The 144,179-nt window shown below is 34.5% G+C and overlaps 10 long non-coding RNA genes across 13 annotated transcripts; 5 read left to right on the top strand and 5 right to left on the bottom strand.

Annotated features, from left to right (window-relative positions):
* The first annotated feature begins 8,230 nt into the window (after positions 1-8,230).
* LOC149415920 (uncharacterized) lies at positions 8,231-9,741 on the top strand. The gene is made up of 2 exons (XR_016303604.1): positions 8,231-8,384; positions 9,180-9,741. It is a non-coding gene; the product is annotated as an uncharacterized LOC149415920 (long non-coding RNA).
* Positions 9,742-18,546: 8,805 nt separating this feature from the next.
* On the bottom strand, positions 18,547-21,047 carry LOC149415919 (uncharacterized). Its single transcript, XR_016303487.1, has 2 exons — positions 20,888-21,047; positions 18,547-19,108 (listed from the first exon to the last, which is right to left on the bottom strand). It is a non-coding gene; the product is annotated as an uncharacterized LOC149415919 (long non-coding RNA).
* A 35,437-nt stretch (positions 21,048-56,484) lies between these two features.
* Positions 56,485-58,550, top strand: LOC149415918 (uncharacterized). Its single transcript, XR_016303486.1, has 2 exons — positions 56,485-56,640; positions 58,002-58,550. It is a non-coding gene; the product is annotated as an uncharacterized LOC149415918 (long non-coding RNA).
* A 21,556-nt stretch (positions 58,551-80,106) lies between these two features.
* Positions 80,107-82,552, bottom strand: LOC149415917 (uncharacterized). The gene is made up of 2 exons (XR_016303485.1): positions 82,394-82,552; positions 80,107-80,668 (listed from the first exon to the last, which is right to left on the bottom strand). It is a non-coding gene; the product is annotated as an uncharacterized LOC149415917 (long non-coding RNA).
* A 2,918-nt stretch (positions 82,553-85,470) lies between these two features.
* On the bottom strand, positions 85,471-126,013 carry LOC149415912 (uncharacterized). Of its 3 annotated transcripts, none has more exons than XR_016303502.1 (2): positions 125,665-125,771; positions 85,471-86,031 (listed from the first exon to the last, which is right to left on the bottom strand). It is a non-coding gene; the product is annotated as an uncharacterized LOC149415912 (long non-coding RNA). The 3 variants fall into 3 exon arrangements; XR_016303501.1 differs by lacking the exon at positions 125,665-125,771 and adding an exon at positions 87,537-87,696; XR_016303503.1 differs by lacking the exon at positions 85,471-86,031 and adding an exon at positions 123,606-124,145 and having other exon boundaries at positions 125,665-126,013.
* Positions 103,711-105,752, bottom strand: LOC149415916 (uncharacterized). The gene is made up of 2 exons (XR_016303505.1): positions 105,594-105,752; positions 103,711-104,263 (listed from the first exon to the last, which is right to left on the bottom strand). It is a non-coding gene; the product is annotated as an uncharacterized LOC149415916 (long non-coding RNA).
* Positions 103,711-114,259, bottom strand: LOC149415914 (uncharacterized). Of its 2 annotated transcripts, XR_016303507.1 has the most exons (3): positions 113,978-114,136; positions 112,264-112,742; positions 103,711-103,775 (listed from the first exon to the last, which is right to left on the bottom strand). It is a non-coding gene; the product is annotated as an uncharacterized LOC149415914 (long non-coding RNA). The 2 variants fall into 2 exon arrangements; XR_016303506.1 differs by lacking the exon at positions 103,711-103,775 and having other exon boundaries at positions 112,200-112,742; positions 113,978-114,259.
* On the top strand, positions 108,348-109,917 carry LOC149415915 (uncharacterized). The gene is made up of 2 exons (XR_016303603.1): positions 108,348-108,506; positions 109,430-109,917. It is a non-coding gene; the product is annotated as an uncharacterized LOC149415915 (long non-coding RNA).
* Positions 117,629-119,155, top strand: LOC149415913 (uncharacterized). Its single transcript, XR_016303484.1, has 2 exons — positions 117,629-117,787; positions 118,670-119,155. It is a non-coding gene; the product is annotated as an uncharacterized LOC149415913 (long non-coding RNA).
* An 11,223-nt stretch (positions 126,014-137,236) lies between the features above and the next one.
* On the top strand, positions 137,237-138,746 carry LOC149415911 (uncharacterized). The gene is made up of 2 exons (XR_016303504.1): positions 137,237-137,382; positions 138,259-138,746. It is a non-coding gene; the product is annotated as an uncharacterized LOC149415911 (long non-coding RNA).
* The last annotated feature ends 5,433 nt before the right edge of the window (positions 138,747-144,179 follow it).

The raw sequence follows: 144,179 nt of genomic DNA, 5'->3' as shown, positions 1-144,179 counted from the left end.
ATTGGAAATGATTTGTTTGAAATGATGGTAGAAGAAAGCAATCGTTACCATGCTCAAAATGAATCAAGATTCAAACAAACGAACAAATCCATCAAGTGGAAGCCCATAAACATTCCAGATATGAAAAAAATGTTAGGATTGATTCTGCTTATGGGTCAAGTGCAAAAAACTACGAGACAAGATTATTGGTCTTCAGACCAATGTATCGAGACGCCCATATTTTCAAAAACAATGAGCCGTGATCGTTTCAATCAAATTTGGAGATCTTGGCACTTTTCAAATAACCAAAACATTACCGATTCCAGCGACCGCCTTGAAAAAATTCGACCCGTTTTGACATATCTCATCCCAAAATTTAATTCTGTTTACAAGCCTCAAAGGGAGCTTTCTCTAGATGAAAGCATCATACCGTGGCGGGGAAGGCTAGCATTTAAAGTATACAATGCGTCAAAAATAATTAGATATGGTATTCTCGTGCGAATGGTTAGTGAAGCCCCTACGGGATATATTTGCAATTTGGAAATATACTGTGGGCAAGGAAAGCGACTAATAGATACAGTTGAAACATTGCTTAATCCATACCTAAATTTGTGGCATCATGTATATATGGACAATTACTATAATAGCGTTAAAACTAGTGAAGTGTTGTTGAAACATAAAATAAGAACGTGCGGAACAATGCGAATTAATCGAGGTTTTCCCGAATGCCATGGAAACCACAGAGTGTTATTGAGTATAACAAATATATGAAAGGAGTTGATCGTGCAGATCAGTATCTTTCGTATTACTCAATAATAAGAAGAACCAAAAAATGGACTAAGAGAGCTGTGATGTATTTATTGAATTGTGCTCTGTTTAATTCCTACAAAGTTTACAAGGCCTTGAATGCAACCAAAAGACTGACTTATAAACAATTTTTACTTAATGTTGCCAAATATTGGATAATGACCGAGATTTCTGAAACTGATGCAAATTTTGAGGAACCGAGACCATCCACTTCACAATTACAAAGGAAAGTCTTGAAAAAAGATCCTCCAGGGAGATTATCAATGGACACGAAAAAACATAAAGCGATAAAAATTGTCACCGGCGGTAAAAAGAAATATCCCCAGAGACAATGTCGCGTGTGTTCTGCGCACAAAACGAAAGGTCTGACGAGTTATATGTGTCAATTTTGCGACGTCCCTCTTCATAGGGGGGAATGTTTCACTAAGTATCACACCGTATCCAAATATTAGATGAACAATTTTTAGACGTGAACTGAAACTGATTAGATAAAAGTGGTTAGAAACTAAAACCTAATAGTGTATGGTGAAAAACAATAAACAATATTACGTGAGCAATACGAGAAGCATTCTACCGTAAGTGATTATTTTAAATTTCATTTGAAAAAATAACCAATATTATTAGCATGTTCCGATGGTTTTGGTCCGCTGTACCGTGCGAGGAGCAATTGTACACGTGGTATTTCAATGGGTAATAATGTGTTACTTTGACGATACTAGAGAAGTGGCAATTGTTTTTGTTTTTATAATGATTTGGGCTTGGTGAAAATATAATAATTTGTAATTTTATTAAATTGAAACCTAGTTTATACTTAAAAAATTGAGCCCTAATGACACAACAATGACTTTGTTTTCGATTTATTATGTTGCATTAGAAATAATACTTGGTTTTCGGCTAGAAATTTTATAGCTTGGGTATGCTGAGTTAGTATGTAGAAAATTTTATTGAAATATTTCCATTATTTAAGAAGATATAGCGATTTAAAACAAATTACACAAATTCGCGCGGGACCTTTATTTTCGCCCGTTTTCAGCGGTCAGCCGGCGAAAAAATAACCCGATCAAAGTGTGTTAACTGAGAGTGCATCTTACCCTCGGCGTCCCTGGATACTAGATACGCACAGGCTCCGTAGGCCTTTTCCGATGCGTCGCAAAAACCATGGATTTGTAGGCCGTTTTGACCCCACAAGATTCTTCTCTTTATTTTCAACAGGTTTATTTGAGATAAATTTTTCATGTAATTTTCCCAATCTTTTAATATTCCCTCGGGTATTTCTTCGTCCCAGGAAGTCTTAGATATCCATAATCTCTGCATAATTAGTTTTGCTACAACCGTTACTGGTCCTAGCAGTCCTAAAGAATCGAACGTTGAGGCGATACTTGACAATATCCGCCGTTTGCTTTGTACGGTACATACTGGTTTTTTCACTACATATGAAAAGTAATCAAACTCACTGTTCCAGATTAATCCTAGTATTTTTTCTTCTTGGGGTTCTTTAGATATCAATCCTTGCATATCTTGACCTGGTTCGGAAGATAATTCTGCCACGTTCGATCTCCATTTTCTTAGATTCATCCCTGCAGATTTTAGTAAACTGATTACCTGTTGTTTTAGAAGGTGGCACGATTCAACGTCATTTCCTCCCGTTAATAGGTCGTCCATGTAAAAGTCGTTTTCAATGACATTGCTTGCTATAGGAAATGAAAGTCTATTTTCAATACCTATTTGCTTCAGGCATCTTGTCGCCAGGAAAGATGACGGTCCTAATCCATAAGTCACTGTCCTTAGCTTGTAATGCTTCAAATCCTCATCCTGTGAAAAGCGCCAAACAATTTTCTGTAGATTGCGGTCGCTTTCCTGCACGTTTATCTGACGGTACATTTTCTCTATGTCCGCAGTTATGACTACAGGATGTTTTCTGAAATGTAAAATTTGCATATTTAAATCCTTTTGTATGTTAGGTCCGACCATCAGAGCATCATTAAGGGAAATACCAGAAGATGTTTTTGCCGATCCATCGAACACCACGCGAACTTTAGTAGTGGTGCTTGACTCCTTCATCACCGCATGATGTGGTAAAAAATATGATCTCGCATCGCATTCGGATTTTCGGCACTCTTCCATATGACCCAATTGTAAATATTCTCTCATAAACATGCTATATTGACATTTCAATTCTTTATTGGTGGAAAATTTTCTTTCCAATGTATGAAACCTTTTTTCAGCCATTGACAAAGAACTCCCTAGTTGGTCTATACAAGGGCGGGTTGGTAAGGCTACCGTAAATCTGCCCTCCGTGTCTCTACTATGACACTCTGTAAAGTTGACTTCGCAAGCCTTTTCTTCAAAATTCTGAGGTTTCATGGCATCCACCTCTTCTAGTTTCCAGAATCTTTCCATCTGGTTACCTATTTTATCAATGGCTAGATTACAATTAATTGATACTGGCCTTGTTTTAGTGATGATGTCGATCGCTCCGGAAACAATCCAACCGAGTTCAGTCCTTTGAATAGTTGGCCCGCCCTCCGTTAAGCGTATTCGATCATTATTCATTATTTCCCAAAAAACTTCCGCACCCAACAGGATGTCAATTGGAGACGTGACATTTAAATCCTTATCCGCTAGTTGCAAGCCAGATGGGATCTTCAACTCTTGTTTCCTGAAGGTCATTTGGGGTAGGTCGGTTGTTATAGCCTGCAATACTAAACAAGAAATTTTCTTATTATAATCACTATTCACTGCTCACATGTCAATTGTAACTCTTCGATTGATATGTGTGATGCGATTTTGTATTCCAGACACCGGCGTATTTATTTTTTCTGTTTTTAATTTTAATTTTTTTGCAAAACTCTCTCTTATGAAATTCGATTGGGCGCCTGAATCCAATAATACCCTCGCTTTGTGCAAACGGTTGTCGCTACCTACGATATTCACGATCGCTGTAGATAATAAAATTATCTTTTCATTTTTATTTAACACCGTATGATTTGCCACTGATGTCGAGCTGTGTGCCTCTTCATTTGTGTTTTCACTATTTAATTCATTAACATGTATCAAAGTATTATGTTGATCACTTGCACAGATTTTACATTTGAATTTATTTTTGCAATCTTGTGTAAAATGTCCTACCCTCAAACATTTGAAACAGGCTCGGGCCTTTCTTAAAAATTCTAATCTTCCCTGGATATTTAATTTGAGAAATTTTTTACAATAATACACTGGATGATTTTTTTTACATAGGATGCATCCGTGTTTGGTTGCTATCAATGAGACAGACAAATCTTTCTTGCGTTCATCACGTGTTGTAACATTCTTGTAGGTAGGCCTTTTTTCTTGCAAATTTGTGAACTCCAGTACCTCAACACGTTTGGTTAGACATGTAATAAATTCTTTCAACGTTGGGAGTGCACCATCTATTGGCTGCTCTTCCCAAAATCTACGAGTTGATCCATCCAATTTATTAGATATTAAATATATCATAATCGCGTCCCAGGAATCAACATGTAATCCTAGATTTTTTAACGCTTCTAAATTTATATAAGCCTGATCAATAATATGCCTTAACGCGACTGGACATTCTTGTTTCATATCTTTTAACTGAAATAAAGATGCAACATGCCTATGAACTATTATTTTTTTATTCGCGTAACGTTCCTGCAGTATCTGCCACGCAGATTCGTAATTGTCGTGCGATATGGTCAAGGAGGCAATCAATTTAGCTGCGTCTTTTTTAAGGCACGATTGTAAATAAAAGAATTTTTGAGAGTTGTTTAACGTATTATTTTCATGAACCAATGCTTTAAAGGTCTCAGCGAATTTAGCATAGTCAGTAATTTCACCATGAAATTCAATAAGTTTCAAAGTTGGTAATTTAATTTCACATTTTTCATGATTTACTGAATTCAATAAACCTTTTGCTAATGCAAGTACAGAGAAATATTGATTTTCAAAGGATTCACGTTGACTTACGTGTTCTGCCTCGTCATCCGAAAGTTCTTCGATTTGAGATTGAATTTTTTCAAAGTCATCTAACAATTTTTCGACCTTTTGATAACGTAATTCTAGTTCCGTTTTATCGAGTGTCTTTAAAATATCATTAAACCTTGTCAATTTCGCTTTCAAAACTCCACGCTTGTTGATTAACTGCTTTAACTTTTCCATCTTTAATGGTAAATAATAAACAATTTAACTTTTAACCTCAAACAACTGACAGTTTACGAATGAAAACACGGCGAGTAAAAATGCTTGTCAGTGCCAGGGCTGACAACCTTTTAAATCAGAACGGAACAACCACTCACCACTGACAACTTTTTAAATCAGAAATTCGCTGAAATTATTTTGTAGCGAGATTTTACCCGGTAATTTTGAATATTCGCGAGAATTATTTTTAATTAAATAAATCCAATGACAAAACTCTTACAATTGAGATGCTCATTTAACAATAATCGTATCAATTTGCAATGTAGGTAGCTATTAAAATTTTATGCAACTGAAAAATCAGAAACAACAATAATTTTTTTTTAATCTTTGTTGCATATTTAAATATTTCATTTGGGATGATTTGAAATAGGAAGGATTCGGGATTTGGTCACAGTTTTGATAGGATAGCGTTGGGATACTTATCTGATGATGATCTGCATCTTCTTGGTTTTTTGCTGGTTCATATTTCGGCTCTTTCTGGTGCACGATGCGGCTCGATTGGACCATATGTTACAGTAATGGCCTCGTTAAATTAATGATACCAAGAAATATAATTGATAAGTTTTATTCTTTAGAAACACACATCACTGGTAACAAAAAACAACGACCCTTGAATTCCTTAATTATTTCATGGTTGTTATTGATCCGTTATTTAGAGAGAGAAGAGGAAGAAAATGGGCTTGCAAGCCTATTTATAACCTAATTAATTTGAATGTATTGGTATATATAATCACAATTATTGCCCTTAGGGGAGACATCTGTCGGATATTTCAATTACTCAATACAGATACAGGTGGCATTTTCGTTTGGTTTGATTCTTGGCTAAAGTCTGAACAAAAATAGTATAAAAACAGTTAATACTCGAGCAAATATGGAGGAAGACCTTGGGATATTAATTTCCATCTTTTGGGGTGCTGTGTGGAGGGTCTTTTTTAAGGAAAGGAAGGAAACGTAGTTATGAAGATGTAAAAGGTATGAGGGTTGTGTTGAAATCTGGGGAACATTGTGTCCAGGAATGACGAATGAATATTTCTCTCCACTGCGGGGCAAAGCGATAGATCGGGAGAGTCCGGCTGGGGAAGACAAAAGGTCTTCCGCAACCAGTCTCTCAGTCTCACAGTATGTGGACAAACGCATTCGCCGCACAAGAATTTGACTCCAAAAATCATTCAAATGCAGGAATAAGAGTTGAATCTTTCTCGGGCGTCTTCGACTTTTTTTACTATTCATTGCCATATATCACATTGTTAATATCACACTGTTTCATTCGAAAAATTTGAACTGCTCTCTAATTAAACAGTCCTGGCAGTAATAAGAACACACTTTGAGATTTTCTGCGAAATCGGTACCGTCTTTTAGTCTATAGGGGACAAAAACCTTACCAGCCGTAGCTAAACACTTGAAGTGACCTGTGGCAGGGGAGTTTGTTATATTGGTATCCAGACCCGCCTCCCAAATTGAATTGGAACAAACCGTATAACTTCCATGTTCTCACATGATTTCATCCAATATTGGTCCAGTTCATCTAAAGAAGACAATAGTCTCTGCCACAAGTACAGAACGGAGCGGTGGTACCACGTGCAATTGACTGCGCTGTAAACCGTTACCTTACTTTTGGGCTTTACGTATTCTCACTGTCTGTGCAGGCAGGAGAGCTGTGCGCCACCCAGTTGGGAATCATTGTGAAGCGGGTTAAGGTAGGGGCCGTAGGAAGGGCTGTGTTAATGTGGATATTGAATATGCCCGGATTACACGAAAAAGGTAAAACAGATGCCGCAGCTTGTTCCACAAAACGCCGTCTAACATTGAAAACACTGTCCTGGCGTTGAAACATATAATACCTTACCAGACTATTTGTCTATTTTAGATTGATAAGCAATAAATAATATCAACATCCTACATCGTTCCATTCATATAACAGTTCATACTGATAAAATTATGCAATTACGTATATTACTATATGTATAGTACTCTTCTATTATTCCCGACTCAAGTGTCTGATTCACTCAATCGTGCTATGTCTTCCGCGATCGTCCCCGACTTCTGCTACCATTCACATTCGCGACATATATTCTCCTTAATAAGCGCCCCTTTCTTAATCTTACTCGTTACGCTTACATGAGCCTTATATTCTTTATGAATCTAAACGTTTCTCACACGATCTTAAATGGTTTACCACACAAACGCTTCTTGGATCTCATTTCTACAGCATTCAGTCTATTTTCATCTTTCTTATGCCAGTTCCATGCCTCACAGCCATACATCAGGGTAGATACCAGCACTCCATTGCGGACTACTATCTTTTTGTCAGTTCTAGAATGAGGTCCTCAAGACAAAAGCCCGTGATAGTGAAGTACCGGAAGATTCTTTTCAATTACTTATCGTCCAAGGATGAAGACTCGAGTTTATTAAATTTGATCCGTTGGTCACCACCCAAAAGGATGCCCACTGCTATGGACTGTTGAACAAGGAATGAAAGCTGCTTCGATTGTTCGTTGTGTTCCAAAAAAAAAACAGGATTGGCAATCTCAAAGTTCGATTACTAGTGGTATATGGCCTCTCCCACCCAACTAAATATGTTCAAACAAATCCAAGCGGATATATACTTGGAAGCATGGAACTTATCCGAGGTTCACAAACCTTAGACAACAGATAACTTGAGGCAACAAATTAATTTCGTAATAAAATATCTGTCCATTCGGAATATATCGGTTACACGTGTTCATGGAGCTGTGCCTTTTCCTGATAAATATAATGACGAAATGCGACCAAATAAGATTTTTATGAAAACGTAGCATATTCGTGTTTGTTAGGAAACCTGTCAGTCCCGTTTTTAAGAAGAATACGTAAATTTGTAAAATTTTATATCATTTAATGTTTGCGGCACGTTCCCGAGTGGAAGATACTTTTAGTATCGCCCTATTGTAAACCTATCATCCAGAATTGAAACGTTGCTTGATATGGATTTGGCCGTGTTTGGCGACCAGATCTGGACAGCCAGATACATCCCCTCTCCACAATCTTTACCCTCACAACATACCCTCACTAACTCCAGCTTAGGAATCTTGTACAGTTCCACATAAAAATATTATGTTTGACGATATTTTCTACTGTGAAAAATAAATGAAATGCTTGTTCGATAGAGTGAGACAGTGAATATTGTTATATTAAATGTTGCTTGTTGCATTCCAAATGTCCACCTGTTGATGCACCTGGTGGAAATAACCAAATGACTTTATTGTTTTTCAATATATCATTTGAAAAGTCAATAACAAAGGGGGACTATAAAAGGTCTGCAGACAGCAAACCTGCATCAGTTCTATCACTTCGATAAAGCAATCAAGATGCAGTTCATCAATCTATTCCTCGTAGTCTTTGTCCTCCTTGGAGCAGCAATGGTAAGAATAAAAACTTATTAATCTATCTTTATATTATTTTGATTCTATGCAGGCCTGGACAATGTAAATTGCCACCTATAGTTACAGTTCGAACAAGAGAGTGGTATTTCTCCACTGTGAGTCAGCATGTGTCTCTTAAACTGGAGATTTCTGACTTTTAATAGTTACAGTCAGGACACGATTGTTTTCCAGGAGGACATTATTTTTGATTTCGCTCAGCTAAAAGTGTGTCTAGAGGGAGAGTTATTATAAATTGTTTTTTCTAGCGTATCGTTTTGTGTTTTAATCTGCGAGTTAATGCCAGAAGTGCCTATGTAAGTTTTCGGTAATTTGATTAAGGTACTAGAAAGAACTTTAAAATCGTTCCTTATATGAATAAATATTCACGTATGTCAGATGTTTTAAATTGATGAACTTATGACATATTTAATGAAGGATTCAAAATATTGTTTATCACAAGAAATCGATACACCAATTAATTACAGAGCAATTTACTAGTTTGGCATTTGAGCCCCAGAAATATATTTGCATAAGCGTAGCAAAGTCCTGTTTTAATTCAATCATTTTGTTTCCGATTTAAAATGGTCGGAAATTTAATACTTCAGTCAAGATATTAGCGCGCTTCCTTTTAAATTCGTATTTTTATATATCTTTGTTTCAATCCATCTTTGGACGCTTCTTACGGGCCTTAAACGAATTGTCTGGCATAGCGACACGAAAATTGAGTGAGGTGGACAAATTATTACACATTTGTAAAAGTGCCTAATATATTAATTTATGTTTTCGTAATTTCAGTTCGCCTCTGCTGGAGATTCAGACGACTGGGATAACGATTATAATGGTTACAATGGTTACAATGGTTACCGTGGCTACAGGCCATCCAAGTATAACCGATACAACCGGTACTACGATTATTAGATGGACTACTAAGACCTGCCCACCATCAACACTACCAATATAGCACACAAATAGTTTTACTAAACCTGTTTATTCCATCCCATGTTTCAATGAGGTGGGCAATCAGCAAAATTATTTGAATGACTACGATATTTAGTCGATGGGTTGAGTTCCAAAACTGTTGCCCAATCTCTGCACAAAGGATGATCCGCATACTTCAGTTTGTCAATCTCAACATCATCTACTAGATTGTAGTTATACTAAATTATACCCAAGACCAAAATAGTCAAATTGTACTAAAATATCTTTCAAAGTGAGGACATCTCGCTATAGATAGATTTTAACTAAATTTAACATTTTCCTCGGATGTTGAATTTGTTACAACTTGTTTTTGTGTTTTTTCTCATTTTTTACAGTGTTATGATATGATTTGACTCTTTATTAAAATTTGTAAAATAATTATGATTGTTTCATTTTGAGTGCTTTCATCATGATAAAATGACCTTTAAGTATCTGACCCGATAGAAGAATTATATTCAACTTGACTACTAACTTAAGAGGAATATAAGATTTTTAATGTTGAAATATTACGAAAGTCTCCATTTCGAAGAGTGAAACCGAGCATGTTTTATCCTTTGTTGGTAACTGAAATTATGTGTCAAGGAAGAAATTTTAATCGAAATTCATTAATTTCACTGACAGGTTTGAGGAGAACATTATTGATTTTTTATTCGTAGTTAAAAGGTTGAGTTATTTAAAAAATCTTATTATTATTTTATTTTTTTATTGAAGATATTAACACATTACAATAATTTACAAATGTAAATATTTCGAGGCTGATTGCGAAAAAATTAGAAATTTTTAACAAAAAATTGCCCAACTCAATTGAGAAATTATTTCTCGTGTTTGAGTTGGGGAGTGTTGTGAGTCATTATGGTTTATAGGTTGTAAAATTTCACTAGTTGATGTAGCTAAAAATTAACAAATAGCTATAAAACTAGATGATAAATTTGATAACACTATATAATTAAGAAAATAAGAAATTTAATTACAAACTAAAAAATAAAAAATATAACTTAAATAATATAATAGTTATTAAACTTAGAAAAAATAAGATATAAAAATAAAAATGTACTTATTAGTTAAGTTTTTAGATTCTCACGGCCAAAAGCATTTTTGTTGTTTGTTTTTGGGGTGTTATGCCGTGTTGCGCTAACTCCTTGCGCTAACTGTCCGAAACGTCGGCTAATGAGCCGACGTTTCGGACAGCGTTGGACACTGCAACGCTGTCCGAAACGTCGGCTAATGAAGGAGTTAGCGCAACACGGCATAACACCCCAAAAACAAACAACAAAAATGTACTTATTAGGTACGAAATAATAGTAGGTAGGTACAGTACTGGTAGTAAATTGTTCAAAGACCGAGCTGGCAATCTTGTATGAAATGGGTACTTCATAAAATGCAACAACATGTTTATTATGTGGCATTTATTAATGTAAAGATAAAGTTTTTTAAGTTTGCACCAATCATGTAATTTGTTTAAATTTATTTGAATTCGAATACAGTCAATTATAGTCTTTACATATTTTTATAATTTTAAATCATCGGCAAAAAGCAACACTTCAACATTATTATCAAAAACAGTGACAATACCGTATATAAAAAGTAAGAAAAGTATTGGGCCTAAATGCGACCCTTGTGGTACACCGCTACTAGCCATGAATTTGTGTTATTAGTTAGAGTTGTTTTTACTTGTAGAATTATATTAGTTAAGTAGCTCTATATCCCTTCCAATAGTTTATCCTCTATTCCAATTTTAGTTTATTGAGGAGAATTTTGTGGTTAATATTTTTTACTTCATATATCGTTGATGTATAAAGTACAATTGGTATTGGAAATTTAATTAGAAGGGAACATGAACTATCTAATGTTTAAAAAATAAGTGAATAGTCCGTATTATTATTATTTTTTAAATTTAATTATAATAATAATAATAATAATAATTTTTTTAATTTTTTATGTTGAGGGATCAGTAGGATTTATAGGCCCTGTTAGAAGTTCTACCGAGCCGAACCCTCTGATATGAAAATATCTGGAGACGGTGAATTTTTTTTTCCCATTTGATATCTGGTGATTTGACGTGTTGTTGTTCTTGTATTGTTTTGTATTTATTTTACTTATATAATGCACTTACATAGTGTTGATTGACTAGCTGATCATTTGTGGAAAAGTGAGTGGAAGGGTTAAGTTTTTCCTTTGGGGAAGACTTAACCCGGACAACTAAATCGGAAATTTAAAAAAAAAAAAAAAAAAAATAAGGTGTTTATTCCGGTATGTGGGGAGGTTAGTGCAGTCCCACACATTCCATATAGAGAATTTACTTACTTTATATATATTTAATTTCTTAGCTTCTTAAAGTGGCCTGCAGTATTGAAAAAAAAAATTCTAATTTGGAAAAAAAAAGTAAATGGTCCATTTATATCATTTCGTCCAACATATTTGAAATGTGATATATTTATAGTAAAAAACGACAAAATTTTTTTTTTTTGAAATCAAGGCTAAAAACCAACTTACCTATTCTAAAATTTTTGAAAAAGATACAACTAATAAAAATAATGATCCTGTAAAATTAAATGTAAGCATAGTATAAAGTCATGAATGTATCTTGGAGAACTGTGTCGAGAGTCTTTTCAAGGAAAGGAAGGAGAGGAATTTATGTAAAGGTAAAAGGTACGAGGGGTATGTAGGAATCATTGTGTCCAGGAATAACGGAAATATGAATATATCTCTCTCATTGCAGCGCAAGGCGATGGATCGAGATATTCCAGCTGGGGAGGACAAAGGGTCTTCCGCAATCAGCCGGCATAGTCCAGTGGTAACGCATTGGATTGCCATTCCGAAGGTCGCGGGTTCGAACCCGCCGTGCGCAAATAAATTTTATTTGATTGATTTCTGTTATTTCATAATTAATTACTTAAAATAATATATAGTATATTTGCGGCACGTTCCAGAGTGGAAGATACTACCAGTATCGCCCTGGTGTAAGACCACCATTCAGAATTGAAACGTTGCTCCAAATGGCTTTAGCCGTGTTTAGTGACTAGATCTGAATAGCCAGATACTTCCCCACCTTCCTCTTTCCCTTCCCCACTTACCTTCAGCCTCACAACATCCCCCAATTGGGGATGCCATAGTCTCACTGGCTCCAGACGGGAGCAGTTGGGACTCTTGTGAGGTATTAACTATAAAAAAAAAATAAAAAAAAAGTCTCTCAGTCTCACAGTAGGTGAACAAACGCATCCGCCGCCAAGAATTCGATTCCATATCACATTCTGGTGCAGAAATGAGAATTGAATCTTCCTCGGGCGTCACTGACTTTTTCTATCATTCTCTACCGTGTATCATATTGTTAATTTGTAAAACTTACATTATATAGACTTTAAATTCGACTGTGTATCTAATTTCAGTGCAGATATAATGCGAAAAGTCTTCGGTTTCATACGAAAAGTTCAGCTACTATACAGTCCTGGTACTAATAAGACCAAACTTTGAAATTTTCTGCCAAATCAGTCCCGTTTTGTAGTCTATAGGGGACAAAAAGTTCACCGGCCGTAGCGAAACACTTGAAGTGACCTGTGGCAGGGGAGTTGGTTATATTGGTATCCAGACCCGCCTCCCAAATTGAATTGAAACAAACCGTATAACTTCCATGTTCTCACATGGTTTTATCCAAAATTGGTCCAGTTCATCTAAAGAAGACAATAGGCTCTGACACATGTACACTTCGGAGCGGCGGTACCACGCGCCACTCCAGGCCTGAATGTCACACAGTGGCCTGCGCTGTAAACCGTTACCTTTCTATAAGGATTTACATATTCTAACTGTCTGTCCAGTGTAATAGCAGGGGAGTTGTGGCGCCACCCAGTTGTGATAAATGGTTAGGCGGGTTAAGGTAGGGGCTATAGGAAGGGCTATGTTAAGGAGGAAAAACAGATGCCGGTAGCTCGTTCCTCATACAAGCCGTCTTACTCAAAACGTTCTCATAAAATCAACATCAACTGTAAACGGGTGTTCCGCTCGTGTACGTCGAGTCAAGTACTGGCACATGTACCGGGGATCAACGAGCAGGCTCTATTAAAATACCTGTAGAACAAACTCAGCATGCCCACATTGTGTCGGTGCATTAAAGATGGCAATCGGTCTGTTAACAATGGATTGTCAATCAGACGGACTGCCCTCCTTTGCACAGAATCAAATAGGTTTATCAGGGTTACTATTGAAGAATCTGCCAACCCTACATAAGCCAACCCTTTTAGATCAAAGAGGTCACCATCTTTACTTGTTGGCCAAGCCATTCCTATGTTCTGACTGCGACTAAGCAGTCGGAACAGGGAAATGGCTTGCTATGTATTTATTTCCTTTTTGCCTATCTGTTTACCATTTTGTAGTTTTTAGTGTAGATTCTTACAGGTTACAAGCAATCACGGTCGATGCAGTTTTAGATTGTTGAAACTGATATTTTTATGTAATGTTTTGTCCCAGCCCTTTGAGGGCGTGGATCACAGACCGTCGTCCCTGCAGAAAAACTGGCTTCTCCTTTATCCTCTGGACATGGTGTATGGATCACGAGTCGCGCCTTACGAGGTGATCTTTGTTGTCGTGAGGTCTGCAAGAGCTAGACCTCCTTCCTTGCGATCCTCTCCCGTCTGACGCTCGATTTCTTCTTTAGGGTCTTCGGCTGCTCACAGCCTATATATCAGCTTATCTCTTTCTTTGGGGCAAAATCAGACGGTCACCGCGAGCGTGAGCGGTTGTCGAACCTCACCTGTGGACCAACCGACGTCTGATTGCACCTGTGAGGGACTGCCGACTCGGAGAATCTGATTCCACTTGTACATACTTGTTTTGCATTAACTGATGTGTAAAAACTAACAATGTCCCTTATACACTATTAACACTTATACTAACCTGAGCATCTTGCATAATGCTAACTAAACCCTCATGCGAGGACATTTGAGGTCTAGAATCGTTATTTACCTAGAGTCTTTTATCAATATAAAAAAAATAGAGTCCCGTTACCCTGTTACCCTGAAGAAGTAACCATCTGTTATTTATTCCGGGTGGGAAAGTGGTGGGAGTCTCAAAAGATCAAAGAGGTTTTGATACAAGTCGTCCAGTTTATTGGAAACCAGATTTATTCGGGCTTCTGTACAGCACCGATACTTCAACCGATCTGATATACTAAAATTTAGCGAGGAACTAAAATTTTCAGTAGCTGGAAAATTGCTCTTGGAATTACATTGATTTCCTCTGTGATTCTTTGTTTTAAAAAATTCAAGTTGGGTGGTAAGCTGGTGATGGCTTGAAAACTTTACTTCAATTAACCCCATAATAAACAGTCAGCAGGCTTTAAATCTATTCTCCTCGGTGGCCAGGTGATGACTCCTCGGCGAATTATTACTCTGCCAGGGAATATATAAATCGTGAACACCAGCTAATGAGTTATTTGTTATGTGGGAAATGACTCCATCTTGCACAAAGATTGTAACCAATCTGATTTTGTATTTCTTGAGCCAAAAAGACAGAGAGAGAGAGAGAGTTTTTCAAAATCGATCAGAACAGAATATATTCTCAGACACCAATTATGTTTAAATAAATAAAATACATGAAAATAAACATTGTCATACATCTTCAAAATTGCACTGTGAGCAATAAATCCTTCATGTAAGTAAATAGGTACAACTGTTTTGCAAAACGTTGCTTACTTTGTTTTTCTCCAATATTCTAATTTAAGAATGCAAACATTTGTTTCAGTCGAGCCCCCAGAATATGAACGTACATCTTAGAGACATAATCGTAAATACTCGACACGTTATCATTTTGGGATATTTCAGCAATTACCCACTATTTATATTAAAGTAGGCATTCAATATTGACATATTGACAAGATTATATACTATATAAAGTTCACTCCAATAATATTGAAAGAGTTCAGCACAAATTTAAAACACAAAAGTACGTAAATCTTAAGCTCAGATATTCTATTGATTACATTAATTATGTCAGTTTGATGAATTAATTGCATCTAATAACACTGTCTGACAGAAGAATTATTTCAGACCTGGTTGTGTTACACAGAGTCATTAAAAACTTAATTGATAGTCCTGCCATCCTTGCCACTATTAAGCTCCATGTGCCGACTAGGAATACAAGACAAAATAAAACATTTTTCTGCAATATATACACGACCACCTATCAGACACACTCACTGACCAATAGGATGCATGATCTGGGCAACAAGTATAGGGGTGTTATTGATTTATTTATTGACTCCATTTATAGAATTAAGCATAATCTATACCAATACTTTTTCGAATCCTACAAATTAAAGTAGCGTTGGTAAATTAGTTTTAATGTTTTGTCTTATATGTAGTGTTGTTGTAATTTCTTTTTTCACATTATGTTACTCTTACGTTTTACTAATATTGCTTCATATTTAGTTTTCTTTTTTATTATTATTTCTTAATATTTTCTCACTATACTTGTAATCACAATTTTACAATTGTGTATTTTGTTACAAAGTCTCTCTATCCTCAACGTGTGGCTGTTTGGTGCGGTTTATGGTCTGGCAGAGTCATTGGACCTTACTTTTTCGAAAATGAGGCTGGAGCAACAGTTACGATGAACGGATTGCGCTATCCTATGGCCGGAATTGGATGGTATTGATCTGGACAACGTTTACTTTCAACAAGATGGCGCTACGTGCCAGCAACGAAACCAGTGATCTTTTACGGGAAAAGTTTCTTTGAATATTAAAATAACACCTCTTATTGGAAAACCCTATAGTATAATATTCTATTATTCGAGAATTCGCCTTGACCTTTTATGATTTAGGTCTTCCTTGTTTTATTTTTGTGTATGTCCTTGTTGTATACAATTTTATTTGAGAAATATTTAAACATTGCCTATTTAGAAATATCATAAACATTACCGACAATCAAGTGACAGTTGTGTTTTACTCTGCTAATTAAATTAATTTCAAATATTATGTTATAGTGAACATTTTGCACACGACGACGCTTTCTGTTTACTTTGAAGTAATTTAACAAATTTAAAAAGTGACAAAGTTGAGTGGATTTAGTCACATTACATTGCAGAAATCGATTTTGAAGTAAATAGTCATCACAGTGATAACATTGTTGCCATCAATTTACCCACCATGAGTTTTACCTGCAACCAATGAACAAGGCAGTACAAACGTCTGACTGTATGAGGTGTATAAGTTGTAAAAACCGAATGCATTACAGCTGTGCCAAATAACCTCGGCAAATTTTAAGAAGATGTCGGACGAGAACAGGAAGTCATGTACGTGCAAAAAAAGACAATCACTGCTCTCCAGCAATCTCAAGTGTGTCGATTCTTCAATTCTTCTTAGTGAAATCAAGAAACTCTCTCGCAGCTCCACTCAATGAATTTGAAACTAGCTTCCTTTGAACAGACAATCGTTCATAATAATAGCACAATCGAAGACTACACGAACAAAATTTTGGTTTTAGAAGAAAAACTAAAAAAACGGATAAGCTTGAAGCCGATGTAGGTAATTGAATTAAGAAATTTCATAACTTATCTGGACAAAACAAATAACGAAAGAGAACAGAGCTGCTCCTCAATAACATTGAAATCTTCGGTGTCCCCGAAAAAAAGCATGAAAACCTAGCAGACAGTCTAATAAAAATCGCATCTAACGTTGGACAAATCATTAAAGAAGAGGACATTGAATTCATTAGTCGAGACAAACCTGGCCAACATTCTCAAGACGGAATAGCAGCAGCTCTCCGTGACTAACGAAATCCCCGTTAATTTGTTTTTGACAATTTCTCATCGGGAATGCTTTCAACGGTTCTTTTTTCAGATGTGGATCAACTACACTTATATAAATGAGCTCTCTACTAATCTCTAATTATTTTATTTCTTAGCCTTATATATCCCTTATATAATTATAAGTACCAATGTGCTGTACTTAACAAATAAAATGGAATGATTTATGAGTAGGAAAGTTTCCCTCATTTAATAACCCGTCCATACAATTTCCCCATTTTGCAATTGCCCTTGTTTTTTTTTCACTTCAGGCTGTATTTATTACAATATTATCTCATATTTTGCCATAATTGTCAAGAAATTACATTATTTAATCCATACTCATCAGCCTTGAGCGGCGGGTATCTTGATACAGTGTCCTGGCCTTGGGGACCTAGGAGGTATTGGTTCACCAGAGTACAACAGTGGATGTCTTTTTATGATTTCTGTATTGCGATTATATTCTGTGGACGCGTGTGTCCACCTACTGCGAGACTGCTTGTGGAAAACCTTTTGTCCTCCCCAGCCGGATTCTCACAATCCATCGCCTTGCGCCGCAGTGGGAGGGATATAATAATATGTCCGTCATTCCTGGACACAATGATTCCTAGATTCCTACACAACCCTGATACCTTTTACCTTTCCATAAATTCCTCTCCTTCCTTTCCTTGAAAATAACCTCCACACAGCACTCCAAAAGAACGAAATTATTTGCACCAAGATACACTCAAATTCTTAGTAATAATATGTTATAACTGTCTTTATACTATGTTTACATTTAATTTTTCCGAATCATTACTTTTATTAGTTGTATTTTTTTCAAAATTTACACTATTATCATAGACACCACATACATATCATACACAACTTATGACAGGTCTTATACAAGCCTAGTATTAGTTCAACTATTGTTACACTGGTATATATTTCTTTTGAATTATGCACTGTCTTACTGCACTTATATTAATAACTGCATCACTTGCAATAGTGTTTTTGAGTACACTTTAATTGTTCTGTAATTTATTACTATTTTTATCCTGTGTACTACTGTATGCTTGTAAGCTTTAGTTCGAAAGCTTCACTGAATTGTAAAAGCCATTTAATGGCGTTTGAATGAATTTTATTCATAAATATTTCAATGTGGGTTTAATTCTGAAGGTTAATTCTATTTTTCGTATCTCGTGTGTTTGTTTGTGTTGCAGGTTTTCATTTTTTCTTAAATATTCAGTTCATGTATGGCCATTAATTATTTAGTAGAATAAGATATTTAATTCCTCCAATATTCACTTGACTTAATCATATCTTCTTTTCGTCGTCAAATTCTCATAACTCTCTTTTTCATGTAATCCAACAAATACATAAAGGTCATTTTATCATGATGTAAGCACTTAAAATGAAAAAATCATAATTCTGTTACAAATTTTAATAAAGAGTCAAATCATATCATAACACTGTAAAAAATGAGAAAAAAACACAATAACAAGTTGAAACAAATTTAACATCCGAGGAAAACGTTTATTTAGTTAACATCTTTCTATGGCGAGATGTCCTCACTTTGAAAGATATTGTTTTACATTTTGACTTTTTTGGTATTGGGTATAAATTAGTATAACTACAATCTAGTAGATGTTGAAGAGATTGACAAACTGAAGTTTGCGGATTGTTCTTTGTGCAGAGATTGGGCAACAGTTTTGAAACTCAACCCATCTACAAATATCGTAGTCTTTTAAAATAATTTTGCTGATTGCCCACCTCATTGAAACATGTGATGGAATAAACAGGTTTAGTAAAATAAGTTTGTGTGTTATATTGGTAGTGTTGATGGTGGGCAGGTCTTAGTAGTTCATCTAATAATCGTAGTACCGGTTGTATCGGTTATACTTGGATGGCCTGTAGCCACGGTAACCATTGTAACCATTGTAACCATTGTAATCGTTATCCCAGTCGTCTGAATCTCCAGCAGAGGCGAACTGCAATTACGAAAACATAAAAAGACACTTTTACAAATGTATTGTTATTTGGCCACCACACTTAATTTTAGTGTCGCTACGCCAGGCAATTCGTTTAAGGCCCCGTAGTAAGCGTTAAAAGATGGATTGAAACGGAGATTTATAAATAATGAAAATATTAATAATACTATAAATGATTAAAAATAATAAATAATAAAATTAGTCATAATAGACCCGATATAGTTTTACATGACAAAATTAAAAAAATAACTTTGATGTCATTTGATATTAATCATTGATGTCGCTATTCAAAATTCACAGATACACAGATTTAGGAAATGAGATAAAAAGAATTTGGCATTCTCAGACTATAAAAATATTACCATTCGTTATTTCGGCTACTGGCATTATATCTAGCTTTCTCATTAAAAATTTAGGCGTATTAGATCTATCAAAAAATTTATATATAAAAATGCAAGAGTCGGTCATTTTGAATACATGTAGGATAACGAAAGATTTTTAAAATTTTAAAATTAAAATTAAAATTATTTATGTTGAGGGATCAGTAGGATTTATAGGCCCAGTTAGAAGTTCTACCGAGCCGAACCCTCTGATATGAAAATATCTGGAGTCGGTGAATTATTTTCCCATTTGATCTCTGGTGAGTTGACGTGTTGTTCTTATATTGTTTTGTATTTATTTTGCTTATATAATGCACTTGCAGAGTGTTGATTGACTAGATTATCATTTGTGGAAAAGTGAGTGGAAGGGTTTAGTTTTTCCTATGGGGAAGATTTAACCCGGACAAAAAAATTGGATGACTAAAAATCAGGACTCGTTTGAAATGGATCAAAAATTAGTAGACAAATGCTTTAATTGCATTTAAAGATACACAGCGAATTTTCTCATGCCTATAAATGTGTTTTTAATAATTTTCCGAGCTTACTTTGCGATTTTTTTCTATCGAGGGAATTTCATATAATTAACGTTCCGACATAACTAATGGATAGATATTATCTTCGACAGCAATTTATTTACAGGCTGCTAACTCTCTTACTTATGACTAATATTGTGAAATGCTAATAAGAAACTCCAAATAAACACGAATATATCGCTTTTGAAAAAATATTTTTCAATAATCTAATAATCTCTGTTATTAATTTGTGTACCGATTTCTTGGCTTAAACAATATTGTGAATCCTTCATTACATATTTCAAAAGTACATCAATCTAAAACATCTGACATTTGTGATTATTCATTCATATAAGCAACATTTTAAAGTACTTTACAGTACCTAGATTAAATTACCGAAAACTGACATAAGCACTTCTGGCATTAACTCCCAGATTAAGACACAAAACGATACCCTAGAAAAAATAAATTATAAAAACTCTCCCTCTAGAGTCTAGGCAGTTAAGAAACACTTTTAGGCGAGCGAAATCAGAAACTGACTGTAGCTTTTAAAATTCAGTAAAGTCCAGTTTAAGAGACACATGCTGACTCTCAGTGGAGAAATACCACTCTTTTGTTGGAATTGTAACAATTTATGTTCACAAAAGTCTAATGTAAATACTCACATACTGACTCACAACGGAATATAATCAATCTAGTGTCCGTAATTTGCCATTAGCGAGTAACAAAACATCAAAATTCAGTTGCTGGTTGAGAATAGATATGAACAAAAAATCTAATATTTAACCTGTGCGGCCCATAGAAAATCATAGGTCACCGATTTACATTGACCAGGTCTGCATAGAATAAAAATAATATAAAGGTGGATTAATATTTTTTTTTCTTACCATTGCTGCTCCAAGGAGGACAAAGGCAACGAGGAAGAGATTGATGAACTGCATCTTGATTGCTTTATCGAAGTGATAGAACTGATGCAGGTTTGTTGTCTGCAGACCTTTTATAGTTCCAATTTGTTATTGACGTTTCAAATGACATATTAAAACAAATAAAGTGGTCTGTTCATTTTCACCAGATGCATCAACAAATAATATGGTACCTGACAGTTGTAATTCAACAAACATCAAACATCAGCCAGTTTCAACAATCATATCCATCAAATTGTGAACAAAGGTATGAAAACACTAGGCTTCGTATTAAGAACAACTAAAAACTTTAATTCTTTACAAGCCATTAAACTATTATACGTATCTCTAGTAAGAAGTCTAATTGAATATAACTCAGTAGCTTGGTCTCCATCTTACAAAATTCACATTAACAACATTGAGCGAATACCAAAAAAATACTACGTTTTATAAATTTTAAATTAAATATCCCAGTCGAAGACTTAAAATACAATTTCTTATTAAATACTTTAAAAATACATACATTAGAAGATAGACGTAAAATAAACGATTTAACGTTCTTATTCAAAATACTTAACTCTAAATTCGACTGTTGTGAACTCCTGCAACTTATAAACATACAAATACCGACAGTAACAACACGACAAAATACAATATTCTACAGCAGCACACATAAGCGTAACTACATTGCCCGCTCTCCGATACAACGACTTCACACCATGGGAAATCATTACTTGACATATTCAATACCAACTTGGCAAGTTTTGTGGATCATTTAAAACATTTATTTCAACAATACTCCTAAACACATCATGTAAACCTACAAATAGCTGTAATTTTCTGTTTTTGTTTCTTGTGTTTGTATGACGTGTTGCATAGCTTTTATCAAATGTAATTTTATTCTTATTTTTTATGTTTCAAAGTTTCTGTCAAATTAAAATTATACTACCAACCATGTAATCTTCTGGGCGTTAAATTAATAAACAAAAAAAAATTATAACAATATTCACTGTCTCACTCCATCAAACAAGCATTCCATTTATTTTTCACAGTAGAAAACATCGTCAAACATACTCTGTTTTTGTGAAACCGCACAAGATTCCCAACTGCCAAATTTTAAGTGACATTATTTTATTGTTTTTCAGACTCCACCCTCCCCGAGACAGTCAACTATTTGGCTATTATTGAACCAATGAAGGAAATTTTGCAGGTTTTAATATTTAATTCTTGGGGTATTTTATTTTATAATTTCGGTCCCAGATATTCGACTTTTGGATACTTTGCCATGTACCTGGGACAACGAGATTTTTTCGGGTGTGATTTCTTGTGAAATATTTATGATCATTTTTATTAAAATTTTTATGTACGTGAATGGTAATCCTTTTTATGAAATTTAACGAACATCAAGTACATTAAGAACATCAAGTAAATTTAATGTAGAGCTGATCGCCAGAATATAGGGTTTATGCAAAATGACTCGGATTTAATAACGGATTTCTGGGCCTTTACAAGCGGATCTAAAATTGTTCTACCTGACTCTTGTCGTGATGTTATATTATTTCAAACATTTTTATTATTTCAACAAATTTGTTTCAAACAGATCAACCTTAACCAATTTATCCCTGTACGAAAATTATATAACAAATGCACTTGCTAATAGACAACAAGTCGATTCTATATATACTGATTTCAGCAAAGCGTTTGATAAGGTTTGCCATAAAATTCTTGTTAGCAAACTGGCGAAAATTGGCATAACCGGTAACGTACTATCCTGGTTTAAGAATTATCTGTCTAATCGAGAGCTTACTGTCTGCATTAAAGGTCAACTGTCCTACACTTTTACAGCTACAAGCGGTGTGCCCCAGGGATCACATCTAGGACCCATTCTCTTCAACATATTTATAAATGACGTTACAAATGTATTTAAACGTGTCTTTATCTTGATGTTCGCAGATGATATGAAAATTTACCGAATTATTGACAATATTAATGACTGCATATTATTACAATCAAATCTCATTAGCTTTTCTGATTGGTGTATCCTAAATGAATTAACCCTCAATGTAAAAAAGTGTCAAGTCATGAAATTTTATAGGAAGAAAAACCCATTGATTTTCACATACTGTATGAATAATCAAGTCTTAGTATCTGTACTCAAAATAAAAGACCTGGGGATAATATTTGACACCAAATTAACGTTTATCTCCCACATTAACAATATAACCACTAAAGCGATGCAAATGTTGGGTTTCATATTAAGAACTTCAAAAGATTTCAAAAAATTAAAAACTTTAAAAATATTGTATTCATCCATTGTCAGAAGCCACTTAGAATTCAACTCAACCATTTGGAATCCATTTTACAATATTCATGAAAAATCTATCGAGCGAATCCAACATAAATTTTTACGTAACATAAATTATAGATTAGGTATTCCTATTGAAAACATTAACTACACCTCACTGTTGAAAGTCATGGGCCTTGCCACATTAAAAGAAATAAGAATATGTTCTGATCTCTTTTTTCTTTATAAAATTGTTAATAACATGTTTGACTCCCCTGAACTCCTTAGGTTGATCGACTTTCATGTGCCTAGTAGAACGGTTCGTCAGAAGGTACCTTACCATTGTAACATTGCAGGTACCAAAGCAAAAATAAATTCAGTAATGAACAGACTACACACTGCAGGAAATAAATATTGCGTGAACACTAACGGTACTGAATGTCTATCAGCCTATAAACACATTATTATTAAATCTGTATGTCAAATATGAACTTGGCAAACATTAAACGGAGTATGTGCGAACTATTTCTACTACTCTACAAAATACATAAATAAATATTATAATTCTTAGTTTAATATTATAGTACTTAACTTAATATTATAGTACTTTGTTTAATATTATAATACTTAACTTAATATTGTAATACTTAGTTTAATATTATTATGCTTGGTTTAATATTGTGGTACTTGACTTAATATTGTGATACTTGGTTAATTATTGTAGTAATAATAATAATAATTGGATAATTTGTAGATCGCCGTTTTTGTGAAAAATCACCTCAAGGGGTCAATACTTAACTTAATGTTTTTCTATTAGACTTTTTGTCGATTCTTATCCTAATCTTGCGTAATAGAGATTGTTAATTAGAGTTACATAGTTTATAGGCTAATGTGAACAACAATTTCGTACTGTTTTATTCAATTGATTTGGAGGATATTGGCATATCATATATTTTTATTTCATTTACTTAATTTCATGTTACCTAAGTTTCGTAAACTCTTGTTTCATGTTACCTATATTTTGTTAACCTATGCATTGTTAAATCTTATATTTTATGTAATCTGTATATTCTTATATATTATGCAAACTCTTTATTGTTATTATATTTAAAAAACAAAATTGCATTGTATGTAAAAGCCCTATGGGCGTTTAAATGAAATAAATTATATTTCATAATGGAAAAAATATGTGTATTAATTTTCTTACCCTTATTCAAAGGTTTTCGATGTGATATTTCCACTTAAGATTATTGTCTATAATAATAACTAGATATTTGATGTTTTTCAAACATTCCAGATCTTCACAGTTTCAGTAAAAATCAATATAATCAATTAGAAGGTTGGTAACTTTTCATTTTGTGAAAATTTTATTTTACTGAAAAATATTTTCTTGGGAAAATTGGAATATCGGAAAATGGGTCAAAAATGTTTATGAAAAAGTACATCGTTTTTATATTATGTGAATTTTGGAAAAAAATTTCCTGAAAAATTATGCTCGGAAAATGGATGAGGAAATTGTGTTTTTGATTTTGAAAGTGATAAAGTTTGGTGAATTTGTTTTTGATAATTTCTCACCAGGAGGCTTTCAACAGTTCTTTCAACAATCAAAAGATATGGAGCAACAATACTTTTATAAATAAGCTCTGTTCTAATCTCTATTTAGTTAATTTCTTGGTCTTATAGGATATCTCTTTTAAAATTATAAATAACAATATGCTGTACTTATCAATGTTGTATTTTTAACAAAGGCATGGAATGATTTTTAACTAGGAAATTTTCACTCAATTAATTACACATCAATACAATTTCCCCAACCTTTGCTTTTTCTGCCAGTTTCTGCCTTCCTAATTCAGTGTCTTGACCTTGGGGATCTAGGAGGTATTGGTTTACCAGGGTACACCAGTGGTTGTCTTTTGTACTGATTAAGTTGAATTGAAGTGTTTTTCTTTTTTTATTTATTCATTAGTAAAACAGAAAGTGTGCTAATGGACATGTTTTTTATTTTACTCAATTTTATTTGTTTGTTTTTTTTTTATTTTTTTTATTTAATATATATTAAGTGGGTACAGGATATAATATGAATACATAAAAATATATTTACATTACCAAATATATTTATGTGCGCGATCTCACCAATGAAGAAACTGGTTCTTGTGCTTGGTGAGAGAGTTACACTAATTATAAGAAAAATAGAATCATTATGCTATAAGTGACTATATTTGACATTTATTTTTTTTTAAATATAAAACAAAAATGATTAAGAGGGAAGTAAATAGCTGTCGTCTCGTCACCATACGTCAGGCGTTTACCGAGCACTTGGGCGCTGTTGAAATATCACGAAAGGATAACGCGTCTGGTATTTGCGAATATGCATTCCCGGATGGGTTTTGATCTACTCTACAAACGTTTTTTTGAATTTTTTTATTTGTAAATTCGACGTATACGAGCGAACACCGGTTCATAGTTGGTGTTGACTTCATGAGATTGTTTTGTGTAAGACGGCGTTTTGTGGAACGAGATACCGGAATCTGTTTTTCCTCCTTCATATAATCCGGGCCTGTTCAAGACCCGCATTAACATCACAGCTTTTTGTCCCCAATAGACTAAAAAACGGTACCGATTTCACAGAAAATTTGGTAATTTGTTCTTATTAGTGCCAGGACTTTTTATTTAAAGAGCGGTTTGAATTTTTCGCATGCAACAGCAGACTTTTCACATTATCTCTGCAGCGGAATGAAATATTGAGTCGAATTTAAATTCGATACAATCTAAGTTTTACAAATTAACGATGTGATATACAAGTCAATTGTCTACGAAGTGTGTGCACGCCAAAAAATTGCTCCTTATAAATCTAAATAATCACAAAGATTTCGATTGATATAAAAATATAGAAGAGTAGTGTACTTTCTACTACTTTAATCAATCCAAAACGCCTTCGAAATACTATTTTTAAGTGATTTTTCAAATCTGTGCAGTGATCAATGCTAGTTATTGTCGCAAAATAACTAACAGAATACCATACGTGTCACATACTTATCACTCTCACTGATAAGTGGGCCGTAGCCTGGAGAATAACGTCGATAGCGTCGCCCGTTCCGGTAGCGGTCACAGTTCTCAAGGAGAAGAGTTCGCTCCTCGGTGAAAGCAATTATTATTATTTTTTATTAAATTATAATAAGACGATCGACTAGCTAACTTTCAACCTAAAGTATAACGCCATCTAGTGAGAAATGTGCACAATACGTCCGATTTAATTCTACAAAACCGTGCAAACAAAAATACTACGATGACGGTAGCAAACTATCTAGGTGGACTTGAACTTTTGAAATGAAGTTTCAAAAATTCAAACTGTCAAGGATAAAAAAACAAAAAATACTATAGAACTCATAATAACGAAGTTAGAAGATGCAATTAAAAAAGAAAATCTTTCATTTCAAGACAAAATCATCAGATTACAAGAAAATATAATCAACAGTAACAGAAAATATATCAGCAACTTAGAAAACATTACAAAATAATTTAGAAAAATAATCTTACCTGAAACCTATGCAGAAAAGGTAAAAAAAACACGAACCAGTTGTTAACATAAAACCAAAAAAGAAGGATCAGGAAAATAATGAAACAAATAGTGAAATAAAAGACAATATTGACCCAGCAAATTTTGAAGTTACCGGCATGAGAAATTTTAAAGATGGAGGGGTTATAGTAGAATTTAAAAATGCCACAGATACTAACAAGGTTCGTGATGAGGTTTTGGGGATCAGGAGAGAGGCACGAAATGAAAGAAGGTGTTGAAGGTCACATGTGTTTTATTGATGAGTCAGGTAGCCGTGACGAGAGTGGACGTAGGACAGAAGAATACACCGGATGCTGGCTGATGATGGCAGGTCAAGCGCGGGTCAGTGAGTCGACGCCGGGCGCTGGTGACCGGGACTCGATGGAGGTCAGGCACTGGCGAAGAACGTAGGTCTTCAGGCACTCCAGTGCTGACGAGACGGCCGAAGGTGCGGCGGACCTTGTAGGCGGTTGAACGGGAACGGCGTGACCAGTGAGGATGCTGCGTGTCCTCGTGGTGGTCATGATAGCGTGGAAGAAGCGCTGGTCAGAGACACTGGAACCAGGGCGCTTGTAATCCGAGCAGCGCTTGCCAGGAACGGCGATCTGGACAAGGCGCTAAGATGATGTCCCGATAGAGTCCATGGTAGTTTTTTTTTTTTTTTTTTTTTTATAGTGAATACCTCACAAGAGTCCCAACTGCTCCCGTCTGGAGCCAGTGAGACTATGGCATCCCCAATCGGGGGATGTTGTGAGGCTGAAGGTAAGTGGGGAAGGGAAAGAGGAAGGTGGGGAAGTACCTGGCTATTCAGATCTAGTCACTAAACACGGCTAAAGCCATTTGGAGCAACGTTTCAATTCTGAATGGTGGTCTTACACCAGGGCGATACTGGTAGTATCTTCCACTCTGGAACGTGCCGCAAATACACTATATATTATTTTAATTAATTAATTGTGAAATAACACAAATTAATCAAATAAAATTTATTTGCGCACGCCGGGTTCGAACCCACGACCTTCGGAATGGCAGTCCAGTGCGTTACCACTGGACTATGCCGGCCGTCAAAATAAGTACGGGTGAAGCCGGGTATATGTTGTCCTTCGCGGGGGGCGCGGGGGCGCACCGTCACTCGTGAGATTAGTACATCGTTGGCGGCAGGTTGATGAATGACTGACTGACTCGCTGCGTCGGGCATATTTATTCTACACGGCCGACGGCGGCAGTAGGTAGGTGGATGGCAACTAAATCCTAGGCACTCGCACAGACTGTATGTTTCAGGAACCTTCGATAGCGCGGCAATTATGCATAGGCGGCAGACTCGTTCCTTCTGGCGAGTTTTCGTATGTGTAAGACGGCTCGTGACGTATTGTCACCTGGTAGACAAGTAGGTGTTTGAAGTATGTAGGTTGTTCTGTTTACGTTGCGGTTTGGACTGCAGGTACATAATTCGGGAGTAGGTACTAAGTAGGTCGAGCGGTTTATTATTAATTATTTAATTTAGATTTTTCTCGACGCTACAAGGTGATGGCTAAACTGGGGGATAAATATGAGGTAAAGATTCCTCAAACAAAAAACCCATCCGTCAAAATTATTGGTTTATCTGAAAAATCTAGTTTAGAAGAAATAGAGAGAAAAATAAAAACTCAAAATGAGTCCATCTGTGAATAAAGCTCAAAAATAAAGGTGACATATATGAAAGAACTAAAAAACCGAAGAAATCAAACAACTTTTACTATATACGCCGACGTCGACGGAAAGACTTACGACAGAATGTTAAATGCAGAAAAAATAAATATTGGATGAGACAGATACAGGGTATTTGACAATTTAAATATCATGAGATGTTTTAAATGTAATGGGTTCAACCACAAGGCTATAGATTGCAGAAACCTAAAATCTTGTCCAAAAATGCGCAAAAAATCATGACGTAAAAGATTGCACGGATGAGGATATTCAGTGCATCAATTGTATAATGACAAGTCAAAGATTAGGACTGAAACTAAATTGTAGTCACTCAGCCATAAGTAAGAAATGCCCAATTTATAAAAGAAAACTAGAAGCAAAAATGAGCAGAATTTCTTTTTTATAAACAGTTACGAGAAAGATGAAATTATATACTTGAACAAAAAGCATGATAGCACATTACGAAGAGGTCATAACACTTTTAGAAGAGAAGAAACCTTTTATGCTTATGATGAGTGAAACACATGTGACTGAAGATATCCAAGATAGTTATATTATATTTGATCATTATAATACTATTCGTTGTGACTCGCATAGCAGACATACAGGAGGGGTGATGATTCTCTTAAGTAATAAAGTTCCATATGAAGTGATATCAATTCACCAACATGAAAAACATTGTTGGATTTTAGCCATCAGCATTAAATCAGGAATCAAGAAAGGTGTATATACTGTTATTTATAGATCACCAAACACAAGTAAATGTGACTTCTTAACATATTTTCAAAGATGGAGCATGGAAATTTGCAAGATGAAAATATTGACATTATAGTTGGAGATTTCAATATAAATGTTAAAGCAAATGCAGACATATACACAAAAAACTGAAATCTATTATTCAAACTGCAGGTATGAAACAATTAGTTTAAGATTTCACACGAATTACTAATACCTCTAAAACATTGATTGATCTGGTAATCTCAAATAAATTTAACCCATGTGTTAATGTATTAGATAAGCCTAAAATTACTGACCATAATATGATTCAAATTCTAATAAATGACAGAGAAAACTACAACTCCAGTAAATAAACACAAGTAATAACATTTAAAAATTACAGAAGATACAATAAGGAACTCTTCATTCAGACCTTAGAAACTATTGATTAGAATGAAATAAATCAAATGGAATATAACAAAAAAGCTGACCAGATGGTATTAAACATTAAAAAATCTATTGATGAAGTAGTTCCAGAACAGAGGATACGCAAAGGAAACAATAATAAATGGTTCACAAAAGAACTACGCATAATGCAGCTAGAGATACATTTTACAAGAGAGCACGCCTTACTAATAGTACTATGGATTGGAATAACTACATAAAATTGAGAAATAAATACTCTAAAGACATAAAAAGAACGCATAATGAGTACATAAAAAATAAAATAAACTCGGAAGATGGGGATCCCAAAAAAAATGGAAAATCATTAATGAATTAGTACATGGAGATAACAAAAACGACATAAAAATAGTAAACTTCCCAGAAGATATAAACAAAGAAAACAAAGCTAATAGCTTTAATAAATATTTCATAGAAAGCATCACTCAAATACACAAATTAATACCTAACATTGTTTTCAACCCCACAAATGATAATAACAACTCAAACAAAGAATTATTGGTCTTCAGAAAAATAACTGCAGAGTATTTATTTAACATTTTAAACAAAATTAAATCAAAAAATAGTTCAGATGGATCAACTATTAGTTTAATAAAAGATGCTTTTCCAGTAATTGGATCTACTCTATTAAATATTATTAATCAGACATTTGAAGAGGGAAAATTTCCGCAGTCATGGAAACTATCTACTATTATACCGGTCCCAAAGGTTAAAAATACCAGAAAATGTGAAGAATTTCGACCAATAAACACCTTACCGAAATATGAACAGATACTTGAAGTGATAATAAAAGAACAAATATTGCAATACTTAGATGAACACAATATTTTATACCAGGAACAATCGGGATTCAGATGTAAAAATTCTTGTGAAACAGCGTTAAATGTAATTGTTGAAGAGTGGAAAGAAGGAATGAATAATAATAAATTTATCTTAGCAATATTCTTGGATTTTCAAAGGGCATTCTCAACTATAGATCGAAAAATATTGATAAGAAAGCTTAAAGAAATTGGTCTCTCAACTGTAGCCATAAAATTAATAAAAGAGTATTTGAAAGACCGAATACAGGTAACAAAAATTAATAATCAATTTTCAAAACCAATGGAAAATAAATAAGGAGTACCACAGGGATCAGTCCTTGGACCTCTACTATTCATACTCTATATTAATGACATGGTGAAAATATTTTCAAAATGCAAAGTACGACTATTTGCCGATGATACACTTATATATATTTATATATAATTGGAGAAAACTATGAAGAACTAATAAATATTTTAAATAATGAACTAGATAATGTATCAAGATGGCTAAAAATAAATAAGCTTAAATTAAATACAAAAAAAAAACAAAATGTATGGTTATTGGTTATAAGAAGACATCCAGTGAAAGCAAAATCAAAATTGATGGTGAAATTATTGAAAATGTTATCGATATAAAATACTTAGGAGTTATAATAAAATAAAGAAGAATAAGGAAGCGTACTAGGTCCGATATTATTTTTAATATACATTAATGATATCTGTAACCTAGAAACAAGAGGAAAAATCATTAGTTTTGCTGATGACACAGTAATTTTATTTAAAGAAAAAGATTGGATAAATACCTACAAAGAAGCTGAACACGGACTTGGTCTCCTGCAAAACTGGCTTAAAAGAAACTCCCTGACGCTTAATGTCAATAAAACAAAATATCTGACATTTTCTAAAACAGCCAGAGGGCAGCCGTCAGAGGACCTTAATCTCAAATTACATTCATGCCAAGGAATTTATCAAAAAAATCAAGGCTTATCATGCCTCTGTCCCACTATAGCACACTCCAAAAGCACCAAATATCTTGGAATTGAAATTGATGATAATCTCCGTTGGAACTCACATATAGATGTAATTACAAAAAAACTAACCAGGTACATATACTTCTTTAGAAACATTCGCAATATCCTCAATATAAACGATATTATAAAAGTATACTATGCTTTGTGTCAATCACAAATAGAGTACGGAATAACTGGATGGGGGTCTGCCTTGAGCACTCACACAGAGCGGCTCAATATAGCACAAAAAGGAGTATTAAAGACTATACTGAAAGTTCTGCTTAGAACTCCGACAGAAGAAATATTCAAAAACTTCAATGTTTACAATGTACAGAAACTATATTCAAAAAATATTTTATTTAAACTGAAAAAAAACATATCCGAATACTCCACTGCCCAACATAAATACACAACCAGGGCAAAAAGCGAAAATATCCTGATTACTCCCAGTTTGAACACATCCTTTGGACAGAGAAATAATAAATTCCATGCTATAAAATTGTTCAATGCTCTACCAAATGAAACCAAAAAAATAAACGAAATGAGTATATTTAAAACAAAAGTCAAAACATGGCTTAGAGATCAAAGTAATAATCAACTTACAAACATTATGAAGACAATGTAAAGACAATTCAAAACTAAATACAAAAATTTAAGAAAAACTACAGGCCGCCTCAGAACAGGAAACCCTAGTGAGGAGGACTGTGAAAAAAATACAAAAAATATACTTATATTATACTTTAAACCTACATAATGTACAAATTTTGCTATTGATATTAATAAAAAAAAAAAAAATAAAAAAAAACAAATACACAAACATAAAACTAGGACGTGCAATGAAATCAGGATACCAAAAAAGGATAAGGCGAATACACAGAACAGTATATTCTATAAAGGGATGAAATACTATAACGCGCTGCCGGAAAACCTAAAGACTGCCCCAATTGAAAAATTCAAGATGTTGTGTAAGCGCCACATAAAACAAGAAAAAACATAGAATATTAAGATAGCAGATTATAAATAGCTAAAACATAAAAATTACATTTATTATGTAATGTCAATATTACATTTTCAAAGTGAATGATTTCAATAATAATAATAATAATAATTGGATAATTTGTAGAGCGCCGTTTTTGTGAAAAAATACCTCAAGGGCGCTGTACAATTTATTTCCTAGGATATACATTTGTTATTTAGAAAAGATACTAAAACATACTTACCTGACAAGTAGCTTCCGACAAACACACTTATATTAAAAAGTTTATACTTATAAAAGATAGAACTGCACGCAGAGGAAACTATATCAAAAAACACTGGTCATCGCATAAGTCTGCTATAGTTTTTATTTTAATGTAACTGTATTTTAACTGTCTTAAAAAGCCTACAAATTGTTAGTTGCAATCATTTTTATTTATTTATTTTTAATTATTATTTTCATTTTTTTTTTTTTTTTTTTTTTAATTTTTTTTTTTTTTTTACATTTTGTTAAATTAAATTGCCGTCGACTGTGAAAGTGGAGGTTTCTGAAATTATGGAAACGACTGTCTGAAAAGGTGCGTTTTAAGTTTAGACCTAAATTCTGTCGAGTCTGCGATCATTCTCAAATCATGTGGCAGTCCATTCCAGGCTTTAGGTCCTGACACGGCGAAAGCACGCTCACCGAACTTAGTATTTGGTGTGCGCTTTGGTTCCTTCAATCTTCCGATAGCGGATGACGTTGTTGACCTAAGGGTTGACTGTCGGGAATTGGAGTCTTCTGGAATACACAATTCTGATAAGTAAGCCGGAGCCATTCTGTTAAGTGACTTAAATACCATCCAGCATACCTTGAAGAGGATTCTTTCAGGACATTTGAGCCAGTGCAGATTTTTGAGATGCTCTGAAATGTGGGAGTATTTAGATACTCCGGTGATAAGCCTTGCCGCGGCGTTGAAAATGGATTGGAATTTGTTGATTTGACATTTGGGGAGACTTGCATATATTCCGTTGCAATAATCTAGACGTGAAACAACATAGGAATTGACTAGCAATTTAGTCGCCTCTGTTGGCAGGTTTCTCCGCACTGCTTTAATTTGCCTTAATTGAAAGAACCCCGTGCTTACAGTTCTGTTCACCTGAGTTTTAATGGAAAAATTAGCGTCCAGATTGACACCCAGTAATTTGATGCACGTTTTTGGAGTGATGTCACTTCCTGAAATGGTTATTGGGGAGTTTTCAATGTTATGCTGACGTCTGCTTGTAGCAGTCCACAGAAACTCAGTCTTTGTGGGATTCAGTTTCAATCTATTTGAGGTCATCCAGCGAGTAATTGCTTCTATACACTCAGTTATACGAATTTTTAGACTGTTTATTTCTTCTGGTAAGCAGTAAAAATAAACTTGCTGGTCATCAGCGTAGCAGTGAGATAGAAGGCCAAATGATTCGATTATTTTAGCGACATCATTTGTGAAGAGGATGAAGAGTAGTGGGCCCAGAACGGACCCTTGGGGTACTCCAGATGAAAGGGTTGCATAATTTGATTGGTTTTTCCCACTTTTACGGCTTGTAAACGGTTGGCCAGGTACGATGTCAGCCAGGTCTTAACATCACAGTTTAAACCAAATGATTCATCTAATCGTTTAATAAGAAAGTCATGGTCAATCGTGTCAAATGCAGCACTCATGTCCAAGACTGAAAGAAATGCCAGTTTACCCGACTCAATGGCAGTAGTTATGTCCGACAAAACACGTAGTAACCCGGTTTCTGTGGAGTGGAACCGTCTATATGCAGATTGGTATTTAGTTAATAATTCATTTGAATTTAAGTTACATATGACCTGTGAGGCAGCGATTTTTTCTAATATTTTTGATATTAAAGACAGATTTGGAACGGGTCGGTTATTTGAAAGATCTTCAGCGTCCAGTTGCGGTTTTTTTAATAATGGATTTACGATAGCTGATTTAAGGGATTTTGGAAAGTCACCCGTGCTAAGTGACTTATTGAAAAGATGAACTAAAAAGGGAGCAATTTCATTGCAAAACTTTTTCAGTAGCCACGTTGGGATAGGGTCGAGGGAACACTGCTTGTTCGGTGAAGTAAGAATTAATTTTTTTACTTCTTCGAGGGATGAAGGTTTGAAGGCAGAAAAGTTTTCTCTATTGTATTTAGTAAAATACGGTGGTGGAGCGTAGGTTGTTAGGGCTCGTATTGACTCAATTTTGTCAAGAAAAAACTTGGAAAATATTTCCGGAGCTATGTCGATTGTATTTGGTGCATGGACATCAGCAATGACTGTCTTAACCGAGTTCCAAAGACTACGTTGATTTTGACGCTCTGACGTGATCCTATTTGTCCAATATTCAGACCTTTTTGAACGGATTAGGATCATGTACTCTTTTTGAGCCTGTATCCAATCGATCCGTGATGTAACCCCCGAGTGTCTGTAGGACCTCTCCAATTTACGCGTCAATCTCTTCTGGCTCCGACATTCTTCGTCAAACCAGGCATCAGATTTTCTTAGACGCCGAGTTTTTGTAGAAATTTGAGCATATGTATGTAAAAGGGTTGAAAGGATGGTGTCATAATCTGCTGCTAGTTTGGTTGGCGACTCTGTTTCCCATGCGCTATGTGTACAGAGCGGAGAAGCTTTTAGTTCTGACAGAAATTCGTCAAAGTTAAAACCGCGCCATTCTCTTGATGTGATAGTAACATAAGGAATTTTCGGTGGGTTAAAATCGATTTCTGCGCGAATAAGTCGATGGTCTGATAATCTTACATCCACACTATCCGCTACCAGAAACGGACCGCTTGACTTTGAGATAAAAATGTCCAAAGTTCCGCCAGCATCGTGAGTTGGGAAATTAACCCATTGAAGGCATTCGAAGCAGTCTAATAAAGCAGTAAATTTAAGAGTATTTGGTGATTCTAGACGCTCTAAGTGAATGTTAATCTCGCCTGTTATGAAAATATTATCGGGAAGTCCCACAACCCGCTCGAGAAAACACGAAAATTCAAAAAAGTCTAAAGTGATTTGTTTTGAACCAGGCCGGTATAGGGTACATAAAATGAATGATGCTCCTGCAGAAGAAACTCGGCATCCCAAGTGCTCAAAAGTTCGGTATGCACCAATTGACACCCTTGTTAAACGCAAGCCCTGGCGACCTAAAATCACGATACCCCCGTAATTTACGCTAGCGATGTTGTAATCCCGAGCAATTGTTGCTTTAGGACGAGTTTCTTCTAGCACGACATAACCTAAATCTCGGAGTCTCTTTATTGAAAAAGAGTCACCATTTTCGTGCCAAGTCTCAGTTATGGCCAGGACATGAAGATTCTGTTCGTTGAAAACCTCCCCTACCTCCTCTATCTTATTATTGAGAGATCTAACATTCCAGGATCCTATACCTAGTTGACAGCTCTTAATGTTGGCATGCCGTTGTATACAAGCATTAACTGTGTTATATTTTCTCTCCGGATTCGCGAGAATTTGAGTTGCAACTTTTCCCTGTTCTCTTGTTAGCGGTGACGTTACTATTTCGATGCTGTGTTCCAGATGTTTTTTCCTACTGCGTCCAGCTCTGCAACCACAAAACTTATCTTACGGCTAGTTGTTTTATTAATAACGCGTCCAAGGTTATACAGCGATATCTTTGCAGCTATTGCAGGGTCCAAATAAACACTTTCCTTTTTAAGTCTGAGTAGTGTGGCCCGGTCATATCCGACATTGTTTACAACCACCATAGCTCAAAGGATACCCTCATAAATCACTTACACGCACTTGAAACTGTTCACTTGTCTATCACCGTGCACATGTGGTAAGCATTTAAAACCGACGACCGATGCTTTGCACTTTGTACACTGTGCACTTTTTGGATAACGTGGCAGATTTGAACTAAAAATATGTAAAACTTTATATTAAAACTTAAATTAAGCCCGAAGGGGCTACAGAAAAATTATTTTATTTTTATACACGTAAACTAAAACTTAATGCGGTTATTTTATGCTAAATTTACACCTGGAAAATTGAAGACTTCCCAAGATTTAAAAAATAAACTCGGAGCGCTTCCAAAAAGCAGCCGGCAGCATCTTCAACTATTTCTTGTTTAAAATGTAAATATGTTCCCTTATATACAGCGATATACCGTCCCCTTGCTTATTGCTTCTGCAATAATAAAACGAATTATATCTTGGAATATCGTATAATTTAATAAGTTCCTCACTTATTGCAGTTTCGCAAAGCATAATTACATCTATGTCTTCCAAACAGTTTTTCAAATAGGCATGAAGACTATTCCAACACTTGTTTAGTGATCGTATATTTATTTGGACACAGGTAAGGTTAGTATTGCATTTGTAGCGATGCTACGAGGTTTATCTAGAACACTCCAGACGCAATGCGACACGGTCGGCGTTCCTACGTTCCTACCTACGGCCTACGAGTACTTGCCGCTGAGCGAACTACTTACGTCAACACGTTGCAAGTTTGACTAGGTACATTTGGGGCATTCGCTAGAAGGGTCTAGACAATTAGCTAGGCATAATTCCAGCGCCATCGAAAGTACCAGAAGTATCCAGTTTGAACGACCAACCTCCAGTTTACCAGCGGTCTTGCGTAGTTACTACCGCCGTCGACTTGACTATATAAATAGGCCCGACCCAGCGAGCAGTCAGTCAGTCATCAGTCAGCCAATAATTTACTAATCACAGCACCCTGGCCTCAGCATTTCTGGCCAGCGCTACATCCACGCGCCTAGACTCCGCGGCATCCTCGCTTGTCTGCGCATCGGCCCGAAATGTTACCTTAATTAGAATGTTAGGATTCTCATTGCGTGTTCGAAAAGAATTCAATGATATTCAAACCCTACATTTTTATATTTTTCTTATTTTCGCAGTCATCTTGAATTTGCTTCTCCCATATATAATCCTCAATTAACTATTTGAACAAATCGCCTTGAAGACATCCAAAGAAAATTCGTAAATAAGATAAATATTGGTAATCATGACATAAACAGTTTATGGACTAAAGCAGTGTTTCCCAGCCTTCTTTTTGCCTTGCCCCACCGTAGTCTTTTCAAAAGTCTGATGCCCCACCGGCATCTTTTTTTATAAAACAACAGGTAAATTTTAAAATCATAATGTAATATGTTTGTAAACATATGAACCCCTAATGAAATTGAATTAAATCTTTTCTAATACATATATTACAACTGAAATTAAATTCAGTGACGCTTTCTACAAATAAATTTGATGTCCGGATCTAACTTTGTTAATTTCGGTCTTAGGTCCCCTCTATTAGTTATTTCCAATCGATTTAGTTTTTTAACGAGTAAATCGCCTATGGCGCTAAAACCACATTCCACCAAATAAGTTGAGGAAAAGGTTAATAATAATTTTCTGGCATGCAAAGTAATGTTAGGATATTTTGTGTTCGTTTCTTTGCAAATTCTTAGTGCAAGTTTCTTCTTTAAGCCTTAATTTCACATTCGCACTCACACTGAGCAAAAAACCATAATCATGTTATTACTATAATGTTTCTTGTTCACGCAAGTCAAATTTTATGGCATACGTGTTCACTCATACGAGGACTAGGGATAAACTATTCTCATTTTCTTCTGTCATTATTCATTTTCACAGAAGTCACAGTTATTGCAACACGCTCTCACTCATTCTAAGGAAACTTTCTTTTTATTTTCTTACCGTGGTTACTGTCTGTTATTCATGGTCAAGCATTCGAATTCATACTAAGGCAAAACATTCTCATGTTCTTACTGTAACTATTAATGTTCAGAAAAGACAAACTTAGTGACAATGTTAATTCGCATTCATACTAAGGATAAACCGTTTTCATGTTCTTACTGCGATTATTCATGTTCACAGAAGTCACGTTTAATTAGAAACAATAGCACTCACACTAAAAAAATAAATTCTTACTGTAATTATTCATGTTTATAGAAGTCAAATTTGACGATCCACATTATCACTCATATTTAGGATAAACCATTCTCATGTTATTAGTGTAACTATTCATGTTCACAAAAGTCAAGCTTAAAAAGACCCATTCGCACTCATACTAAGCAAAATCCATTCTCGTGTTCTTACTGTGATCATTCGTGTTCACTAATTTCCAGCTTAATGTTACAAATTCGCACTCGTGCTTAGGAAAAATCATGTATCATGTTCTAATCGTAATTATGTATTTTATTTTAGGAAAATTAACAGTTACTTTGTTGGTTTATACATGCGCAATTTACTTAACTGAAAAACCAAAGAGCAAAACAACAACTACAGCTACATCCTGCATAGTTTTTATGATTTTAGATAATTATTGAAATTGTAACGGGTTTCATTTTATTTTAAGTACAATTTGGCGTATATTTTAATTTTGTACATCTCAGACATTTTTTGTATGGCCGATGAGTATTCCCTTTGATATGTGGAATGCTTACGTATCTCATCTCTGAAGCGTGGTGCCCCACCACTGAGGCGCTATACCCCACCGTGGGAAACACTGGACAGATATAAAATATCTCCACAAAATTATCAATGGCTTTATTGATTGTTCGCCCTTTTTGTTTGAGATTAATTTAACTAAAGTTCCACACTTTAAATATTCACTGTTTTTCAGCGGTTTAATGAGAGCATAAATATTGCGTCTACTCGTTGTTCGGTACTTGTATTGTTATTGAAGACAATACTAGCTATTAGGATGCCTTTGTTCAATTTCTGAATGCGACCGAATTATTTGCTGATATTTACTTTCCAAATTTTCGTCTAAGAGCTAAGAAAGTTGTTATAATAATTAGAGATCAAATGTTAGGCAATAAAGATCAAACAACCGTTTTTTGTTACAATTTTTAATAAAAAATCAAATGAAATCAAAACTCTATAAAAATGAGAAAAACACAATAACAAGTTAAAACAAATTCAACATCCGAGGAAAATATTAAATTCGGTAAATTTTGGATAGGGCCTGACACGCTTATTACGAATAATTTTTAGAAAAAAACTTTATATTCGCCTTAATTACAATAAAAGAAAACTTTTTGCATTTCGGGCGGCGGAAAATTATGCATTTTGATTTTCAATTGCGTAAAACCAAAATTCACTCCGCGAATCGATGTGGCGACATTAGGAACGCACTGTTATGTTGGTATCACTGATGCATTAACAAGAGCTAAATACGACCGTTGCTATCTTCGTGGGATACCTAGGTTTGTGTAACATGGTTTGTGATACAAAGGAAAGTGCCCCTTAATAACGCCTGCTCGCGTCAAGGCAAGAAAAACATCCCAGTTTTCAACTAGTTTACCGGCTACGCTAGGTTTGTGTAACATGGTTTGTGATACAAATCCATTTGTCTACCACGAAGTTAGCCATAGTCGTATCTACGCAATGTATCAGGGATACCAACATAACAGTGACGTACCTAATGGCAGCTGATTGCCGCCGCATCGATTCGGGAAGTGAATTTTGGTTAACGCAATTGAAAATTTAAATTCATAATTTTCCGCCGCCCGAAATGCAAAAAGTTTTCTTTTATAGTAATTAAGGCGAATATAAAGTTTTTTTCTAAAAAATATTCGTAATAAGCGTGTCAGGCCCTATCCAAAAATTACCTTAAATTCAGTTAACATCTTTTTATGACGATATTTCCTCACTTTGAAAGATATTGTGGTACAATTTTGATTATTTTGGTATAGTTTAGTATAACTGCAATCTAGTCGATGTTGTAGAGATTGACAAACTGAAATATGCGGATTATCTTTAGTGTAGACAGTTTCGGAACTCAACCCATCGACAAAACATCGTAGTCATTTAAATAATGTTGTGTTCTTATATTGGTAGTGTTGGGCAGATCTTAGTACTAGATCTAGTAATCGTAGTACGAGTTGTATCTGTTATACCTGGATGGCCAGTGGCCATGGTAATCATTGTAATCATCATCCCAATAGTGTGGTCTGGCAAGTCCAGCAGAGGTGAACTGAAATTATGGAAACACACATTGATATATTGTCACAATTATTTTCTTAATACACAATTTTAACTGGTAACGATTTCATTTTAGACATGATAAAAATTGATTTTGAGCGAGGGTTAATAGAATAACATTTTGTTGAATTACAACTCTCTTTAAAATTGTCGGATAGGAGGATTTTCACTGACTTGGTATTTCTTCTTTTTATGCATTCGTCCTGCATTGATAAATTTTTGGATTAAACCTAATCTAACCTAACCTTAACACGACCAAAATATTTGTATAGGGTATTATTATACACACGTCCTTTGATCGAGATCTTTCAAAATGACAAATTTTTAGGCAGACTAATTTACGAGTTGTTTTTTAAGTTCTCCACTTTTATCAACATGGAAATTTGTTTTGCTGTAGTTAGTGCACCATTCACAAAAATTTGACAAATAAACTTCTGGAAACACTGTCTTGACGTTGAAAAATTCATCTTATAATGTCTTACCAGACTATTTGTCTATTATGGATTGATTTTAAATTAATAACATAAACATCCCACATCGTTCGATGAATGTTAAAGTTCATACCGATAAAATTATGCAATTTACGTATATTTCGGTGATATTGGAGTATTTAAATGTCATATTTGACATTTGCTACTGCAAGCACCTCGGCGTCTAAAAAGGGAAATATTCTGCAGACAAGGCTAACGCGGCTAATTTGCCCGCTTAAAATAATAATTAAATAATTTCGGGAACCCAAAATAATCTCTATTTTAAAGGATTTAATATTTTTCAATGAATTACCGACAGATGTTAAAGAAGCTAAAAGCCTTGCTGCTTTTCGTGGGTTATGCCTAAATAGATAAAGAATAAGTTTTAGATGTATTTTTAAGTGTCCTTAATGTATTCTAATTTTATTTATTTATTTCTATACATACATTACAGTGTCTACCAAATATTTACATTTGCATATAATACATAAATTTAGAACTGTTGTAAATATGGTGTTTTATGCTGGGTGTGAGGTAGGTTTGAGTAGGTGACACTGTGGTGGATAATGTTATATGTTTCGTGAACACCTCACTGGGAGAACCTGTGTTGAGGTGTTTACGTGGTTATGATTAAATGGTAGGTACATGTATTTATGTGTATTGGTTAAATTTTGTTATATAAGTGTAAGTTGGGATTTTAAATTATATATTTTTTTTTTGGTTAGTGTACATTGTTATTTAAAGAAAAAGGAAAAAAAATATTTATTTATGTGCACATATATATATATACACCAATGTATACATACATAAATACACATATTATGCATGCATACACACATATAAGTAAACACATGCATACATACATACATATACATTCATCCATGATTATGTTTGGTTTGGTGTTATAATGTTTTGTATAAAATGGATATCTTGTTTTTTGATCCTGGCTGTGATCAGTTTTTTGTGAATGTTTGTGTATGTATTTCTCATTAGTAGTAGTTTCAGAGTGGTGGGCATACAATTAAAAAGTTTTGTAGCGTAATACTGGAAGTGTCTTTGTCCGTGTGTGGTGTATGTTATCGGTATGTTCAGGTATTGCTTGTTGCCGACCTTGTTTTTATTGTTGTTTGAGGTGGCATTGGAATGTTTAGTTTCTGTTGGAGGAAATTTAGTAGTGCAGATTTGGCATAAAGTTGTCTTATTGACATGATGTCTAATGTTTTGAAAATTTCGCTTGAATTTGTGTAGAATGGTACTTGCAAGATGATTTTAATTATTGCCTTTTGAATTTTTTGTATTGGGTCGATTGCAGTGTTTGTAGCGCTTCCCCAAGCCAGTATGCCATATGTAACAATCGATTGACAGAGTGCAAAATATATAGATCTAAGTATTGAATGTGGGAAAATGTTTTTAATTGACTTTATTAGGTGCATGACTCTTTTTAGTTTATTAGTAATGAAAGTTATGTGGTCAGTCCAGCGTAAGTGTGAATCAATAATGACCCCTAGGTATTTTGTTTGGTTTACCCTTTCTATACGCTCGCACTGGCAATTGGGTGAAGTTTGTTCACAGTCATGTAGAAACAGGTCTATGTTAGGTGGAGGTTGACCTCTTTGTGTAATACTATGTGTGATGTATTTTGTTTTTATTGTATTAACGGTAAGAGTATTCCAGTTTAGCCATTTTTCGACAACTGATAGACTTTTTTCGGCAATTATAAATACATCTTTCCATGTGGCTGCTTGACAGAGAAGTACTGTGTCGTCAGCGAAGGTCACAATTTTACCTTCAATTTCAATGTCACATAGTTCGTTTATGTAGATGAGGAACAATAGAGGGCCGAGTACACTCCCTTGTGGGATTCCGTACGTGATCAAAAGTGGATGACTCGTCTTGCTGTCAATTTTTACTTGTTGCGTTCTGTCAGACATGAAGCTTTTAATTAGATCGAATTCTATTCCATTAATGCCCATGTTTTTTAGCTTTTTGAATAGTTTTTCGTGTGAAATTGTGTCGAAGGCTTTACATAGCTCTAAGTAAATAGATACAACTTTTTTCTTAGGGTCTAGATTTTTTGTAATAAAGTCCGTTACAGTAGCTATTGCATGTTCTGTGCTCATGTTTTTCCTGAAGCCATGTTGGTTCATCGAAAGTATGTGATTTGATTCTAGATAGTGTTGAAGCTGTATTTTAATAGTTTTTTCAAGAATTTTAGAAATGGTATTTAGTAGCGTTATGGGTCTGTAGTTGTTTACATTATTTTTTGGTCTTGATTTGTAAATTGGAATAATAAGACCTTTTTTTAGTAAGCTAGGGAAGATTCCTTCTTTTAGACTAAGATTAATTAGGTATGTGAGTGGTTTTAGTAGTTGATGGCTTAGTGTTAAGATAGTTTTAGAGTCAACACCATCCGGTCCTGTAGTTGTGTTATTCTTTAATGATTGAATTATTTTATTAGTATCTTCTAGCGTAACATTATGTAATTTGAAATGTCTGTTGTAATTATCATTACTGGTGTTTGTTGTATTGTTTTGAGGTTCCTGGATATCTCTGAGAGGAAACGTAGTTTTTATATTTTCAGCTAGGCTAACACCAATATTAGTGTAGTGTTTGTTTATAAAATTGAGGATACGTGTAGAATTCTCGTGGAAGTGGAGTTCTTCATCACCAATTAGTAATTTTTTTATGGTATTATCTTTGTTCTTCTGTGAATGCGTACTTTCCCTCAAAATTGACCATACGGTTTTTGGGTCATAATCAGTTTGTTTCGGTAGTATAATTCTTTGGCTTTACGTATTGTAAGGGAACAAATATTTCTGTACCTTTTATAGAAGAAATAAAGTGAGGTATCATAAGGGTTCAGTTTAACTTGTTTGTGTAGTTTGTCCCTTTTTTAATGCTATTTATGATGCTTTAAGTAATCCATTTTTTAAGTCTAACTTTGCGGTGCGGAATAGATGTGGATGTTTTAATGGTATTTTGTATAATGAGAGTTTTTAGATATGTTAAAAAATAATTCCAGGCTTTTTCTGTTGAGTTAATTTTTGTAAGATGTTCCCATGTCTGTTTTTCTAAACATTGTTTTAGGTTTTCGTTGTTAATTATTTTTTTTGCGGTGTTATTTTGGAAAGTTGATTTCATAGTTGGGAAAGTCAGGCCTATCATTGTTGTGTAGTGATCTGTGATTGTTGATTCGTATACTGCACTCCTTATTGGTCTTTTTGATTTAACCATAATGTGGTCTATACATGATTCTGAGTCTTTGGTTACCCTGGTAGGAGTATTAATGGTGCTTATAATGCCATGTTCCAGAAGCATCAGTTGGTATTCAATGTTTTGAGGGTGACCATTAGGAAGTATGTTTATTTATTTATTTATTTATTTATTTTATATTATAGAAACAAACAGTACATGATTTACAGAGATGAAACAATATACAGGAATAAGATACTTCATGTTGTGTACCTATGATATGTTTCCTTGGAATGTCTGCTAAGTGGTATGTTTATTCCTTAATTACCAGGTGACTTGTGTAGTTTATAGGTGTGTGTGTGACGTGTGTAATGTATGTGTGAGTGTTTGTGTGTGTGTGTGTGTCTGTATGTATGCGCATTGAATTCTTTAAATTAATGACATGATGCCACGTTTGAATTTGGGCAGTGAATCCGAAAAAATGTCAATGTTAGAGTTAAGACAAATATTATTTAGAGTATGAAGAGCTCGGTTAATTGTCGAATTAGATGCTGCATTTGTTTTATAATTTAGCGTGTGGAATAGCACTGTATGTCGTGTACGTCTCAAAGGTATGTTAAAATTAATAAGGGACAGAAGTTCAGTACAGTCAATCTCATTGTTTAAAATTCTGTGTATAAATATTGAGTCAGCTACTGCTCGTCTTCGCTGCAAAGTTTCAAATGTACACTCAAAATTATTGTTGAATCTGTGGGTAATATATTTTATAAATTTGTTTTGGATTCGTTCTATACTATCTATGTAAAGTTTATATTGCGGATTCCAAATAGGCGATGCATATTCCAGTGTACTTCTGACTAATGCGAAATATAACATTACAATTGTACGCGAATTATTGAATATTTTACTTACACGTAGCACGAAACCAAGCATTTTATATGACCTATTAACGATAGAGTCAATGTGCTTATTAAATATAAGTTTGCTATCAAGGTAAACGCCGAGGTCTTTACATTCCGTTTTAGAGATGACAGGTTCATTGTTGAGTGAATATGAGTACTTAATTACGAGTTTGTTTCTGGTGAATGTCATAGTGTGACATTTAGAAACGTTTATATCTAGACAGTTAACTTTACAATACTTGCAAAGCCTATCTAGGTCACTCTGTAACGCTTCGCAGTCAGAAAGAGAACGAATAACTTTGAATATTTTCATGTCGTCGGCATAAAGTTCATATTTGGAATTTTGAAAACATGATCCAATGTCATTTATATAAATGTTGAACATTAGCGGACCTAGGTGGGACCCTTGAGGGACACCAGATTTTACCTCGATAGATTTTGAGAAGACACCGTTGATTAAGATTACTTGATTACGGTTACTAATGTAAGATTTGATCCATCTAAGTAGGTCACCGTGTATACCAAATAAGACAAGCTTTTTCAAAAGAATTGAGTGTATTACGCGATCGAAAGCCTTAGAGAAGTCTGTGTACATAGTATCAACCTGCTCTTTGTCATCCATCTTGCTATGCAAGAAGTTAATGAAAAGGGCCAGGTTGGATGTCGTAGACCGACCTCTCATGAATCCGTGCTGATTCGGTGTAATTATTGTGGAAATAGCCGAGTATAATTGATCAAAGACAATTTTTTCTAGAACTTTACTTAAAATAGGAAGTTGGGAAATTGGACGGTAGTTTTTAACGTCATGCTTATCACCGGTTTTATAGATCGGTGTGATAACAGCTGATTTCCACTTGAGGGGAAACGTTCCTTCTGTCAATGATTTTTTATAGATGGCGCAAACCGGAAGACAGATATACTTACTACAGTTGCGTATAAAAACTCCGGGTAGCCTATCAATTCCTGGTCCTTTTTTAATATCTATGTTTGAAAGGTATTTCAAGGTGATTTCTTCATTTATTTTAATTGAGGATATTAATGTGTTATTCAGAGGATCTTCCTTATTATTAACATTGAGTGTTGGAAATTCATTTCTAAAGACCGTTGAGAAGTAATCAGCGAACAAGTCTGTAACTTCTTTGCTATCGTGTGCCGTTGTCGAATGATAGGTCATATGTTCTGGTATAGTGGGAGATTTTCTTTGCGTCTTAACATAATTCCATATTTTTTTAACATTATTTTGTATATCTGATTCCAATCGAGCAATGTAGGCGTTATGGGTATGACTAGAAATTTTCTTTTGTCTTTTGCGAAGTATTGAGAAAGATAGGTAATCTAGAGGATTCTTGTACCGTTTCCAGGCACGAAAAAACTTTAATTTTTCTTTAGTTATGTTAATTAAAGCCGCCGAATACCATGTTGGGAATTTGGTTGATTTGATTACTTTCTTTGGAACCAGATCATCTATCAGGGCATCAATAATACCATAAAAATAATGTACTGCAGCATCTACGTCCTGTGCATTAACGACAGAGGACCAATCACTGTTTCTGAGAGCATCATTAACTACCTCGTAGTTAACTTTATTGAACATTTTGACTATCTGGGGTTTAAGGGTGGTAGCAGGGAGAGGAATATTTAGTTCAACTATAATAGATTTATGATGTACATCTTCGATTACTAGTGGCGAGTCAGCCGCGGAGACAATGACTGGAGTGTTACAAAGTACGAGGTCTAAAATTCGTCCGTGAGTATTATAAATTTCGTTATACTGTGTTAAATTGGAAAACGAAAGGCAGCTAAGGAGGGTAGAGGCACAGAGGTCAATACTACGTGGCTGATACGTAGAGTTCCAGCTCACATTTGGCATATTATAATCGCCTATTACTAGAAAAATGTCATTTGGAAATTCAGTAGTTAAGTCAGATATGGTAGTTGTATGACTATTGATAATAGAGAAACGCTGTGCATTAGACAACTTAGGACTAACTCCTGGTAAGTAAGAGCAACAAATATGAATATTTGAAATGCAATGTTTTGAATGTCTTAGTAATAGTGAGATCCATATATCCTCGGCTTCTGATGTCCATGACTTTTGAGATCGGACTTTAAAGTCTTTTTTTATACCTATAACAACGCCACCCCCTTTAGTTTTACCCGTTCGATTAGTATCTCTGTCATTTCTATATACGTTATACCGGCAATCAAACAGCTCATCATCGGATATGCTGTCAACTAACCACGTCTCGCTAATTAATATTAAGTCGAATTCGTTGATCAGGACGTTTTGATAGAATTCTTTCGTCTTGGATCGGAGGCCACGTGCGTTTTGATAAAAAATTATAATGTTGTTATGCATCATGTAAAAGAGAAACTACTATCCAATTTTGATTCCAAGTAAATAGAATAATATGTAAAAAAATAAATAAATACATATTATTATGTTCACTCAGCAGCCAAAAGTCCACTGGGGTGAGCATGGTTTTCGATTTGCGCAGATGTGAGTGTGTTATGTTGTAGTGTTTTGAGTAAGTTGAGTAGTGTGTATATAGAATTAGAGTTGAGTACAAAAGTGGTATAAGTTGAAAGCAAAAATTAAATAAAATCAAATTAAAATTAGGTTTAGAAGAAATCATTGAGTTAAGTTGTTCAATACGGTTTGACCAGAGACGAGGATAGCAGGAGAGGTAACATTCTTTCTTATATAAATTTTTGAGTTTCGTACCCATAAAAAATCATATTTGTTTGTATTTTTAAATTCTTTAGCTGATCTTAGTATGAATTTGTTTTTTCTGGTGAGGTGATCATTTATAAAAATTTTACCTCCTGCAACACCTACGCTCTTACAGTCGACCCCCTTCTTCTTTTTAATGGCCGCAAGTAGTTCGTCCTTCTTCTTTTTGGAGATGAATTTAGCCACCACGTTTCGAGGGCGGGCGTCGCGAGGAGCTGCTGCTATTCCGTCTTGAGAATGTTGGCGAGGTTTGGCTCGACTAATGAATTCAATGTCTTCTTCTTTAATGATTTGTCCAACGTTAGATGCGATTTTTATTAGACTGTCTGCTAGGTTTTCATCCTTATTTTCGGGGAGACCAAAGATTTCAATATTATTGAGGAGCAGCTGCTGTTCTCTTTCGTTGTTTGTTTTGTCCAGATAAGTTAGGAATTTTTTTAATTCGATTACTTTGGCTTCAAGCTTATCCATTTTTTTTAGTTTTTCTTCTAAAACCAAAATTTTGTTCGTGTAGTCTTCGATTGTGCTATTATTATGAACGATTGTCTGTTCAAAGGAAGAAAGTTTCGAATTCATTGAATGGAGCTGGGAGGAGAGTTTCTTGATTTCGCTAAGAAGAATTGAAGAGTCGACAGAGTTGAGATTGCTGGAGAGCGGTGATTGTCCTGTTTTGCATTTAGCGCACGTCCATGACTCCCTGTTCTCCTCCGACATCTTCTTAAAATTTGCAGACGTAATTTTGGCACAGCTGAGATGCATTTGGTTTTTACAACTTATACACCTCATACAGTCAGACGTTTGTACTGCCTTGTTACATTGGTTGCAGGTAGAACTCATAGTGGGTAAATTGATGGCAACAATATTATCACTGTGATGATTATTAACTTCAAAATCGATTTCTGCAATGTAATGTCACTAAATCCACTCAAATTCGTTACTTTTAAATTTGTTAAATTTCTTCCAAGTAAACAGAAAGCGACGTTTGTGCAAAATGTTCACTATAACATAGTATTATTTAATTAATTTAGGGAGCAGAGTAAAACACAACTGTCACTTGTGGTATTGCTGGTTTTTTGTTTTATGTTTTATGTTTTATGTTTAGATCACCAGCTATGATGATGTTTTTGAATGAAGTTAATTTTTTTAGGTGAGAATCCAGAGCCATTATAAATGGTGTAATATTGGGTATGGATGGTGATCTGTATAGGGCGAGGATACATGTATTACAGTCTGTGATTATTTGTAGACAGTTTGAATTTACTGAGTCAATTTACTAAGTCAATTTACTAAGTCAATTTCTGAAACAGAAGTTTTAATAGGTTAATAATAGATATATAATGTAATTTTATCATTGTTTGTGGTAAATTGAGGGGTACATAATGAACGAAAAATCAGGTGTGAGGAGTTTGTAAGACTTGGAAAAGAACTGAATTGTAGGAAAGGCACAAATCATTGTTTGTGGTAAATTGAGGCGTTGGTACATAATGAATGAAGAATCAGGTGTGAGGAGTTTGTATGACTTGGAAAAGAACTGAATTGTAGGAAAGGCACAAATCATTGTTTGTGGTAAATTATAAATATTCTCCTTACTAAGCGCCCCTTTCTTGATCTTACTCATTACGCTTACATCAGCCATGCATTCTTTGTGAATCTCCATATTTCTCACACGATCATAGATGGTTAACCACACATACGCCTCAGGGATCTCATGTCTACAGCATTCTCCTTCCATTTTCATCCTTTGTATGCCAGTTCCATGCCTCACTGCCATACATCAGGGTAGGTACCAGCACTCCACTGTGGACTGCTATCTTGTTGTCAGTTTTAGAATAAGGTAATATCCGTGGTTCATACACCCTAGACTTAATTGAGGCAACAAGTAAGTCTAAGTTGTATGAAGAAACCAGACATAATGCAAATATTTGCACGTATTTTTTTCTATAAATTTATTATATAACACGTGAATGGTTTTCCTGCATTTTGCAACAAATCGAACGATTGGATTTCTATAATCACGCATTAGGAATGCGAATTTTATATTTATTTATTTATTTAACTAACTTATAAATATATATTTTATGCCGTGAAAGAATTTCTTTCGTGTTCTGAGGGTAAATTTTTTTGCGGTGCTATTAGCCAGCCTTACCATAAATAATAGCGGGCCGCAGTTTCATTACTCAACAAGATAAATATTATTATTTTGAAGAACACGTGTTCCGACTTCCTCATAACATTTTGGTGCTTTACTGATAGTTCATTATGAAATTTTTCAAATCATACGTAATAGTTCCCGTTTTTAACAGGAAAATTAATAATTTAAACAAACAATTTAACAAAATTTCATATTATCAGTAAGATTTATCTTCATATTATCAGTTCTCCACTTTTATCAACATGGAAATTTGTTTTGCTATTTTTACCATGTTGATAAAAAATATTTATCTTCATATTATCAGAAAGATGTAACCACTCTCAAACGAAAAATGTGAAAGAGAAAAGTATAAAAAAGTGGGTTGAGTAATATTTATTGTTATCAAGTTTAATTTGTAGAACTCCATTTTAATTTTAATTTTTTATATGTTCAATAATATTGTTATTGGGTAAACAAGTTCTGCTGTGTAATTATTATTACGCGTTACAGCTGTTTCGCCCTCTGAATACTCGGCACTCTTCGGGGCTGCCGGCTGCTTTTTGAAAGCGCTCCGAGTTTATTTTTGAAATCTTGGGAAGTCGTCAATTTTCCAGGTGTAAATTTAGCACAAAATAACCGCATTAAGTTTTAGTTTACGTGTATAAAAATAAAATAATTTTTCTGTAGCCCCTTCGGGCTTAATTTTAATATAAAGTTACATATTTTTAGTTCAAATCTGCCACGTTATCCAAAAAGTGCACAGTGTAACGCAAAGCATCGGTCGTTGGTTTTAAATGCTTACCACATGTGCACGGTGATAGAGTAGTGAACAGTTTCAAGTGCGTGTAAGTGATTTACGAGGGTATCCTTTGAACTATGGTGGTTGTAAACAATATCGGATATGACCGGGCCACACTACTCAGACTTAATAGTGAAAGTGTTTATTTGGACCCTGCAAGAGCTGCAAAGATATCGCTGTATAACCTTGGACGCGTTATTACTAAAACAACTACCCGTAAAATTAGGTTTCGTGGTTGCAGAGCTGGACGCAGTAGGAAAAAACATCTGGAACACAGCATCGAAATAGTAACGTCACCGCTAACAAAAGAACAGGAAAAAGCTGCAACTCAAATTCTCGCGAATCCGGAGGGAGAATATAACACAGTTAATGCTTGTATACAACGGCATGCCAACTTTAAGAGCCGTCAACTAGGTATAGGATCCTGGAATGTTAGATCTCTCAATAATAAGATAGAGGAGGTAGGGGAGGTTTTCAACGAACAGAATCTTCATGTCCTGGCCATAACTGAGACTTGGCACGAAAATGGTGACTCTTTTTCAATAAAGAGACTCCAAGCTTTAGGTTATGTCGTGCTAGAAGAAACCCGACCTAAAGCAACAATTTCTCGGGATTACAACATCGCTAGCGTAAATTACGGGGGTATCGTGATTTTAGGTCGCCAGGGCTTGCGTTTAACAACGGTGTCAATTGGTGCATACCGAACCTTTGAGCACTTGGGATGCCGAGTTTCTTCTGCAGGAGCATCATTCATTTTATGTACCCTATACCGGCCTGGTTCAAAACAAATCACTTTGGACTTTTTTGATGAATTTTCGTGTTTTCTCGAGCGGGTTGTGGGAATTTCCGATAATATTTTCAAAACAGGCGACATTAACATTCACTTAGAGCGTCTAGAATCACCAAATACTCTTAAATTTACCGATTTATTAGACTGCTTCGGATGCCGTCAATGGGTTAATTCCCCAACTCACGATGCTGGTGGAACTTTGGACATTTTTATCTCAAAGTCAAGCGGTCCGTTTCTGGTAGCGGATAGTGTGGATGTAAGATTATCAGACCATCGACTTATTCGCGCAAAAATCGATTTTAACCCACCGAAAATTCCTTATGTTACTATCACATCAAGAGCATGGCGCAGTTTTAACTTTGACGACTTCCTTTCAGAACTAAAAGCTTCCCCTCTCTGTACGCATAGCGCATGGGAAACAGAGTCGCCAACCAAACTAGCAGCAGATTATAACACCATTCTTTCAACCCTTTTAAATACATATGCTCCAATTTCTACAAAAACTCGGCGTCTACGAAAATCTGATGCCTGGTTTGACGAAGAATGTCGGAGCCAGAAGAGATTGATGCGTAAATTGGAGAGGTCCTACAGACACTCGGGGGTTACATCACGGAACGATTGGATACAGGCTCAAAAAGAGAACATGATCTTAATCCGTTCAAAAAATGTCTGAATATTGGACAAATAGGATCACTTCAGAGCGTCAAAATCCACATAGTCTTTGGAACTCGGTTAAAACAGTCATTGCTGATGTCCATGCACCAAATACAATCGACATAGCTCCGGAAATCTTCTCCAAGTTTTTTCTTGAAAAAATTGAGTCAATACGAGCCCTAACAACCTACGCTCCACCACCGTATTTTAGTAAATGCAATAGAGAAAACCTTTCTGCCTTCAAACCTACATCCCTCGAAGAAGTAAGGAAATTAATTCTTACTTCACCGAACAAGCAGTGTTCGCTCGACCCTACCCCAACGTGGCTACTGAAAAAGTGTTGCAATGAAATTGCTCCCTTTTTAGTTCATCTTTTCAATAAGTCACTTAGCACGGATGACTTTCCAAAATCCCTTAAATCAGCTATCGTAAATCCATTATTAAAAAAACCGCAACTGGACGCTGAAGATCTTTCAAATTACCGACCCGTTCCAAATCTGCTTTTAATATCAAAAATATTAGAAAAAATCGCTGCCTCACAGGTCTTATGTCACTTAAATTCAAATGAATTATTAACTAAATACCAATCTGCATATAGACGGTTCCACTCCACAGAAACCGGGTTACTTCGTGTTTTGTCGGACATAACTACTGCCATTGAGTCGGGCTAAACTGGCACTTCTTTCAGTCTTGGACATGAGTGCTGCATTTGACACGATTGACCATGACTTTCTTATTTAACGATTAGATGAATCATTTGGTTTAAACTGTGATGTTAAGACCTGGCTGACATCGTACCTGGCCAACCGCTTACAAGCCGTAAAAGTGGGAAAAACCAATCAAATTATGCAACCCTTTCATCTGGAGTACCCCAAGGGTCCGTTCTGGGCACACTACTCTTCAACCTCTTCACAAATGATGTCGCCAAAATAATCTAATCATATGGCCTTCTATCTCACTGCTACGTTGATGACCAGCAAGTTTATTTTTACTGCTTACCAGAAGAAATAAACAGTCTAAAAATTCGTATAACTGAGTGTATAGAAGCAATTACTCGCTGGATGACCTCAAATAGATTGAAACTGAATCCCACAAAGACTGAGTTTCTGTGGACTGCTACAAGCAGACGTCAGCATAACATTGAAAACTCCCCAATAACCATTTCAGGAAGTGACATCACTCCAAAAACGTGCATCAAATTACTTGGTGTCAATCTGGACGCTAATTTTTCCCTTAAAACTCAGGTGAACAGAACTGTTAGCACGGGGTTCTTTCAATTAAGGCAAATTAAAGCAGTGCGGAGAAACATGCCAACAGAAGCGACTAAATTGCTAGTCAATTCCTATGTTGTTTCACGTCTAGATTATTGCAACGGAATATATGCAAGTCTCCCCAAATGTCAAATCAACAAATTACAATCCGTTTCAACGCCGCGGCAAGGCTTATCACCGGAGTATCTAAATACTCCCACATTTCAGAGCATCTCAAAAATCTGCACTGGCTCAAATGTCCTGAAAGAATCCAGTTCAAGGTATGCTGGATGGTATTTAAGTCACTTTACGGTATGGCTCCGGCTTACTTATCAGAATTGTGTATTCCAGAAGATTCCAATTCCCGACAGTCAACCCTCAGCTAGGTCATCAGCTATCGGAAGGTTGAAGGAACCAAAGCGCACACCAGATACTAAATTCGGTGAGCGTGCTTTCGCCGTGTCAGGACCTAAAGCCTGGAATGGACTGCCACATGATTTGAGAATGATCTCAGACTCGACAGAATTTAGGTCTAAACTTAAAACGCACCTTTTCAGACAGTCGTATCCATAGTTTCAGAAACCTCCACTTTCACAGTCGACGGCAATTTAAATTAACAAAATGTAAAAAATACTAAAAATAAAATAAAATAAATAAAAATAATAATAAAAAATGAATAAATAAAAAAGATAACAACTAACAATTTGTAGGCTTTTTAAATAAAAACTATAGCAGACTTAAGGTCATGCGATGACCAGTGTTTTTTGATACAGTGTCCTCTGCGTGCAGTTTTATCTTCTATCAGCATAAACTTTTTAATATAAGTGTGTTTGTCGGAAGTGACTTGCCAGGTAAGTATGTTTTGGTATCTTTTCTAAATAACAAATGTAGATCCTAGGAAATAAATTGTACAGCGCCCTTGAGGTGATTTTTCACAAAAACGGCGCTCTACAAATTATCCAATTATTATTATTATTAAGGCATTATCAAACTGTTGGTAGCCCACTTACAGACGATACATTTATATTATTTGTAAATAGGTATTTTAATTTCAATTACTGATTTTTTAATTGATTTCTGAGTAAAATGTTAGAAATTATTAATGATACCCCAGTAAAGTTTCCCCAATTACTGTAATGTTTAAATTTGACTGAAGGTCTTTATGTTAGTTATTCCCAAACGATGACTCATAGGGTTATTTTAATAGCATAATTAAGTACTTCATAATGCACTCATATTTGCACTAGGTTTGAAGATATCTAGTAGGGGTGAAGAATTATATTTGTCTGTTCATTTATTAAAATACCTTTCGGATTATTAGATTTTTTTTTAATTTCTAACTGCTCTTAAAGATTCAGTTTACGGCCTTTATTTTGTACGTGTAACGGAGTTGGTTTATTATTATCACTTAGTGAGTGATTTTCATCTAGATGATTGGCAAATTGAGATTGTATTTTATTATTATTTTTAAAAGATCTTATATGTTTTTTGAACCTAGTATTAAAGGACCGGCCAGTTTGTCCAACATAAACAGCGTTGCATTTGTCACACTGGAGTTTATAAATGCCGCTATTTTGTAATTTGAGTACTTTACTTTTTGAGTTTTTAAGAGATGATCCTAAGTTGCTATTTGTGCGGAAGGCAATATCTAAGCCACACTTTTTGAGTAATATTTAGTATCTCTTCACTGAGAATAGATACATTTTTAGAGCTCCTACAGATCTACACAAAGACGAACAAAAAACTCGTATAACCCTTTCCATTGCGGAGTTATGACTGATTCTTTGGTCACGCATAGTGAATTTCCAGGTCCTTATCCGACCCCTTAGCGCAGCTCTTTGTAGAATATACACGTCACTTAGCGCCACAACCCTTGGGCCATGAGACGTATTTGAATATTTGGCGACCTGAATATTCAACTCTGGCGGGATCTGATTGGAGTCTTTTTAAAACGTTATCAAGTTAAAACATTCAGTGGCATCTGGAAATTGAAGCCGGGACCTTTGCCTCGCTAAGGCACTGAAACTTCCCCTATTTTTAACTTTATCATACCTCAATATTAAGAGTTACCTCAAACATTATATTCGATAAGATTAAATCAATTGAATTGCAATTTAGATAGCCTTGGGTAAATATATCCATTCATATTTTAATTTGAGACATCTTTTGAATTCTACCAAGTCTGGAATGAATATTCCATTAAAACAAAACGAAAATAAATCTGGCTGAAGGTAGATTAAAACATTATCGCTATAAAACCTTTTTAAAAACGACATGAATATTTATTATAATTTAGAGTTCATTGAATGTGAAAAGTTTCACGCGGGAATAACTAACGCACAGACAACAGGAATGATGGAGATTTGAGGGCCTCCGTGGTCGAGGGGTAGGGCTCTTGACTGGAAGTTACGGGTTCAAATCCCGCACGGAGAAAAATAGGCATAGCTGATTGTTAAAAACTTGATTGGAATCCATTTCGTAATAAAATATTTGTCCATTCAGAATATATCGGAACATGTGCTCATGCAGCTGTGCCTTTTCCTGATAAATACAATGACGAAATGCGACAATATAAGATTTTTATGTACCTACACGTAGCATATTTGTGTTTTACCGACAGTTTGTTAGTAAACCTGTCAATTTATTCGTTAAGTCAGCAGAGTCGTTTTTCACAAGATCACCTAAATTTGTTATATTTTATGTCATCAAATATTCTCCGGGCGGCGTGCGTTAGTAAATTTTATTTGCTTTCTTTGTCTTATTTCACAAATTATTAATTAAAAATAATATATAGTATATTTGCGGCACGTTCCCGAGTGGAAGATACTCTAAGTATCCCCTGGTGTAAACCCATCATCCAGAATTGAAACGTTGCTTGATATGGATTTGGCCGGGTTTGGCGACCAGATCTGAAAAGCCAGGTACTCCCCCACCTTCACCTTCTCCATCTCCTTCCTCTCTCACCAATCTTCAGTCTCACAACATTCCCTCACTAACTCCAGCTTGGGAACAATGAGTATGTTTGACAATGTTTTATACTGAACAAAATAAATTAAATGCTAGTTTGATTAAATAAAATGTTCCTAGGTGCATTCCAACTGTTGGGTACCATATTTATTGATGCAACTGGTGGAAAATAACTGATGATTTTATTATTTTTTAATAAATCATTTGAAAAGTCAATGACAACAGACACAGGTGGGGAGAACAAAGGGGGACTATAAAAGGTCTGCAGACAGCAAACCTGCATCAGTTCTATCACTTCGATAAAGCAATCAAGATGCAGTTCATCAACCTCTTCCTCGTAGTCTTTGTGCTCTTTGGAGCAGCAATGGTAAGAAAAAATACTTATTTATCTAACTTTATATTATTTCGTTTTTACGCAGGCCTGGTCAATGTAAATTGTACCGCGGACCGCATTGATGGCCTACAATTATCCAAGGGCCGCACAGACTTAATAATACATTTTTTGTTCATATATATATCAACTGGAGAATGAATTTTGATGTTAAGTTACTCGCAAATGGCAAATCACGGACACGAGAATGGTTTTTCTCCGTCTTGAGTCCGTATGTGAGAATTTAAATTAGACTTTTGTGATCATCAATAGTTACAGTTCGAACAAGAGAGTGGTATTTTTCCACTGTCAGTCAACATGTGTATATTAAACTGGACTTTTCTGAATTTTAATAGACACAGTCAAGAAACGACTTTTTTCCATGAGCATTATTTATGATTTCGCTAATCTTTTAGTGTATCAGAGTTTTTATATATATTTTTTCTAACGTATCCTTTTGTGTCTCAGAAATATATTTGCATGAGTGTAGCGAAGTCCTGTTTCATCAGTCATTTTGTTTCGTGTTCACGATGATCGCCGTTTTAATGGGTAAAGATTATTTTTCTAACGATAAATGTTAATGTTTCCTTTAAGCATTTTTCAATATTAGTCATGAAGAGAGTTGAGCAGCCTGTAAAAAATGTTAATATTAATAGATTTGCCCTAACACAAAATCCTGGCATCATTTGGACGAGCTGGTTTCGACACCAGGGGGGTTAGAGAATACTTTGTATAAACTATGACACAATTCGCACATTGACCACCGAAGAGCGCACAACTTTCCATTGTGGGACAGAACTAGAACAGACAGACTTCTGTGAAAGATCAGAAAGTTCGTCTTTAAGACCCCGCATTCTCAATTTCTACCGGTTTAGAAAAAGTTTCTCATTACCTCTTTATATTTTTAAGTTCCATAAAAAATATATGTTATTTGTTAAGATTATTTCTATACATTTCTTATGCCGAAACGTTATATAAATTATCTGAAATTCCCTCGATTGAAAAAAATTAAGCTACGAAAATTATTGAAAACATATTTACAACATGAATTTTTTTTCTGTGTATCTTTAAATGCAATTAAAACATTTGTCTAGAGATTTTTACTCAATTTCAAACGATTCGTGTTTTTTCTAAATATTTTCATAATTTTTGCTTAATTATTATCGTGTTTTAATATTAGCGCGCTACCTCTAACATTCGTATTAACATATGTCTCTTTCAAACCATCTTTGAACGCTTACTACGGGGCCTTAAACGAATTGCCTGGCTAGTGACAGTAAATTGAGTGAGGTGGTCAAATTATAACACATGTGTAAAAGTGTCAAATATATTAATTTATGTTTTTTTTATAATTTCAGTTCGCTTCTGCAGAAGATATCAAATTAGACGATAACGATTACAATGGTTACAAAGGTTACAACGGTTACAAAGGTTACCGTGGCAACAGGCCATCTAGGTATAACAGATACAACCGGTACTAAGATAACTAGATGGACTACTAAGGATTGCCCACCATCAACAATACCAATATAACACACAAACCAGTTTATTCCATCCCATGTTTCAATGAGGTGGGCGATGAGCAGCATTATTTGAATAACTACGATTTTATGTCGATGGGTTGAGTTCCAAAACTGTTACCCAATCTCTACACAAAGGACAATCGCATACTTCAGTTTGTACAACATCTACTAGATTGTAGTTATACTTAATTATATCTAATACCAAATTAGTCAAACTGTACAAAAATATCTTTCAAAATAAGGAGATCTCGCCATAGAAGGATGTTAATTAAATTCAACATTTTCCTCGGATGTTGAATTTGTTACAACTTGTTTTTGTGTTTTTTTCTCATTTTTTACAGTGTTATGATATGATTTGACTCTTTATTAAAATTTGTAACAGAATTATGATTGTTTCATTTTAAGTGATTTCATCAAGATAAAAAACCTTTATTTAATAGTCTAAACAAATGAAAATCTTGATAATTATACTACTATAGCTATTACAATACTACAAAAGAGAGCTATGAGAATTATACTGACGAAAAGAAGATATGAAAAAGTCAAGTGAACATTGGACGAATTAAATATCTTATTCTACTAAGTAATTAATGGCCATACATCAAGTGAATTTCTGAGAAAAAATGAAAACCTGCATCACAAACGCACACATGAGACACAAAAAATACAATTTTCCTTTAGAAAAAACCCAACTTCAAATATCGTTGATGTATGAAGTAAAATTGGTATATCACCAGAAGAAATTTAATTAGAAGGGAAAACGAAAAACATTAAGTTCCAAAATTATGTGATGAGTCCGCATTAATTTATTTTAATAATATTTATATATGTAATTTCTTAGCTTCAAGGTGGCCTGAAGTTTGAAAATAAAATAGATTTCGTGATTTGGGAAAAAATAAAGAAATTGATTCATTTATATTATTTTGTAGAACACAAATATTTGATATGTGAGATTTATATAGTAAAACAGAAATTTTTTTTTTGATAAAATTGAGGCTAAAAAATAAAATACCCATTGTATCTGTCAAATTAAAATTATGTATACTACCAACCATGTAAAAGCCCTCTGGGCGTTAAATAAATAAATAAAATAAATAAATTTAAGAAAGAATCTAATTACGATTCCGCCATATTGTCTACCAGTGTTGACGTATTTTGACAGCTGCTTCAATTTACCTAGCTTTAACAATCATAATACTAGAAAATCAAACTAAAAAAGTGGTTACTCGTCTAATCAGGATAGTGCGCGTTGGGACAGTGAATTTTTTATCCCACAAATTATCTCGCTAAGGCGGAATACTCGTCATTATTCTGGTGTTTGTACCACAAAATACAATTCAGTGCAAAAGTGACTCGATCATTATATAAACACAAATAACCTATCCCAAAGGCGTTTTTAGCGTCACAAAGGCTCTGCCATCTCTCATACAAGAAACAAGCATTGTGTCGTTTTTTTCTTTTTGTGTGAAACTTTGAAAAACTACCTTTAAAATGAATACACTATGCTCCATCTGTAAAAAAAACATTGACACCCCGTCAGACTTCATCTCATGTTGTATCTGCGACGATAATTACCACTTCATTTGTGCCGATATCGCAGAGACCTCACGGCGAGGAACTAAGATTTTACAGTGGCGCTAGTGTGAACTTACCACCAACAACCACAGATGGCACTAGTAATCTGACAATCGATCTATTTTTAACTGAATTCGCAAATTTCAAAGACTCAGTTAATGAATCTGTTGGAAAAAAATACGATGCAATCCTGCTCCAAAATAATGAAATATTAAAAACCATTCAAAACATATCTCAACAGCAAGAAGATTTAAAATATCGAATAAATAATTTGGAAAAACTACATGAACAAGTAAACTCAGCCTTAAATTCAAGACTTGAGGTCTTAGAAAAAAAAAGCGAAAAAAATAAAGAAAATGAAATAAAAATTTGTCTCTTGACAGAACGAAATGAAGACCTAGAAAAAAGAATAATAGCGATCGAGATTGACCAAGAAAACAGGAACAGACGAATCAACAATACTTGTTTGGAACTTCGAGGGCTTCCAGAATTCAAAGAGGAAACATCACAAACCTTAAAAGACATTATATTCAACACCAGTAAAATAGTAGACTGCCAACTAAATACAAATGATATTTATAATATATATAGAGAGTATCACAAAGAAACAAAAATATTCCTCCAACAGTTAAACCTAGGTCAGTGGTAATTAACTTTAATTCAATACCGTTAAAAGAGGAACTCCTTAATGCTATAAAAAAATATAATAGGTCTTGCGAAAATATTGGGGACAAACTAAACACGGGAACAATCGGATTGTCTGGCCCAATTACACCCATATACGTCTCAGAACTCCTCACGTCTAAAGGCAAACGGCTTTGGTATCTAGCTCGCCAACGTGCGACGGAATGTAAATATAGGTACGTCTGGACGAAAGCAGGTCTAATCTACATGAAAAAAGATGACTCTTCTCGACCTATATTAATAGACTCAGAACAAGCTATACCGAAGCTCTGACTACCTGCTCTTTATTCTGATTATCGTGATAAAACTACTGACTACCGCTTTATATCGCCATTTCATACTCTATTACATAACAGCACTATATTATATGAACACCTAGGTTTTTGCATAACTCCAATTTGTACTGGAACACTTTTAATCCTAATTTTAATTTTAACTTTAATTTTAATCTTTATTCTCTCTAGAATGGTAACTACACTTACTATAAGATTATTATTTGATTTATTAGTAATATTACTAATAATTCGGCAAAAGAGAACTCTAATCAACATATTTTATATAACCCAGATATTACTTATTTTTCATACTTATACTACTTTTTACTGTCTTTTGAAAGAGAAAATGCCACACACCAACTACATACGTTATTTATTTCCTGGATTTTATTTCAGATATTATTTCTTACTCATATATATTTTAATTTTCCTAATTACATCATTTTGTTTACCGTTTTGTCGCTACATATTTCGTACTACAAGTATTTATATGATAATAAAATACTGTTTTATAACTTTACCCAGAAAACAACAATTAATTTTTGAATTCTAATTGTAATAAACGATCTTCAACATGAAATCGATAGTATCTTAGTGCCAAATACTGAAATAATTTTTGAAAACATTAACAAAATTATGCAATTTAATTGGGAATCTAATAGGATTAATATTGTTCATCAAAATATTAGAACGATGGGAAACTTGGATGATTTTCTTATATTTTTGGAAAAAATAAAAGCTGTGGTAAAGTTCCATGTACTAATTCTCACTGAATGCAGGTTAAATGATTCATACATAGCCAAACAAATTTCAGGCTATAACGAATACCATACAACATCGCATATTAACCAAAATAGCGGAGTAGTAGTATATATTGACAACACATTAAATTCCTCAGTACAAGAAATAAACATAAATCAGTGTAATTGTTTAAAAATCAACATTAATGAAAATTTAGGTATCCTAGCTATCTACCGATCACCATCGTTCAATGACATCCAAGATTTCCTGGAAAATCTTATTGGTGAGTTAAAAAAAACTAAGGATTATGCACAATATGTACTGATCGGGGACATGAATATAAATACTATAGGAGAAGTATTGCATAGGCAGTCCGACGACTACTTATGTGCTATGGCTGAAAGTAACTTTATTTCCAATATTAATTCTCCAACTAGGGTACAAGGTAGCTCTAGCTCATGTTTGGATCATATATATACCAGAAATATAACAAATTCAAATGCATTTGTAATACATAATACAATCACTGATCATTACACCACTGCAATCAGTATCCCAAACTCAACACCCAAAAAACATAAAATTAATCACAAACAGATTATCGATTATGAGGCTTTATTAAATGATCTTAATAATAAAAATTGGGAATATGTTTATAAAGAGACTGAAGTTAACAATGCTCTAAACTATTTTATTAATGAAATCAATACATTCATAACAAAACACACAATAACTAAACGCATTCCATATAGTAAAATACATCTCACACCATGGATTACCAACGGCATTGTTAAATCTATACACAAAAGAAATCACCTTCATAAAATAGCTAAACGAGACCCATTGAACGATACTAAACAGCAAAACTATTACCGTTACCGTAATATTTGCAAAACCGTTATTCGCAAATGTAAAGAGCGTTATTATAAATTCTTACTTGATAAGGATAATTCCAGCAAAAACATGTGGAATGTTGTCAGAGACATAACTAAAAGTAAAAGAAATACCAATGCATCTGTAACTGAATTAAATACCGGAAATTTGATTATAACTGACAATCAATCAATTGCATGTCATATTAATCAATATTTTGCATCTGTTGGATCAAATCTAGCAAAAAATTTTTTATTAGAAACCCAGAAAACGGAAGACTCTTTAGCATCGACAATTGAAACAAAGGAACAATCTTTTTCATTTAATATTAAACCAACTACTGTAGAAGAGGTCTTAAAAATAATCAACGGCCTTAATACTACACATGCAAAGGGTCCAGATAGTCTAAATACACAAATACTAAAAAAAATTAAAAATCAGATTTCTGCTCCGCTATCATATATTTACAACTTAAGTTTTGCATCAGGAATATTTCCTGATCACTTCAAAAAATCAATAATTGTCCCAATTCACAAAAGTGGACCTAAATCTCTTGTAGAAAACTATAGGCCAATATCACTATTAAGCGCGATATCCAAAGTCATTGAAAAGCTTTTCAAAACTAGGTTAAACGAATATGTGGAGAAACATAACATTCTAAGTCCTAACCAATACGGCTTTCAGTCGGGTAAGGGAACGGATGATGCCATCGCATGTCTCACTGAAACTATTGCAGGGAATATGAACCATGGCAAGAAAACTATTGCCCTTTTCCTGGACCTGGCCAAGGCATTTGACACTATATCTCATAAAATTCTTTTACAGAGACTTAGAAATATAGGAATAAAGGGAAAAGCTTTTCAATGGATAGAAAGTTATATATCTAATAGATTTCAACAAACCAGAATTAACGAGGCTATTAGCACTTCACTAAAATACACTTTTGGGGTACCACAAGGAAGTACACTTGGGCCCCTTCTCTTTATTATATACATAAACGAACTTTGTAACCAACACATTGGTGGCAAAATTATCACGTTCGCTGACGATACAGTTATTTTGTTTGAAGGTGATGATTGGATAGAAACACACCACCTTGCGAACACAGGTATAAACAGAGTAAAACAGTGGCTAGACAGTAATTTGCTTACACTAAACATACAAAAAACAAAATATCTCACATTTAGCGCTACCCTTGCAGGTCAACCCAAAACACCTCATCACCTCACAATACATAATATTAAGTGTAGCCTTGGAAATAATAACCATACTTGTAAATGCGAAACCCTTGAATGTGTTAAATCTATTAAATATTTAGGTATAATAGTGAATAACCATCTTAAATGGAAACAACAAATTGAAAACACAGCTAATAAAGTGCGCAAGCTTATTTATATATTTATAGCATTGCGGGAAATTATAAAAACTCAAGACATTAAAAAAATATACTGCGGGCTCTGTAACTCCGTCATAACCTACGGTTGCATTGGATGGGGTGGAACAGGATTAACAATATTATACCCGCTACTGAAGGCACAGAAATCCATTCTACGCGTCATTATGAAGAAACCCTTCAGATACTCGAGCGACGCTATCTTCAAGGAGTTTAATGTGCTTGATGTTCGACAGTGTTACATAAAAAAAATAACAATCTGCGTCCACAAAAATAAAAACAAAACGATAACAGTCGATCATAATCATCACACCAGAAGTAAGAGCAGAAACGACCTTTCTATTCCAACTAGCAATACTGCGGCTTATCAAAAAGTTTTCTCATACCTGGGACCAAAAATATACAACAAAATCCCCTCTCAATTTAAACTATGTGAATTATCAGCCTTCGGTACTAAAATTACTAAATGGTTATTAGACTTAGGTAGGACAGATTCCGAAAAATTATTAAAAAACGTAGTCTGAGTTGATTTCCTCGATTTTGTATTTTGTATTTACCTAAAAAATATTTTTTTTATTTTTCTTTCTTACATTGATATATTATATTTTTATTTTATATTTTACATGTACCTATCTGGATTTTATTGTTCATTACTGCTAAATTGTATTTTCCTAAAAAATATTTTCTTTCTATTTTTCTTTCTTACATTTATATGTTATATTTTAATTTTATTTTATATTTTACATGTACCTACCTGGAATTATGTACACGCAACCTGCCAATTTGACTGTCCTAAAACGGGAAACTTCCTAGTTGGACAGTCAAAGCTTCCTTTTATATTTGTATATCTTGTATGTAATAAATGTAATAATAATAAATAAATAAATAAATAAAAATAAATAAATCATATCGAAAGAAAAGAAAAAATTAAAAAAAAAAGATTTTAAACTCATAAATTATAAATTAAACTTACACTTCTCAAATTATACCGAATCCATTAAATTTCATAATTTTTACTCCCTCCAAACACGACGTCTAATTTTTGATCAAATCTTATTATTTAAATTCCTAAATAATGGTCTGGACTCACCAGAACTTACCAATTTAATAAATTTTCATATTCCGTCTAGATCAACCCGACAATCTGATTTATTTTATTTACCCTCGTGTAAAACAAACAATCGAAAAAATTCCCCAATTCCTCGTATATGTGCACAATATAATACAAAATTTTACAGAATTGACATTTTAGGTAATAACCTAAAGAAATATCGATATGAAGTAATGCGTACGATCGATTATTAATATGACAGTATGAAATGTATCGGGAGCATCTCCTATCCTCTTCCTATTTTCCTCTTCCTCTCCCCTTCCTTTAACACCAAATTAATTTTAAGATCCTAAAACTTCATTTCTAATGAACTTTAACATAAGAAACTTCTGTGGCTTGACTTCAGTTAACTTGTATATTTATATCTATCATTGTATATTTTATAAAGCTGTTTGTTTCTTTCAAAATAAATAATATTACTAAGAATTTTAATGTCTCTTGGTGCAAATATGAAGGAGGCCCTGAGAAAATTAATTTCTATCTTTTGGGGAGCTGTGTGGAGGGTCTTTTTTAAGGAAAGGAAGGAGAGGAAGTTCTGGAAAGGTAAAAGGTATTAGGGCTGTCTAGCAATCTAGGGATCATTGTGTCCAGGAATGATGGACATATGAATGAATCCCTCCCACTCCGACGCAAGGCGATAGATCGAGGCAGTCCAGCTTGGGAGGACAAAAGTTCTCTCAGCCTCAGAGTCGGTTGGCAAACGTATACACCGCCGAGAATTTGACTCCATATCTCATTCTAGTGCAGAAATAAGAGTTGATTTTCTTCGGACGTTGCCGACTATTTCTACCATTCAAGATTATATTGACTTTAAATTCGACTCTGTATTTCACTTCGGTGCAGAGAGTGCGAAAAGTCTGCTGTTTCATGCGAAAAGTTTAAACTGCTCTTTAACTAAACAGTCCTGGCACTAATAAGAAAAAACTTTGAAAATATCTGCGAAATCGGTCCCGTTTTAGAGTCCATTGAGGACAAAAACCTTACCCAACAAGAAACACTTGAAGTGACCTGCGGCAGGGGTTTTGGTTATACCGGCCTCCCAAATTGAATTGGGATAAAATTGAATTACAAACCGTATAACTTCTTGTCCTCGCTTTCATCGAATATTGATCTAGTCCGTCTAGAGAAGACAATATGCTCTGCCACACGTACACATCGGAGCGGCGGTACCACGCGTCACTCAAGGCCGCCACGCAGAAAAGTCACACAATGGACTGCGCTGTAAACCGTTACCTTACTTTTAGACTTGACGTATTCTCGCTGTCTGTACAGTGTAAAGTCAGGGGAGCTGTGGCGCCACCCAGTTGGGCAACATTGTGAGGCGGGTTAAGGCAGGGGCTGTAGGAAGGGCTATTTTAATGCGGGTCTTGAATAGGCCCGGATTATATGAAGGAGGAAAAACAGATACCGGTAGCTCGTTCCACATACGAGCCGTCTTACACAAAACGGTCTCAGGAAGTCAACATCAACTGTGAACGGGTGTTCCGCTCGTGTACGTCGAGTTAGCGTTGTTATTGTGATCACGAAAAGACAGCTTGTAACTTAAACTGACACCAAGGTCCTTAATAGACTGAACATTAGATAAGCAAAAATCATTTCGCGACTACCACGCCGACCATCTCCTCAAACGAGACGCATTTGAACGCCTATGATGACATTGACCCTATAGTCACTGCAAACATGGTGGAAACCGCCATTAAAAACATGAAATCCGGAACATCAGCAGGACACGACGGCTTAAGTACCGAACACGTCAAACATACAGGGGTAGCGATTCTAAAACTACTGGCAACATTGTTCACCGATATCATAAAGAGTGGTTATCTACCCAAAGACAATCATAATACCGATAGTAAAATCTAAACTGACAGACATAACTTTACAGGAAAATTACAGACCGATATCCATCGCCACCGCCACCGCCAGAATATTTGAACGAGTTCTTTTAGATCAAGTCAGACCCCAATTGAAAACGAAAGACAATCAGATGGGTTTTAAAACAGAATGCTCCACGGATTCAGCCATATTCGGCGTAAAAAGGACGTTGAAATACTACAGGAAGAGAAAAACAACAACTTACGCATGCTTTCTGGACCTTAGTAAGGCCTTCGACAGAGTCTACCATCCATTATTATGGACCAAACTAAAAGAAAGAGCTCTACCATGGAAAGTAGTACGAATTCTCGACACATGGCACCGTCAACAATAAAACCTCGTTAAATGGAAAGATGGTTTCTCAGAACCCTTTTTCTTAAAGAGTGGGGTCAGACAAGGAGATTGTTGGTCCCCAGTACTGTTCAACATATATATAGATGAATTGACTCACAGGTTAAATAACGCTGGGTAGGCTACCATATTGGAGGACAATGCATCAACTAGTAGAAGATTTCGACTCTGCAGCCCGTAGGTGAAAGGGACGCTATTCTCAGCTTTCTGCAATACCTTGTATACTTGCGAGCTGTGGACCAACTTCAAAAAGCAAACCATGGAAAGGCTTCGGATTCAATATAACAATGATTACCGCATAATGTTTGGACTTCCAAGGTACTGCAGTGCCTCCTCGATGTTTATGGAGGGGAGAGTTCCCGGCTTTGCAGCCCTAATGAGAACCAGGGTAGCAGGAACGAGGGGAAGGATCAACAACTTCAGAAACGTCCTCATCATTGAATCCCATCAGACCTCAGGATCGAGCATCGAAAAAAATTGGAGAAAAATATTGGCCCCCATAATTATCGCTCTGATATACCAATAAGCTTACAATAAATGTAATTTTTTTATGATATCACTCTCCATTCTATATATTTCCTTTTACTTTTTCTTATGTTTTATTTGCTTCATCAAACTTACATTTTATATTTTATTTTATTTGTACACACTTGAATCTCTATATATAACATTGTAGTTATATTTTGTAGCAATTAATCGTACCTGTATTTAATACTTCCATAAAAGGAACTCGAGGATACATGTGGGTAGATTAAATGCTTCCACGAGTAATAAAACTCTTATAACAAATATAACATTTATTATGTAAAATGCGATTTCTAAACACATAGCTCTAGGAAATTAATAAATGAAGCAAGAGACTCATTGTAAAAGGTTATATCTCAAGGCGTGTCGAGATAGAAATTCTCGATAGTTAAAAATGCAACTCATGTCAGTTGAAAATTACGAAAGAATAAATGATGCTATAAAGAAATAAATGGGCGCCAGCTCAGAATTAGATAATTCTGAACAAATTTATATATTATCAGAGTAATCCCTCAGAAACGGAAGTATAAAATATCAATCTCAATTTTAGAGGGCCTTTTACGTATATTCAGGGTCCGCCAAAGTCGGCAAGTCTTTCAGAACGTTCCGTGCCACCGAGACTCGAGCCACAACTGACAGAACCAAATCCAAATGCAGCGCAGCGTCCTTCAGAGTAGTTCGCAAAAACAAGATGGCAACTTGAGAATGCTGACTGTCGGTACGGTAGGTACTTAACGAGACTGCTACAATTTTATGGAATGTGTGGGATTGCACTCACCTCCCCACATTCTGGAAAAAACAATTATTATTATTATTATCAAAAATAATTGGTTTCTTCGTTCGTTAAAATGACATAATTTTGCATTTGTCAACATTAATTTCTAATCTGTTGCACCAATCATCAAATGATTTAATATCTAATTGAAAAAGAAAACAACCTTGATAGGACTTAATTAATTCGATGATCTTATTATTATTGTCGACGAAAAACCATTATTTTTACATTTTGAAAGCTTTCAATCTCCCGTAGACTGGTAGAGATCATAGATATACCACTCATGTACCACATATACCACAATTTACAATGACAATATTTATAAGTACTCTTCCAGATAAGCATTCGCTTGTGTTTGGAAGAGCAGTGTACATTATATTGTTGTAGATATTACATTGTGTATTTTACGCAGATTCAAGAGAAGTTAGATATGTTATAAGTTCTCTCATGGTGGTGAAACAAGGAGCAGTAAAGGGGTTATACAGATTTATATTTTTGAAGTCAGGGGTAATTCTGGTGATAAAACCATGTAGTCATCACGAGAATTGTCACTTATTAACCCTTAGGACATGACCAACTACAATAGCAGTTCAGTAAAATCTTTACTACCTCCAGGTGAAATGCAATGTGCAGTGTATAAATATTGTAGTCAGTTATTTCAAATATAATTAAGTAGGGCCATTGGTTTAAAATTTCTTTTCAATCCAACTAACAACTGAATCTAATAATGCGGCCTAAGATTGAGATAAAAAAAAACATTGCTAATGCTATTTTACAATATTGGTTCAATTCACACTCTTTTCCCAATGAAAAATGCAACTATTTGGATGTTATTTAGTTATCGACCGGAAAATGGCCGAGTTAGCAACGCTTTGGGTTCTCGCATAGATGTTGTGTGTGAGGCACAAATAACGTTTCCACTTAGCGTGATGTAGTAGAAAATTTTCAAATATATTCAGTTTATCGTGACCTAGACGTCTTTAAAAAAATCATCCCATAATATCAAGTTAGTACAATACCATAATAGAAATTTTTTCATGTGTAAAAGTATCGGTTACTTTCGATCTCATCACTTTACCAGTGGGTCTTGTGAAATGATCGATTGACTCAGCTCTAGTAACGAACATGCAAGTCTTGTGAAATGATCGATTGACTCAGCTCTAGTAACCAACATGCAAGTCTTGTATGAGAGCGACAACATGAAAGAGAGACAACAATAAAGTCAGTCAAAAAATTCAAAAAATTTAATAAAATGGAACTATGATTTTTCATTCCTTTTGTTACACCAATTTTGGAACAAATTACAGTAGGTTTCAAATTTGAACCATCGTATATATTTTGAGCTTATGTTTGACTTAACATAATCAAATAATATTTTTATTGCTAACAGTGCTTTATTTTAGATTTGTGGCGTTTTTGATTCGCAACTTTATGTATTTACGATATTTTATACTTTTATATACTATTTTACATCATTGTTGATTTGTAACCTTCGTGTTTTGTAATTTTTATGGTTTTTAACTATGTTTTGTAAATATTGTGAAACATCGCAAAAATACATAGATTTTCTATAGCAAATCCAATAAAAAAATAGAATCCCTAGATCTAATCCAAAAATACATAGAATTCCTAGAACAATTCCAAAAATCAAAAAATATATAGAATTTTGTTTTTTTTATTGGCAATTTGATACATAGATACAGGTATATATATAATTATACAAAACATAAGACAGTAAGAAAAAATCCCACAAAGTCGAAGCCTGTGCGCGGGCATTTATTTTATTTATTTATTGATACATTACTCTACAGTACTTTACATTTCAATTCAGCAACGTTGGCCTCACTGGGTTGTTCACCTGTGCTGAGGCCCCCATTATAAGTTATGTATTCAAAACAGTGGTCGTTAAATAAAGAAAAAAATATAGTTCCTATATTTAGATTAATAGGTTTTTACTGGAGTTTTTGCGTATTTAATAAAAAAAACAGTTAAAATTTAAGTTAAATAGAAGTTAATTTTTTTTTAAATGTAAGCGGTATTAGTATATTTAAGCTATCATATTCGTAGTACAAATTATAGAATAAATTCTCTCACTTCCAGATTTTTTCTTACCCAGCTTTTAACATTTATTTTATACGAGATTAGGTTTTGGCACATCTTGATGGAATTCGGCAAGGAATTAAACAATTCCTGAAACAAATCCAAAAATACATAGAACTCCTGAAACAAATTAAAAAATACATAGAACTCCTGAAACAAATCCCAAAAGACATATAATTCCTGGAACAAATCCAAAAATACATAGAATTCCTGGAACAAATCCAAAAATACATAGAATTCCTAGAAAAAATCCATAAATACGTAGAAGTCCTGGAACAAATTTTCCTGAATTGGAACTCCTAGAACGAATCCGAAAATTCATAGAATTGCTGGAATAAATTCAAAAATACGTAGAATTCCTTGAACAATTCCAAAAATTGCTTCTAAAACATCCAGATATATAAGAAAGACAAAGCTTGGTTTTTATGAGTGCCTTAATTAGTTTATTTTTAGTACGCAGCTTTACATTTTATAATATTTAGTGGATTTTATGATAATTCATCAAGTGAATGGTAGAAAAAGTCGGGGACGCCCGAGGAAGATATGAATAAAATAATATATGTGGTAAAATGAGACATATTTGATGAACGAAGAAAGAGATGTAATGAATGCAAGTAAAAGAGCAAGCAAAAGAAAACCACCAAAAAAACACCATCTAGCGACTCTGATGATGACTACAACACAAATAAAATATTTAAATTCATGGAAAAAAAAGTTTGAAGATTTATCGGAACAATTGATGAAATCTTTTAGAGAACAAATTAAAAATGAACTAAGAGATCTTAAGAAATCTGTAGAATTTTGTTGCAATAAAATTGATGAATATGAAGAAAATAATAAAAAGAAAGATACACTGATCAAACAACTGTAATCAGAAAACAACGAAATAAAACAGCAAATAAACAAACTGGAACAATTACACAAACAAAATAACATTGAGATACAAGGTATTCCTTTTAAAGAAAATGAAAACTTACCAAAATTAGTCAATAATATAATGGAAACCATAAAATGCGAAATGGAATCATCAAAAATAACAAATATATATCGTATCAGAAACAGAAACCCTTTCAACAAATATCCAGCCTTAATTGTATCATTCCAAAACAAAGGACAAAATCATCGACCAAAAAAAGAAAATATGGTGTCTTATACACTAAAAATATAAATTTTCCGGAAGATAACAAAATTTTCATAAACGAACAATTAACGCAACTAAATAAACACCTCCTGTTTCTGGCGAAATCCTCAAGACTCGGCTACAAATTCATCTGGGCGAAAAACGGTAACGTTATGATGAGAAAAGATGAAACAGCTCCAATCATCCATATAATGCAGCCGAATGACATCCCTTCAGAATAAAGGACCATCTAACCGCATTGCATGTGAAAATTACTTATATCCATCAAAATGTCTGATGAAAATTTTTTGTATGAAAATTACATTTGTAAAAACACAAGTGAACTAAATAATCACTTTAAGGACGTTAACTTTTCAATTCTTAATATGAATATTAGAAGCTTAAGAAGGCACTTTGATGAGCTTTGTATTCTTCTCGATAGTCTTGATTTTTCTCCTAGTATTGTCATTTTAACAGAAACGCAAATGAAAGAAGTAATTCCCTATAACTTGCCAGGATATGTAACTATTTCATCCGAATGTAAACATACTGGTCACGATGGAATCACTTTATTTATAAAAAATTGTCTTAAAAAACCTGCCTTCGAAATTCTAGACTTTAAAACAGCTAACGCAATTAAATTAACATTTACCCATAGTAATTGCACTTATTTGCTATTAGCTATCTATAGATCACCTTCCTTAAATGAATCTCTATTCAATAATGAACTTAATTCACTTATAAAAATGACTAACAGAAATAACTTTAATTTTGCAATATTAACTGGTGATATTAATATAAACATAAATTAAAACAACAGAAGAACAAAATGTATAAACGAATACTTAGATTGTTTGTCACATGCAGGATATCAATCATACATAAACTCACCAACAAGAGAAAATCTAAATAATTCCACGACTCTAGATCACATATTTATCAAAACACACAAACACGTTATAACTAAATCTTCAACTCTAAAAACAAACATTACTGACCACTACCCAACATTCTACGGACACAACATCTTAACCACAAATTCAAAAGTATACTCTAACACTGTTGAAATAAATGAAATTAATTACATCACATTAAACAATTTACTTCTTTCAGAAAATTTACGTAAAATACACGTGGACTTGTTGGGCTCCTGTTCCAGACTGACTTTTTTGCCCTTTAAAAGTTTTTGTAAAACATTCATATTTAATTCTTTTTTTTATTAAACAATCAAATCATTTGTCAGGCCGGATCAAAACGATGTAAAAATCAAGGAAAATACCAAGAACAAATTGTAACAGAATTCAACATCGAGGAAATATTAAATTTTGTTACAAGTCTTTTCAAGACGTCAGTTTCGCACTTCACACAACGCTTTTTAGATTACATGTTACTATAATAGTGATGAGATCTCTACACAATCTAGTATATATTGTACTTGTTGTACTTAGCGGGCCTGTAGTTGTCGTACTTGTTGTACTTGGGCCTCGGGAGTAAAGCAGAGCTGACCTGAAATCAAAGGAAAAGCAATTATTAGCTATATAATGAACATATTAGGAGTCTTCCCGTGGAATGCCACAGGGTACCATTCTTAGACATCCGCTATTTAAATGATATTCAACTGAAGTCGCTATATATAATTTGGAAGGACAAAAGCAGAAATAATTCTCTGAATTATTATTTCTGAAGCGTATGTGCAATGGCACCAAAAAATATCTATGGACTACAAATACGTATACAAGTGCAAATAATTTATCCTGCTATTATTTATAATATCTATACCAAAAGTGAGTGATTTGTGTGGAAAGGTGTTCGAAACTGTGAGTTAGATTACAAAAAATCGATTTAATATCCGTAATCCCGGATAAAAAAATTGATAACAAAAAAAATTGAGAATAAAACTTATAAAACTGTCACTCCATAGTTATCCGTAGATAAAAACAAAATTTCTCACTGGCATCATCGGTAATGTACCTGTACTCCAATATCTAAAACCGGGGCAGGTTGTTACATTTCATAGTAAATAATGGCTAACACTAGAGGAAAGGGTGCTTACATTGAACATGAAGAAAAATATCAGCATAGAAAAAATTACACTGTTTTCAGAAAAAAAATAGATGATATGAAAAAATAAATTATTTAAAAGAAATTAGTTAAAAATGTAGGTTAGATTTTTTTTTGCTAGTTTTTTGGCCTCTAAGATTAAAAATAAACCACAAACTTTGTCTCTACTTGCAAGTAAATAATGAAATGAATCAGTCAAAGTCACTTGTATGACATCTATAGTGAATAACAATGGATTCGAGCGCAGTTCCTTGTAATGGCATCGTTTTAATAAAGCAAATGAAATTTATTGTTTAATTTGGGAAGCAGGCATGGGTACCGCCGTCAGGGAAAAATTTATTCAATAATCAACACGCCTGCCTGCGGTTATGCGGGATTGCGAGATTACATACCGTAATAATTATGTTACTATACCAATGACAATACTACAAAAGAGAGCTATGAGAATTATACTGCGGAAAGTAGATATGAGAAAGTCAAGTGAATGTTGAAAGAGTTGAATATCTTGTCATTGAAACTATTTTTTTTTATTCTACTAAATAATTAATGGCCGAATCAACCGAATTTCTGAAGACAATTGTATACCTGCAGCACAAACACTCACGAGACTCTTCTCTTACTACCTATTAAATATAACGTGTATTTTAAACATAATATTTGCATATTTAATTTATTAGCTTTGTAGGGTAAATTATAGGGAGTTTACATCTCCTGAAAATAATAACAACATTACTTTTACCCACATTTATGTGAGACTGGTATCACTGCAAACCTGCGCGCGATACTTCGCGTGGCATATATTTCATTCCCTCTCCAGTGGTCTAGCCGCTGGTTTAGCACTGCAACGTACGCGATCCGTTTTGTTCATAAAATTATTGTAACGTGAGTTTTGTTAAATAAAAACTAAAATTGAAAATATTCGAATTTTCATTATTACACACCGAGAGTAATCACGCAACCTTGGATTCTGCGGATTGGAAAACCATATAATCATTAAACCAACAACCCATTTCAATTGGCGATAATCACAATCCTCCAAAGCTTCTTACGGTGGCCTATAGTTTAAAAAAAAACATTTCGTTATTTATGAGATGTGGGATCTGTTAGTAAGAAACGGAAATAACTGGTTTTTTTATAAAATCAAGACAAAAAAATAACATACCTCCTCTAACATTTTCGAACAAAATACAACTCATAAAAATAATGATTGGACAAAATTAAATGTTAATAAAGTATAATCACACTTGTTACTAGAATTTGAATGTTACTTGGAGCAAATACTCATATAACATTTTTGTTGTTTTACATTAACCCCATACAGGGGCCTTGGGAAAAATAATTTCCTTCTGAGCCTATGACATCTTTTGTGATTTTAAGTGGAGAGTATTTTTTAAGGAAATTCTGGAGAGGTAAAAGGTGTGAGGGTTCAAGCTCCACACGGTAAGGCAACATTGTGAGGCGGGTTACGGTAGGGGCCGTAGGAAGGGCTTCATGCGGGTATTGAAGGAAGAAAAACAGATGCCAGTAAATCGTTCCACATACAAGTCGTCTTCAACATCAACTGTGAACGGGTGTTTCGCTCATGTACGTCGAGGTTCAAGCTAGGATCAATGCTGCTAGCCCCTTAACATACAACAGACCCAGCATGCCCACATCGCGTTGATGATTGTGGGTTTATCAAGTATTGTGGGGCTCCAACGCAGAGGTGGCTGCCAAATTCAACTGTGGAGCGTACTTGAGGTTTGTATAGAGCTGGTTACTGTTAAAAAATCTGCTTACCCAATACAAGTCGCCCAGTTTGTTGGAAACCAGATTCACTCGGGCTTCTACAGAGCCCGATACTTGAGCCGGTCTGATTTGCTAAAATATTTTATGGAACTAAAATTTTCTGTCTTAAATTGCATTGATTTCGTTTGCGATTCTTCGCTTTAAAACATTCAAGTTTTGTGGTAATGAGTTGAACACTTTAAGTAACTCCATAAGAAACAGCTCATTGGCCAGGTGATGACTCCTCGGCGACTAATTACTTTGTCAGGGAATATATAAATCGTGAATACCAGCGAATGAGTCATTTGTTATGTAGGAAATGACTCCATCTTGCAGGAAAATGTGTTGCGATTGTAACCAATCTGATTTTGTATTTCTTGAGCCAAATAGAGAGAAAAAAAAAGTTTTTCAATATCGATCAGAACAGAAAATATTCTCAGACACCAGTTTTGTTTAATAAATAAAATATATGAAAATAAATATTGCATCTAAAAAATTGAACTGTAAGCAATAAATCCATAAGTAAAAACAATTGTTTTGCAAAACGCTTGTGCCTTATGCATATTTCAAATGTTACTTACTTTGTTTTTCTCCCATATTCTAATTTAAGAATGCAAACATTTGTTTCAGTCGAGCCCCCAGAATATGAACGTACATCTTGGGGTCATAATCGTAAATACTCGACGCGTTATCATTTTGGGATATTTCAGCAATTACCTACTATTTATTTTAAAGTAGACATTCAATATTGACATATTGACAAGGGTGCACTTCGATTAAATGGATTATATATTATGTAAAGTTCACTCCAATAATATAGAAAGAGTTCAGCACAAATTAAAAACACGAAAGTACGTAAATTTGAAGCTCAGAATTCCTATTGAAAACATTAATTATGTTAGTTTGATGAATCAATTGCATCTAATAATTTCAGACTTGGTTGTGTTACACAGAGTCATTAACAACTTAATTGATAGTCATCTGCCATCGTTGCCACAATAAAATTCCATGTGCTGACTAGGAATACAAGACAAAATATAACATTTTTCTGCAATACATACCCGACCAATTATCAGACACACTCACTGACCAATAGGATGCATGATCTGGGCAACAAGTATAGGGGTGTTATTGATTTATTTATTTAATACATTTATAGAATTAAGCATAATCTATACCAACATTTTGTCGAATCCTACAAATTAGAGTAGCGTTGGTAAATTAGTTTTAATGTTTTGTCTTAAATATAGTGTTGTTTTAATTTCTTTTTTACTTTATGTTACTCTTACGTTTTACTAATACAGCTTCATACTTTCTCATTATACTTGTAATCACAATTTTACAATTGTGTATTTTGTACCTACTTTACAATGGATTACATCTATTTACTGTCAGTATCTCCTGTATAATACAAATATTCTCCTATGTACACTGCATCATTTATCACTTTTGTGTAAAAGCTTTTTTAGGTATATATATATATATATAAATAAATAAACAGCTGTATCATTGATTGTTAAAATCATTACAATAAAAAACAAATAACTTCCGCATCTCCGGTGCGATAAGAGTAAGGATGTCTTACCGGTTCTATGGGTTTAAATATACCTAGTTTCCTTTTCATAAAATATTATTCTACACAAAAGACAAATAGTTGAAGATGGGAAGGACTTGGTTCAAATTTTTAAACGCATGTGCATATAATTGGGACTTTTACAAAGATATTGGCTTAAAATTTTAATTTAAAACTATCGGACAACAATGTCTTTAAAGCCATTGACGTTGTATTTAGTAATTTTATTTAGTAATTTGAACATTTAAAGTTACAAATTAGTAATAAATTGTTTCATGCATACGTACTATATTTTCTCTCGCTTGATGTGGCTTTTGTACATCTTGAACCTTCCAATCGGTGCAGACTTCTAGTTTTCCGGCAGCGCATTATAATATTTCATCTTGAACCTTCCAAGCGGTGCAGACTTCAAGTTTTCCGGCAGCGCATTATAGTATTCCATCTTGAATCTTCCAATCGGTGCAGACTTCAAGTTTTCCGGCAGCGCATTATAGTGTTTTATCTTGAACCTTCCAATCGGTGCAGACTTCAAGTTTTCCGGCAGCGCATTATAGTGTTTTATCTTGAACCTTCCAATCGGTGCAGACTTCAAATTTTCCGGCAGCGCATTATAGTATTTCATCTTGAACCTTCCAATCGGTGCAGACTTCAAGTTTTCCGGCAGCGCATTATAGTGTTTTATCTTGAACCTTCCAATCGGTGCAGACTTCAAGTTTTCCGGCAGCGCATTATAGTATTGCATCCCTTTATATAGTATACTATTCTATTATTCGAGTATTCGCCTTGACCTTTTTTGGTAGCCTGATTTCATTGCACGTCCTTGTTTTATTTTTGTGTATTTCATTGTTGTATACAATTTTATTTGATAAATATTTACACATAACCTATATAGAAATATCACAAACATTACTCACAATCAAGTGACAGTTGTGTTTTACTCTTAATATTAATTTTATTAATTTCAAATATTATGTTATATTGAACATTTTGCACACGACGACGCTTTCTGTTTACTTTGAAGTAATTTAACAAATTTAAAAAGTGACAAAGTTGAGTGGATTTAGTCACATTACATTGCAGAAATCGATTTTGAAGTAAATAGTCATCACAGTGATAACATTGTTGCCATCAATTTACCCACCATGAGTTTTACCTGCAACCAATGAACAAGGCAGTACAAACGTCTGACTGTATGAGGTGTATAAGTTGTAAAAACCGAATGCATTACAGCTGTGCCAAATAACCTCGGCAAATTTTAAGAAGATGTCGGACGAGAACAGGAAGTCATGTACGTGCAATAAAAGACAATCACTGCTCTCCAGCAATCTCAAGTCTGTCGATTCTTCAATTCTTCTTAGTGAAATCAAGAAACTCTCTCCCAGCTCCACTCAATGAATTTAAAACTAGCTTCCTTTGAACAGACAATCGTTCATAATAATAGCACAACCGAAGACTACACGAACAAAATTTTGGTTTTAGAAGAAAAGCTAAAAAAATGGATAAGCTTGAAGCCGATGCAATTGAATTAAGCAATTTCGTAACTTATCTAGACAAAACAAATAACGAAAGAGAACAGAGCTGCTCCTCAATAACATTCAAATATTTGGTCTCCCCGAAAATAAGGATGAAAACCTAGCAGACAGTCTAATAAAAATCGCATCTAACGTTGGACAAATCACTAAATAAGAGGACATTGAATTCATTAGTCGAGACAAACCTGGCCAACATTCTTAAGACGGAATAGCAGCAGCTCTCCGTGACTAACGAAATCCCCGTTTGTTTTTGACAATTTCTCATCGGGAATGCTTTCAACGGTTCTTTTTTCAGATGTGGATCAACTACACTTATATAAATGAGCACTCTACTAATCTCTAATTAGTTTATTTCTTAGTCTTATATATCCCTTATATAATTATAAGTACCAATGTGCTGTACTTAACAAATAAAATTGAATGATTTTTGAGTAGGAAAGTTTTCCTCGATTAATGACCCGTCAATACAATTTCCCCAATTTGCAAATACCTATGTTTTTTTTCACTTCAGGCTGTATTTATTACAAGAGTATCTCATATTTTGCCACAATTGTCAAGAAATTACATTATTTAATCCATACTCATCAGCCTTGAGCGGCGGGTATCTTGATACAGTGTCCTGGCCTTGGGGACCTAGGAGGTATTGGTTCTATTGTTGAGTTATTGCGATTATATTCTGTGGACGCGCGTGTCCACCTACTGCGAGACTGCTTGTGGAAAACCTTTTGTCCTCCCCAGCCGGATTCTCACAATCCATCCCCTTGCGCCGCAGTGGGAAGGATATAATAATATGTCCGTCATTCCTGGACACAATGATTCCTAGATTCCTACACAACCCTAATACCTTTTACCTTTCCATAAATTCCTCTCCTTCCTTTCCATGAAAATAACCTCCACACAGCACTCCAAAAGAACGAAATTATTTGCACCAAGATACACTCAAATTCTTAGTAATAATATGTTATTACTGTCTTTATACTATGTTTACATTTAATTTTTCCGAATCATTACTTTTATTAGTTGTATTTTTTTCAAAATTTACACTATTATCATAGACACCACATACATATCATACACAACTTATGACAGGTCTTATACAAGCCTAGTATTAGTTCAACTATTGTTACACTGGTATATATTTCTTTTGAATTATGCACTGTCTTACTGCACTTATATTAATAACTGCATCACTTGCAATAGTGTTTTTGAGTACACTTTAATTGTTCTGTAATTTATTACTATTTTTATCCTGTGTACTACTGTATGCTTGTAAGCTTTAGTTCGAAAGCTTCACTGAATTGTAAAAGCCATTTAATGGCGTTTGAATGAATTTTATTCATAAATATTTCAATGTGGGTTTAATTCTGAAGGTTAATTCTATTTTTCGTATCTCGTGTGTTTGTTTGTGTTGCAGGTTTTCATTTTTTCTTAAATATTCAGTTCATGTATGGCCATTAATTATTTAGTAGAATAAGATATTTAATTCCTCCAATATTCACTTGACTTAATCATATCTTCTTTTCGTCGTCAAATTCTCATAACTCTCTTTTTCATGTAATCCAACAGATACATAAAGGTCATTTTATCACTTAAAATGAAAAAATCATAATTCTGTTACAAATTTTAATAAAGAGTCAAAACATATCATAACACTGTAAGAAATGAGAAAAAAACACAATAACAAGTTGTGACAAATTAAACATCCGAGGAAAACGTTTATTTAGTTAACATCTTTCTATGGCGAGATGTCCTCACTTTGAAAGATATTGTTTTACATTTTGACTTTTTTGGTATTGGGTATAATTTAGTATAACTACAATCTAGTAGATGTTGAAGAGATTGACAAACTGAAGTTTGCGGATTGTTCTTTGTGCAGAGATTGGGCAACAGTTTCGAAACTCAACCCATTGACAAATATCGTAGTCTTTTAAAATAATTTTGCTCATTGCCCACCTCTATGAAACATGGTATGGAATAAACAGGTTTAGTAAAATAAGTTTGTGTGCTATATTGGTAGTGTTGATGGTGGGCAGGACTTAGAACTCAATCTACCAATCGTAGTACCGGTTGTATCGGTTATTCTTGGATGGCCTGTAGCCACGGTAACCATTGTAACCATTGTAACCATTGTAATCGTTATCCCAGTCGTCTGAATCTCCAGCAGAGGCGAACTGAAATTACGAAAACATAAATTCATATATAAGACACTTTAACAAATGTATTATAATTTGGCCACCTCACTTAATTTTAGTGTCGCTACGCCAGACAATTCGTTTAAGGCCCTGTAGTAAGCGTTCAAAGATGGATTGAAATGGAGATATATAAATAATGAAAATATTAATAATACTATCAATGATGAAAATAATAAATAATAAAATTAGTCATAATAGATCCGATATAGTTTTACATGACAAAATTAAAAAATAACTTATATCATTGATGTCGCTATTCCAAATTCCAGTAATATTCAAAAATCTGCATTCGTTATTTCGGCTAATGGCATTATACCAAGCTCTCTCATTAAAAATTTAGGCGTATTAGATCTATCAAAAAATTTATATATAAAAATGCGAAAGTCGGTCATTTTGAATACATGTAGGATAACGAAAGATTTTTCAAATTTTAAAATTAAAATTAAACTTATTTATGCTGAGGGATCAGTAGGATTTATAGGCCCAGATAGAAGTTCTACCGAGTCGAACCCTCTGATATGAAAATATCTGGAGTCGGTGAATTATTTTCCTATTTGATCTCTGGTGAGTTGACGTGTTGTTCTTATATTATTTTGTATTTATTTTGCTTATATAATGCACTTGCATAGTGTTGATTGACTAGATGATCATTTGTGGAAAAGTGAGTTGAAGGGTTTAGTTTTTCCTATGGGGAAGATTTAACCCGGACAAAAAAATCGGATGACTAAAAATCAGGACTCGTTTGAAATGGATCAAAAATTAGTAGACAAATGCTTTAATTGCATTTAAAGATACACAGCGAATTTTCTCATGCCTATAAATGTGTTTTTAATAATTTTCCGAGCTTACTTTGCGATTTTTTTCTACCGAGGGAATTTCATATAATTAACGTTTCGACATAACTAATGGATAGATATTATCTTCGACAGCAATTTATTTACAGGCTGCTAACTCTCTTACTTATGACTAATATTGTGAAATGCTTATAAGAAACTCCAAATAAACACGAATATATCGCTTTTGAAAAAATAATCTTCAATAATCTAATAATCTCTGTTATTAATTTGTGTGCCGATTTCTTGGCTTAGACAATATTGTGAATCCTTCATTACATATTTTAAAAGTACATCAACCTAAAACATCTGACATTTGTGATTATTCATTCATATAGAGAACATTTTAAATTACTTTATAGTACCTAGATTAAATTACCGAAAACTAACATAAGCACTTCTGGCATTAACTCCCAGATTAAGACACAAAACGATACCCTTGAAAAAATAAATTATAAAAACTCTCCCTCTAGAGTCTAGGCAGTTAAGAAACACTTTTAGGCGAGCGAAATCAGAAACTGACAGTAGCTTTTAAAATTCAGAAAAGTCCAGTTTAAGAGACACATGCCGACTCTCAGTGGAGAAATACCACTCTTTTGTTGGAATTGTAACAATTTATGTTCACAAAAGTCTAATGTAAATACTCACATACTGACTCACAACGGAATATAATCATTCTTGTGTCCGTAATTTGCCATTAGCGAGTAACAAAACATCAAAATTCAGTCGCTGGTTGAGAATAGATATGAACAAAAAATCTAATATTTAACCTTTGCGGCCCTTAGAAAATCATAGGTCACCGATTTAAATTGACCAGTTCTGCATAGAATAAAAATAATATAAAGGTGGATTAATTAGTTTTTATTCTTACCATTGCTGCTCCGAGGAGGACAAAGGCTACGAGAAAGAGATTGATGAACTGCATCTTGATTGCTTTATCGAAGTGATAGAACTGATGCAGGTTTGCTGTCTGCAGACCTTTTATAGTTCCCCTTTGTTATTGACGTTTCAAATAACATATTAAAATAAATAAAGTGGTCTGTTCATTTTCACCAGATGCATTAACAAATAATATGGTAGGTACCTGACACTTGGAATTCAATAAACATCAATTAATATAACAATATTCACTGTCTCACTCCATCAAACAAGCATTTCATTTATTTTTCTCAGTAGAAAATATCGTCAAACAATTTTTTTTATGTGAAACCGTACAAGATTCCCAACTGCTCCGAAGCTGGAGTAAGTGAGGGTATGTAGTGATGCTGAAGATTGTGGACAGGGTATGTATCTGGCTGTTTAGATCTGGTTGCCAAACACGGCCAAATCCATATCAAGCAACTTTTCAATTCTGGATGATAGGCTTACAATAGGGCGATACTAAAGGTATCTTCCGCTCGGGAACGTGCCGCATATATAAAATGATATAAAATATTACAAATTTACGTATTCTTCTTAAAAACGGGACTGACAGGTTTCCTAACAAACACGAATATAATGGAAAAGAACGTGTCCATAAAAATCTTATTGTCGCTTTTCGTCATTGTATTTATCAGGAAAAAGCACAGCTACATGAACATGTCCCGATGTATTCTGAATGGACAGATATTTTATTACGAAATCGATTTGTTGCCTCAAGTTATCTGTTGTCTAAGGTTTGTGAACCTCGGATAAGTTCCATGCTTCCAAGTATATCCGCTTGGATTTGTTTGAACAAATTTAGTTTGGTGGTAGAGGCCATATACCACTAGCAATCGAACTTTGAGATTGCCAGTGGGCATCCTTTTGGGTGGTGACCAACGGATCAAATTTAATAAACTCGAGTCTTCATCCTTGGACGATAGGTAATTGAAATGCCTTGGGGACCTTATTCTAGAACAGACAAAAGATAGCAGTCCGCAATGGAGTGCTGGTACCTACCCTGATGTATGGCTGTGAGGCATGGAACTGGCATAAGAAGGATGAAAATAGACTGAATGCTGTAGAAATGAGATCCAAGAAGCGTATGTGTGGTAAACCATTTAAGATCGTGTGAGAAATTAATGTTTAGATTCACAAAGAATATTAGGCTCATATAAGCGTAACGAGTAAGATTAAGAAAGGGGCGCTTATCAAGGAGAATATATGTCGCGAATGTGAATGGTAGCAGAAGCCGGGGACGATTGCGGAAGACATAGCACGATAGAGTGAATCAGACACTTGAGTCGGGAATAATAGAAGAGTAGGTACTATACATAATTGCATAATTTTATCAGTATGAACTGTTATATTAATCGAACGATGTGGGATGTTGACATTATTTATTGCTTATCAATACAAAAGAGACAAATAGTCTGGTGAGGTATTATATGTTTCAACACCAGGACAGTGTTTTGAATGTTGGACGGCGTTTTGTGGAACAAGCTACTGGAATCTGTTTTTCCTCCTTCGTGTAATCCGGGCCTATTCAATACCCGCAATAACATAGCCCTTCGTACAGACCCTACCTTAACCCGCTTTGCAATATTTTCCAACTAGCTCTCCTGCCTGTACAGACAGTGAAAATACGTAAAGCCCAAAAGTAAGGTAACGGTTTACAGCGCAGTCCATTGCGCGTGGTACCACCGCTCCGTTCTGTACTTGTGGCAGAGACTATTGTCTTCTTTAGATGAACTGGACCAATATTGGATGAAACCATGTGAGAACAAGGAAGTTATATGGTTTGTTACAATTCAATTTGGGAGGCGGGTCTGGATACCAATATAAGCAACTCCCCTGCCACAGGTCACTTCAAGTGTTTCGCTACGGCCGGTGGGCTTTTTGTCTCCTATAGACTAAAAGACGGGACCGATTTCGCTTGTTCTTATTAGTACCAGGACTGTTTAGTTGGAGAGCAGTTTAAATATTTCGAATGAAACAGTGTGATATTAAAAATGTGATATACGGTAATGAATGCCGAGAAAGATTCAACTCTTATTCCTGCATTTGAATGATTTTTGGAGTCGAATTCTTGTGCGGCGAATGCGTTTGTCCACATACTGTGAGACTGAGAAACTGATTGCGGAAGACCTTTTGTCTTCCCCAGCCGGACTCTCTCGATCTATCGCTTTGCCCCGCAGTGGAGAGAAATATTCATTCGTCATTCCTGGACACAATGTTCCCCAGATTTCAACACAACCCTCATACCTTTTACATCTTCATAACTTTGTCTTCTTCCTTTCCTTAAAAAAGACCCTCCACACAGCATCCCAAAAGAATGAAATTAATTTCCCAAGGTCTTCCTCTATATTTGCTTGAGTACTAACTGTTTTTATACTATATTAACATTTTTTTGTCCGATCATTATTTTAATTAGTTGTATTTTATTCAAAAATGTTGGAAAATGTATTTTATTTTTTAGTCTTGACTTTATCAAAAAAACTACTTATTTTCCGTTTTTTACTTATAGATCTCACATTTCGAATTTTTGTGTTCTGCAAAATAATACAAACGTAGCCAATAAATTACACATTTAAATATTTAAAAAAAAATAGTACGGTCTAATGACATATTTTTGAAACTTAAGTTTGTTTATGTTCCCTTCTAAATAAATTTCTTCTGGTAATATACCAATTGTTTTTCATACATCAGCGATGTTTGAACGTGGGTTTTTTCTGAAGGTATATTTTATTTTTCATGTCTCATGTGTGTGTTGGTGCTGCAGGTTTTCAATTTTTCTCAGAATTCAGTTTGATGTTTGGCCATTAATTATTTAGTAGAATAAGATATTTAATTCCTCAAATATTCACTTCTTTTTTTCATATCTACTTTTCGTCTGTACCTATAATTCTCATAGCTCTCTTTTGTTGTATTGTAAAAGCTATAGTAATATAATTAACGTGCAGTATAATTTTCAGTATTTTCATGTGGTCAGACTGTTATAAAGGTCTTTTTATCTTGATAAAGGAACTCTTAATGAAACAATCATAATTCTGTTACAAATTTTAATAAAGAGTCAAATCATATCATAACACTGTAAAAATGAGAAAAAAACACAAAAACAAGTTGTATCAAATTCAACATCCGAGGAAAATGTTAAATTTAATTAACATCCTTCTATGGTGAGATGTCCTCACTTTGAAAGATATTTTTGTACAATTTGACTAATTTGGTATTGGGTATAATTTTGTATAACTACAATCTAGTAGATGTTGTTGAGATTGACAAACAGAAGTATGCGATTGTCCTTTGTGTAGAGATTAGGCAACAGTTTCGGAACTCAACCCATTGACTAAAAATAGTAGTTATTCAAATAATATTGCTCACTGCCCACCTCATTGAATCATGGGATGGAATAAACAGGTTTATTAAAATTAGTTTGTGTGTTATATTGGTAGTGTTGATGGTGGGCAGGTCTTAGTAGTCCATCTAATAATCGTAGTACCGGTTGTATCGGTTATACTTGGATGGCCTGTAGCCACGGTAACCATTGTAACCATTGTAACCATTGTAATCGTTATCCCAGTCGTCTGAATCTCCAGCAGAGGCGAACTGAAATTACAAAAACATAAGTTAATATATTAGGCACTTTTACAAATATGTTATAATTTGGCCACCTTACTTGACTTTAGTGTCGCTACGCCAGGCAATTTGTTTAAGGCCCCGTAAGAAGCGTCCAAAGATGGATTGAAACGGAGATATATAAACACGAATGTTAGAGGGAGTGCGCTAATATTAAAAAAACGATAATAATTAAGCGAAAATATTTAATAAAACACAACTTGTTTGAAAAAGAGCAAATATGTCTCGACAGATGCTTTAATTGCAATTAAAGATACACAGTGAATTTTTTCATGCCCATAACTTATTAAATAACAGAACAAAACGTGTTTTAATAATTTTCGGATCTTTTTTGAGATTTTTTTCTATCGAGGAAATTTCATATAGTTGACGTTTCGGCATAACGAATGTATGGATATTATCTTCAAAAATATCATGTGATTTTGTTTAACTTAACTTACCTAAGTAGAGTTAACTTCTTATAAATTGAGTGTGCGGGGGGCTTAAGAACTAACTTTCAGATCCCACATCCTTCTCAGAAGTCTTGTTCTAGTTCTATCCCACAATGGACAGTTTCAATGTGCGCTCTTCGGTGGTCAATGTACGAATGATGTCATAGTTAATTCAAAGTATTCTCTAATTCTCCTGTTGTCGAAACTTGCTCGTCTAAATGATATCCAGATTTTGTGTTAAAGCAAATCTATTAATATCAACAATTTTTTACAGGTTGCTCAACTTTTTTCATGATTAATATTGTAAAATACTAATAAGAAACTCCAAATAAACACGACTTGACTTGACTAAACTATCAAAATGGCGACCATCGTAAATCGGAAATATATTTCTGGAGCTCAAATACTAGAAGTGTTGATGCCATCAAGTAGGTACATCAATCAAAAAAAATCTGATATAGGTGAATATTCATTCATATAACGACCGATTTTAAAGTTCTTTCTAATACCTAAATCAAATTACCGAAAACTGAAATAGGCACTTCTGGCATTAACTCCCAGATTAAGACACAAAACGATACGCTAGCAAAAAAACATTAAAAAAACTCTCCCTCTAGACACACTTTTAGGTGAGCGAAATCAATAATAAATCTCTCCTCGAAAATAATCGTGTCCTGACTGTAGATATTAAAATTCAGAAAAGTTCAGTTTTAGTTACACAAGCTGACCCACAGTGGAGAAATACCACTCTCTTGTTCGAACTGTAACTATTGATGTTCACAAAAGTCTAATTTAAATACTTACATACTGACTCACAATGGAGAATAATCATTCTTGTGTCAGTGATTTGCCATTTGCGAGTAACAAAACATCAAAATTCAGTTCCCGGTTGAGAATACATATGAACAAAACATCTAGTATTTAACCTGTGCGGCCCTTAGAATATTGTAGGTCATCAATGCAACCTGCGGTGCAATTTACATTGACCAGGCCTGCATAGATTCGAAATAATATATAGGCAGATAAATAAGTTTTTGTTCTTACCATTGCTGCTCCAAGGAGGACAAAGGCTACGAGAAAGAGATTGATGAACTGCATCTTGATTGCTTTATCGAAGTGATAGAACTGATGCAGGTTTGCAGTCTGCAGACCTTTTATAGTCCCCATTTGTTATTGACTTTTCTAATGATTTACGAGTATTAAAATAAATAAAGTCGGCTGTTAATTTCCACCAGGTGCATCAACAAATTTGGTACCTGGTACAATATTCACTGTCTTACTATATCGAAAAGCATTTTATTTTTTTTTACATTAGGAAACATCGTCAAACATACTCATTTTATATGAAACTGCACTGAAGATTCCCAACTGCTCCCAAGCTGGAGTTAGTGAAGGTATGTTGTGAGGCTGAAGATTGTGGAGAAGGGAAGGAGATGGGGGAGATGAAGGTGGGAAAGAATATGGTATATAGATCTGGTCGCCAAACACGTTTCACTTCTGGATGATGGGTTTACACCAGGGCGATACTAGAAGTATCTTCCACTCGGGAACGTGTAGCAAATATGGGTACTCTATATTATTTTTAATTTATAATTTGTAAAATAAGACAAGATAAGCAAATAACGGAGAATATTTGATGACATAAAATTTTACAAATTTAGGTATGCCTGTGAAAAATGGGCCGTTTACAAATAAATTGAAAGGTGTCCTAACAAACAAACCTTAAATTCAAAAGATTTTACAAAATAAATAAAAATTGGATGTATTTACCCAAGACTATCTAGATTGCAATTTAATTAATTAAATCATATGAAAGCAATGCCTTGGCAAGGCAAAGGTCCTGGGTTCAATTGTCAGATGCAACTGAATGTTTTAATTTGGTAACGTTTTAAAAAGGCTCCCATACTAAGTTCATCTCGCCGGAGTTACAGCGATGAAACGCTTTTCTGGTAGCCACATATTTAAATACATCTTATGGCCCAAGGGTTGTGGCACCAATTGGGGTGTATATTTTAAAAAGAGGCTATTGCACGCTGCTTGTTAGGTTAACTATACCATTCTCGTGTTTCAAGTGCAATTAATATAAAATTCTAGTTTCAGACTATGTACTGCAAAAATTGGAGAGAAACCATTTTCGAATTCCTCGTATTACCATTATTTGAGCTTGTGGACACTTAATGCAGAATAACCCTCAAGTTAAAACAAACTTGTTCTGAATGTGCAACATAAAATTCTCATCTGCTGACGCAATTCAATGGAAATCATTCTCGCGTTATGAGTGCAACTATACATTTACAGTTCCAGATTTATTTGTGAATATGAAGTTTGATCACGTATTTTGGTTAAAGTCCTGCCGGTTCATGCTGATACTCCCGTATAGCGCTTTGATTCCTTAATAAAATATGATAGGTAGAATAAAGTCACTAAACCGGGTAAGGACCCAATGCCGGGTACTCCACCCCGCAACTCTAAGCTGGCGCCAACTGCACGAGAATATAGGTCGTTTAAACATGGATCTTACCATAAGACATTATGAGACGAAGATTCGTTCATCGTTATATTTTAAGAACTTAATTTAATGCGTTTTATGGTACATGTTATCGGGTATCTAATATATTTAGTTTAAAAAAATTACATTTTTATATCTAGCATAAAACTTTTGACAACATATTTCTATAACATTTAGGCACACTTTGCACTACATCTAAGACTTTTTTTAAAAATATTTTCCTCGAAAAGCAACAAGGCTTTAAGCTTCATTAACGTCTATAGTATGTACTGTGTGTATTATTTTGGGTTCCCTAAGTATAAAATCTCCACAGTTTCTCGTGGGATATCCATGTATTTAGAAATATAAAATTAAATTCATAAACATGCATTACTTAGCTAAAAATAAGTTCGCAACTATCTTCCTCGTGGCAATCGTCTTCTTTGCTTCTGCAATGGTAAGATCTGATGATGATATATTATGTTAATCTTTGTTTTGTCTACCTCTCGTCTTAATAAATTATTTTACAAACTATTACACTAAATATCATCCCGTTCCAAGAGAGGGCTTTCGCCACATATCTCTGCCTTGGCAAATTCCTTGCTTCGGTCACAAGTGTCATACCATATACTCGCGTCCCTTTGCATTATACTTTCTTCAGTCTTGTTTTCTTTCTGAATCTTCACATTTCCAACACGGATGGAATGTCAAACCGCACAAGAGCCCCAACTACTCCCAACCGTCAGGAGCCAGTGAAACTATGATATCCTCGATTGGGGTTTTTTATGCGGCTGAAGGTAGTGGGGATGGGAAGGAGATGGGGAAGAATAAGGTGGGGAAGTACCTGGATATTCAGGTCTAGTCTCCAAGCACGGCCAAAGCTATTTCAAGCAAACCTTCCAATTCTGAATAATGGTCTTAAACCAGGTCGATACTGAGAGTATCTTCCACTCTGGAAGTTGTCGCATTTAATCTATTTATTATTTCAATCCCGGCGTGCGCTAGTAAATTGTTTCTGATTGAATTGGGTTAATTCACAATTATAAATATTAGAGTATAAGTATCGCCCAGGTGTCAGACCATCATTTAGAATTGAAACGTTAAATGGCCAAGTACTTCCCCATTTTTCTCTCCCTCATCTCCTTGCCCTCCCCACTACCACCAACCTCACAACAAACCCCAAAAGGCGATGCCATAGTCTGACTGGCTCCAAGCAGTTGGAAAAAATATATGAAAAATCTTTAGTTTTCGAATTAATACCTATATCCTATCTCATCTATCCTACCTATTTAATAACGTTGATGATTGTTTTAGCAAAGTTATTCAATATTTTACATGTTTGTTTTTCCGTCTTCTGCAGGAAGGCCGAGGCACAACAACTACGATGATTATGTGCCCTACAAGTCCAAGTACAACAAGTACAACGTCTACTAAATAGCGTTACTTAGCTCCTACTTGTACCAACATTTAACATAAAATGCTTTGTATAAAGTAACGAAACTTACACACAATTATGATAGCTAATTTGCATGCATTTTCCTCGGATGTCGAATTTTGTTTTAGCTTGTTTTAGGTTTATTTTTTTGTAATTTTTCACGTAGTCTTGATTCGGCCTCAAAAATGATTCGACTGTTTATTAAAAAAGTATCCGATTTTCTACATTTTTTTTTCACAAACATTTAAGTGGTAGATACTCTCAGTATCCCCCTGGTGAAGGATCACCACTCAGAATCAGAAATATGTGCTTTCTTAGTGACTTTTAAACCTTTTCTCTCTCCATCTTCCCATTCTTGTGTATGTATGGCATCTCCAATCAAAACATTGGAGATGCCATAGTCCCATTGAATCTGGTTTCAGAACAGCTATTTTTGTTAAAACTGACAAACATAACCTCTCAATATACTTTAGCCTCCTAACATACCAAAATTGAGGATCTGGCTTAAGGACAGCTATTAAAGAAACTGACAGATATAACCACCCTATACCCTCAGCGTCCTCACATACCCGGTTGAGGATCTTGCTTCAGAACAGCTATAAAAGAAACTGACAGACACAACCTCCCTATATCCTCCTTCAGCATCCTAACTTACCCCAATTGAGGATCTGGCTTAAGGACAGCTATTAAAGAAACTGACAGACAAAACTTCCCCATACCCTTCTTAACTCTTAAACCCTACCACTCTGGGAATGTAATTATTCCTACCACGGGGTACTGAAGTACCCCGGGCAGAAAAAAATTAATAAAATAAAAGTATTTGATATTTTTTAAAATATTATTTGTATTATGGCAAAGTAATAAGAAAAGACAATAAAATTTATTAATAAAAACTAATAGACATTTTTGTCGTCACATGAAGGACAGATTTTGTATTGATGGTCAGCACAAATATGGCGGCGACAAGTGTTACAGACAGATCGAGATTTTCTGTCCTTTGTGCGCGGACAAAAACAGCAGCGACCAGGTTTGAGATTATCAGGGACCGGCCTATGATCTTCACTATGAATATTCAAGACTGCACGTATAGTTTCTCTGATATCCCGGGGTAAACTTGGCCATTGAAATTTTGCTCTCATATGAGAATATATGAGTGCCATTGACAAACTCTTAAGAAATTCACGCCGTTTGGTTATTTTCTCTTTATCAATGTTAGTTGACAGTTTGAATAAGACCCAAGAGTTGACAACAACGGCATTTAGCAACCCGTAGAAGAGACACATGGGCCACCTTTTGGTCTTCCTGGACGTTGAGTACTTCTTACAAAGTTGGTCGAACACATCCACCCCGCATTTGGTTTTATTATAGAAATGTATTATATCTGGAAGGTACACTTCATTATCCTTGTCAGGGCTGTCATGCATCGTGGACAGCATGATTACAGCTTTTTTCTTAGCTGAATTCAGAGGACAATACGACAAAAGTGTGAGAGGTCCGTCGTAGGCAAACATTGAGGTGCATCTTTCTCAATTTTTAGTGTCCAAGTATACATGAGGAATTTCTCGTTTATTCTTCTTTGCAGTTCCAACTAATGTTATCCCTTTTTCCAGTAACTTCTTGGCCGTGGGTATAGACGTGAACCAATTGTTACATTTCATGTTTCTGTTAAGACCTTGTACGGGAGCAGTCAGTTCTATAACATTATTATGACATTTTCTGTACAGAACTAATGGAGAATCTAGCACACGAACCAAGCGCCTATCTTTACCAGCCCCATCATTGTCAGGCACTAAATACTCTTCATCTTCTTCCACTTGATCACCGTCTTCATGAGATGGGACTTCAGAATGGTCCCAGAAATCCTCGATAACACCGTTGGGCTCATCTTCTGAATCTTCTCCTAGGTTTAGCTCTTCGTCGTCAGAAACCAACAAAGCAGCTGCAATTTTACCCCCCCCAAGATTTCGAGTCTGGGATTCCATATCTGAAAACAATACAACACCTCATTACACTGCATACACTGTCATTACATTCATAACATATTATTAGTCCATGAATGTCTCGTTACTGGGCGCAGGCCCTCTCTATCAACACTGTACTGTAGCCATTATCACAAAGTAAAGTAAATCATAAATAATCTGTAAACTTACCAGAGAGGTGTCGAAAAATAACTTCAGTAATTCAAGTATAACTGGAAGGAAGAACTAACACTATTCCTACCACGGGGTACTGGGGTACCCCGGAACACCTGTGGACGCGACTGCACTTGCCGGGAGGTCACGGCTTACCGACGTACTTACGCGCCATTTATCGAGAGTAGATTAGCTAGAGCGATTTTTGCAACAGTGCAATATTGTCAAAATTGTTGATATTTTAAACACCAGGGGGGTACTCCAGTACCCCAGGTAGGGTTTAAGAGTTAAGCGTCCTTACATACCCCGGTTGAGGATCTTGCTTCAGAACAGCTATAAAAGAAACTGACAGACACAACCTCCCTATATCCTCCTTCAGCATCCTAACTTACCCCAATTGAGGATCTGGCTTCAGGACAGCTATTAAAGAAACTGACAGACAAAACTTCCCCATACCCTTCTTAAGCGTCCTTACATACCCCGGTTGAGGATCTTGCTTCAGAACAGCTATAAAAGAAACTGACAGACACAACCTCCCTATATCCTCCTTCAGCATCCTAACTTACCCCAATTGAGGATCTGGCTTCAGGGCAGCTATTAAAGAAACTGACAGATATAACCACCCTATACCCTCATTAAGCGTCCTCACATACCCGGTTGAGGATCTTGCTTCAGAACAGCTATAAAAGAAACTGACAGACACAACCTCCCTATATCCTCCTTCAGCATCCTAACTTACCCCAATTGAGGATCTGGCTTCAGAACAGCTATTAAAAAAAACTGACAGACATAAACTCCCAATATACTTCAGCCTCCTAACATACCCCAATTGAGGATCTGGCTTAAGGGCAGCTATTAAAGCAACTGGCAGACATAACCTCCGCATACTCTACATCAGTCTCTTAACATTCCCAAATTGAGGATCTGGCTTCAGGACAGCTATTAAAGAAACTGACAGACATAACCTCCCCATACCCTTCTTAAGCGTCCTTACATACCCTGGTTGAGGAGCTGACTACAGAAAAGCTATTCCACAAACTGACAGACATAACTTCGCCACACCCATCAGCCTCCTAACGTATTTATTTAGAATTAACGACAAAAGTTCCAACTACAAACATGAATGTTATTGACAGTCTTAGTACAATTCGGAAAGAAATGATACATTATGAGATTATATAAGTAAATAGAAAACACATGCGAAGTTATTAATAGAAACAAAAACTTTTACGCAGTGATCTCATTAGATGTTTCTAGTGCAATATATAATTCGATGGAGGCCCTTGAGGTGATTTTGCACAAAAACGGCGCTATACAAGTCATCCAATTATTATTATTATTATTATTATTATATTAAAACACTAACTAACAATTGCATACTCTAAAAACCAGTCTTGTGTTCACAATGCAAAATAAAATCCTAATTGTGGATTTAACTGCTGATGCATTACGAAAGAAACCACTTTTGTGTTTCAGGTGCAGTTATAATTATTATATTCTGACTGCATTCCTTGTAAAAAGCTGGGGATCCGCACACAGAATCAATCTCAGAGTAAAACCAGTTTTGTGTTAAGAATGTACCATAATATTCCGATGGAGGATTCACCCGCCAATGTATTTTGAATTAAACCATTCTCTCCAATAAATGGTTCCCGGAGTGACGGTACCCAAACCTGCCTCCAAAATCACAGAGAGAAAAAAGGTGTGTCTTATTGTGAATTTCGTTATGAGCATATCAGCAATATGCGCATTGAAAAAACTTGTGATTTATTTCTTGTTTAAACTACGTCTATTAATTCAAATGTTGACTGCAGTCTGTGTGATTTGCATTATTTGTATTTCAGTGGAAAGAAAATATGTGGTTTGTTTGTAAATGACCGCTACGATACCATATGTATTTAAAAATACATTTATTATTCGATGGCGTTGTTGGATTTATTACTTAATATCAATGATATTATAATATCTAAAATATTTATTCCCGAATCGTTTTAAGTTTCAGATGGTTCCCTCTATTTATTCTACTATTACATTACTTTTGACCGGTCGGTAGCCGAGTTGACAAAGCGCTTGGGTCCCATTCGGGCGTAGTGTGTTCAATTCCTCGGCTGGCTAAGTCCTCTATCACAACACAAGCAACATTTTTAGCTTACTGTGGTGGTTGTAGGAGATTTTCAAATACTGTCAGGTTATTCGTAACCCGGGAATGTTTGTCTTTCCTTCTAAAAAATTTAAATTTAAAAAAAAAACATGAGTTTAAAGTCCCAGACTGTCCTTAAACATCACAAATTGCTTTTATACATACCAAAAACTTTTATTTGTCCTCATCCAAGCCATTTTTTCTTGCTGTTATACAAAATACAATATTTATGAAGAAGAACATACGAGAGAAAGGAAAAGCAAATTTAAACACGTTACCATAGCAGCAAATAACACAGACTTATCTCCTGGCGCACCACAGGCAGTGAGCAGTGAGACGGGAATGTGGTCCTCCGAATCCTTCACACCATCCCCGGCAGCACAGTAGTCAGACGCGACCCCTATGAAGACGATGGAATAGTTGGGAACAGACTTCCAAAGAACCCTGGGAACAATATTTGTAATATTTTTCGCAGTTTGATAGGTTTTCCATGTATTTCAAAAGATTTTTACAGCATTTACCCGAAGGATTTTAACCTTACTTCTTTTTTTTTAATTTTCTTCTTTCCCGCATGAAAAAATCCTTTTAAAAAAGTAATAGAATGGCTATTTCCTGTAAAAATATTTGCTTGCCTGGCGAATTTAGTATGAAAATGGGGAAAATACAGAGAAATTAGGGTAAGCGCGATGAACCACCAGCGAATCCACGGTGGATTCTTCGGTATACTACGACTACGTCAGAAATCCACTGTTGTTTTTTTGGCAAACTAAGGGTTAAAAATTGGTTAGACTAACATATGATTAGTAATTAAGTAACAAACCTTAATTTTGGAACAGAGGCCAAAATACATTTTTTTTTAAATTTCAATCTAAAGGCATTACGGATTTTTCATGATTTCAGATTAGCATTAATTTATTATTAACGCGGCTAAAGTCATTTCAATCCTATTTAATTCTTAATGGTGGTCTTACACCAGTGCGACACTGATAGAATTTCCATACTAAAACGTGCCGCGAGTATACTATATATTATTTTTAATTAATAAATTAAAATAACACAAATTCGTCAAATTAAATTTACTTGCGCAGACCGGGATTTGAACTCACGACCTTCGTGTTGCTTTACGATCTTACCCAGAGGCGGATTTGCAGTCTTGGCCGCCCTAGGCCCCAGACCATGTAGCCGCCCCTTTCTCAGTACCCATCATAGGTTAGGCGAGGGCGGCTGCGGGGCGTGGGGGCGCGCTGTGTGCTGTGTGTGAACACGCTCTTGCATATCGCTATTTCGTACGTAGAATATTTAGGTACTTAGGAAGAAATTTCTTGTTATCATCTGTGTCTTTTTTGTCACGATTGGCCGCCCCTAATATCTGGCCGCCCTAGGCCCGGGCCTACACAGGCCTAAGGGCAAATCCGCCACTGATCTTACCATTGTAGAAGCAAAGAAGACGAAAGAAGCAAATAGTGTTAAAAACACTTAAAATTAATTCTGGACTGTTTTGAAGCAATGTGTACATTCCAGTTGAACGTATGATCAAAGCAAATGTAAATAGATTTTAAATAATATGTTTTTTTTCTGTATCCATTGTAAGCAGGGCCGGTCCTGTGCAGGCGCAAACGGAGCAGTCCGCTCCAGGCGCCGATTTGCCAGTAGTAGTTTCACTATTATGGCCTGGTATATGAGTTTGTTTTAAGTTCGGTTTGGATGAGGTTTCAAGCTTAGCACGACTTGGAACCTAATCCGTATATATGTCGTACGTCAACGATTTTAATAGAGGAATATGTTCGGTTTTCTATGTTAAACCAAATTACTGTCTACATGAGTGGTATATCTATGCTCTCTACAGTCATCAAACTGTCAAAGAAAAAGATTTTTCGCCGACGGTAATAAGAAGATCACCAAATTAATTAAGTCCTACCGAGATTGTTCTCTTTTTCAATTAGATGTTTAATCATTTAAGTGATTGGTGCAACAGCTCGGAATTAAATGTTGACAAAAAATGCAAAATTATGTCATTTTCACGAACGAAGAAACAAATTATTTTTGATTTGAAACTGAATGATCTTTAATTATTGAAAACAATATTAGCGATTTTTAAACGAAAATCTAAAACAGAAAAATCAGAAAAGGATACGGTCACATCTAGGACTCGAACCCAGGACCCTTGTCTTGCCGGGACACCGCTCTGCAAGACAAGGGTCCTGGGTTCGAGTCCTAGATGTGACCGTATCCTTTTCTGATTTTTCTGTTTCACATTTTCGTTTAGAAATCGCTAATATTGTCTTCAATAATTAAATATTACAATTTGAGGTTTTTCTCAATAAAGTTATTCCGAAAAATGAATGATCTTTGCTTATCTACTCTTAGTCTATTAAGGACCTTGGTATCACTTTAGATTACAAGCTGTTATTTTGTGATCAAAATAACAACGTTAACTAGACGTCCACGAGGGAAACACCCGTTCACAGTTGACGTTGACTTCATGGAAACGTTTTGTGTAAGACGGCTCGTATGTGGAAAGAGCTAACGGCATCTGTTTTTCCTCCTTAACATAGCCCTGGCTGTTTACAGCGAAGTCCATTAAGTGAATTTTCTGCGCGGCGGCGTGGAGTGGCGCGTGGTACCGCCACGCCGCTCCGAAGTGTACATGTGGCAGAGCCTATTGTCTTCTTTAAATGAACTGGACCAATATTAGATGAAAGCATGTGAGAACAAGGAAGTTATACGGTTTGTTCCAATTCAATTTGAGAGGCGGGTCTGGATACCAATAAAACCAACTCCCCTGCCACAGGTCACTTCAAGTGTTTAGCTACGGCCGGTGAAGTTTTTGTCCCCTATAGACTACAAAACGGGACCGATTTCGCAAGAAAATGTCATAATTTGGTCTTATTAGTGCCAGAACTGTTTAGTTAGAGAGTAGCTTAACTGTTCGCATGAAACAGCAGACTTTTAGCATTATCTCTGCACCGGAATGATATACAGAGTTAAATTTAAAGCCTATATAATGTAAGTTTTACAAATTAACAATGAATATACGGTAATTAATGGTAAAAAAAGTCGGTGACGCCCGAGAAAGATTCAATTCTTATCTCTGCACTACAATGAGATATGGAATCGAATTCTTGGGGGGGGCAGATGCATTCGTCCACCTACTGTGAGACTGAGAGACTGGTTGCTGAAGATCTTTTGTCCTCCTCAGCTGGACTCTCTTAATCCATCGCCTAGCGCCGCAGTGGGAGGGATATATATATATATATATATATTTTTTTTTTATATTAACTCCACACAGGAGGCCCTGAAGAAAATAATTTCCCTCAGGGCATATGTCATCTTTGGGGATGCTGTGTGGAGGGTATTTTTGTGGAGAGGAAGGAGTGAACATGGGTCTTGAAGAGTCCCATGTTGTAGGAGGGAGGAAACACAGAGGCCGGCAGTTCGTTCCACAGCCGGGCTGTTGAACTTAAGAACGAATCGTAGAAGCGACCCGTTCTCATGTGACAAATGTCAACAGTGTACAAATGTTGGGCGCGCGTTTGGCATGTATCCCGACTACGCTCCGGTGCCGAAGGGATCAATGACGCTAATTCCTCAGAGCATCTTCCATTGTAATACCGATAGAACAAGAACAGCATACCTACCTGACGCCTGTGCTCTAAAGATTGCAGTCAGTTTGTTAAGATTGGGGAATCTATCAAACGGACCGCCCGTTTTTGCACAGAGTCAAGGGTTTTTTTCAGGTATTTTGGGGCTCCGGACCAGAGATGGCTGCCAAATTCGACAGTAGGGCGCACTTGCGATTTGTACAGGGTCAGCAGTTGTGTACTATTAAAGTATTTGCGGGCCCTGTACAGTACGCCCAGCTTCTGAGAGGCCAACTTTGCTCTGGCTTCGATGGAGCCCCCATACTTGAGCTGGTCACTTATAGTTACACCAAGCATATCAATGGAAGGCCTGTTCGGAAGATTGCTTCCGTTAAAGGAGACAAGATTATCATTTGGATCCCTTTTAGACGTAATGAGACAGGATTGGGTCTTTGAAACATTAAATTCGACGAGATTGTTTTTACCCCAGGAGGAAATACTCTCGAGATAACCGTCCATTCTCTGCTTCAAAGCCCTCCGAGCCGTTGGAGTTTGTTTGCCCTTTGGGGGCTTGTCAAACAAAAAGCTATCATGAACTGTACTGTCATCCGCGTAACAATGAATCGGTGCACATGTCAAAAGGTCATTGATGTGCAACAAAAACAAAGTCGGAGACAGAACCGATCCCTGTGGGACGCCAGCATTTATAAATATGTCCATCATTCCTGGACACAACGATCCCTAGATTCCAACACAACCTTCACACCTTTTACCTTTAAAGAACTTTCTTTCCTTAAAAAAGACCCTCCACATAGCACCCCAAAATATGAAAATTATTTTCCCAATGGCTTGCTTCATATTTGCACCAAGATACATTAAAATTCTTAGTAATTTTATCTAATAACTGTGTTTAAACTATGTTAACATTTAATGTTGTCGGAAAATTATTTTTATTAGTTGTAATTTGTTCAAAAATGTTACACCAGGTATGGTATTTTTTGGTCTCGTATATTTAAAAAAAACGAGTTGGTTTTCAAATTGTTCTGTTCTACAAAATAGTAAAAATGGACCAATTACTTTGTTTTTTCCCAAATCACGAAATCTATTTATTTTCATAACTGCAGGCCACCTCAAGACGCTAAGAAATTACTTACCTAATATTATAAATACAAAAAAAACATTAAAACGGACTAATCCCATATTTTTGCAACATAAGTTTGTTTATGCTCACTAATTTAATTTCCTCTGGTAATATACCAATTGTACTTCACACATCAACGATATTTGAATGAGGGTTTTTTTCTGAAGGTAAATTTTCTTTTTCGTGTCTCATGTGTGTGTTCGTGCTACAGGTTTTCAATTTTTGTCAGAATTCAGTTTGATGTATGGCCATTAATTATTTAGTAGAATAAGATGTTTAAATCCTCCAATATTGACTTGACTTTCTCATATCTACTTTTCGTCGGTATAATTTATTCTCATAGCTCTCTTTTGTAGTATGGCAGCGTGGAGTCGCCAGTATGATAGCGATGTGTGGAGTGTAATTTACGATGGCTGCCGGTATCGTAAATCTGTGTTCAAGGAATTCGGATGATTGAAAGATAAAGGTCTGCGATCTTTGTTGAATTTATTTGCGAAAATGAATTTACAAGTTATGCGAACGCAGAGACGGTGGTAGTGGAGAGTGGTGGTCTGGTCGAAAGTTGAAACTAGAATGGCAGAGAGTTGCGTTCCCGTCCGCGCCTAGCTCTCCCGGGGCTTCAGGCGGCGGAGTAATTATTTAGTGTTATCATATGTGGGACGAGTTAAAGTAGTCCCCATATACCTCCCCACCAGCGTCTCTACGCGATACAATAGTAACATATAGTACATAATAACAACAATGAATATTTTACAATGTCAATCATAATTTATAAAAACACAAGTCCATTTATAATCTAAAGTACATAATATTGTGATAATATTGCGCTCGGTTAGCGACAGGAAAGTAATAACAAAGTAATAATAATAGTGGCTCCATGCCGCCGTTGCATAGTAGCTGTGGCCGTACGAATTTTTATTCGCCGTAGTAAATAGGTAAAATGAATGATAATATAAAGGTAAACGGCGAGCGCTAGTCGCAATGTACTTAGCGTAGTAGTGAGCTACCTGTGTATACTACGATTGTTTACGATGATTTAAAATAGCTTGTTATGACAGTTCTATTGTTGTTTTTATTAATGCACTTTTGACGTAGTACATAGTATTGTGAATATTTACATAATAATGATTTTATTGTAGGATGCTTATCTATGCGTGTTATTGATAGTAAATTTTATATTGTTTTTTTTTGTTTGTTTTAGTAACAGTAATTTGTTAGATTGGCTGACATTTGCGATATGATAGTTACAATTAATTTATGAAATTTATGGATACGTCAATATAAGGTTTCTGGTTAGTTTTTTTTTAAATTAATTACTGTGCCTTAATTGCGGTATTGCCAAATTATTACTGCGCTTGATATCTGTCCGGGAAATGAACATGTCTTCCGGATCGAGTTGTCATTTTTGTTATTGGAGGCTGTGTGACGGTTCCTCTTGATGGAATTTCTTCTGTGCTTTGAAAGAATGCAGGTTTCAACTTGTCTATTAACTTAAGGGTGATATGCGGTAGTCGTGATGAGAGATGTTGTGTGACGGATATTGAATGCGGGTTCGATGCCCGGATGCCCGGATGCGGGCGGTGGTTTGCTGGTCGTGCGTGAGTCGGTGGGTCGACGTCGGACGCTGTTGATCGGACTCGATGATGGTCAGGCGCTGGGGAAGAACGTGGTTCTTCACTCCGGTGCTGACAGGAGGCCGAAGGTACGGTGGACCTTGTAGGCGGTTGAGCGGGAGGTGTTTAGACCAGTGAGGATTTCGCGTATCCTCGTGGTGGTCGTGGTGCTTGGATGAAGCGCTGGTCCGAATGCAGGAGCCAGGGCGTTCAGATCCGATGTAGCGCTGGCCTGGTACGACGGCCGGGGCCGGGGCGCTACAGTGATGTCCCGATGAGTCCATGAATATCGTCCTTCGCGCGATGAAGCTGTGCGGGTTGTTATTTGTGTTTCTCTCAGATTGTTGACGCTTAAGTTGAAGAAGTGTAAGAAGTCTGCTCGTTTATGGTTTATGGTTTTTGTACCGTATGTTTTTATATGTTTCCCACTGGCACTGTATAATGTGGTGGGGCATTGTCGTTTTCCGACTTGTTATTAATAAAATTACATGGTTTAATGCAATTATGTGATTTGTTACCGAATTTTGCGTGGTAACTGCAGTAGCCGTATGAAGTGTTATTCGTGTTTAACTGGCTACCGCGTGACCTAGAACGAGGTCGGTGCGCGGAATTTGGGTATGATGTCGATGGATGACGCCATTCGCGGCGGGTGCTGGGCTTTCGGTTTTCGAAATTAATGTTTGCCTGTCCATGATCATCTCTCCGAGTTGTTTTAAGTCGACTGACTTCTAGAGTGAGTGCCGAAATTTGTTCTTGTAAATTTTGTAATATAGCACTGATGTTTGGATTCGAGTTCGGGATGCCATTATGATGTTTACTGTCCATAGTTTCACATTCAGATTTTTGATAAACTTCCGAGATTTTATCTGCTGCAGATGCTAGTTGTAACAGATTGTCGTCGGGTAGTGCGGTAAGTATGGCCTGAATGTGTTGCGGGAGTCTTTGTAGCCAAAGTACGCGTAAGATTGGGCTCTCCGATAGCCCGGGACCAGCGAGTTCATGGATGAGTCGAAGCAGTCCAGAAGGCTTCCTGTCCTCGAGCTGTAGTCCGGTTAGAAGACGAGTGAGTCGCTTTTCTTCAGAATCTTGTAATCTCTCGATGAGTGCTGATTTGAGATGAGTGTACTTGTTTGCTGCAGGAGGATTGATGACGATGTCGCTTACGGCCCTGAGGGTCTCCATGTCCAAAGCTGCAACAATAATGTTGTATTTGGTGAGGTCATCCTTTAGTCTTGAGTTATAAAATTGGCTTTCAGCTTGTGCGAACCAAAGTGCAATGTTGTCGCGCCAGCACGCGGGTAGTTTAACCGAGACAGAGTTTATTGTTGTGTCCATTGTGGAATTGTTACCGTGGATTTCGTTCGATGTCTGGTTATTCTCGAATGACATATTGTTTTGATAATACGGCAAGCAATAGGCAGTATAAAATAGGCAGATGTATGTGTAAAAATAGCAAGGAAACAAAAGCAATGACGACAGTAAATTTAGATTTTGAAAAAAATTTAAAAAATTCAAAAATGTTAGATTGATGGTATCCTAAAATTTCAAAAATCCCTTAATCTAGAGTGCATACAATGTAAATAATGTGGATGTACTGTGACGAGTTTAACTTGTCTGGTCACTTAATTTAATAAACATGTAACAATATTGTAAACTTGCAAAAAAAATTTTTAAAAAGTTATTTTAGAATGTTCGTATTCGGAAATTTAACTGTAAAATCACTGTATGTAGGATTAATTATGGTTCGTTACTTGGTGTTGATTACTGGGCATTGATTTTGAGGCGGATGTTACGAGGTCCGGAACTGGAGTTCTGCCTGCGTAGTAAATCCTGTAGATTCTTGATCTGCGATGAAGTTGATGTTGGTCTGCAGAAATTGTTGCGTTCTGCGGTGAATTTGATGCTTGGTCTGCAGCTGCTGGTGCGGTGTTTCACTGAAATTGAGATTTTTTGGCACTATACTATTCGAATATACGAGTTTTTTGGTTCAGATTAGTGGGTATATTTGATATACTTAAGTATTAGAATTGGTGGGACAATAATGTTTTTTTGAAATGTGCTTTATGATTCGACAATCAGACTCTAATAAAAATACTGGACTTGAAAATGTTGAAAATGAGATTGAAATTATTGAGATTGGAAGTTACTTACTCGATTGTCCAGGATTCTAGCTTCAACGTTCGACCTACCGTGTCCACTAAATATTATTATCACCAGAAATGTCGAGGGTCACCAGTATGGCAGCGTGGAGATGCCAGTATGATAGCGATGTGTGGAGTATAATTTACGATGGCTGCCGGTATCGTAAATCTGTGTTCAAGGAATTCGGATGATTGAAAGATAAAGGTCTGCGATCTTTGTTGAATTTATTTGCGAAAATGAATTTACAAGTTATGCGAACGCAGAGACGGTGGTAGTGGAGAGTGGTGGTCTGGTCGAAAGTTGAAACTAGAATGGCAGAGAGTTGCGTTCCCGTCCGCGCCTAGCTCTCCCGGGGCTTCAGGCGGCGGAGTAATTATTTAGTGTTATCATATGTGGGACGAGTTAAAGTAGTCCCCATAGTAGTATCGTCAAAGCTATAGTAATATAATTAACAGGCAGTATAATTATCAGGATTTTCAAGAGTTCTCAGACTGTTATAAAGGTCTTTTCATCACGATGAAAGCAGTCAAAATAAAACAATCATAATTCTGTTACAAATTTTAATAAAGAGTCAAATCATATCATAACACTGTAAAAAATGAGAAAAAAAACTCAAAAACAAGCTGTAACAAATTCAACATCCGAGGAAAACGTTAAATTTAATTAACATCCTTCTATGGCGAGATCTCCTCCCTTTAAAAGATATTTATGTACAATTTGACTAATTTGGTATAGGGTATAATTTAGTATAACTACAATCTAGTAGATGTTGTACAAACTGAAGTATGCGGATCGTCATTTGTCCAGAGATTGGGCAACAGTTTCGGAACTCAACCCATCGACTAAATATCGTAGCCATTCAAATAATTTTGCTGATTGCCCACCTCGTTGAAACATGGGATGGAATAAACAGGTTTAGTGAAATAAGTTTGTTTGTTATATTGGTAGTGTTGACGGTGGGCAGGCCTTAGTAGTCCATCTAGTTATCTTAATACCGGTTGTATTTGTTATACTTGGATGGCCTGTAGCCACGGTAACCTTTGTAACCATTGTAATCGTTATCCCAGTCGTCTAATTTTGAAATTCCAGCAGAAGCGAACTGAAATTACGAAAACATAAATAAATTAGATACTTTAAAAATCTGTTGTACTTTGGCCATCGTTTGAGGCCCCGTAGTAAGCGTCAAAGATGGATTGAAACGGAGATAGATGAATACGAATGTTAGAGGGAGCGCGCTATTATAAAAAACGATAATAATTAAGCGAAAATTATGAAAATATTTAATTAAACACGATTCGTTTGAAATGGAGAAAAATCTCCAGACAAATGCTTTAATTGCATTTAAAGATACGCAGCGAATTTTTTCATGCCTGTAAGTGTGCTTTTAATAATTTTACGGGGCTTACTTTGCTATTTTTATATATCTCATTTTTGGAATATAAGAACTTAAGGAGTTAACGAGAAACTTCTTATAATTTGGCTTAAGAACGAACTTTCAGATCCTCCGCAGAAGTTCTAGTTCTGTCCCACAATGGACAGTATCAATGTGCGCTCTTCGGTGGTCAATGTACGAAATACGTTATAGTTAATTCAAAGCATTCTCTTACCCTCCCGGGGAAACCAGCTCGTCTAAACTAATTGGGTAAATCTATTAATATAAACTTTTTTTTTTCAGGCTGCTCAACTTTCTTCATTCCTAATATTGTTAAATGCTGATTAGAAATATGAAAATTTCAAAAAAAAATTACCTTTACTTAATCATTAAAATGGCGACCATCGTGAACAGGAAACAATATGACTTACTTAAAACAGGACTTTGCTACGCTCTTGCAAATATACTTCTGGGGCTTTAATGCTAGAATTGCCAATATCAAACTAGTAAATTGCTCTGTATTTAATTGGCGTATCAATTTCTAGGCTTTAAAATATTTTGAATCCTGCATTAGACATTTCATAAGTTCATCAATCTAAAACATCTGACATAGGTGAATACACATTCATATAAGGTACGATTTTAAATTACTTTCTGGTACCTTAATCAAATAACCGAAAACTGACATAGACACTTCTGGCATTAACTTGCAGATTAAGACACAAAACGATGTGCTGGAATTTTTTTTATAAAAACTCTCTCTCTAGACAGACTTATAGGTTAGCGAAATCAAAAACTGACTGTAGCTATTAAAATTCAGAAAATTCCAGTTCCAGCACTCACAGTGAAGAAATACCACTTTTTTTTCGAACTGTAACTATTCATGTTCACAAAAGTCTTGTTAAAATACTCACATATTGCGAGTAACAAAACATTAAAATTTAGCGGTCCTTGGAAGAATGTATGTCATCAATGCAATTCGTGGTTCAATTTACATTGACCAGGAATGTATTGATTCGAAATAATATATAGGTAGATAAATAAGTTTTTTTCTTACCATTGCTGTTCCGAGGAGCACAAAGGCAACGAGGAAGAGATTGATGAACTGCATCTTGATTGTTTTATCGAAGTGATAGAACTGATGCAGGTTTGCTGTCTGCAGACCTTTTATAGTCCCCCTTTGATCTCCCACCTGTGTCCTTTGTCATTGACTTCTCAAATGATATATTACAAAATAATAAAAATCATCCACTTCTTTATACCAGTTGCATCGACAAATATGGTACCTGACAATTGGAACGCAACACGAAACTTTTGATTTATTTTCACCGTAGAAAACATAGTCAAACATTCTCATTTTATGTGAAACTGCACTGAAGATTCCTAACTGCTTCCAAGCTGGATTTAGTGAGGTTATGTTGTGAAGCTAAAGAATTGTGGAGAGGGGAAGGAGATTGTAGAGATGAAGGTGGGGAAGTATCTGGCTATTCAGATCTGGTCACAAAACACGCCATCCATCCACGCATTCTCGACCTCTTCAACCGTTCTTTTTCAAGTCATATAAACTCCTCACACCTCTTTCTTCAATCTTCACGTAGTTACTACTAATTTTACCACAAATAATGATTTGTGTCTTTGACTCTGTATCTTATTCCAGTGCAGAGATAATGTGATAAGATTTCCACTTGCGTCGCCGACATCTTATACCATATAATTAAATTAATAAAATATTTGGAAGATTTTTCTATTATTGATACTAACCAATATGGATTCCAAAAAAAAAGGGCACTGAAGTGCTACTTCAAAAGTTTGCCAGCTTGATAAATAATAATTTAAATAATAAACATCATGTATTAGTCTTATTTATAGATTATTCCAAGGCATTTGACACTATTAACCATAAAAAATTGTTGAAAATACTAGAAATCATAGGAATAAGAGGGAAACTTCTAAAACTATTTGAAAATTATTTGAACAACAGGTGCATGCAAATAAAGCTTTTGAACACTTTAAGTAAAAAAAGAAAAATCTTAGCAGGTGTTCCTCAAGGTTCCATATTAGGTCCTATTTTATATATAATTTATGTATCTTTTATTAAATTTATTTTTAAACATGTAAAACACTTTGTGTACGCGGATGATACTGCATTGGTGTTTTCTTGCAGTGATTTGCAATTATGTATTGAACTTTTACAAAAAGATTACATTGAACTTTTAAAATGGTCTCACGACTCTGGCCTAATCATAAATGCAAAAAAAACTAAATTGATACACATTAGATCACCCAATGCCAAGGTAAATACTATTATACCCGAAATTAAAACACACAATTCAGATTGCCTACATGTTGGTATCCCTGCGTTGTGTACATGTGAAAATATTGAACTGGTTAAAAAATATGTTTATTTAGGTGTTATTATTGATTGTTTTTTCAAATGGGATTTACAGATAAATAAAGTCTGTGAACGACTGAGATCTATTATTAGTAGATTATATAAATTAAAATTTTATGTTCCAATATGCACACTTCGAATAATTTATTTATCACTAGCTGAATCTATCATAAGGTATGGAATTACAGCTTGGGGATTTTCCTCTAAAACAAATATAAATCATGTTCAAGCAGTTCAAAATTCTCTTGTTAAATTATTAGCTCATAAAAGTTTATATGAACAAAGGCATAATGTTCCACACCTTTATCAAAATCTGAAAATCCTCTCGGTAAGAGCAATTATGTGGTATAAAATAATTTTTCAGCACATAAATAGCCCTATGTACATAAATAGACTGGAACACACTTACAATACTCGATTTACATTAAATGAAGGACTAATCGTACCAAAGCATGTAAACAAATATGGACAAAGAACGCTAGACTACATGATACCAAATTGTTTAAATATGTTACCTGCAGAAATCAAAAAATGTACAAATATAAAAAGAAATTTTTTGTTGAAAAATTGGCTAGCTGAAAGAAATAGTTTGTACTAGACTCTAATACAAACTATTTCTAACTGCATACGCTTTAATTGTTTTTTGTTTTTATTTTTATTGTATTACACCTCTCATGATATGAATGTATACATTTGATATAATCTGTTTAAGTTAAAAGCACCCAATGACAAACTACTTTAAAGTAGTTTATTGGGACTTTTTGATTTTTGTATATTATTTTTGATATTTAATAAAAAATAAATAAAAAAAATAAAAAAAATTCAAACCACTCTTTAAACACTCCCGAAAGTAATAAGGGACGGGTAGGTAGCAAGATAGGAAAGCTTCGCATTATTTCTGGAGTGTTCGGGTTACGATATTTTTTGTATGGGCAAGACGTTCTAGAAGAATCTCGTAGCATCGCTACAACTTTAACATTCATCGAGCGATATGAGATGTTGATGTAATTAATTAAAAATCAATCTTTAATAGACAAATAGTCTCGTAAGGCATTATAAGAGGAATATTTCAACGTCAAGACAGTGTTTTCCGCGGTTTATTTGTCGTAATTTTGTGAATAGTGCACTGACTACAGCAAAAAATTTTGGCGTAGGAGCAAAGATATACCACGCAGTATAAATAATCAAGTACTTTCCTAATAAAATATATAAACCATCGACAATATGTGTAATATTAAACTTCCAACCTGTATAGAAATTATGTTCCAGCCACCATATCACATGACATCCACCAACAGAGGACAGCAGTAGCCAGTTTTTAAACCATTAATATTATAAATAACTTTTTGATACACATGTTGGAAAAGCATTGACCACTTTATTGTTTTCAGATCATATTTACATTTTCAAAGTCAATGACAAGGTAAGGACACTTCTGGTGAAAAATCAAAGACAGAGTACCTATAAAAGGTCTGCAGAGAGGAAATCTGGCATCAGTTTTATCGCTTCGAAAAGACAAACAAGATGCAGTTTATCAATCTCTTCCTGGTGGCGTTTGTGCTCGTTGGAACAGCAATGGTAAGAAAAAACGCAATTTAATTTCTTATGTACCTACCCATGGATATATTTGGAATTAAAAATATATGCCAAATTTGGTATCCGGTGACTTGAATTTAAAAAATAAATATTCACTAACCCAACCCTCACCAAAAATAAAAACAAAAATACACAAAATTCATTTACAGTTTAAACTCCAAATAATGCCAGGATTGTTGTCGTACGTCAAGTAGATTAATCAGCTTTTATAAATGGCAGTAAGGATTGTTCTCTGGCTTAGGGTGATCACAGAAATCAGTAATTCTTTAGTTGAACATAATACTAACCGACATTGTGACGTTTTGGATAGTTTTACGCTAACAATTTTAAGAATAACTTGAAATACGTGTCTACAATAACACCCTGTATAAATATTTTACTTGTTGTTAGGTTAGGTTATGTCAAGATGAGAAATTTTATTTATTTATTAACGCCAGGGGTTTTATCATATTATGAATAGTGAAAAAATATATAGTAGAATTTTATCATAGATGACTGAATAAAAATATTTTCTAATTATTTAATTATTTAAAAATTCCACTGACTCGGTATAATTATTTCCCTCCACGAGAAGACTGGGTAAAGATGAGTACAAATGGTAGTTTGTCACAGAATTTCTATACTGACACTAATCTTGACTTCTTGTATCATTTAGTGGAATCCGAAAATGTATCAATGCAAGCAATTCTGGACTGTCACATGCGTCATTTAGAAGAAATACCAAGACAGTGAAAATACTTCTGTCCGACAATTTTAAAGAGTGTTGTATTTCAACAAAATATGATTCTATCTATCCCCGCTCAATATCAATTTTTATGATGTCTAAAATGATGTCATTATCAGTTTAACTGATTTAGTAATAAAGTAATTGTACAATAGATGAATGTATGTTTCCATAATTTCAGTTCACCTCTGCTGGACTTGCCAGACCACACTACTGGGATGATGATTACAATGATGACTACGGATACTGGCCATCCAGGTATAACAGATACAACTCGTACTACGATTACTAGATGAAGTACTAAGGCCTGCTCACCAATCAACACTACCAATATAAGAACACAAAGTTATTTGAATGACTACGATTTTTTGACGATGGTTGAGCTATAAAACTGTTGCCAAATCTCTACACAAAGGACAATCCGTATACTTCAGTTTGTCAATCTCAACAACATCTACGAGATTGTAGCTATACTTATTTATATGCAGTAAAAAAATAGTCAAATTATACAAAAATATTTTTCAAAGTGAAGACATTTCACCATAGAAAGATGACTAAATTTCACATTTTCCCCGGATGTTGAATTTGTTACAACTTGTTTATGCGTTTTTTCTCATATTTTACAGCGTTTTGATATGATTTGACTACTTATTAAAAATTGAAATTGAATTATGATTGTTTTATTTTTGTTTTGCTTTGAAAATACTATTAGTGTCTTTCAAACATGAATTTGAAATAGAAAATACAGAAAAAAATTCGTTACCATTTAAGAATTGAACCAAGGTGACCTAGTCTTTTCTGCTTCAATTTTCCATTTTAGAGTCGCTTATATTGTCTTCAATGATTAAATTATACAAATGAGGTATCTTTTTTACTTACTTTGTTAATATTGGAAATTATAAAGCCAGATGGTTTTGTGATATTTACAAAATATTAGCCGTCTTCTAAGGGTTAAACATATTTTCCACACCGAAGGCCCTGAGAAAAAATATTATTCTGTCTCCTCGTCATCTCTGGGTATGCTCTGTGTGGGTGGAGGAGAGGTAAGAATGAACATGAGTTTTAAAGAGAAAGATATGTTGCAGGAGGGAGGAAACATAGAGGCAGCAAATTATTCCACAGATGAGCTGTTGAATTCAAAAACGAGTCCTAAAAACGATGAATTATCATGTGAAATAGATCAACTGTGTACAGAATGTTGGGTGCGTTTCCCGACGACGCACCGGTGCCGAACGGATCAAAGACGCTAGTTCATCAAATCGTCTTCCATTACCTTGCTAATTAAAAACGAATACCTGACACATTTTCTAAAAAGAATGCAATCCGGGATGGGTTTTGATCGACCCGCACTAACATGGCCCTTCGTACAGCCCCTACCTTAACCCGCCTCACAATGTTTCCCAACTGGTTGGCGCCACAGCACTCCTGCCTTTACACTGCACAGACAGTGAAAATACGTAAAGTTCAAAAGTAAGGTAACGCATTGCGCGTGGTACCACCGCTCCGTTGTCCAAAATGTTGGAGACCATTGTCTTCTTTAGATGAACTGGACCAATATTGGATGCAACCATGTGAGAACATGGAAGTTATACGGTTTGTTCCAATTCAATTTGGGAGGCGGGTCTGGATATTAATATAACCAATTACCCTGCCACAGGTCACTTCAAGTGTTTCGCTACGGCCGGTAAGGTTTTCGTCCCCTATAGACCACAAAACGGGACCGATTTCGCAGAAAATTGCAAAGTTTGGTCGTATTAGTGCCAGCAATATTAAGTTATAGAGCAGTTTAAGTTTTCGCATGAAACAGCAGACTTTTCGCATTGTCTCTGCACCTGAATAAAATAGTGAAATTTAAAGTCGTTATAATCTAAGTTTTACAAATAAATAATGTGATATACAGCAATGAATGTTAGAAAAGGTCGGTGACGCCCAAAGAAGATTCGATTCTTATTTCTGCATTAGAATGAGATATGGAATCGAATTCTTGGGGGGCAGACGCATTCATCCACCTTCTGCGAGACTGAGAGATTGGTTGCGGAAGATCTTTTGTCCTCTCGATCCATCGTCTTGCAGTGGGAGGGATATATTCAAATGTCCTGATTCCTACACGACCCTCATACCGTTTACCTTTCCAGAACTTCAACTGCTTCCTTTTCTTTAAAAAGTCCCTCTACACAGCATCCCAAAATATGGAAATTATTTTCACCATGGCCTCCTTCATATTTGCAAAAAGATACATTCAAATTCTTAATAAAATTATGTAATAACTGTGTTCAAACTATGTTATCATTTAATGTTGTCGGAGCATTCTTTTTATAAGTTGTAATTTGTTCAAAAATGTTACACCAGGAATGTTATTTTTTAGTCTCGATTATTTAAAAAAACGAGTTGTTTTTCAAATTGTTGTGTTCTACAAAATTATAAAAATGGACCAATTACTTTGTTTTTTCCCAAATCACGAAATCTATTTATTTTTAAAACTGCAGGCCACCTCAAGACGCTTAGAAATTATATAAACAAATATTATAAATAAAAAAAACATTAATACGGACTAATCACATATTTTTGTAACTTAAGTTTGTTTATGCTCACTCCTAATTTAATTTCCTCTGGTAATATACCAATTGTACTTCATACATCAACTATATTTGAATATGGGTTGTTTCTCTAAAGGTAAATTTTATTTTTCGTGGTTCATGTGTGTGATTGTGCTGCAGGTTTTCAATTTTTCTCAGAATTCAGTTTGATGTTTGGCCATTAATTATTTAGTAGAATAAGATATTTAGCTAGTCCAATATTGACTTTCTCATATCTTCTTTTCGTCAGTATAATTATCATAGCTGTCTTTTGTAGTATTGTTTATTATTTTTACTATCAGGATTTTCATGTGTTCAGACTGTTATAAAGGTCTTTTTATCTTGATGAAGGAACTTAAAATGAAACAATCATAATTCTGTTACAAATTTTAATAAAGAGTCAAATCATGTCAAAACACTGTAAAAATGAGAAAAAAACACAAAAACAAGTTGTAACAAATTCAACATCCGAGGAAAATGTTAAATTTAATTGACATCATTCTATGGCGAGATGTCCTCACTTTGAAAGATATTTTTAAACATTTTGACTGTTTTGGTATTGGGTATAATTTAGTATAACTATAATCTAGTAGATGTTGTACAAACTGAAGTATGCGGATTGTCCTTTGTCCAGAGATTGGGCAACAGTTTCAGAACTCAACCCATCGATTAAATATCGTAGTTATTCAAATAATTTTTCTCATTGCCCACCTCATTGAAACATGGGATGGAATAAACAGATTTTAGTAAAATTAGTTTGTGTATTATATTGGTAGTATTGATGGTGAGCAGGCCTTAGTAGTCCATCTAGTTATCTTAATACCGGTTGTATTTGTTATACTTGGATGGCCTGTAGCCACGGTAACCTTTGTAACCATTGTAATCGTTATCCCAGTCGTCTATACCAGCAGAGGTGAACTGAAATTACGAAAAAAAAATTAATGTTTTAGAAACTTTTACAAATTTGTTATAATCTGGCCACCTCACTCAATTTTCGTTTTAGGCCCCGTAGTAAGCGTTCAAAGATGGATTGAAACGCAGATATATAAATACGTATTTTGGAGGTTAATATTAAAAAACGATAATAATTAAGCGAAAATGATGAAAATATTTAATAAAACACGAATCGTTTGTAATCGAGCCTAAATTTATCAATTTTCAATCGAGGGAATTTCGTATAATTAACGTTTTAACGTATTATATTTTTATAAATCGGTAGAAATTGAGTATGCGGGCTTAAGAAAGAATTAAGTTTAAAATTAATTAGTAATTCACGGGTCACAAACTTTGGGGTATCACAGGGAAGCACATTGGGACCTCTTCTATTTATATACTACATCAATGAGTCAGTTATGCGTTCTAACAGTGCTATATTTAAAGGAGAAGATTGAAGTGGCTTGGCAAAAATCTACTTACACTGAATATAACAAAAACTTAACTAAAGAATCAGCTGAACTATAAAAGGACAACCTAACACACCATACATAATAAAAAGAAACAACCTTAATTTTTATTCGGATAAAATTGATTCTAACTGCAACTGGGAAGAATTGGAACATGTAAAAAACATCAAATATCTATGTTTTATTATAGATAATAATCTTAAGTGGAAATATCACATCGAAAACCTTTCAATATGTGTAAGAAAATTGATACACACATTCTTTGCATTACGAAATATAATTAAACAACAGAACCTATGCATTGCATTGGTTGGGGATCGTCAGGTAGAACAAGTTTATATCCGCTTGTGAAGGCCCAGAAACCCGTTATTAGAGTAATTTTGCGTAAACCCTATAAGAACTCTAGCGATCTGCTCTACATAAAACTTAATTTGATTGATGTTCGTCAAAAATGACATAAAATGGGTTATTATTGACGTAAACAAAAATGTAGAAAATCTTGATAAAATTGATCATAAATATATCACAAGAAGTCACACCCGAGAGGATCTCGTGGTCCCAGGGATCAATACGACAAAGTATCAAAACATATCTGGTACCGAAGTTATATACAAAAATCTCGCAAGAATTAAATATCAATATATGCAAAATGTCCTTCGTCGGATCAATAATATGTAAATGATTGATTGGCTTGAGGAGGGTGGAGTCTGAAAACTATTAAATAATTACTAATAAGTAAGTTTTTTTTACCATTGCTGTTCCAAGAAGCACAAAGGCAACGAGAAAGAGATTGATGAACTGCATCTTAATTGCTTTATCGAAGTGATAGAACTGATGCAGGTTTGCTGTCTGCAGACCTTTTTATAGTCCCCCTTTGATCTTCCACCTGTGTCCTTTGTCATTGACTTTTCAAATGATATATTAAAAAAATAATAAAGTCATCCGTTATTTTCCACCAAGTGCATCAACAAATATGGTATCTGACAGTTGGAATGCACCACGGAACTTTTGATTTATTTTTCACCGTAGAAAACATCGTCAAACATTCTCATTTTATGTGAAACTGCACTGAAGATTCCTAACTGCTCCCAAGCTGGATTTAGTGAGGGTATATTGTGAGGCTGAAGATTGTGGAGATGGGAAGAAGATTGGGGAGATAAAGGTGGGGAAGTATCTGGCTATTCAGATCTGGTCGCCAAATACGCCATACTGATCACGAGGCCTAAAACGATCGATTTGAAAAATTTCATAACAAACTTTCAGTAAATCGCGAATTTTTTTTGAGGAAGTCGAAACACGTGTTCTTCAAAATGATAATATTTATCGTATTCAGATATATTCTGCGTGTTCTTCCCATGGAATAGGTGTAAACAAACTGCGGTCCACGATTACTTATGGTAAGGCTGGCTAATAGCACCGCAAAAAGAATTAAGAAATTCTTTAATGGCATATCAGATATATTTCCAAGTTAGTTAAATAGATAAATAAATATGAAACCATCTTCGCGTTCTGTGCGTGACTATAGAAATTTGTTGCAATATGCATTAAAAACCATTCACGTGTTCTGAATAAATTTATTTTACATAATGTGAATAGATTTGCATTATGTCTGGTCTCTAGGTTAAATCTATTTGTTGCCTCCAGTCTAAGGTGTATGAACCACGGATAAGTTTAATGCTTCCACTTATATATCTACTTGGATTTGTTCCAGTATACTTAGTTTGGTGTGGAAGCCATATATCACTATCAATCGAACTTTGAGATTGCCAATCCTGGATTTCCTTTGGAACACATCGAACAATCAAAGCAGATTTCATTCCTTGTTTAACAGTCCTGAGCAGTGGACATCCTTTTGGGTGGTGACCAACAGACCAAATTTAACAAACTGGAGTCTTCATCCTTGGACGATAAGTAATCGAAAAGAATCTTCCGGTCCTGCACTATCATGAGCTTTTGCCATGGGGACCTTATTCTAGAACCGACAAAAAGATAGTAGTCCACAATGGAATGCTAGTACCTACCCTGATGCATGACAGTGGAGCATCAAACTGGCATAAAAAGAATAAAAATATACTGAATACTCTAGACATTTGATTCAAGAGGTAAACCATGTATGATCCTGTGAGAAATTGTGGTAATCAGCAAAGAGTGCAAGGATGATGTAAGCGTAATGAGTAAGATTAAGAAAGGGGCGTTTAGTGAGGAAAATATATGTCGCTAATGTGAATGGTAGCAGAAGTCAGGGATGCCTGAGGAAGTTATGGCACGATCAAGTGAATCAGATACTCTAGTCGGGCTATTTCAAGAGTTAGAATAATAAAAGATAAATAATATAAATTTGAATGAGTGTATGCCAAGGTCGAGTTTTTTGGCGGTCCGTCCTATCTGCCTACCCCTGCGGGAAACGGCGTGATGGTTAGTTAGTTAGGTAAGAAGATTATTTGATGCATTTTATGTCTAGATGAGTTGGTGTCACAAGCTGTTTTTAACCACGATGCAAAGTGTACCCGGCGTTGTTAAGGCTTTTTTTAAATTGGTTAAGGTGTGAATTCAAGATAACAACTGTGTTAATTTTTTTTAGTTATTGTTTTTGTATTTCGTAGAGCTCCATTTTTTTTTATAAATTTAATTTAGATTAAATTTGATAATATTATTATTAAGTTCTGCAAGTGTTTTAGTTTTTTATTATTATGACAGCTGTTTCGGCTTACAAGGCCATTTTCAAACTGTGGTTAGTCCAGATTGAGACGACGTATTTATACTATTTCAAATGTAAATTTTGAAGGTGCATACATTGATTTATTACTGGTTAAACCGATGACATGATCTATTGTTGGTTAAACCAATCTATGTTTTCCCCTCAGTAAATGGTAATGAGTTCTTAATTATTTACTAATGACTTTATTGCTATGACCACAGTTTGAAAATGGCCTAGTAAGCCGAAACAGCTGTCACAATAATAAAAAACTAAAACACTTGCAGAACTTAATAATAATATTATCAAATTTAATCTAAATTAAATTTATAAAAAAAAAATGTGTTAATTTTATATAAATAATATTAAGTATTGCATCCTCGACCTCTGCAACGGTTCTTTTCCAAGTCATACTAATCACACTTCTTTTTTTCATACATCACTCAATCTTCATTTTACCACTAAATGATTTGTGTCTTTGCTACAATTCAGTTCACTTAATATATTTTTTTAATAATGTTCCTAACCACATTTTACTGTTAAAAAAAACATTATATCGACTCCATTTCTCATTGCAGTGCAGAAATAAGAGTTGAGTCTTCGTCGAGCGTCCCTGAATGTTTCTACCATTCACTACCGTAGATCACATTGTTAATTTGGAAAATCTAAATTACGTCGGGATAAAATTCGACTCTGTTTCTCATTCCAGTGCAAAGATATTGTGATAAGTCTTCCACGGGCGTCACCGACTTCCTATACCATTCAGATCACTCTCTAAACACTTCCGAAACTAATAAGAAAAAACTATGAAATTTTTAGCAAAATCGGTCCAGTAGTTTTTGAGTGTATAGGTGACAAACAAACATTCATTTATTTATATAATTTTTACTGTTTTACAAATAAATCCGAGTTGGTTGGTATTTTACGTATCAATTTCTTTAAATTTTGCCATCCAATCCTGTGATAACAAGACTTAAGTCCGGTATATCAGTCTGTCCGTATCTTTGCTATGTGCGACATTAGCCTTGGTAAGCCGCAGAATAGTTCAATTTTGGACGCCGAGGTGCTAGCAGTAGCAAATATCAAATATGACATTAACGTACTCCAATTTAACCGAAATATACGTAAATTGCATCATTTTAACAATATGAACTTGAGATATGTGAGATGTTGATGTTATAAATTTAAAATCAATCTACAATAGACAAATAGTCTGGTAAGGTATCATTCGAGGCATGTTTCAACGTCACGACAGTGTTTTCAGCGGTATATTTGTAATTATTTCGTGAATAGTGCACTGACTACAGCAAAACAAATTGCCATGCTGATAAAAGTGCACAACTTTAAAATTCAACTCGTAAATTGGCCTTCTTAAAAATTTGACATTTTGAAAGATCTCGATCTCCCTATGACGTAGGAGCAAGGATATTTCACGCAGTATAGAGAATCAAGTACTTTCCTAATAAAATCATAGACAATACGTGTAATATTAAACTTCCGACTTATGTAGGAATTATGTTCCAGCCACGCTTAGCTCCACATTCCAAGCAAGCCGAGATTTAAAGCAACCGATATCCACCAACGGAGGACAGCAGTAGCCAGTTTTTAAACCATTAATATTATAAATAACTTTTTGATACACATGTTGGAAAAGTACTGACCATTCTATTGTTTTCAGATCATATATACATTTTTAAAGTCAATGACAAGGTAAGGACACTTCTGGTGAAAAATCAAAGACAGAGTACCTATAAAAGATCTGCAGACAGCAAATCTGACATCAGTTTTATCGCTTCGAAAACACAAACAAGATGCAGTTTATCAATCTCTTCCTGGTGGCGTTTGTGCTCGTTGGAACAGCAATGGTAAGAAAAAAAGCAACATAATTACTCATGTACCTACCTATACACAGGATGTTATTTTAAATTAAAAATTCATGCCAAATTTGGTCTCCGGTGACTTTTTGAATTTAAAAAATAAAAATTCATTAACCCAACCCACACCAAAAACAAAAACAAAAAATAGAAAAAAAAATTTAAAAAAATCATTTACAGTTTAAACTCCAAATAATGTCAGGAATCACTGATAGTAGATTAATCAGTTTTTTTTTAAATGGCAGTATGGATTGTTCTCTGGCTTAGGGTGACCACGGAAATCAGTAATTTTTACGCAAGAAATTTCAAGAAAAACTTGAAATACGTGTCATAATAAAACCCTCTATAAATATTTTACTTGTTGTTAGGTTAGGTTATGTCAAGATGAGGAATTTTATTTATTTATTAACGCCAGGGGCTTTATCATATGAGTAGTGAAAAAATATATAGTAGATATTTATCATAGATGACTCAATAAAAATATTTTCTATTTATTTAGTGATATATTTAAAAAGTGCACTGACTCTGTATAATTATTTCCCTCCATGAGAAGACTGGGTAAAGATAAGTTCAAATGGTAGTTTGTCACAGAATTTCTATACTGAAACAAATCTTGACTTCTTGTATCATTTAGTGGAATCCGAAAATGTATCAATGCAAGCAATTCTGGACTATCACATGCATCATTTAGAAGAAATACCAAGTCAGTGAAAATACTTCTCTCCGACAATTTTAAAGAGTGTTGTAATTCAACAAAGTTATCCCCGCTAAATATCAATTTTTATGATGTCTAAAATGATGTCATTATCAGTTTAACTGATTTAGTAAGAAATTAATTGTACAATAGATGAATGTATGTTTCCACAATTTCAGTTCACCTCTGCTGGACTTGCCAGACCACACTACTGGGATGATGATTACAATGATGACTATGGATACTGGCCAGCCAGGTATAACAGATACAACTCGTACTACGATTACTAGATGAAGTACTAAGGCCTGCCCACCATCAACATTACCAATATAAGAACACAAAATTTTTTTGATGACTACGATTTTTTGACGATGGGTTGAGCTATAAAACTGTTGCCAAATCTCTACACAAAGGACAATCCGCATACTTCAGTTTGTCAATCTTAACAACATCTACTAGATTGTAGCTATACTAATTTATACGCAATTCAAAAATAGTCAAATATAACAAAAATGTCTTTGAAAGTGAAAAAATCACGCCATGGAGAGATATTTACTAAATTTAACATTTTCCTCGGATGTTGAATTTGTTACAACTTGTTAAGTTATGCGATTTTTTACAGCGTTTTGATATGATTTGACTATTTATTAAAAGTTGAAATTGAATTACGATTGTTTTATTTTTTTTTGCTTCTTCTTTAATCTTTGAAAATACTATTAGGACGGGTTGTTTCGGAGAATCTGAACAATTCATAAAATATCAACGGTCATTTTCAAGTTCTGTGAAAGATTTTTTCAAGTTTTGTTTTTATTTCAGTTTTATTAAGCAACTAGCCTACAATGATATAAAAACAGAACTTGAATAAATCTTTCACAAAACCCGAAAATGAACGTTGAAATTTGATCAATTGTTCAAATTATCCGAAACAACCCGTCCTTAGTGTCAATCAAACTTAAATTTGAAATAGAAAATACAGAAAAAAAATCCGTTACCATTTCCGGAGGAAACCTGGAGGCAGCAAATCATTCTACAGACGAGCTGTTGAATTCATGAACGAGTCCTAAAAACGACGAGTTATCATGTGAAATATATCACCTGAATACAGAATGTTGGGTGCGTTTCCCGACGACGCACCGGTGCCGAAGGGATCAATGACGCTAGTTAATCAAATTGTCTTTCATAACCCTTTTAATTAAAAACGAATACCTGACACATTTTCTAAAAAAAATATATTTACTTATTTATTTATTTATTACACGCCCTAGTGGGCTTTTCTTTAAAAAAACAATACAAGCATTTTGAATCAGAGTAAATACAATAAAGAAGAATCTAAACATAATGACGAAATTTAATTTAAAATATTCAACAAAACAAAAGATAGATGCGGAGAAATTATAAGGGTGCATAGAACTATTTGTGTCTAGAAGAATAAAAGTGATAGAGTATACAACATTTATACTGATTAGTTTTCAAATGAAATATATCACTCAGATCAGAATATTTGTTTCCGAGATTGTGAAGTCTCGGAATCGGAGAATTTTGGTAAGCTAGTGTCGTGGTGTTATTGAAGTCATAAGGTAAGAAATGTCCGCATGATTTTTTGGGAACATGAAGTAATGTAAGTAGTAACATGATACATTGAAGTAATTCGGGACAGTCAATTTTAAAATGTAGTATTCTTTGTAACAGTATTAAATCTGTGCTTATTCTTCTTTCTGAAAGTTTTAATATAGACATTTTATCCAAGAGGTAACTGTTATTTATGTTTTGTATAGAAATATGCAATTTATAATTTATAAACCTTAGAAACATCCGTTGAATCTTTTCAATGTTATCTGAATGAATATTGAAAAATGGAGACCATAACGTAGAGTTATACTCAAGTTGGCATCTGACAAGGGTTTTATATAACATAATAAATGTTCCTAAATTATTGAAATCTTTTGCAGCTCTCAAAACAAATCCAAGAGTCTGGCCTTGTTGATAATATTATTAATATGACATACAAAGGTGAGTTTACTGTCGAACATAATGCCTAGATCAATAGTTTTACCAACACAATTTAATTTTTTATCGTTTAGTGAATATTGAAAAAAATAGGGTTACTTATTTTGGAAAAATGAATGAACTGACATTTATTTATGTTTAGTGCTAATTTTTTGATTGAGCACCATTCAAAAAGATATCTCAAGTTAGTTTGAAGTGTAATACAATCATTTATGTGGTTAATTTCTTTATAAAATTTCATTTCATCGGCAAACAGTAGAATGTTTATATCAGTAAATACATCAACAATGTCGTTTATGAATATTATAAACAAAATGGGCCCTAGATGAGAGCCTTGCGGCACTCCACTTGTCGCCATAAATTCGTATGTCTTTGTGCCATTTATTCTCACACAAAGACTTCTTTTGAATAAATAAGTAGTAAACCAATTCAGTAAATTCCAAGTTTGGCTAATTTATTGATTAATATTTTGTGACACACCTTATCAAATGCCTTGTTGAAGTCAGTGTATACTGAGTCTACCTGGCACCTGTTTGTTTAGGATGTAGATATAATTTTTTTTGTATATTAGTCAATTGGTTAATGTAGATTTATTTGAACAAAATCTATGTTGGTAGGGAGTTATAATTTTTTTCATGTTTGTAGATATTTTATCAAGTACCTACTATTTTTTCAAAAAATTTAGGTATCGATGACTGGATACATATTGGTCTGTAATTTGTAACATCCGTTTTGTCACCCTTTTTAAAGATAGGAGAAAGAAAACTATGTTTCCATATATTAGGAAAACATCCTGTCTTGAATGATTGATTAAAAATTACAGAAAGAGGAACAGATAGGCTGTTTAGACATTCTTTAATTAACACAGGTGGAATGTTGTCAGGTCCAGCACTTTTTCTAGCATGTAAAAAATTTACATGCTTTATAATATCATTAATTTCAATGTGTATTTCAGATAATTTAAGACTGAGATTCGACGAGAATTTGGGAATTTCATTATAAGGTATATCCTTTTCATAGACAGACTTAAAATAATCAGCGAATAAATTTACAATATTTTCAACATTACATCCAGTCTGGATGGTAATCAACATTACATCGATTCATTAAATGCAGTCTGGATGGGTTTTGATCTACCCGCATCAACATGACCCTTCGTACAGTCCCTACCTTAACCCGCCTCACAATGTTTCCCAACTAGTTGGCGCCACAGCACTCCTGACTTTACACTGCACAGACAATGAGAATACGTAAAGCCCAAAAGTAAGCTAACGGTTTACAGCGCAGTACATTGCGAGTGGTACCACCGCTCCGAAGTGTACATGTGGCAGAGCCTATTGTCTTCTTTAGATGAACTGGACCAATATTAGATGAAACCATGTGAGAACAAGGAAGTTATACGGTTTGTTCCAATTCAATTTGGGAGGCGGGTCTGGATACCAATATAACCAACTCACCTGCCACAGGTCACTTCAAGTGTTTCGCTACGGCCGGTAAGCTTTTTGTCCCCTATAGACTACAAAACGGGACCGATTTCGCAGAAAATTTCAAAGTTTGGTCGTATTAGTGCCAGAACTATAAACATGCACTCAAAAATTATTTTTCCATATTGTAATTTTATATACGCAATATGGACATGTTAAAATGAAATGATGATATTTCTCATTGTTCTTTTTTTGTTATTTTTGTTCTGATACACAAAATAATTGTATGTTATTTTTAAGTTTAAAACTACTATAATGTAATAATATTATTTTTCTTACTTTGTACTCTATTATATGTTTATTTATAAAAGGCAGTATAGCCGTTTATGTATTTAAAATAAAAAATAAAATAAAATAAAAAAATAAAATAAAAAAGAACTGTTTAATTAGAGAGTACCTTAACTTTTCGCATGAAACAGCAGACTTTTAGCATTATCTCTGCTCCGGAATGATATACAAAGTAAAATTAAAAGTCAAAATAATGTAAGTTTTACAAATTAACAATGAATATACGGTAATGAATGGTAGAAAAAGTCAGTGATGCCCGAGGAAGATTCAACTCTTATTTCTGCACTAGAATGAGATATGGAGTCGAATTCTTGGCGGTGTATGCGTTGTCCACCTACTGCGAGACTGAGACTGGTTGCAGAAGACCTTTTGTCCTCCCCAGCTGGACTCTGTTAATCCATCGCCTTGCGCCGCAGTGGGAGGGATATATAAATATGTCCATCATTCCTGGACAAAATGATCCCTAGATTCCTACACAACCCTCATACCTTTTACCTTTAAAAAACTTCCCATCCTTTCCTTAAAAAAGACCCTACACACAGCACACAAAATATGTAAATTATTTTCCCCATGGGCTCCTTCATATTTGCAACAAGATACATTAAAATTCTTAGTAATATTATGTAATAACTGGGTTTAAACTATGTTAACATTTAATGTTGTCGGATCATTATTTTTATTAGTTGTATTTTGTTCAAAAATGTTACAACAGGTATGTTATTTTTTAGTCTTGATTTTTTTTTAAAAACGAGTTTTTTCCGTTTTTTTACTATAAAGATCTCATTTCAAATTGTTGTGTTCTTGAAATAATGAAAATGGACCAATTACTTTGTTATTTTTTTCCAAATCACGAAATCAATTTATTTTTAAAACTGCAGTCCACCTCAAGACGCTAAGAAATTACATAAACAATGCATATAAAAAAATCAATACGGACTAATCACATATTTTTGCAACTTTAGTTTGTTTATGCTCACTTATAATTTAATTTCCTCTGGTAATATACCAATTGTACTTGATACATCAACTATATTTGAATATGGGTTGTTTCTCTAAAGGTAAATTTTATTTTTCGTGGTTCATGTGTGTGATTGTGCTGCAGGTTTTCAATTTTTCTCAGAATTCAGTTTGATGTATGGCCATTAATTATTTAGTAGAATAAGATATTTAACTAGTCCAATATTGACATTCTCATATCTTCTTTCCGTCAGTATAATTATCGTAGCTGTCTTTTGTAGTATTGTTTATTATTTTGACTATCAGGATTTTTATGTGTTCAGACTGTTATAAAGGTCTTTTTATCTTGATGAAGGAACTTAAAATAAAAAAATCATAATTCTGTAACAAATTTTAATAAAGAGTCAAAACACTGTAAAAATGAGAAAAAAACCCAAAAACAAGTTGTAACAAATTCAACATCCGAGGAAAATGTTAAATTTAATTGACGTCCTTCTATGGCGAGATGTCCTCACTTTGAAAGATATTTTTAAACATTTTGACTGTTTCGGTATTGGGTATAATTTAGTATAGCTACAATCTAGTAGATGTTGTTGAGATTGACAAACTGAAGTATGCGGATCGTCCTTTGTGCAGAGATTGGGCAACAGTTTTGGAATTCAACCCATCGACTAAATATCATAGCCATTCAAATAATTTTGCTGATTGCCCACCTCATTGAAACATGGGATGGAATAAACAGGTTTAGTAAAATTAGTTTATGTATTATATTGGTAGTGTTGATGGTGGGCAGGCCTTAGTAGTCCATCTAGTTATTTTAATACCGGTTGTATTTGTTATACTTGGATGGCCTGTAGCCACGGTAACCTTTGTAACCATTGTAATCGTTATCCCAGTCGTCTATTCCAGCAGAGGCGAACTGAAAATACGAAAACATAAATTAATATATTAGACCCTTTAAAAAATGTGTTATACTTGGGCCATCGTTTGAGGCCCCATCATAAGCGTCAAAGATGGATTGAAACGCAAATAATAAAATGCGTAGATATGTTAGAGGGAGCGCGCTAATATAAAAAAAAACGATAATAATTAAGCGAAAATGATGAAAATATTTCATAAAACACGACTCTTTTGTAATCTCAAAAAGCAGCAAAAATCTCTGCACAAATGCTTTAATTGAATTCAAAAATACACAGCAAATTTTTTCATGCCTTTAAGTTTGTTTTTAATAATTTTCTTAGAAATTTTTTTTTCAGTCGAGGGAAAGACATATAATTAACGTTTCGGCATAATAAATGTATTATAATCTTATAAATCGGTAGAAATTGAGAATGCGGGCATAAAAAAGAATTAATTTTAAAATTAATAAGTAATTCACGAGGCACAAACTTTGGGGTATCACAGGGAAGTATATTGGGACCTCTTCCATTTATATATTACATCAATGAGTTAGTTATGCATGCTAACAGTATTATATTTAAAGGAGAGGATAGGAGTGGCTTGACAAAAATCTACTAACACTGAATATAACAAAAACTAAATACATAAGATTCAGCTCAACTGGAAAAGGAAAACCCAGCACATCATACACAATAAAAATACACAAGTTTAATTGTTATTCCGATAATATTGATTCGTAATGCAACTGTGAAGATTTTAAATGTGTAAAAAACATCAAATATCTATGTTTTATTATAGACGATAATCTTAATTGGAAATATCACAACAAGACCTATGCATTGCTTTGGTTGGGGATCGTCAGGTAGAACTATTTTATTATTTTTTTGGTAAATTAATGTTTTTTAGGCAAGTTTTTTTATGCATAGCACAAAGGTTAACAATTATTTTATAAGCAATAATTATTAGCCTGAAACACTCATCGGGTAGATGACGATAAAGATACATGACGCCAACGGTCCCGTTGGCGTCATGTATCTTTTATCAGGAGATTTTTCAATGTGGATGAGTGTTTCAGGCTAATAATTATTGCTTCTAAAAAAATTAAGAACTATTTTAGATCCGCTAGTGAAGGCCTAGAAAACCCGTTTTTAGAATCATTTTGCGTAAACCCTATAACTACTCTAGCGATCTGCTCTATATAAAACTTAATTTACTTGATTTTCATCAATATTACATAAAAAGGGTTATTATTCACGTACACAAAAATCTAGAAAATCATGATAATATTGATCATAAATATATCACAAGAAGTCACACCCGAGAGGATTTCGTGGTCCCAGGAATCAATACAAAAAAGTATCAAAAGTCGTTAACATATCTGGTACCGAAGTTATATACAAAAATCTCCCAAGAATTAAATATTAAAACATGCAAAATGTCCTTCATCGGTTCAATAATAAGTAAATGGATGATTTGCTTGAGGAGGGTGAAGTATGAAAATTATTAAATATCAACTAATAAATAAGTTTTATTCTTACCATTGCTGTTCCAAGAAGCACACAGGCAACGAGAAAGAGATTGATGAACTGCATCTTGATTGCTTTATCGAAGTGATAGAACTGATGCAGGTTTGCTGTCTGCAGACCTTTTATAGTCCCCCTTTGATCTCCCACATGTGTCCTTTGTTATTGACTTTTTAAATGATATATTAAAAAAAAATAAAATCATCCGTTATTTTCCACCAAGTGCATCAACACATATGGTACCTGACAGTTGGATTGCAACACGGAACTTTTGATTTATTTTTCACCTTAGAAAACATTCTCATTTTCCTAACTGCTTTCAAGCTGGATTTAGTGAGGGTATGTTGTGAGGCTGAAGATTTTGGAGGAGTAGCCAGAGTCGCCAAATACGCCATACTGATCAGGAGGCCTAAAACGATCGATTTGAAAAATTTCACAACAAACTTTCAGTAAAGCACGAATATTTTTTGAGGAAGTCGAACTACGTGTTATTCAAAATAATAATATTTATCCTATTTAGATATATTCTGCGTGTTCTTCCCATGGAATAGGAGTAAAGAAGCTGCGGTCCACGATTACTTATGGTAAGGCTGGCTAATAGCACCGCAAAAAGAATTAAGAAATTCTTTAATGGCATATCAGATATGTTTCTAAGTTAGTTAAATAGATAAATAAATATGAAACCATCTTCGCGTTCGGTGCGTGATTATAGAAATTTAGTTGATAAATTTGTTGCAAAATGCAGGAAAAGCCATTCAGGTTTTCTGAATAAATTTATTAAAAAAAATGTGAATAGATTTGAATTATGTCTGGTCTCTAGGCTAAATCTATTTGTTGCCTCCAGTAAGTCTAAGGTGTATGAACCACGGAAAAGTTCCTTGCTTTCGCGTATATATTTGTTCGTATTTGATCCACCATACTTTATTTGGTGTGGAGGCCATTAACCACTAGCAATCAAACTTTGAGATTGCCAATCCTGGATTTTTTTTGGAACACAACGGACAATCAAAGCAGTTTTTCATTCCTTTTTTAACAGTCCAGACCAGTGGGCACCCTTTTGGGTGGTCACCAACGGACCAAATTTAACAAACTGGAGTCTTCATCCTTCATCATAAGCTTTTGCCTTGGAGACCTTATTCTAGAACTGTCATATAGCATTCCACAATGGAATGCTGGTACCTACCTTGATGCGTGGCAGTGGGGCATGGAACTGGCATAAAAAGCATTAAAATATACTGAATACTGTAGACATTAGATCCAAGAGGTAAACCATGTATGATCATGTGCGAAATTGTGGTGATCAGCAAAGAGTGCAAGGATGATGTAAGCGTAATGAGTAAGATTAAGAAAGGGGCGTTTAGTGAGGATAATATATGTCGCGAATGTGAATGGTAGCAGAAGTCAAGGATGCCTGAGGAAGACATGGCACGATCAAGTGAATCAGACACTCGAGTCGGGCCATGTCAAGAGTAAGAATAACAAAAGAGTAATAATATGAATTTGAATGAGTGTATCCCAATGTCGAGTTTTTTGGCGGTCCGTCCTATCAGCCTACCCCTCCAAGGAAACGGCGAGATGGTTAGTTAGTTAGGCAAGAAGATTGCTTTGATTTGATCTAGATTTCAGGTAAGGCAAAGTGTATAATACCACTTCTTACTTAAGCAATCTCCTTTTTGCCGGACAGGTTGATTTAGGATCTATTTTTATTGAATGACTAGCTGACGTGTACCCTGAGTTGTTCGGGGATTTATAAATTGGTTAAGGTAGTGAATTCTTGATTACAACTGTGTTAATTTTTAATATATAAATAATATTATTGCATCCTCGACCTCTTCAACGGTTCTTTTCCAAGTCATACAAACTCCTCACACTTCTTTTTTCAAATCAAATCAAATCAAAAAAAAAATTATTGTAAAATAAAAATTACAAAAGGTGTAGCTTATGGGTAGACCCCATTTCTTCCAGCTAACCACATTTATTTATTTACAATGTTTATATAATATTATTTGTTTTATTATAATAATTACAATGTTTATACAGATAAAATAACAATATACCAATGAAAAAATAAAAAAAATTCATATATATATATACCAATAAAAAGAGGCGTTTCATTTACGTGAGGTATTCACTGTAGGTATTCGTGTAGTGACATTTATTAACAAGGAAAGTGTTTAGTAACGATTTGAATTTGTGTGTATCTTGTATTTGTTTAATGTTATGTGGAAGGTTGTTATATACTTTAATGGCCATGTAGTATGGTCCTTTTTGGAATATTGTTTTGTTTGCGTTTGGTATTAATAAGTTTTCTGTGAGCCTTGTAGCGTATTTATGTGTTGAGTTTTTTAGTGGGAACTTGTCTGTAGATGATCGCACTAATATGCATAACTCCATTATATATATATATGTCTGCGACTGTCAGAATTTTCAGATTTTTGAACATAGGTCTACATGAATCTAAACGCTCAGAGTTTGTAATTTTTCTTATGCATCTCTTTTGTATGATGAAAACATCTTTAGCGTTTACCGAGTTTCCCCAAAAAATAAAACCGTATTTTATTATTGAATATACATAACCATAGTATGCGGCTATTACTGATTCGGTGTTTAATATTTTTCTCAAGGTACCCAGAACATAAGAAAAACTACTGATTTTTGCTACAATTTTTGAGACATGTTCTTTCCAGTTCATGTTTATATCTAATTCTATTCCCAGTAGTGAACAGGTTTGGGAAGGTTCGATAGTATTATTATTAATATTTACATTTATATTTATAGGTGTAGCTTGCACTGGACAAAATTTTAAAATTTGGGTTTTGTTTGTGTTGAGTGATAGATGTTGCGATAACAGCCAGTTTGCTATTAATTGGCAAGTCTCGTTAACTTGTTTGTTAAATTCGTCAACGTCTCCATTACATTCAAACAACAAAGCGGTGTCATCAGCAAACATTGAACATTCTGTGCCAGCAATTATTGGAAGTTTACATAGATAAGGAAGAGGAGAGGCCCAAGAATGCTTCCTTGTGGCACACCCTTGTTAATTGTTCTCCATTTGGATTCTACCATGTACTGGACCATTTTTTCATTGATATTTGAAATTTGAACTTTCTGCTGAAATTCTTTTTTTAAGTACGATTCAAACCATTTTAATGCTAAACCTCTAATACCCACATGTTCAAGTTTAATTAGAAGAAGCTCATGATCAACATTGTCGAATGCTTTTGAGAGGTCAATAAAGATACCTACAGTTTTTTTACTAATATTAATATTTTCTAGAATTTTGTTCAAAAAATTGAATACTGCCTGTGTTGTTGAACGGCCTTTACGGAATCCAAATTGTTGTGGACATATTATCTCAAAGTTTTCGAGAAAGTTATAAATGTGATTGTACATGGCTCTTTCAAATATTTTTGAAAAGTTTGGTAATAAGGATATCGGTCTGTAGTTTGAGACGTATGCGTATTTTCGTTTCGTTCGTCACGTACTCTTCATTTTACCACAAATAATGATTTGTGTCTTTCTAACAATTTATTTCAAAGTAATATCATATTTTTTTAATAAACCACACTTTAACGATAAAAAAATACTTTTTTTAAAGTTATTATTGGTAACTACCAGAAAAATTGAAGAAGTATCATATTTTCTTTGATCATCCCCAAAAAAATACTCAATCATCCTAAGGAGTGATTTGCCATTCTAACAAGCCAACTTATCCAAGCCTTGATTTACTTTATTTATTCCATTAATATTTATAAAAAACATTGAAATATTCCCGCTGCAAAACCACTCAGGCCGCGCCGCCCCGTGGATTGCCAATACTTTACGTTTCTCCGTGGGGGAGAACATAGAACATTTCCTTACAAATACAAACATTTTATTTAATTTTCCTTGAGGTGGCGACCTGCCGCAGCTCGCGGATAGAATAAATAAAAATATTTACTTCTAGGGATGTTTACTGAGAAATAAAATTTATCGGCAGGACGTGTATTCCAACAATTAGGTTTTTAATAAAATACTTCATTTTTGTCAAGAAGTTCTCGGAATTCCTACGAAAAACTTCTTCTAGAGCTGTGAGATTACCAGTGTTCTAGTAAACAAATCACTTTGTAAAGCTCATTACCAATAAACGACGAATCAAAATAATAATAAAAAACAATGAAATTAATCTACATATTTAGGTACATGTGTTTCAATCGTTACAACCAACTATCATAGGTAACTAGTTGCTAACTATGTTAATATGTGTTATGTATACATTTACTCCGCACAGGAGGCCCTGGGGAAAATCTTTTCCTTTGGGGCCTTTGTCAAATTTGAGGATACTGTGTGGATAGAAAGGAAATTTTGGAAAGGAAAAATATGAGTGGTGGGAGTCAGTCTGTCCAGGAGCGATGAAATAATACAATCCTCCCGCAGAGATTCAAGGCGATGGGTCGGAAGAGTCCGGCTGGAGAGGTCAAAAGATCTCCATCAACCGGCCTCTCCCGATCTGGCACGCCACCCAGTTGGTAAGCAGACCCACTTGCCGCCAGAATCTGGACAAACCTCACTCCAATGAATACAGGTATCCCTGCTAGATAACCAAACGTTACAAACCACTTGGGGCTACCCACGGCAGAGGTGTTGATTAATTGTTTATTTTAATATCCTACACTCCTGACACTCAAATAAAAGTCACAAGTAACCAACCAGAAAAGTCTACAAAGTTACCATTAAATATTACTTTGAAATCTCTGTAAAATTACAAAACCGTTCCATGTCGAGAATTCCGCTAATCAACCCCCACGCCTTACACCCTATTCGGTGTCTTTGCGTTAAGTGGGTGTTTAAGCTTATTAAAATCACGCCGCCTTTAGGGAAAGGTCTTCTCCGACCCGCTTCCGTTTTGTCTTCAGAGGTCGGGGGTGTATATGCGAATAATTGAAATTAACATTTTATTTGTGCAAGTATTTTTTCAACAAGTGTTGGTGTTTAAAAAAGCTATCCAAATTAGTTCATTCGTTTTTTTCAAGTGTACCTACATTCAAATTCCAAAACCCGCTCTTTAATGAGATGGATGCATAGATCTCTGAATTGTTTATATATATATTTTATTTTTTTTTATTTAACAATTTTTTTATATAAGATAATGTGTCCTTACTGGGGTACCCCGTTCTAAGGTCACATTGTACATGGTTATGTGTTTGAAATAGTATAAGTTTATATGTTAAAATACTACATAGAAAATTAAAAAACAATATTTAGAGAAAAATAAAACATAATACAAGCTTTAGTCTTTGTTGGGTTGCAATATTAATCTATATTCTTCCTTCCCTTAGCCATAATCCATTTCTTAATGTTTCTTTTGAAGTCAGTTATTTTTGAATGTTTTTTTTATTTCAAAAGGGAGGACATTCAATAATTTTATAGAATAATACTGCATATTTCTTTATCCAAAAGTTGTTTTAGTTATTGGTTGGTGTAACATATGTTGTAATGTGGATCTTGTGAGTCTGTCTGAGTTTGTCTGTGTAAAGTTGTCCTGGTTTTTGAATGCGTAAATTAGTATATCTTTTGCGTATAATTGTTTTGGTGTCATTACATTCAGGGTTTTAAAAACATAGTCGGTAGAAGTTCTGATGGGGATCCTAAGTATAATTTTTAGAATTGCCTTTTGTGTTATGAGGACTGGTTTTATAGTGGAATCGCATGAGCTTCCCCATCCGATAAGACCATATTGTAGTTGAGATTGGGCTAGTGCGTAGTAAATTTGAATTAGTTGTTCTTTATCTAAAATGTTTCTTATTGTTTTGAAGAAATAGGTTAGTTTTTTTTAAATTTGTAGCTCACATTTTCTATTAAGGAGTTCCAATTTAAGTTTTGATCAATAATTATCCCAAGGTATTTTATTGTTTGAATTTCAATCAATTTTGGGCAATTGCAAGGAATTTCATGGTTCGCGGTTAAACAGTTTGTATGAATTTTTATGTTTAGGTTTGAATTGACATTATCTGTCTGTTGTAAATTTTGAATTTAATATATTTAGTTTTTGTATCATTTAATGTTAGTGAATTTGTATCAAGCCATTGTTTTACCTGATTCATCCCTTCTTCAGCGTTTATGAATACAGTCTCCCACGACTTTCCATGGAAGAGAAGAACTGTGTCATCTGCGAAACTAATTACTGAGCCGTGACAGTTTAGATTACGTAGATCATTTATATATATCAGGAATAAAATCGGCCCTAAGACACTGCCTTGTGGAACTCCGTATTGAATTGGTATTGGTTGACTTGATTCATTTTTAATCCTGACTAGCTGTGACCTTTCTGACATGTAGGTAGCTTTGAATGAGATTCAGTTCACGACTTACGATTCCAATCTTTTTGAGTTTTTCTCGAAGATATGTATGATCAATTGCATCGAAAGCTTTACATAGATCTAAAAATATTCCGATACACTTATTACCATTATCGTGACTATGTTTTATCCTTTTTACAATAGAGGCGATGGCATCGGAAGTTCCCATATTTTTTTCTAAATCCGTATTGATTTTCAGATAGTATGCGGTTTGTTTCAAGATATTGAGTGAGCTGTTTCTTTAACTTTCTCTACTATTTTTGCAAGATTATTCAATATTGCTATCGGTCTATAGTTACTTATATCCGCTTTATTTCCGTCTTTTAAGATTGGTATAACAGAACCTAATTTAAGCGATGCAGGAAAGATACCATCCTTGATACATCTGTTCACAAGGTGGAGAAGTGGTTGGATTAGTTCATCTCTAGTTGATTTAATTATTCTCATTGAAATGCCATCTGATCCGGAAGTGAGTGTTGGTTTCAATGATTCTATAATGATTTTAATGTCATCTGCCGTAACTGTATTTAATTTAAAGGTGATATTATAAGTAAGTGCTTTGTTATTCTCATTAGCAGTACGAAGAGGATTAATGATTTTTTTTAGCTAAATTAGAACCGACATTGGAGAAACATTTATTTACAAATTGGACCATTTCCCTTGGATTTTCTTTCAAATTTAATTTTTGATTTGGTGTATCCAGTTCGGAAATATCACTGTTTGTATTGTTGTTAGTATATGTCATCTCCCTAATAATTTTCCAGACAAGTATAGGGTCGTTATTACAGTCTTGAATCTGACTTTTATAATAGTTACCTCTGGCATATTTCAGAAGTTTGGAACACATATTTCTATAATGTTTATAAAGATTTAGTAATGAAAGATCAAGTGGGTTTTTTTTAGTTTTCAAGTGTAATTTGTCTCTAATTCTTATACTTTTTAGAAGTCCTTGAGTAATCCAAGGTTTTTTTATTTTACATTTGTGTGAAGTCTGTGTTGTGAATGATTCTGAACATTTGTTTGAACAATGTTTGTATGCACTTACTATATATATATATATATATATATATACTATGCACTTACATATATGTTAATATATATTAATATATTTTTTTTTACAAATTTATTATGAATATTCAATTTACAAAAACCATTAAAATTTTATGAATATTCAATTTAAAAAAAAAACCAAAAAAAAATAAAAAATTAAATTAAAACTTATAAAAAATAAAAACTTCAACAACACATAAATACTTGTCACACCTATACATAACCACGTAAACATCTCAGCACAGGTTCTCCTAGTGAGGTGTTCACGAAACATACAATATTACTCACATACAGTATCACCTTCTCAAACCTACCTTACACACAAAATATAAATAAAAAAAATAAAAAAATAAAAAAAAACGAGTGCCAGCAATTTTTGTTATTTGTTTTTGGGGTATTATGCCGTGTTGCGCTAACTCCTTCTTTAGCCAACGTTTTGGACAGCATTTCAGTGTCCATCATCAGGGCAGATGTCTTATTTGGCACACTGCAATGCTGTCCGAAACGTTGGCTAAAGAAGGAGTTAGCGCAACACGGCATAATACCCCAAAAACAAATAACAAAAATACTTTTGGCCGTGAAAATCTTAAATCATATTTGAGTGCCAGCAATCTTGAAAATCTATAATTTTAAGTAATTCTCCCCAATCTTCCAATTTTAATAAATCCTTTAATTTGTTAACATTAATTCTTTTTTTAACAAGTGTGTTTTTAATATATGTTTGTGTATTTTGAAGTTGAATGGTGAGTAGTAGTGTAAAGTGGTCAGTAATATTGGAATGGTGAACGGTGGTACAGTATGGTTTGTTTGTTTTTACCATGATGTGGTCAATACAGGAGGCAGATACAGTTTGAGCGTTTTCGTTATATCCTAATCTTGTTGGTACATTAACTGCACTGATCAGTTATCAGTCCATGATGCAGCAAAAGTAGTTGATAGTCATCACACTGCGGGTGTTTCTGTCCTGTATTTAGTAGATTAATATTAATGTCCCCTATTAAGTACACGTTCCGAACATCTCGTAGTAGGGTTAGCTCATCATCCAGGGAATTAAGAAAGGGAGATATGTCTCTTGTTGACGGTGATCTGTATATCCCGAATATTGAGATGTCATTATTAATGTTTATCAGTAGACAGTTTGCGTCTCTGAGTTGATTTTCCTTTACAATTCCTTGGATCTCATTTTTAAGATAAATTATCACTCCGTCATTCTGACTTTTATGTTGCGTGGAGTTATATACCTTATAATTGTCCAGATGTTTTGGTGAATATGTTTCTTTTTTTATACGGCATTCTGTGAGTATGATAATGTCGATTTCCTCATCAAGTTGCTGTAGCATCACTGTCAACTCTACGAAATTTTTGTTGATGCTTCTAATATTCTGGTGAAGTATTTTTAATGTTTTTGTTTTTTTGTTTTGTATGTAGTCATTAATTTCTTGTATTGTTGAGGTTGTGATGGTTTCGCGAGAAGGGTAATCGAATTTTATATCAGTTAATGGATCCATTTTTGGTATAAGTGTCCAATATATTGTAGGTGGTTATGGAATTTATTGTTTGTTTACATGATTTTATTTTCGAGGTCGTAATGATTTTTTTTATTTTAATTATTGGAGAGTCTTCAGATTTTCGTGCCAGTAATTTTCCATTTTTAAACCAAATGAATTTGAATTTTTTTTCTTTTGCCCTTATTTTAGTGTTCCATAAAAGATTTTTGTAGAATGGCGTCAGGGCTTCATTTACGTAAGCCTGTTTATTGACATCTGCTAAAAGAAGGGAGACATTGTTATTTTTTCTGGCATTCATCATTGTTGTTTTTTCTGGCATTCATCATTGTTATTTTTTTTGTGTCATCTTTGAAGGTAAATATTAGACGTGGTGGTTTTATTTCAGTAGGTTTTATATATTTGAATTGGTCCACTGTTTCTAAATTAATTCCAAAGGCTGAGCTAATTCTGTTGGCTATTTCTTGTGGTGGTTCGTTCGGCGATACTCTGAATCCGTTGACTTCTACACAAGTTATTAATTCCCTTTGTTCATATTCGGATATTTTCTTTTCAAGAGCAACTATTCTTTTTTCTTTGTTTTCCAAATCTTCCATTATTTTTTGGTGTTGTTTCGGGAGGTCGAGAATTTTATTTAATTTTTCATTTGTCATCATATCTATCGCTCACAAATTGAGTTGATTTTTTTAGATCGGCTAATTCCGTCTCTAATTTGGTAAACAATTGTGATTTCAACTCAGGGGCCGTTCAAGTATTACGTAAACAGATTTATTACAATTATTTACCCCCTCTTCCCCCTTGTCACCAAAAGTAAGCAAAGATCTTACCCCCCCCTCCCATGCTTACGTAAAAATTGGAACCTATATGCATTTTTCTGTTAATGTATTCTGTTTTTTTATTGATTCATAAGCAGCACTTCTAAAATAGACTAAGGATAGAGGACTTTAATGCACATAATATTTATTTAAACAAAATTTATTGACACGGTGGGAATCCCCGAATATGTATTCGGTTTTCAAACATAGACAATGTGTGGGTTACCAATGTGTAAAAAAAAATAACTACTGCTGAGCAGTGCTGACGTAATCACTATCTCGACCCCCCCACCCCCCCATGTCATCAAAAATAAGCAAAGCAAAGACCCCCCTGCCCCCCTATAGTGCTTACATAATACTTGAACGGCCCCTCACCCAGTTTACGATCAATGTATTCGGTGAGCGAGTCCATGATTTTTTGATGTTCAATTGCGAATCTTATTGCTGACATTATGTTTGTAATGACACAATTAAATAATTCCAATAGCTTGTGGAGTAATGCACTGTAATCACACTTAGATTTAGAAATTTTGTGCCTGTCAACTGGCAAGTAGGCAATATGGCTAACTTATCGGTCAGCCTGGAAATACGTATATAGGTACTTTGCGTGTTGACAAAAAAATGACGCTTTGATACGCTTCGAAATTTAAATTTTATATCGACTACTTTTTTCATTGCGGTGCAGAAATAAGTGTTGAGACTTCCTCGAGCGTCCCTGACTGTTTCTACCATTCACTACCGTATATCACATGGTTAATTTGGAGAATCTAAATAACGTCGATTTTTTATTCGACTCTGTATCTCATTCCAGTGCAGAGATATTGTGATAAGTCTTCCACGGGCGTCACCGACTTCCTATACCATTCAGATCACTCTCTAAACACTCCCAAAACTAATAAGAAAAAACTTTGAAATTTATAACCAAATCGGTCCAGTAGTTTTTGAGTGTATAGGGGACAAACAAACATTATTTTATAAATATATATTATTCTTTCTGTAATACAAAAAAATTCGCGTAATTTGGTATTTTACTTGTCGATTTCGTTAAATTTTGCCATCTAATCCGGCGGTAACAATATTTAGGTCCGGTATATCAGTCAGTCCGTATCCTCGCTATGTGCGACATTCCTCGAGCAAAGTTAAGTGGGCTAAATCGGACGCTTAAGCCTTGGTAAGCCGCATAATAGTTCCCTTCTTGAACGCCGAGGTGCTAGCAGTAGCAAATGTCAAATATGACAATTACGTACCTTCTCCAATATCACCGAAATATAAGTAAATTGCATCATTTTAACAATATAAACTGTTACATTCATCAGGCGAAGTGAGATGTTGATGTTGTTAATTTAAAATCAATCTATAATAGACAAATAGTCTAGTAAGGTATTATTCGAGGCATGTTTGAACGTCACGACAGTGTTTTCAGCGCGTTTATTTGTGATTACTTCGTGAATAGTACACTGACTACAGCAAAACAAATTGCCATGCTGATAAAAGTGGAGAACTTCAAAAAACAACTCGTAAATTAGCCTGCCTAAAAATTTGACATTTTGAAAGCTCTCGATCCCCCATAGATAATCAATTTACCATGCAGTATAGAGAATCAAGTACTTTCCTAATAAAATCATAGACAATACGTGTAATATTAAACTTCCGACGTGTTTAGGAATTATGTTGAATGTTCCAGCCACGCTTAGCTCCACATTCCAAGCAAGCCGAAATATAAATCAACCGATATCCACTAACGGAGGACAACAGTAGCCAGTTTTACCACCGTTCATATTATAAATCCCTTTTTTGATACACATGTTGGAAAAGTACTGAACACTTTATTGTTTTCAGTACATATATGCATTTTAAAGGCAATTACAAAGAAGGGACACTTCTGGTAAAAACATATAAAACAGAATACCTATAAAAGGTCTGCAGACAGCATACCTGCATCAGTTCTATCGCTTCGAAAAGACAAACAAGATGCAGTTCATCTATTTTTTCCTGGTAGCGTTTGTGCTCGTTGGAACAGCAATGGTAAGAAAAAAAAAGCAATATAATTAATTATAATTATTAAGTTTTTGTCTCCAGTGACTTTTTGAATAAAAAATAAATAAAAATCTTCAAAATCAAACAAAATAAATTTAGTATGCACTCAGCCGAGTAACCTAACCTAACACAACCCCTCACTAAAAACAAACAAAAAAAAGAACAAAAAAAGGCAAATACCAAAATTTCATTTACAATTTTTATTCCAAATAAAGTCAGTAATCACTGCTTGTAAGTCAAGTAGAATAATCAGGTTTTTTAAATTGGTATTAAGGTCTGTTCACTGGCTTATGGTGACCACGGAAACAAATCATTCTTTAGTGTAACATAATACTAACCGACATTGTGACGTTTTGGATAGTTTTACCCAAGCAATTTCAAGAATTACTTCAAACTTTATGAAATACTTGTATACTTTGTGTAAATATTTTGGCTATAGTTGTGGTTGGGTTCGGTTAGGTCATATTGAGACGATTTATATATTTTTTAACGCCATTGTTATTAGAAATAACTTAACTGACTCAATAAAAATATTTTTTTATTTGCTTAGTTATAAATTTTAAAATTCCACTGACTCGGTATAATTATTTCCCTCCAAGAGAATTCTGGGTAAAGAGGAATACAAATGGTAGTTAGTCACAAAATTTCTATACTGGCACAAATCATTACTTCTAGTATTATTCAGTGGAAACTGAAAATGTATCATGCAAGCAATTCTGGTCTATCAAATGCATCATTTAGAAGAAATACCAAGTCAGTGAAAATCTTTCTGTCTGACAATTTTAAAGAGTGTTAAACAGTTAAACTGATTTTCTGAGAAATTAATTGTACAGTCGATGAATATATGTTTTGTTATGATTTCAGTTCACCTCTGCTGGACTTGCCAGATCAGACTACTGGGACAACGATTACAATGATTACGATGGTTACCGTGGCTACAGGCCATCCAAGTATAACAGATACAACCGGTATTACGATTAGTAGATTGAGTTCTTAGGCCTGCCCACCATCAACACCACTACCATTATAATAACCCAAAATTATTTAAAACGATGGGTTGAGCTTCAAAACTGTTGCCTAATCTCTGCACAAAGGACGATCCGCATACTTCAGTTTGTCAATCTCAACAACATCTACTAGAATGTAGCTATACTAATTTATACGCAATACAAAAATAGTCAAATTGTACAAAAACATCTTTCAAAGTGAAGAAATCTCACAATAGAAAGATGTTAACTAAATTTAACATTTTCCTCGGATGTTGAATTTGTTACAAATTGTTTTTGTATTTTTTCCTCATATTTTACAGCGTTTTGATATGATTTGACTATTTATTAAAAGTTGAAATTCAATTACGATTGTTTTATTTTTGTTGCTTCTTCTTTAATCTTTAAAAACACTATTAGTGCCTTTCAAACATAAATTTGAAATAGAAAATACATAAAAAAATTCATTACCACTTAAGAATTGAACCAAGGTGACCTAGTTTTTTTCTGCTTCAATTTTCCATTTCAGAATCGCTAATATTGTCATCAATGATTTCATTGTACAAATAAGGTATTTTTTTACTTACTTTGTTAAAATTTAAAATTATAAAGCCCAACGATTTCGTGATATTTACAAATTATTAGCAGTCTTGTAAGGATTAAACATATTCTCTACACCGAAGGCCCTGAGAAAAAAAATTATTCTGTGTCCTTGTCGTCTCTGGGTATGCTCTGTGTGGGTGGAGGAGAGGTAGGAGTGAACATGAGTCTTGAAGAGAAGATATATGTTGCAGGAGAGAGGAAACATAGAGGCATCAAATCATTTCACAGACGAGCTGTTGAATTTAAGAACAAGTTCGAAAATCGACGAGTTATCATATGAAATATTTCAACTGTATACAGAATGTTGGATAACTTATCAAAATTATAATTCATCACATTTTTAAAAAGTTATTCATGGAAAGTGATGAAACAAAAACTTTATTAACTGGGTTAAGTAGGTTAGGTTAGGTTAGGTTAAAAAAAAAATTCTTTGTTTCTAACGATTTTATATCACTTGTTAAAAGTGTGTTAAATTGTGATTGTGTTGATTTTTCATGGAACCGAATGTTGGAGGGAACACGCTTATAATAAAAAAAACGATAATAATTATTTAATAAAACACGAATGGTTTAAATAGAGCAAAAACCATTGGATTTAGTTGCATTTAAAGATACACTGTGACTTTTTAGATAATAATAGTGATTGGATTATTTGTATAGCGCCGTTTTCGTGAGGAAATCACCTAAAGGCTGCTTAATTTTACAACCATATCCAACTGAAGTGACGAAGTACGCAGCAATCAATCACACATTAACTACTGACCGCCGCCGTGTACGAGTACCTACTTGCGACGTCCGAAGCAAACTACCGACAACAATAATATTGCTGGTTTGGCGAAGTGCATTACGCGCACTCGCCAGAAGGGTCTAGACAAAGGGTCTAGGCATAATTCAACGCTGCGGAAACTTCTAGAAGGATCTAGTTCCAGCTATATATATAATATATAGAGCTACACGTATGTACCCCGTAGAGTAAACGCGTTATTATTGAGATTGCGATTGTTCATTCTTAAATAAACGCTCCAATTGAGTAAAACGAGACTTTAATTTTTGTACACTAAGACAACTACAAATCTAAACGAATCATGAAACAGAACAAGACAAATAAATTTAAAAGATAAATGTTACAACGAGGCTTCAAACCCAGGATCTCTTGTCTTACCAAGATAGCGTGTTAACCACTCGACAATTGAGACTTAGTCATATTTATCAATCTTTTATTTCAAAATCAGAATCAAAAATATCATATTGCAACTAATTTAATGAATTGGTTTATAATCTAGATAGAGTCACGGATAAACATAGTCGAGTTAAACACATATATTTTTATTTATGTCCCGCAAAGTAGACTTAAAAATATCAATGTTGTAATAATTTAAGTGGAGTATTGACAAAGCTATTTCTTTTTCAATTCTGTATTGAAAGACACTTATTAACTACACTATATGGTCATTTTACCGCCAAATTGGGGGCGGGTGTTTTTTTTAATTTTAGCGCCAAAGACTTTTCGCAAAATATTCATATCTTATGATCTATTTGATATTTTTCGATGAAACTTCCAGTGTTTTACTATATGGTCGGGCATTTTACCGCCAAATTGGGGGCGGGTGTTTTTTTTTATTTTAGCGCCAAAGACTTTCCGCAAAATATTAATATCTTATGATCTATTTGATATTTTTCGATGAAACTTCCAGTGTTTTACTTTAAAAAGATGTCTCTATTTATTTACTGAGCAATGTATGTGTAATCCCTTTTTTTATGAACAAAAACTTTCTAATTTCTTGGGAATCATAGAAAAAACAGTATTTCACAATCTAAATAACATATCGAAATTTATTCATACAAAATTACAAGATTATTTAGAAATTTTCAATAAATATAAATAAAACTATAACCTAATAGTGCTTCAATGTGTGATAGCGTTCGAAACACTTTCCTTTATGCAGGGGCACATTGCAAAACTTGCACATGTTACGCGTTTCACTGCGTAGTTTGTGAGCGGAACATACGCGACAGCGATTTTATTTTTTTCATTTTTTTGTTGTGTTTCAAACTCATTGTATTGACAGGTAGATAGATCGGGTACCGCCGACAATAGAAAACACATGACCCCGCACCCATTTAGAACCCCTTGTTTACAAGTTTCCCGCTCCTTACCGCTTTGCGCAACAAAACGAGTAAACTCGTCTCCCGCGTCTTACTGTAAAAAGGCGTATGACGAGTTTTCTCGTTTCCCGCAAAGAATGTTTTAAGACGAGGCAATACCCTAAAATAAAGCCAAAATCTTAAAGACATAAGTGAAGTAGCCATGCACATAAATATACGACGTGCGGCCCTGGTTTATTGACAGAACTTCAGTTGAATTTGCCCTTACAAATCTGTGAAATAAATTGAGAATCATAACGACATATGTGATGAAGTCGTGTAAAAACATTATTCGGCGCGTGGCCCGGCGCATTGGACCTACAGTCAATTTTGCCTTAGCAGGCCTAGAAATTTGATTTTTCCATGGTATTAATTTAATTATTTCTGATGAACGTATTACTAAAATCTCAAATATTTCTAGAGGAATCCCTCGGGAAGATACTAATTCATCGTCTAGAAAAATAAAATCTAGTAAAAAAAAATACAAAAAGGTCCTGTTTTTATTAATTTTAAATATAAATACCTTACATCAATATGATAGAATAAGCAAATTTCGAAGACTCGTGTAGCAATAAATGTTTTATTAAAGTAAATACAACTGTTTTATAAAACGATGTGCATATTGATCTAGTTACACACTTTATTTTTTTATTTATCAATATTCTTATTTGAGAATGTAAACAGTTGTTTTGTCGAGCCCCCAGATCTTATTAATTTATTGGTCTTGGTGTCAATTTTAATGTTCGTATTTAGAGGTCAGAAAAAATGCAATACGCGTTTATTGGATTTTTCACCGATTTACGTAAAACACGCATTCTTCACGTGATGAGGGAAATTCCTCCGTTTTTTCGCTAAAACGACAGTTTAAATGGTATAGTAAAGGCTTGTGAGTATCTTGAGAGTCTCTCTGCAGGGTCCAGCAATAGTCTGCTAGCATAGATGGACTCCACTTTCCTTGGTATCACTTTTCCATAGCCGCAATGTCCTGGTGAAATCTTTCGCCGTGCTCGTCACTGACATCTCCAACAAATTTAAATGAGAGTGAAGGAAGTGTATGTTACAGACAAGTGACATGTTACATCCCATATTTTTACAGGCCATGAGCATTTCAGACACAATGCTGATATGGTCTTCACTTTTATGACTTCCAAGAAAGTTCTCGACAAAATTCTTGAAGGCTGACCAAGCGGCTAGCTCGACTGGTCTCAAATAATAATAATAATAATAATAATTGGATGATTTGTAGAGCGCCGTTTTTGTGAAAAATCACCCCAAGGGCGCTGTACAATTTATTTCCTATGATCTACATTTGTTATTTAGAAAAGATACCAAAACATACTTACCTGGCAAGTCACTTCCGACAAACACACTTATATTGAAAAGTTTTATGCTTATAAAAGATAAAACTGCACGCAGAGGACACTACATCAAAAAACACTGGTCATCGCATGATCTTAAGTCTGCTATAGTTTTTTATTTTAATTTAACTGTCTTAAAAAGCCTACAAATTGTTAGTTGTTATCATTTCTATTTATTTATTTTTAATTATTAGTTTTATTCATTTTTATTTTTAGTATTTTTACATTTTGTTAATTTAAATTGCCGTCGACTGTGAAAGTGGAGGTTTCTGAAATTATGGATACGACTGTCTGAAAAGGTGCGTTTTAAGTTTAGACCTAAATTCTGTCGAGTCTGTGATCATTCTCAAATCATGTGGCAGTCCATTCCAGGCTTTAGGTCCTGACTCGGCGAAAGCACGCTCACCGAACTTAGTATCTGGTGTGCGCTTTGGTTCCCTCAACCTTCCGATAGCTGATGACGTTGCTGATCTAAGGGTTGACTGTCGGGAATTGGAATCTTCTGGAATACACAATTCCGATAAGTAAGCCGGAGCCATTCCGTTAAGTGACTTAAATACCATCCAGCATACCTTGAACTGGATTCTTTCAGGACATTTGAGCCAGTGCAGATTTTTGAGATGCTATGAAATGTGGGAGTATTTAGATACTCCGGTGATAACACTGTTATAAAATCGGATCAGTCAAGATCTCCCTTATTTGTGGTCCCATGAATATTCCTTCTTTAATTTTTGCGTCGCTGATCTTAGGAAACTTTTGCTTTAAATAAATCGTGCCATTTCCATCCTTAGACAAGCCTTTTACATAATTTTTCATCAAACCCAATTTAACGTGTAAGGGTGTAAGTAAGATATCTTTAGATTTTACTAAGGGAGCATGTTCAACATTCTTCGTGCCAGGTTTAAGGTGCTTTCTAGTAGGCCAGTCCTTCTTGGCATAATGGTTTTTCCTGTCTCTGTTGTCCCACTCGCACAGAAAACAACAATACTTTGTGTATCCCGCTTGCAGTCCTAGTAGGAACCCTATTATTTTTAGATAACCACATATTTTCCATTCGTATTTTACATATTTATTTTTTGTTAACAACAGCTTCATGTTGTCATAGTTCTATTTCATGTTTTCAGCATGACCAAGTGGAATGGATGGTCAAAAAATAAAAAAATCAATGGTAACTCACGAATAAATATGTATAATTAATACACATTTTAGTAAAACTTGAAACCCATAAAAACCTGACGTGATAGAAAAAAACTAATCACATATCTGAAATCAGCGTAAAATTTCCTGCCAGATTTGGCTACTTTCGTTAAAGGGACAAAAAATGTGTTAACCAGTGTAATTTTATCACTTGGTGTAAAATATAATATTACAATATAAATTAATGCTAATAAAAAAAATTGAAAAATTACGCAAAGCAAAGATTACACTAATACATAATTTAATTCGGGTCCAATAAGACCCATGTATACTAACGTAGTCGAAAATATTTATACCAGTTTAGGCGACACAAGATTCTAATAACTAACGGTTTAACACAATAGTTTTTTGGGTAAACTCAGCAAACGCCAAAGATGTTTTTATTATCCAAAAGAGGTGCCTACGAAAAATTACAAACTGCCGGGATTCATGTAGACCAATTTTTTTAAATCTCAAACTTCTGACAGTGACGGACATATATTATATATAATGAAGTT

This window comes from Hesperophylax consimilis, chromosome 17 (genome assembly GCF_061612785.1).
Source record: "Hesperophylax consimilis isolate HC1 chromosome 17, BYU_Hcon_1.0, whole genome shotgun sequence".
Taxonomy (NCBI): Eukaryota; Metazoa; Arthropoda; class Insecta; order Trichoptera; family Limnephilidae; genus Hesperophylax; species Hesperophylax consimilis.
The sequence above is the reverse complement of the archived record's forward strand: the minus strand, read 5'-3'. Positions and strand labels throughout refer to the sequence as shown.